Raw genomic sequence first — 144,179 nt, 5'->3', positions numbered from 1 at the left:
GGATAAATCCTACTTTGTAAAGGATCACTCTGATTCAAACAAAAAATTATCTGGAACTGACATTACCAAGATGCTTGATTTCTTAATTGACAACATATTTGTTACGTTCGGAGGACGTATTTTTCAACAGATTGTCGGCATTCGAATAAGAACAAACTGCGCCCTTCTTCTTGCCGACTTGTTTCTTTATTGTTGTCAGGCTGACTTCATACAGGAACTTCTTAGGAAGAAAGATAAGAAGTAAGCGATATCCTTTAATTCTACATTCCGCTATATAGATGGTGTTCTTTCACAAAATAATTCAAAATTTGGTGACTATGTGAAACGCATCTATCCCATCAAACTAGAGATAAAGGATAATACAGATACAGTTAAGTCGTACTCATGTCTTGACTTACATCTAGAAATTGACAATGAGGGTCGGTTGCAAACAAAACTTTACGGCAAAAGAGATGATTTTAGCTTTCCAATTGTAAACTTTCCATTTGTAAGTAGCAACATTCCAGCAGCACCTGCATACGGAGTAAATATCTCCCAATTGATACAATATTCCCGGCTTGCATTTCCTATCATGATTTTTCTTGATAGAGGGTTGCTGCTAACAAGGAAGCTAATAAACCAAGAATTCGAAATGGTGAAGTTGAAATCATCCCTTCGTAAATTTTTCGGACGCCATCACGAGTTTGTTGACCGTAGTGGAATAACAGTTTCACAAATGATATCGGATATGTTCCTTACGTCGTAACTACAATCCCCTTCCCTTTCATGAATGTGACCTGCCGAATAAGACTATTTACCAGATTTGTTATAAAATAAGCAAGAGACGGGTGCCACATGTGGAGCAGGATCTGCTTACCCTTCCGGAGCACCTGAGATCACCCATGGTTTTTGGTGGGTTTCGTGTTGCTCAATCTTTAGTTTTCAATGTTGTGTAATGTGTACTATTGTTTGTCTGTTTGTCTTTTTCATTTTTAGGCATGGTATTGGTCTTTATTTTCGATTTATGAGTTTGACTGTCCCCCTGGTATCTTTCGTCCCTCTTTTAGCATAGTTTTTCGGTGTAACCAAGACTCCGTGATGACAACCAAACTTTGATCTATAATGATTTACTTTTACAAATGTACGAATTGTTACTCAGATTGAAAGTTGTCTAATTGGCACTCATGCCACATCTTTTCATATCTATTGAACGTTAAATAAAGCTGGAGTGTATCTCTTCGATGCATGCTGCTAGGTTCCATATATGGGAACGTAAAAACAATTTAGGATGTTAGTGTTGATCCTCTAATTTGACAATATTATCGAATATTGAACAATTCTCATACAAGTGGACATATAAACAAGCCAAAAAAAAACAGATTTAACCCACAATTGTTAAGAAAATTGCATGTGCCAAATCAAGAATATGACAGTTGTTTATCTGCTCTTTCGTTTAAAACATTTTTTTATCAAATTTTACAAACATCAGCAAGGATTTTCGTTTTATAGACATGCAAATGCATAAAAAATAATGGGAATCAGATGAGACAATCGTAACTTTTCAAACAAAATAAAACGTTTGCAGGACAGACAGACACCATAAAACTTATGCAGGGCGGACAGACACCATTATATTGTTATAGTGAAACTAGTCGGTGTGGTATCATCAAATAATCAAATCCAATGATACCAATTGAACCATTATAGTCCTTTTCACAAACAAAAGTTAAGCAGAATAAGTCATGTTAATCTAATCTGTTGATATACCTGTTTAAACAATATGTTTTTCGAATAAATTGAATTGGATTGGGCAACGGGCATAGCCTATATAAGCCCTCTCCACAAATAGACTGATTGCAGGCATAAATAATCGATAATAATAAAGAAAGATTCGTTATCATGGATTTTTTTTTTGCAGTAAAGTATAAGCAGGAACAGACTTTTCCAGAGCCTATTCACGATCATTCAAAAATAGTACCCGATATTTCACGATCCGAAATATTTTTATTTTTTAGAAATATTACTGTTTTTGTAAAGTGTATAAATAAACTGAATCAGAATAACTTTCAGAACTATTACAGTAATATTAAACAATATTTTTAAAAGTAAAATAGTCCATATATTTGAATTTAAAAAAAAAATCATATTTATTTACATTCTGAGTTCTCTGAAATTTCGAATAGAAATCTGCCTTTTGTAGTTTTATCAAGCCTGCAACTTTTGTCGGAGTTAGTTGACTTTTTTAAAGCTTTAAAATATGTTTCCCGTCTTAGAACACATACGTACCACCAGAGACAAGATATAAATTGAAAAATCATTTTCTAAAAGATGCAACGTATAACAAACATATTGATTTATTTGTTGAAGGCCGTACGGTGACCTATAGTTGTTAATGTCTGTGTCATTTTGGTCTTTTGTGGATAGTTGTCTCATTGGCTATCATACCACATCTTCTTTTTTGTATTATAGCGAATAAGTAAAGAATCAGTAACAGGGTAACAGTTGAGCGCTGAAACGGGTACATACGCGCTAATATGGTTATTACACCCCTAACAACATATAGTTACAACCAGAGACATAATTACAATTGAAAATCGAGTTATTTCAAGGTGCACCGTATATCAAACGTTTTAAAAGCGAATGAGTAACGAATAAGTAACAGGGTAGTAACCAAGCGATGGAACGGGTACATACGCGCAGATGAGGTTATTTCATCTCTAATAACACATAGTTACCACCAGAGACATGAACACAATTGAAAATTTATTAACTCTAAATGGTAACGTATACCACGCATGTTGAAAGCGAATAAAGAACGAATAAGTAACAGAGTATTAACCGAGCGCTGTAACGGGTACATACGCGCTAATAGGTTTTGTTCATCTCTAAGAACACATTGTTTCCACAAGAGACATGAACACAATTGAAAATCGATTTATTTCAGGATGCAACGTATACCACACGTATTAAAAGCGAATAATTAACGAATAAGTAACAGGGTGGTAACAGAGCACTGGAACGGGTACATACGCCCTAATGGGGTTATTTTATCTCTAAGAACACAAAGTTACAACCAGAGACATGAATACAATTCAAAATCGATTTATTTCAAGGTGCAACGTATACCATACGTATTGAAAGCAAATAAGGAACGAATTAGTAACAGGGTATTAGCCGAGCGCTGGAACAAGTACATGCGCGCAAATAAGATTTTCCCCCTCTGAGAACACATAGGTACCATCAGTGACAAGAAAATCATTCAAAACCTTTTTTTAAAAGGTGCAACGTATAACACACGTATTATAAGCGAATAAGTAACGAATAAGTAACAGGATAACAGTCGAGCGCTGAAACTGGTACATTCGCGCTTATAGGGTTATATCATCTCTTAGAACCCAAATCTACCACAAGAGACAAGAAAACAATAGAAAATATTTTTTTTAAATATACAACGTATAACACGTATTATACGCGAATAAGGAACGAATAAGTAACAGTGTATCAGTCGAACGCTGAAACGTGTACATAAGTTCTAATAGGGTTATTTCATCTCTAAGAACTCAAAGTTAACACCAGAGACACGAACATTTTTCTTTTTTAAAGTACAACGTATAACAAACGTATTATAAGCGAATACGTAACGAATAATAACTGCGTAACAGTCGAGCTCTGAAACGGGTACATACCCGCTTTTTGGGTTATTACACCCCTGGGAACACATAGTTACCACCAGAGACATAAATACAATTGAAAATTGATTTATTTCAAGGGTAACGTATACCACGCGTGTTAAAGGCAAATAAGGAATGAATAGGTAACAGGGTATTAACCGACCGCTGGAACGGGTACATACGCGCTAATAGGATTTTTACCCTCGTAGAACACATAGGTACCACCAGAGACAAGACAACAATTGAAGATTCATTTTCTAAAAGGTACAACGTATAACATACGTATAATAAGCGAATTAGGAACGAACAACTAACAGGGTATCAGTCGAGCGTTGAAACGGCTACATACGCGCGTATAGCTTTATATCATATCTTAGAATCTATATCTACCACCAGAGACAAGAAAACACTTCTTATTAGTGAAGAAGGAACGTTTTAAACAAGGTATTGGTCTAGCTTTGAAACGATGTGCACCTCTCTAACATGTTTAACCCCGCCACAGTATGTACGTATGTGCCTGTCCCAAGTCAAGAGCCTAAATTGAGTGGTTGTCGTTTGTTTTTGTGTTATATATTTGTTTTTCGTTTATTTTTTGTATATAAATAAGGCCGTTAGAATACTCATTTGAATTGTTTTACATTGTCATGGCTGGGTCTTTTATAGCTGACTATGCGGTATGGACTTTGCTTATTGTTGAAGGCCGTACCGTGACCTATACAATGTAGTTGTTAATTTCTGTATAATTTTGGTTTTATTGTGGAGAGTTGTCTCATTGGCAGTCATCCCACATCTTCTTTTTTATGCAACCGCTAAAAGGGTTATTTCACCTCTTCGAACCAAGAACCATCTTCAAACATGCGAATATAAAGCAGTTAAAAGGTATAACGTGTAAAAATCAAATAAGGAACAAATAGGTATCGAACATAACGTGACAGGATAGTTTGAGCACAAACACGTATTAATAGGTGATAAAAGGGTCATTTTACCTCATCAAGTTTAGAACTATTACCAGATCTAGAGGTAAGAATATAAACAAATAAACAGGGGGAAGGATATAAAAAATCGATAAGTAACCAATAAGGAATAAGTAACGAATAAGGAATAAGTAACGAATAGGAAATAAGAAACGAATAAGGAATAAGTAATAAGTAACGAATAGGTAACAAATAGGTAACGAATTTGTAACGAATAAGGAATAAAGAATAAGTAATGAATAGGTAAAAAATAAGGAATAAGGAATAAGTAACGAATAAGGAATAAGTAAAGAATTAGGAATACGGAATAAGGAAAAGTAACGAATTAGGAATAAGGAATAAGTAACCAACTTGACGTCCATGAAAAAAAGTCTAAATGACAGTATTTGTATATATTTCTTGCCTTTTCAATGTACGTGTGCTCTAATGGTTTCATTCTGTGATATCTATTGTTTTTAATTAAAATTATGATACAAATAAATCAAGAAAATGAAACGGAGACAAATCTTCCCTGACATGGTAATAGTAAGATTATTCACTATGAGTTCCTGGGATGTTTGTATAGTTATGCAAATTCACTGTGTTCGTTAATTAAAGTACTTCGTAGTTTTCAGTGTAATATAAATATTTTCTTTTCCAGATGAAGAAAAATGAATATCAAGAAAAATTTCTTGATTCATTTGGATGTCCAAAAAAGGGCAGCCACATACGAGGCATGATCAACTTTATTTCTAATATAAAATCACCTGAAGAGGACTTTATAAATTTGAGAGATCAAATTTCAGAAATTGCAAAGGAAATGAGCTATTTTGCCGAGGAACTTCCTACAAGGTGGATCCAATTAGAAAATACACTTGCAATATTGATAGAGTTGAAGAGAAGGGAAAAGTTAGTTTATTGTGAAAAATTGGAAAATATAGAGAAATTAGCTAAAGCGATATTGATAGAAAAAGAAGAACTGCTTACTTTCCTCAAATTCCAGCATAAAATTGGGAACGTTATATTTTTTGAGGATAAAAGTAAATACGTCATTCTTCAACCAAAATGGTTAGTTGACTGTTTCAAATGCCTAATATGTGACGATGCAAAGAAATCCTGTACCGCGCCTGAATTGTCCAACCTAAATAAATGGGGAGAATTATCAGATCTTGTGCTTGATAAGCTATTTAGAAAAGTGCCTGAATTAATGTTTGGACAACTCAAACCACATATACTTGAAGTCATGGAAAAATATGACATAGTAGTAAAACCGAAATTGATGAATGCATACTATATACCATGTATGATTACGAAAGTATCGTCGTTAGAAAAAATTAAGGATGCATTTCAAGTCGAAAATCAACATTGTACACCTTGGTTGGTAGTTGAATTCCAATTTCTGCCAATTTCTTATTATTATCACATTTTGTTCATGTACATTAAAGAAAAAACAGTCTGTAAAGAAAAGACACCAATCGGGGATGGACCTCCAGCTATATATGCAGGAAAAGTAGTAGTTTATCTAGATGAAACCAAACAACGAAAGTTAGTCATTTGTTTTTCAAGGAATGCTATATCCTTACAGATATGGAACAATATTGATATGGACAACAAGGAATATCGAAAAATTATAGCAGAGATTTGCAATAAGATAACAGATTTAGAAACAAAATTAAACATTGAACTACAGTACGAAATTAAATCGAAATGCAATAATGGGGATTATTTTAGTAGTTCTGGCAGAATTAGCTATGAAGATCTTAATACACTATGTGTAAAAGGAGAATACCATTGTGAAGAACATAACTGTATGCACAAAAAGAAAGACATAGAGAACACCTGGTTAAAAACTGCGGCTGTAAGTATTGACATTTGTTTTATATAAATCTAATCCAGAAATGATTGAATGATCAAAACAATTAATAATCTAAAAAAGATTAAAATGCTGATAATTTTAAGCTTTTGCATGTGGTCCATAAATTTTATTAGGAATCAACGAGAAATAATACAAAACTGCATTGGATGTTGGATATGTACGGATTGATAATTTAGTCGTAGATGCATGATTTTTTTATTAGTTGTTAGTGGCTTTGAACTAGCTGTCAGATAACTGCGAGTTCTCTCAGATCTGTGTCTTTTTGTTTTTGGGATGTACAAGTAACCGGCCACCTCCACTTGTATTTATGTCCATCTGATGAGTTAAGCCTTTTCAACTGATTTTTATAGTTTGTTCTTATGTTATACTATTAAACCATTGACCCAGGTTATGGGGAATCCCGCTAACATGTTTAATCCCGCCACATTTTTGTATGTATGTGCCTGTCCCAAGTCAAGAGCCTGTAATTCAGTGGTTGTCGTATGTTTATGTGTTACAAATTTGTTTTTCGTTAATTTTTTTTATATAAATAAAGCCGTTAGTTTTCTCGTTTGAATTGTTTAACATTGTCATTTAAGGGCCTTTTCTAGCTGTCTATGTGGTATGTGCTTTATCATTGTTGAAGGCCGTACGTTGACCTATAGTTATTAATGTCTGTGTCATTTTGGTCTCTTGTTGAAATCGTCTCATTGGCAATCATACCACATCTTCTTATATCTGTATTATATTGAACTGGCAACCCAATCCTGTTAACAACTCATACATTGGAATAATAATTTGTAATTCATTAGTTGAACAATTATTAATCCTTTATATACCTAGTTATTTTTATTCTAGATCTAAAAGAATATCGTATTCTGATCATGGTAAAAAAAAGTGAAATTGAAACTTATACTAATATGGATTTAATATAATTCCTTTGGTCTTGAATGCATTTATCAGTAACCATTCCATGTATTTTCAAATACAAATATATACATTGACTATTATAATACTCCTTATTCCCGTGATGATCGGCGAGTAGATACTCAGTACCTAAGTGCATGGAATATAATCAAGACATCGTTCATAGTGTATTAATTTACGTTTTTTGATTGAGTTAAGCCTGCCAATTGATATTTTATCGTGTGTTTTTCTATGTTGTGATGTTATGCTATTGTTTCAGAAAAAAGGAGAAGGTTTGGTACCATTTAAACATTTAATCCCGCTGCAAATGTTTGCCCCTGTCCTAAGTCAGGAATCTGATGTACAGTAGTTGTCGTTTGTTTATGTAATTTATACGTGTTTCTCGTTTCTCTTTTTTTTAAATATAGATTAGACCGTTGGTTTTCCCGTTTGAATGGTTTTACACTAGTATTTTTTGGGGCCCTTTATAGCTTGTTGTTCGGTATGATCCAAGGCTCCGTGTTGAAGGCCGTACATTTACCTTTTATAGCTTACTTTTTTAAATTGTTATTTGGATGGAGAGTTGTCTCATTTGCACTCACACCACATCTTCCTATATCTAGTAAGTACAGATTTAGAAACATAAATCAAATGTACCAAAGACCTTACGTTTGAATATATCCATAATGTGAAGGAGTATCTCCGTTTTATATCCGTTATTTAAGAAATGTTATCGTAATGTTTCGTTGTACATATGCAGATGATCATTTATCTTAAAAGCTGCAAACTTTAAAACAAAATATTATATTGCAAAATGCGGTAAATTTATTTATTTCAGTTCTTCTGAAATTGTTTGAAACATGGGATCCGGACCTATACAAGTACAGCTTTTTTCACTCAGGTGGACCTAACCGGAGATTTAATAATACTTAGAATCATTCATGTTATCGCCAAATTAATTGCGATAAGGGCAAACTTTGAAGAGTTTTATTCGAAGTGCAATTTTTAAAATATTTTATATTGAACTTGTATATGTTTAACCGGTTATATAGAACGCATTTTTATTACATTTTACTTGCATTCCGATGTTGTTATTTCTGATCTTCAGCTAATACATACTAATAAAAGATTGGAATCATTCAACAGTTGGACAAGTGCTAAACATGCTAAAGCAACACCTAAAAATTTGGCTGCAGCTGGATTTTTCTATTCAGGTACTAGTGATATAGTTTTAAAACATTGTTCTAAAATTTCATAAGAAACTACTTATGTTTGAATTAATGTCAAGCAAACAATTACGATCGAAATAAAATTTCAATGATTATGAGAATGTTATGCAAAGATTTAGTGTTTGCAATTTGGTTTGGTAATGAATATAATAAACATGATAGGTTCTGATCTGACAGAAAATATTCTAAAATCTCATTACGACATCACATAATGTCGCAGTAGTCAAAGAGTGTCATTATACCTTAGCTAAAAAAAATATAATGTACTGTATACCATAAACAAAAGTCTAGATAAAGTTATGTAACATTTTAGTAGATGTGCAGAACCTCATTAGAATCAAATTTGTTTTTTCTTTAGTCCGTAGATTTTTTTATGTACTACACTAATATTGATATTTACTTGTGCTTTGACTACAACTTTATTATTTATTTTTTCACTTAGGACAGGGAGATAGAGTGCAATGTTTCTTTTGTGCTGGAATAATATGTCAGTGGAACAAAAACGATGTACCAATAGAAGAACATAAACGTTTGTTTCCATCTTGTCATTTTATTAAGAAAATATATAACCAAAGTCATCAAACTACAGAAAACAGCAAAACATCGGACTGAAACAAAGAAAAATAGTATACTGTAGACATAGCGAATATTCATGAACCTTATATACAATACTCATTTTACAAAATGAAGGCTTTTAAACTAATTGAAACAATTTTGCAATATAAAACATGGTTATTGAAGACAAGTGTTACGGATACACAGGACTAATAAGTAATTGACAAAGCCAAATAAAGTAACGTTGAAAAGCATTGAGGACCCAAAACGACTTTTTTGAGTTTCGACTTTAAATCTGAAATCAGATACATGTAGTAATAATTCCCATAGTCAGCCCAAATTTTTAAAAGAATGTGATCGCTATCTATTATTATGAATTTAATTGTTAATTTGAGTTTGGTTTCACTTGTTTAGTGATAATAATTTCGGCATAAAAATTATTTAAATCTTTGGAATTATAAAAGAGAATTAGCAGATTTTTTTTTCAATTACATTGCATCACTATCTATAGCTAATGATAGAATCCCTATATATAGCATTGCTTTGTAGCAAACTCAAATTTATTTTTTCAAGAAATTACCTTAACTTTACTGCTAAAAATAATAAAATTAGACAATATTGCTCGCTTATTGCTTATTAATCAATGGTGACGAGGATTCTGTTTCTTTACATCCCAGCTCCTTTGTTCTACCAGGGATGATCTGAGCCGGATCATCCCTACAAGAACACCCCTGCTTGAGTTTCTTTGTTTTGCATGTTTTCCTTTGTTCTGTAACATTTTTGCGGGATGTCAAGTCCACTATTAAACTTATAATCAATTATACGGCAAATTATAACTTTAATTTAGAAAAGGCATAATCGTTTAAGTTATAGATACAATGGATAAGCTTTGATACATGAAAAACAAACCATTCGACCTCCGGCTTATGGTTTCTTTTTCAAGAATTAACGCTTATCCATTTTATCAATATCACTGAAAATAGCTTTTATAATTTGTTCCCTTTATCAAATATTCAATCTAATATACGCTGTGGTCGGAAAGGATTCTTGTTTTTTTTAAATATAAGCTAGTGTCACATGCTTGCTAAATTGAACTGATAATATACGACAATAGAACTATGACAAAAGACAGGCAGATTAATTAAGTGTATAGTTCACCGTAAAATAGTTTGTATAGGCTAGATAATACTGGATCGGGTTTTTAATGACCAAGCATTTTCTGACTAATTTAGAACATATCACACTTCAAGTGGCATTACAAAAGTATCCTTTTGCATTGCACTATTCAAACCTTAATGTGAATTAATAGCTTATTAGTTAGGATTCTACTTAGTCAAAATTATCTCCCCATTAAACACCTAATGTTTACAATCGTAATCAAAGTATTAATTGATCTGAGCGTCACTGATGAGTCAAAACGCGCGTCTGATGTATTAAATTGTAATCCTGGTACCTGATAATTAATGACGTACTGAACATCTCCGTACCTGAAAGTGAGGTTAATGTACAGAGATATATATTTTTTTGAGACATGATGAATAAATGACATTTGAATAAGTCCTCACCGTAATACGAAGTCAGGAATATGACAGTTGTTATCCATTCGTTTGAAGTGTTTGAACTTTTGATTTTGCCATTTTATAAGGGACTTTTCGTTTTGATCTTTCCGCGGAGTTTAGTATTTTTGTGATTTCACATTTTTTTTATATTTATAGCACACTATAACCTAGTGGTGATGTATATAACAATGTTATTCTGTAATAATTCGATGTTTCTAAAAGACCGGATTTCAGTAGGCATTCACGTTTTCCCGCAAAAAGTCCTTGTGATATTCTGCCGCATGAGTTATCACAATTTTTCTGTACGTATGCAAAGATATTGATGATTTTTTACATATATATATTTTTTCTAACGACAAAACATATTTCTATTATTAATTTATGTTCTAAAAAAAATACTTTAATGAGTATTCATTGACAAATTGAATTATTAGCTAGCGATAAGGAATGTTGTTTTGCACTCGTTCATTTCCGCGTATTTATTGATCGATAACCCATCAAAACTAAAAGTTACGTACTGAGTAGAAGTCAATGTGGCAACAATACCTCGAAATGCCCTCACAGTCAAATGGCGGTCATTGTAGGGATGCCGCGCCGTCAATTAAGCTCATGAAAACCGATAAATTAGCCTATTACGGTCCTTTTATGACAGTTGTTTGTTAAAAAACAAATTTATCTACTAGCTATAGCTATTGAGTATCGATGTAAACAGTTTAAATGTACTAATTTGTCCTTTTTCCTTCTCTAACAAAGAGTTCCATTTCTTTTGTTTGATTTCAACTAGGTATATTTAACAGTTATCTTAATACATGAGATGAAATAAAACAGGAATAGTTTAATAAAGACAAAAAGGATAAATTGTTAAAAAAAATTAGGTTTTTCCCTGCTTTAATTTAAAGAGAGACGAAAGATACCAGAGGGACAGTCAAACTCATAAATCGAAAATAAACTGACAACGCCATGGCTAAAAAAGGAAAAAAAGACAAACAGACAAACAATAGTACACATGACACAACATAGAAAACTAATATATTGTATCTTACAATTCCTCATTTAGAAAATCACACATTGATATATACATCACTACTAGGTTATATGTATATTTGTTTTTGATAATTTTGCATGTGAAACTCGTCCAATAAATGTCAAAATTACGACCATTCAACTAAAAAAGCTTATTTTTTATTGATAAAATACATGTTATTTCTTTCGAAAAAGTTCCTTTGCGTATATTCCAACAGTCATTGTTTTCTTTGAGAAAAAAAGCATAGTCTGGTATAAAAATCTGATTATTATTTAACTTACAGCTGTTGGTCCCTTTTCGTTTTTTTTTTTTTGGTTTTATTGTATATATGTACCATAATAAACATTTGTAATATTAAAATTATTTTGTATTTTTCGTCTTTAATCCTTAGCTCCTCTATTCCAATAGAAATTGCCCATTGGGATTGTGCACTTTATTCGTATACTTATTAAAAGTTATTTGAAATGCATATGTCCCACCTAGGGGCATAATGATTTTCGTTATGTGTGTCCGTTCGTTCGTCCATCCGTCCGTCCTTCTGTCTGTCCCGCTTCTGATTAAAGTTTTTTGTGAAGGTTCAGGTTAAAGTTTGTTTTCTTTAAAAAATGTCCTGCACCAAGTCAGGAATATGGTCATTGTTATATTATAGTTCGTTTCTGTGTGTGTTACATTTTAACGTTGTGTTTCTTGTGTGTCGTTTGTTTCCTCTTATATTTGAGTGTGAATTTAAATTATCATAAGACGTGTCATGGTACTATCTATCCCAAATTCATGTATTTAGAAACCATTTATATCATGTATATTATGTTGTTAAATTTTTAATGATAATTTTAATAATTTAGATGATAACCAAAAGTTAGTGTTTTTATTCTCAGATGTTAATATGATACGTGTGTGTGCCAAAACCTGTCATTTGATTTTAAAAAGGTGTAGAAATTTTATATATTGTAAATAGTATTTTATTTCATATTGTGTATTATATCTATGAATTTTAATAGTCTCTTATAATTCTGTATATAATGTTAGTGTTATTTTACAATGTATAAAGATCGATTGTACTTGTTGAGAGATGAAACTTTAAAAAAAACATTGAATTGAATTGAATTGTATTTAGTTTGATGTTATATTTGTTAAGCTGGGGTCACACATTCACGATTTTAACTGCCGTTCTTGACAGGACCATTCCCGATTAAAATTTATTAAAAGTCTGATCAAGATCCTATGAATCGTGGATGGAAACTTTAATTAAAATTTGTAAAAAAAAATATTTAATCACGACAACAATCAGATATTGTTCAGGAAGCGTCGATATTCAACCGTTTCCAAGCGAATTTATCCCTATAATCCCGTTCTAAATCCGCTTCTAAACCGATTTGTATCTTTCGCCAGGTAAAATTCGACCGAGTCTGTCACGACTGCGTCCCGATTCTACCGAATGTAATCCGACAAAGATCAGATAGTGACAAGACAGTGAACCGACGCTGACGGAAGTTATCCGTTCGAAAACTGTCGGCATACTCGCATTGCAAACGGCTTTGTCTGGTCTCAGTCGTATTGCATTCTGTAATTGTCGGGACTCTGACGTAGGTATCAATGACGAATTTAGAATTAATAACGGGACTGTTTCGGAACGGTTTCGGCAAAAACGGTTCGCAATCGACAAGATCGGGATGCAATCTGGACTCAATCGGCAGAAAAACAGCAATGAAAAATTTCTCCAGATCATTCCCGTTCCACAGGACACCGTCCCGAATACACAGTACATTGTTAGGAATTCGATCCGATACAGCAGAATTTGTCACGACATAGGCACGATTGTAATCCGATTAGACAAAATCGGCTGAGTTTCCCCGAATGTTACGGACGCACCTAACTGTCGGGGTGCTTTGTCGAACTATTCGGACCCTTCCCGACCAGTAGGAATCTGTTACGAACTAAAACGACTGCGTTCAGACAATAATAGGACATTCCAGATAATTGAGGATACTAATCCGACTTTTTCATTTTTCGTGTCGTATCGCTGTCTGATCTCAAACGGGAGCAATAATCGGCAATGTGTGAACCCCGCATTATTCTCATCGGATTTTGTCTAATGCTTAGTTCGTTATTTTGTGTGTTACATTTTAATGCTGTGTCGTCTTTCCCTCGTAGATTTAATGCGTTTCCCTCGGTTTTGGTTTGTGACCCGGATTTGTTTTTTTCCATCGATTTATGAGTTTTGAACATCGGTATACTTGTGTTGCCTTTATTTAGTCGAGGTAGTTTTTGATGAGGTAAAAGTCCAATCAACTTGGAACTGAGTGCACATGTTACCTACGATATGATCTGTCTAATTTTAATGCCAAATTAGAGTTGACCCCAATTTCATAGTTCACTGATCATAGAAAATGAAAGTTCGAGTGGGGCATCCATGTACTATGTACACATATTTGTTCTATATCCTTTTGCTAAACCTTAGTATTATATAACATATATTGATGATGGTATGCCACACTTTCTTCTCACTCAGGTAAACCTATTGCAACTAAAATTTTCAATTACAAACGCGTTTTGCAGAATCTCGATATTGACGAGTTCAAGTCTAAACCTCCTGATTGCACTTGTGCTAGTTCCCAATTCACATATAATCCTGCTGGCCACGTTATTACCGGTGACCTTAACATTGTTAATAACACTTCTCTACGAAATGTGTTATCGAAAGGTCCGAAATATCGTGAGCCTTAATCCATCAATTGGAAATACAACTTTAAAATTTTGATGGACTCTGTCACGGATTATGCCAGGCAATGGGTTAAACGTGAAAAGGAAGACGTAGACACTCTATCCGAATGGATTAAGGCAGTGAGGTCGTTAATACAAATCAGAATTAAGAAACTGAATGGGTCCATCAATGCCCATGCTACGTCAATCTTTAAAGACCCAAATGTTGCTAAACACTTATCCGACCTCCATGATAAATATGTTGTTGTTCCCGCAGACAAAGCCCCAAATAACATCGTTTTTGTCTGTAAAAGTCACTACATTAATTGCTTGATAAACGAATTAGGTATGGACAATTCATTTGGAAACTCAACATATACCCTTACGACACTTACCAAAGAGGAAATCCTGGATAATCATAGGTCTGTTCTTTGTTCCTTTTGTATTTCAACCAAAGATGAAGAACTGTATCTTCCATCACTGTATTGGATACCTAAACTACATAAGTGTCCTTACAAACAACGGTATATTGCTGGGTCTTCCAAGTGTTCCACGAAACCTCTTTTTAAATTATTAACATCTATTTTATCAGCAATCAAAGACGGGCTTCAAAGTTATTGTGAAACTGCCTATTCTAGAGGTGGGGTGAATCAGATGTGGATACTTAAAAATTCCAAAGATCTTTTAGAGTACATACAATCTAACTCTCTTTCATCTTGTAACAGTATTAAAACATTTGATTTTTCTACTCTGTACACAAGTATTCCACATTCCAAACTAAAAGACAAATTGAAAGAGTTGGTATTACTTTGCTTCATAAAAAAGAATGGCCAACGTAGATACAAGTATCTTGTCTTAGGAAGGGATAAATCATACTTTGTAAAGAATCACTCTGATTCAAACAAAAAATTCTCAGAAACCGATATTATCAAGATGCTTGATTTCTTGATTGACAACATATTTGTAACGTTCGGAGGACGTGTTTTTCAACAGACTGTCGGCATCCCAATGGGAACAAACTGTGCCCCTCTACTTACCGACTTGTTTCTTTATTATTATGAGGCTGACTTCATGCAGGAACTTCTTAGGAAGAAAGATAAGAAGTTAGCAATATCCTTTAACTCTACTTTCCGCTATATAGATGACGTTCTTTCACTAAACAATTCAAAATTTGGTGACTATGTGGAACGCATCTATCCCATCGAATTGGAGATAAAGGATACTACAGATACAGTTCAGTCGGTTTCATATCTTGACTTACATCTAGAAATTGACAATGAGGGTCGGTTGAAAACAAAACTTTACGACAAAAGAGATGATTTCAACTTTCCAATTGTGAACTTTCCATTTCTAAGTAGCAACATTCCAGCAGCACCTGCATACGGGGTACATATCTCCCAATTGATACGATATTCCCGTGCTTGCATTTCCTATCATGATTTTTTTGATAGAGGGTTACTGCTCACAAGGAAGCTATTAAACCAAGAGTTCCAAATGGTGAAGTTGAAATCATCCCTTCGTAAATTTTACGGACGCCATCACGAGTTGGTTGACCGTTATGGAATAACCGTTTCACAAATGATATCGGATATGTTCCTTACGTCGTAACTACAATCCCCTTCCCTTTCATGAATGTGACCTACCGAATTAGACTATTTACCGGATTTGTAATCACATAAGCAACACGACGGGTGCCACATGTAGAGCAGGATCTGCTTACCCTTCCGGAGCACCTGAGATCACCCCTAGTTTTTGGTGGGGTTCGTGTTGTTTATTCTTTAGTTTTCTATGTTGTGTCGTGTGTGCTATTGTTTTTCTGTTTGTCTTTTTCATTTTTAGCCATGGCGTTGTCAGTTTGTTTTAGATTTATGAGTTTGACTGTCCCTTTGGTATAGTTCGTCCCTCTTTTAAAGATTTTCGTCTTAAACATATCTTTAAAGTATCATTAAAGTATGTTACATCTCGAAATCTTTAGATTTTGTTTTTTAAATATTCCCCTGTGATACGTCTCCAGAATATGGAAATAGAATTTTAACTTCAAGCAGGTGATTTTTTCTCCCGCTATAAACATAAAGGAATTACTTTTGATACAAATGGAATGGAGTAGGTCCGGTAAGGGATAATTTTGGCCTCAAGGTTATGGGTCATCTGATCAAAGATTTTTGACACTTTTTTTTTTAAAACTTTAAAATGTCTACTGCAGTCGATTCAATTAGTTTACGGGAAAGATTTGAACTGATTTAGTCATTTACGATGCTAAAATTTAAATTAAGATATGAAAAATCTATAAAATATGCCATAATAAATCACTTTTCAGATAGTTTTTGTCAAAAATAAAATTGGCCGCATCCGTATTCATTCTCAATCTTTATATATGTTATGTACTATAACTATCATCAAATACAACTTACATAAAGAATTAACACAAATGAGGACACTTTCGTTTACGCCGGAAACCGTATATAATTTAATTCAAATGCTAAAATTATGAAGATTTCAGTAAATGATTGTACTGTCAAAAACGACCCATATTTATGTAACGGAAGTATTCTACTTTCCATTAAATAGCTTAACGTTTACATTCTAACATTTTTTTTAAGCTACTATATTTTGAGGCCAAGAAGGAGTCTAACTGGACCTACTCCTTTACATACATTGATATAAAACATAATAAATTGAATTGTGCAAACATATGGTTAAATGTTCTTAACAAATTGAAATATGTATGAAATATATCTTTCTCGCATATATTTACCACTCATCATACCAATAATTGAATATTCATACTAGTTATAGGAAGGTGGTTCTCAACAAGAATCCGAACATTATCAGTTTGAAGCAAGAATAGTAGTTACTGGGTTGCCCGTGCTTCCGTGTCGGGAAGCTATATATTTCGAAACAGACTTGAAACCGCTAGTAGACAGAAGAAAGTGCAGAAAGCTCAAGATGGTCCATTCTTTACATAATGGGCCTGTCCCTGTCTATCTCTGCGATGTAATGCCCCAAGTTGTATGTCAAGTATCTAGTTATGATTTGCAAAACAGCAATAATTATGAAGAGTCCCTCTATAAACAAAATATAAATATAAAATCCTTTTTTTCATCTACTACTATTGAATGGAATTGGCGCAACCCCGACAAACTTACTTACCAAGATACAAATCTATTTTTTAAACGAAAGACGAAATCTAAATTGATACAGTCAACCTCATATTTTAGTAGTGATATAGAAAATATGTTCATACACGTTTGAGACACTTGTGCAGTTCTTTGACTAAAATGCAGATCTGCACCGTGTTGATACTTATCCCAATTCCGCATACAGCTGTTGTCTTTCTGTTGAGGATGGTATTCACAATTTAGGTGAGTGCTTTTTTCACAACGAGCAAGAGGAATATTGTTTTTTAACTTAGAAAAATATGCTGGATCAATTCAGCTCCTATTGACTTGTGACGCTGACATTTCATTTCAGCAAAATACACAAATTGTTGATTATGTACTATCTTATATCAAAATTATAGATATTCAATATGTATTTTGATTCCTACCTTCCAAAACATCGCTCCAATCCAGTCTCATATATTTCTCTTCAGCGCTATAAAATCAGGAACAATGCACCATTTTCTACATTTGCAAATGCCTGTGCCAAGTCAGGAATATGACAGTTGTTGTCCATTCGTTTGGTGTGTTTTGTCATTTGATTTCGCGATTTAATTAGGGACTTTACGATTGAATTTTCCTCAGAGTTCAATATTATGGTGATTTTACTTGCATGATACATTTTGTGTTCCATATTATTGTGTTGTTTTAGATTTAGTTTTTATTTGTTGTTTATATGTATCCCTACTTTGTTTTTTGTCATTATCTAACGTATTTTGTGTTTATTTTATATGGATAGAGGACAAGACTTATGTTGTTACTAATGTGCAATCCATTTTGCTAATTTTACAAATAAAATATGTTTTAGAACACAAATTGTTGTCAGTATACTTTAATTATATGCGAATTAAAAGTCTGAGGTTTAGTGTTAGACAACTAACTTAAAGTTTAATTCACCATTTTCTATATATTCAGGAAATGCCTGTTCCAAGCTAAGAATATGAAAGTTGTTTTCCATTCTTGTGATGTGTTTGAACTTTAGTTTTTTGCAATTTGATCAGGGGGATTTCATTTTGAATTTCTTGGGATTTCGGTGTTTTTGTTATTTTGCGTTTCACAGCCGATCTGAACTTTTACAACCAGGATAGTTTTCTTATCAGTTTGTTACCTCCCTTGTTTATATGATATAGTAATGTAATGTGTATATATTTTTACCATCTATAAAGTGGATTTCACTGTATTCGAATTTTATTTCTTATCATAGATGAAAAAAAACGTAAGGAGTTTGTTTCATTATTCGTCTTATTTCAATTTATCGGTCTATCTTAAATACAATAACTTTCACGATTAATTGTTGATATGGCATAATAGAAAAGATCTGCTTTGAAAAATTACAATTTCGATTTATTTAAAACACAAATGAAAATATCGTCTGTTTCGAAGTTGCCTATATTTAAGACAATTTACAGAAAATGTTTCTTAATATCTTTTTTTTTTTTCGTTTTTTTGGGTTTTTTGTTACTTCAAATTTGAGAAAAAACGAAACACTTTTATTTTCAAAGAACGTAAAAAGTGTGAAAAAGGGATATCTTATCTCTTGAAAAGGCATCACAGAGGGTTTTTCGGGGTGTGCGAAATTACATGAAAATGAATCTCACTGCATATCCGGAATATTTAGCCACATAGTACGTGAAAATGTCTTTTTTTAAAAACAAGTAATCGTACATAACTTAAACTACAATATGGACAGAAACATTGAGGAAAAGGCTACTATTACCGCCTACCTAAATTACCGGATTTGTTATCACATAAGCAACACGACGGGTGCCGCATGTGGAGCAGGATCTGCTTACCCTTCCGGAGCACCTGAGATCACACCTAGTTTTTGGTGGGGTTCGTGTTGTTTATTCTTTAGTTTTCTATGTTGTGTCGTGTGTGCTGTTGTTTGTTTGTCTTTTTCATTTTTAGCCATGGCGTTGTCAGTTTGTTTTAGATTTATGAGTTTGACTGTCCCTTTGGTATCTTTCGTCCCTCTTTTAAATGGCATGCACATCTTGAACAAGGTGTGTCATCTTTACAATATGAAAATATGTTTTGCTGTGTATGGTTCTTAACCATAATGAACAAATGATTAAAAAAGAATATTAACTGTGCATTTTAAGAATTCAAAATGTATCAAGAAAGCATTTAAAAAAAATGTTTAACGAATAGAGATGAAAATAAAGAGAATCGTCTTTAATTTGATCTTTCACTGGTTTTGAAAAGAGTGCTACTGACGGGATTTTTGAAGTCATCTTCAAGGCAAAAGAATATACGTCAGAAGTCAAAACGAATCGCCTTTCAAAAACATATACGTCGAAACTTTGAAACACAAAGGGATCGTTCACTCTCAGTTTTGTTAAGTGTTCTTTGTTTAAAGTTGTTTAAAAATGGAGGTTGAACACAATGCAAATGTTTTACAATCATGTTATCATCGGTGAAGGAGAGCCGCTTATAGCTTTCTTGTCATTACAAACAAGAACATCAAACAAGAGAGTATCGAATTTGGTCTTTCCCCTCACTTCTGTCAGTTTATCTGCAAAAACAAACTGATATTGATTTATTGTTTTGGAGTTGGAAACTAAATGTCCACAATCGCACATTAGAAGGACGGTGAAATATCATGATTGAGGAGACAAGAAACTCATCACTGGAGAATTATCATCTAAGGATTTTGTCAATAACATTAATTTTATAACTAAACATTTAAAGGCAGTTTAGTTTAAAAAAATACTCTTTTTTACATATAAAAAGGGACTAAAGAAGGATAGTTTCAAACTGTAGTTCAGTTTGATGTACATGGTAAAATGGATAATATTCGATTTTAAAATAACGAATTTGAAGGGATAACATGTACACTTTTTCAAATTTAAAACAGCTGTTTTATGAGATTCGATGTAGTTTATTTAACAGCAAAACTGTTCAAATTTATAGAAACTGCTTTTTTACATTCATTAGTTATATGTAAAATATTTATGCGTTTTACTATAATGATAGCTTTATATCTATTCAATACATAAATGTGCATATACATAATTTGATAAAGCTGTACTAAATATTATGAGAAAATAAAATCCACAATGCTTTTTTTATTGAAAAACTAAACATATTGTGATTCACTTGTGTAGAAATATCTTGCTGGATATTATGATATATGCATAAATTTTAAGATCTCAGGATTAATTTATCTAACTGTAATTACTGTTCTTACATTAAACACAGTCTTCACTTTCAAAAATATAGAAAACAATTTTACTTTAGCCATATTGGTGTCTTACACAGTAAGAAGGGCAGGTTGACCTAGTGCACAAAATATCTGCCAACCAGTTAGCAAAATGGTGACAGTTGTTGTATAACCCAAAGTAATATGCTGCTTGGTAATATCTAGCACATCCTTTGACACATTCTGTACTAAGTACACCATATCCGGCAGCGGGATAATCAGTTTCAGAATTACAATGGGATCGTCTTGGTGTTGTACCGATTAGTGCTCTTCCTTCCGTTTTACCGGCACTTTTTCCAAGCAAACCAGTCCATTCATAGTAATATCCACGATAGTATAGATATCGATGAGTAAGTCTTATAGTTGATACGCTAGGGGACCTCTTTCCTCTGTTAAAACAAGCAAGGTTAGTTGTTCCGAAATAGAATCCGTATCCTCTGGAACTACCTGCAAAAGTATTTCTCATGATTTCAATAATACAATTCTATAATATTTTAGAGCAATTATCTTGTTTGTCTTATTATAGAGTTCTTTACCTGGAATAAATTTTACAAATTTGATATAAAATTGCCTTTTTATCAGTTTCACATTCTGTCAAATTAATGTATTAAACAAAATGGACCGAACACAATGTCATTTGATTATTACCTAACTACTGAATAATGCATAATGTTTAATCATCTGATACTTAATGCATCAGATTTGACTTCTAATAGTTATCAAAGGAACCAGGATTATAATTTAGTACGCCAGACGCGCGTTTCGTCTACATAAGACTCATCAGTGGCGCTCAAATCAAAATATTTATAAAACCAAACAAGTACAAAGTTGAAGAGCATTGAGGATCCAAAATTCCAAAAAGTTGTGCTCAATCTGACAAATGTTACTGTTGACTTTAAGTCCTATAACTTTAATTTTGAACATCTATGTCATAAATTATCTTTAAGAATATCCAATATATTAAATTATGTATAAAAGATATCTCAAATATGTGCAAGTATAATAACAATTGTCTTGAAAAGGAGATATTCTGTTTTTAAACATTCAAAAAGGGATTTGACTCAGCATTTGAAAGGCTAGCCTCTACCACAGATTTATTAAGAGTGTTATTTTCAATCAGGTTCAGCTATCTCTCTTTTGTATAATTTGTAGACTAAATTCTTACCGAAACATCTCTCATTAGATCGGTTGCAACCATTTGATTTGTCCACAAAGAGAACAGCTAGTATCCAAAACAGCTGTAACAATAGAGATATAAGGGGTTTATAAACAATGATACATTGTTTTTTGTTAAACTATTTTGAAAATAAGGATTTACAAACATGGCCAAAAACATTAAATTAAAAGATCTCTTAGTTAATGATTTAACATATCAATACAGGTATCTAAAATCCAAATGAACACTTTTATTTGATATTCATTGAAATTTCAGACGTACACAATCCAACCTCAGCTTTCATTTGGGATTGTGTTGCTTAAGTCATTAGTTTTTATATAGTTGTATGGTTTGAAGTTTTATGTATTTTTTTGTTGTTTGGTTTGTAGTGTCATTGTCAGCTATCCGTTGATTAATGACTTTTGAATGTTTGTTTTTGGTATCTTTTCTCCCTTTCTTTTGTAAAAGTGAACACTTGTATATCAAACTAATAGTGAAATGTACATTGCATGTACTAATAACGGTTCGTTGAATTATTATGTGATATAGATTATATTTTGTAATTTTACTTTTTTTAGTGTGAATTTTTAAAATGTTTTGTATATTGACAATGTAGGTGCAATAAAAACGGAGAAAATACAAGTTTTAAGAAAACAAATCAACCATTCGATACATGTAGCCAGCAATTAAATACAGCATTTCTACATTTCCGTAATATAGGGTATAACACGATCAAACAATACAGAGTTTGGTATACGATTTTCATAAATACACAACTGTCTATAGAATATGTCGAGCTTACTAAAATAAAATGCAAAGAAATAAACATAGCAATTTTTAAAAACCGAATTAAAGTTTTAAGACAAATAATAAAAATTCAAAATATCTTACCGCAAATCTATAAAGTTTCATGTTTAAATATTTTCTTGTAATACTTTGGCAGTCAAAATAATCTCACATTTGAAATAACTGTCTAAAAGGTTTAAATATGATTAAGAATAAGTGGCTGACATGCGCAAATAAAAATTTGACACATGTTCGGTACACTCGTACATTTATAGAAATATGAAAACATATCAATCTAAAAATATAGAAGTTGTTCTCATATAATGATTAAAACGTAGTACTTATAATTTAAAAAGCGTCGAAATGAAACTATAAAACTATATGCTAGTGCTAAAGGTATGATTGCAAAGATGAAATAAAAAACAATGTCTGAATCTGAGACTTCATACCGTCCATTCATTTCCAATGTAACTTAACCCTTTATATCAAATCTCGTAAAAGTCTTAAGCTTTCATCGTGTTCTGTTTCGGTATGACCGTTTAATTTTGTTTAGGTTGTTTTCTTGTTCCGTCGTTTCTCGGATAATTTTCTGACGTTATTTATGTTTTTGGCAAAAAAACTATAATATTTATCTATAATACTAAAATAACGAGGTCCCATTTATCAGCCGTCATGGGGTAAATCACAAGACAAATCAAAGAATTTAACTCTACACATAGCTAATATAGGACAATGGTGCTGATTAAAAATTACACCACTCAAGACCCTATTGTTTTCCACATAATTAATATTGTCAATAATTAACAAGTTCCGGGTCGAATCCGATATCGATACCATTAGTATTACCTATTACCTTATCTGTACGTTCCGCATCTGACAGGCGCACCATCAAACGGTGTATTTAGGATTTTGCTATATACACGCGTCATAATCACAGGGTTGACACTACTAAATTCAATCATTGTCACATTTTTTAATTAAAGTATGACTTTCTAAGATGACAATACGAATACTTAAACAGGGGCGGATCCAGCCATATTAAAAAGGGAGGTCCTAACACAGGATTAAGGTGGGGGTCCAACTATATGTCCCCATTCAAATGCTTTGATCGGGTTCCAACCCCCGGATCCCCCCCCCCTTTTGGATCCTCCAATATAAAAACCTGGACTTAAAATAATATGTACAGATACAGTTTTCAATTGTTTGCCGGCATAATGTAAAACATCGAATCATGAATTCAACTTTATTTATAACTAATACAGGACAATGCTGCTGATTAAAATATACTCCATTCCAGGCCCTTTTCTTTCACAAATAATTAATATTACCAATGACCGATAAGTTCCAGGTCGACGGGTTCAATCAGAAAGATTTTGAAGGAAAAGAAAACTGTACATCTTATAATCGGCATGACTTTATCAGATGACAATACCAATACTAAAATAGGGCTTACGCATATTTATATACTTTAATTCAGTCACAGACCCGCGATATTACGGGTGTATTTAGTCTTATTAATTTATAGAATTAGCCTTTGATTCTTCACATGATTGATGTTAATCATGACACCATATGCATCACAACGATTTGATGTAAGCGTATACACCTAATTGTAATAATAGTATTTAACTTCAGATAACGATTGGTATGCCCTGTTCCGTTTGCCTGGTTTCTTTAAATTTTTCTTGTTTGCTCTGTTTTGTGGTATAGATATTGTGTTGGGATTTCTTTTCATCTGACTGTGTGTTCTTGTTGTTTGCTAGCCTTTTTTCGCGTAATATTAGCATTTGTACAAGAAAAGCATATAAACCAGTGACAACTGGAGCAGGATCTTCTTATCCTCCCTGAGCGCATGAGATCATCCCTCTTTTTTGTTAGGTTCGTTTAGTTCAGTCTTTATTTTAATATGTTATGTTAAGTAGACTGTTGTTTGTCTTTTTTTCGTTTTTCTGCTATGACATAATGTGTTCGTTTACGACTTATAGCTATGAATTTCCATTGGATATTTTTTCGCCTCACTAAAACACTAAAATAAGTTACGGAAGTGCGACCAATCTGAACGGAATTTGCATATGAACTTTGGTAAACAACTAAACGATATAAACATTTCAGTAAAAAATTCCAAAGACTGTTTTGTTTTAATAAATCACTTTAAATTTATAAATGGTATTATTCACTTGGAATACATATAAAAATATAGAACCACACTAAAGAGTACCGACAATATAGTTCAACATTGTAGTGAAAAAGTTATAAAATTGAATAAAAGATTTGAACGACCATTTTTTACACATACCTTTTCGATAACATTATGTTAAAATGAATTAGCTGTAGCCTTTTCAAATATATCTGTCTATTCTTTTCTATATTGACACATAGACGTATTTTGACAGAGGACGCAGTCAGACCTACATGTTCATTTACATTGTATAAGCATGTATAAATAGCCCAACTCAATGCTTTAATTTATTATTGCACAATGTATAGTTTTTCCTGAACTTGTTCGGTAATCATTTGGTTATTCTGCCAGTAATTTCAACCATTGTTTTGTAATTTAAAATCTAGTATTTAATGCCTTATTTCACTAATATAGTATTTACAAATATTTCTGATGTGCAAAAAGTAAAATCACAAAAATACTGAACTTACAGGAAAATCAATTCGGAAAGTCCATAATCGTTAACTAAACAGACACAATAAATAAAATAGTCAAAATAGGGGTACATCAGTCATCATTGTATACCAATTTTAAAAGGAACAATTTAACAGAACCCAAAAACATCTACCAACATACACATTCAGTGACTTGTCTGACGTCAGAATATTTAAAAAAAAATCAAAAGTATGTAAGAGCATGACACGGGTTATGTTCTTCTCATATATGTTATGATGGTATGATATTAAACCCCTAACGGGAAGGATTGTGCCTGATGTTCATATAATGAAATCATAATCTTTCAGTCAGTTTAATTGAAGTCTGGAGCTGGCATGTCAGTTAACTGCTAGCAGTCTGTTGTTACTTATGTGTTATTGTCATTTTGTTTATTTTCCTTGGTTACATCTTCTGATATCAGACTCGGACATCTCTTGGACTGAATTTTAATGTGCGTATTGTTATGCGTTTACTTTTCTACATTGGCTAGAGGTAATTGGGGGAGGGTTGAGATCTCACAAACATGTTTAACCCCGCCGCATTTTTGCGCCTGTCCCAAGTCAGGAGCCTCTGGCCTTTGTTAGTCTTGTATTATTTTAATTTTAGTTTCGTGTGTACAATTTGGAAATTAGTATGGCGTTCATTATCACTGAACTAGTATATATATGTTTAGGGGCCAGCTGAAGGACGCCTCCGGGTGCGGGAATTTCTCGCTACATTGAAGACCTGTTGGTGACCTTCTGCTGTTGTTTTTTTTTTTCTATGGTCGGGTTGTTGTCTCTTTGGCACATTCCCGATTTCCATTCTCAATTTTATTATTATTAAGAATAAAATCCAGAAATAGACCGAGATTTAAACTAGTCCAAACGTGATATATATAAGTTATAAGAATCCACAAACAGCTAATTCCACTACGCGATTGAATGATTTTGACGTTTGTAGTTCAACGTAAATTGTAATTCATAATAGAAATATATCATAATGACATAAAATAGAATATCATACTGACGGGATCTTTTAAAGTACAGAGTCACGTTATAAGAACTAAAAAAATACATAAAATCGCATATACAAAACACACCACCAAAAAATGAAGGACAATACATTTTTTTTAAGAATCCACATATGGTTAATACCACTTACGCGAGTAAACAGTTTTCACAGTACTTCTGAAGACCCTTTTTTACTGCAGACTAAATTTTAGTCAATCTAATGGATAATTCGTTAGTGGAACATGAAGATGAGCCAGCAATATACCGTTGTGTGTACGGAATTTTATGAAGCTTTGGTATCCAATACAAACAAGGTAAGTCCTCCGATTTGGTGTTAAATGTAACGTGTATTGAACCCATGAAGGACTTATGATTTGCTAAAATCTCATCCTTGTCAAAGGATATGTCTTTGTATGTGTGATTAGAAAAGCAAAAGAGAATGCAATATGTAGTGCTTTTGAGTTGTACATGTAAACGAGCTTTTGAAGTTAAGTTTGAGAGATCGAACATGTTTTGAAGTTGAGTTTGAGAGATCGAACATATTTCATCGGGATTCCAGTCTATAATTATACTGTTTTACGTTCCTTATAGAATATCGCCATCACAACTACATATCGAAAATTATTGAAAACTTATGAATGAAGTAACTAATCCGAATGCATGTCAATTGAAATTTATATTGGTTTGACTGTTTCTTTAACATAATTATGTCATTCACCCACGTGCACAATCTTTGATAAAACGCAGTTCTTGTTTGACCAGGATGAACGATGGAAGAACATGTAAAACAGGAAGATAAATATTTCATATGCGTAGTAAGCAAACACTTATGTAAATTATAAGTATTAACAAAGTTCACTAGATATAACGGTGTCAAACACATAAGTTAAGTGGATTGAGACATTTTCTTCTTAATCTAAATAAGAAACTTTTATAGATGTTTTGATATGTCAATCGGATTTTTAATTGATGTAAGACTTTTATATCAATATAACTTAACTTTAAAGGATTTGGATGTTAAGTGGTCTTCTACGAGATATATTTTTAAATGTTGGTCAATATATAGTTATGTTTTTTTCATAAAGAAGTAGGCATATCTTTCCTGTAAACTGATAAATTGAGTTTTATTCATATTTCTTTAAATATCTTAAGGGTACCTGGTATATAGAAAATGGTCTCTATTTGTCTTTTCCTGATCGACAGGTAATTCCTCGCTATAGTGTGGTACGCGTTTGCTTTTACAGGATATATATAAAGACGCAGCCTTGTCCGGTTACAAAGTGAGCATGAAACATGCTTCATGCATGTAAAACATAATTGCAAAAACGTTTACTTTAAAATGTATTATACTAACACATTATGAGGTTGACTTTAGAATTAAGGGTAAAAATTTTTTAAGACGGTTTAAACATTGACATGACCATGGCAATGATAAGTAAAGGCAACAGTGGTATATCGGTGTTCTTAAGTAAGAAATTCCTTAAGAGATAAATTAGCCGGGTTACAAACCGAAACCGAGGGAAAAACATCAACTTCTAGAGGAAAACATATGAACAACCAGAACATCGAAGTGCAACAAAAACAAATGCCACCACGCATAGATACGAACTTTTTGAAAGCATCTGCCATATAATTGACTTCGTACATGATATTTTGATAAATATTGGTGGGTTAAACCTGATTTCAGGGCACACCAAACCTCCCATTTTATGGGAAAATAAGGAACTAACTAATCTGAATGAATGTCAATTGAAAATTATATTGGTTTGACTGTTTCCTTACCATAATTATGTCATACACCCACGTGCACAATCTTTGATAAAAAGTAGATCTCGTTTGACCGAAATGAATGAAGGAAGAACATGTAAAACAGGAAGACAGAATTTCATATGCGTAGTAAGCAAACACTTATGTAAATTATCACGGTGTCAGACACCTAATTCAAGTGAATTGAGTCATGTTCTTCCTAATTTCAATTAGAAACTTTTATAGATGTTTTGATATGCCAATCGGATAATTTATTGATGTAAGACTGTTGATATTGATATAACTTAAATCTAAAGGAACTGAATGTTGAGTGGTTTATTACGAGATATTTTTTGGTATGTTTTTCAATATAGCTATATTTGTCGAGAAGAAGAAGACATGTCTTTCCTGTAAGCTGATAAATTGAGTCTTTTTCGTATTTCTCTACAAATCTTAAGGGTGCCTGGTGAATAAGAAAATTGTCTCTCTTTTTTTTCAAGATTTTCAGTAAAAAGTGGCTATGTTTTTGCCTCTGTGTACTAACGAAGACGTGCGCTTGTGCGGTCACAATGTGGGCGTTAAATCTGGTGCGTAGTGTAGAGTGCCATAGACGCACTTTTTCAAACTTTTGTGGACTGTTTGTCTGAACATATTTTTGTTCATTTTTAATAATCCTACCAGTACCGATTAACAGTCGTTTTGCATTTCAATACTGTAAATTATCAGTCAAGCCAGTATCTATATCACTCTGTTCGGCACTTAAAATAATTGCAGATCACGGCTTTGTGACGTCATATACGTTGACTCGGTCTAAATTACTTCGACCCGGACGTATCAGTGACGTCAAAATGTTTGAACCAACTTTCATAAGTTTGACTCGAACTTATCAAGTAATCTTCCGGTTGCTGGTGAAACTAAGAAAACACTTCCCAGTGGCGGATTGAGAATTTTTGTATGGGGGACCCACTGACTGACCCAAGTGGGGCCTCTGACTGACCTAAAGGGGGACCGCCTCTGTCATGCTTCAGTGACTCCCTATAAAATCAACCAAAATTTTTCAAACAAAAGGGGGAGGCGTGCTTTCTGGATCTGCCTATGCTTCTAAAAGGCGCAAAACAGCCCTCTAAATCGATTATCAGGTTATCTGCCTATTGATATATCATAAAATATAAGCTGCTCGACACAATATAAAGGCTTTTTGATCTCGTTCGCTGTGCTCAATCGACAAAAAGCTTCATATTGTAACTCGCAGCTGAAATTTTAGTACTATCAACATGCAGACAAGCTGATAATCAAATGCGAGTTACAAAAATACCGTTTTGTCGATATTTGGTATTTAGCAATATCATGCTAAGAAATATTTGATAATTATTTCATTTGTTTATATATCTATGTACATTTTACCAATTAAATCGAAAGTGCTGATGTGTTTCACAAGCAAATCAGAGGTTGACTTAAGAATTAAGGATAAAATATATCAAAGACGGTTCAAACATTATGAGGTTCATTAAAAGTAAGGGTCAAACATTATGAGGTTCATTAAAAGTAAGGGTCAAACATTATGAGGTTCATTAAAAGTAAGGGTCAAACATTATGAGGTTCATGAAAAGTAAGGGTCAAACTAATCAAAGCCTAGTCAACGTATTTGACTTATAAAAAAATAAGGATCCAATTACCATACAGAGCTAAGTAGAATAATGCAGACAGATGGCAGACCTAGATCAAAAAGTGTATTTACCCGATACCATAATCAATTCCTCTGTCAGTTCTTTATAACGTTTTGTTTAATTTTTTTTGTGTGTAATGTACAGAACAAGCAAAAAAGTATCCAACTTTCAGCAAAATTGCATGTTTTCATCATACAAATTTGCATATTTTTGAGGACGAGTGTAACTTATTCAGTTGGAAGTGTACTGATTGATATTTTTTTCTGGAAAAAAATATTTATTAAAAGTTTGTAATTAGCATATGAGCTTGCGAGTATAATTGGAACTTTAAGTGTTATTGGTTTGGTTTGTATCTTGGGTTTGTTTTGGTGTGTTAATCGTCCTGAACTAATTTATTCACAGTTGCTATGTTGTGCTGTTATGCTGTCACACCAATGTTATGTGTTAGGATAGGATTGAGTTCCGCAAATATGTTGTCTGTATTCCCCTATTCCAACTAAGATGCTTGTAACAAGTTGTTGTCTATGATATTTTTGTATCATAAGACATGCCATTAGTTTTTTTCTTTGAGTTGTGTAACATTTTGTCGGTATCAATGTTGTTCATCGAAAAAGGCTGTTTCAGACTGGTCTAAAGTAGCATATCTATCCCCATGTCATTAAATTGGTAAATCAAACTGCATCTTGATTTTTTTACTACTGGTAAATTTCATCATGTTTTATTTTCTGAAAAATTGTAGATTGAGATTGGAATATGGAGAATTACCAAATACAAAATAAACTTCTATGACGACGCTGAATTACAAAAGTAAAGACAATTAATTAACCGGCGAGTTTGGTTTTTATAGCTTGCTTGTTTTAATTTATTTATTATTGGGCTAATAATTATTTTTCGTTAATTCTGAAACATTTCTATTTATACTTATTTCTTTATTTTCTAGATGATATAAATCTGTTTTGCTAATTATCTCCTCGACCTTTCGACGTCATTGAAGATCCTTTTACCTGATATCTCCATCTGATCAAGAATATTAAACTGTTTTCATTCAAATATTATAAATATCTTGAACATTATCGTGTGCATTTTTAATATACAAATATTTTATAGTTATTATAATATTTTAGTTAAACTATTTAATGCGAGATGCTACAGTATTTCAAAATATATATATATGCAACTGGACGTTCAGCCCCGATTAATAAAAATAATACAATTACAGAAACCTCAAAATATAGAACACATACATCCCAATACGTCACAATATCTAATTTTAAAACTAATTAATAATAATGATCTATATTCACATATAAACAAATTAAAAACATGTTTGTCACCAACTGGAAAAAACCAATATACACTCATACATATAATATACATATCAATTGTTGCAAAGTATATAATATAGAGACAAATAATAGTAATTTTATTACGAAAGATCCTTTGGTTGCCTCTAAATATAGATCATTCAGTGATATATTAATATATATATTGTTTGACTCCGTGTATTGACAAGTTTTACTGTTTTACTGGCGGCTTAACTGAGTAAAAGGTATGCATTTTGTTTTATCTAAAATAATCTGTGTTTAGTCTTTATTGAATTTCCTTTTCTCGATTATTAATACAAAAACATAAATTACTATTGTCTTCGCGGGGTTTTAATATATTAGATATATAAATATGTTCCTGTTTGTGTATTATTGATAAAAGAAATATTCTATTTCTAAAAAGGTGTGTACAAATGGTTAAAATGAAGTATAAATATCCGTATTAATTTTCAAAATAGAGTGATTAGATATGCAAACACAGCACGTCACGTAAAACGAAAAGGTTACTGTCCTACAATTTTTAATGGCTAAGTTAGACACGCGGGAAATATTTGAGAGGAAAAAACTTAATGAAAACACAGCATAAAAATTGTTTTATTTCTAAATATTATCTAATGGTTGTTTTAAAATCTAGTGTATTGACCGTTATTCAAACCGGTAAAATTGTAAGGTTTTTTGTTTAATCTGTTTTTATACGATCGCAAAAATTTTAATTTTTCGTCGTATATTGCTATCACGTCTTGCGTCGTCGTCGTCGTCGTCCGAATACTTTTAGTTTTCGCCCTCTAACTTTAGTAAAAGTGAATAGAAATCAATGAAATTTTAACACAAGGTTTATGACCACAAAAGGAAGGTTGGGATTGATTTTGGGAGTTTTGGTCCCAACAGTTTAGGAATTAAGGGCCAAAAAAGGGCCCAAATAAGCATTATTCTTGGTTTTCGCACAATAACTTTAGTATAAGTAAATAGAAATCTCTGAAATTTAAACACAAGGTTTATGACCATTAAGGGAAGGTTGGGTTTGATTTTGGGACTTTTTTGGTCCCAACAGTTTAGGAATAAGGGACCCAAAGGGTCCAAAATTAAAATTTGTTTGATTTCATCAAAAATTGAATAATTGGGGTACTTTGATATGCCAAATCTAACCGTGTATGTATATTCTTAATTTTTGGTCCCGTTATCGAATTGGTCTACATTAAAGTCCAAAGGGTCCAAAATTAAACTAAGTTTGATTTTAACAAAAATTGAATTCTTGGGCTTTTTTGATATGCTGAATCTAAACATGTACTTAGATTTTTGATTATGGGCCCTGTTTTCAAGTTGGTTCAAATCTGGATCCAAAATTATTATATTAAGTTTTGTGCAATAGCAAGAAATTTTCAATTGCACAGTATTCACCAATAGCAAGAAATCTTCAATTGCACAGTATTGTGCAATAGCAAGAAATTTTCAATTGCACAGTATTGCGCAATAGCAAGAAATCTTCAATTGCACAGTATTGTGCAATAGCAAATATTTTCAATAATTCAGTATTGCGCAATAGCAAGAAATATCTTAATTGCAATTTCAATTGGAGTTATCTTTCTTTGTTCAGAATAGTAGTTGAATCAACTTAAATCTTTGTTTTATACAATACAGATATATAATTAATATTTCAATTGGAGTTATCTTTCTTTGTCCAGAATACTAGTTGAATCAACTTAAATCATTGTTTTATACAATATACAATGTATATTCACTTTTTCTACCAACTGATAAATTAAAACAATCTTTACCATTCAGTGATAACAAGCACTTTATTTTACATTTTAATATGTTATGAAGTATTTAAATGAGTAGGTATTGTTGCAAACTCCATTAGAAATTTGAATTGAGATCAGTTTTGGAAAAAGGGAAAGGGGGATGTGAAAACAAATGGGGGTGGGGGTTAAATTTTCTCATTTCAGATTTCATAAATAAAAAGAAAATTTCTTCAAACATTTTTTTGAGAGGATTAATATTCAACAGCATAGTGAATTGCTCAAAGGCAAAAAAAATATTTTAAGTTCATTAGACCACATTCATTCTGTGTCAGAAACCTATGCTGTGTCAACTATGTAATCACAATCCAAATTTAGAGCTGAATCCAGCTTGAATGTTGTGTCCATACTTGCCCCAACCGTTCAGGGTTCAACCTCTGTGGTCGAATAAAGCTGCGCCCTGCGGAGCATCTGGTTGTTTTTTGTAGTGTTGCTCTTTCTATAAATTTTTTTCTATAGAATTTTATGGAAGTCAGACATTGCTTCTCGTTTCGTCTTTCCATAGCTTTGTCAAGTTCACTTCGACTTACTTGTTTTGAATGTTCACCTTCCATTTTTTTTAACTGATAACTCATCCTTCATTCTATATATAGGTAACCGATGAAGGCTTTCCTATTAAACGTTTCGTATGCACAGAAATCAGTCATGCGGAAAACATCACAGGTTTCGGGATCCTACCCCTAATCGGAACAGATGTGCCGAATGTTAAATAATGATCGTACGTTTTTTTTTTTATCAGTGGTGCTAAATTTAATCCAAAAAGAAGTTTTATACATTACGCACGTCTGGTGACCATTTTAGAATTACCTTCATCATAAACGCTCAAACTAAAACATCAAAAAGTCAAGGATGTACTCTCATGATTTATCAAACTTGAAATTAAGGATCCAATATATAAAAATAAGTCTGCCTTATAACATCTGGACTTACAACTAGAAACTAACAATAAAGGTCGATTGAGAAATGTATCACATACGATAAAATGGATGATTTCAGCTTTAAATTGTCAACTTATTCTTCCTGGTTTGTGGTACGATTTTCAAGATTTGTCATGCTTTATCATGATTTGCTTGAGAAAGGATGCACCTTACGAGGAAGCTCTTAAACTTAAGTGATTAAGTTGAGGTCATTCGATCAAAATTTGTACGGATGGCATCACTATATGGTTGACCGATTATGAAATATCTATGCCACAAAGGACGTGGCCATATTCCAATTATCGAACCAACAATTTTGTCCTCTTTCTTCTATTGTGACATCATCGCATGATACCTATTACCGGATTTTGGTTGCCACTCGTAGACTAGGAGCTGCATAACCTTCCTGAACATATGCGTTCAAATCCCGGATTGTAGTCGAGATTATGGTGCTAAGTCTTAAGTTTCTGTGTAATAATGCGGGGGTCTGTTCGTCTTTTACATTCTTTGCCATTGCACAGTCCTCGATTTCTGAGTTATAGGTGTAGATGTAGGTGTAGGTGTTCTTATACATTGTAGTATCATCAACCTCTATTTTATATTTAATTTGTCTGTTGATGAATGTGTGATATGATTCAGAAGCAAGATATTATTTAAATGTCCCCTATTGGTCATATAGCATCTTTACATGTTTAGGTGCGTGAATTTACTTATTTCTTTTTTATTTGAATTTTCTTAATGACGAGTAAGCATGCGAAAAAACGTTCAAGACGAACACGTTCCTTTTCACATTGTGGACAAAAACAACCCTGTGACATCTGTATGTTCTTATCATTGCTAAGAAGATATTATGATTAATATACATGTATTCAGTTTTGTAATCACAATGTTATTTTTGAAGGTCAAAATGGAAGAGAACATGACAGTGGACATGTGGGCAAAGGCTTGGGAAGAGGGCAAAACGAGTCACATTCCAGAACTATGCAATGCATTTACTAAACACGTTGACAAAATGTTAAAAAGTCGTAAACAAGTTAAATGTTTTGTCCCCCTCTGTGGAAAAGCTGTAGATATGAAATGGCTTTGGGATAAAGGACATGAAATTGTTGGCGTAGAATGTGGTGAGGAAGCACTTAAAGAATTTTTCGAAGAAAACAAAATCGGTTGTAGTATAATACAAATTCCTGAGCTTAAAGGCAAATTATATAAAAGTGATGATGGAAGAATGCGGCTATATTGCTGTGATTTTTATCTGTTTAACTCAACCATTGAAAGTGAATTTGGGGCAGTTTGGGATAGTGGTGCTCTAAATGCCATCAACGCCACTGACCAGGAAAAGTATGTAGATATCATCAAATCACTTATGGGAGATAAATGTGTGCACCTCACTGTTATAGACGACTTTACAGATTGGGAAATCCCTGTAAATTATGACAAAATGAAGACTTGGTTCAAAGATGGATTCAGTGTAGAAGCAAATGATTATGTGAAAGCTAACAAAGAACTTGAATCGTTTGGCATCAAAGGGCAACAACTGTACATAATATCTAAAATATAAAAATGTAATTACAACATACCTCAATTTTTATCATATTTTGTTCTTATATCTGTTAAACATAATACAAAGTAAGTGACTAGATTTCACTTTTTGTTATATCAGTAATAAACCATTATTCAGTTTCAAACTTTTTATCTATAAGCCTACAAACAATAAAATGAGAATGGAAATAGGGAATGTGACACAGAGACTTACTACTATCGTCAAAATTTTCATTTTTTTCACAAATCGTAGTGCGATCGTGGACTAGTGGGACCTCGGTTTTAGGAAAGGCACATATATACCGAATGTAAATTAACTAACTAAATTTGCTCGAAATATTTGATGTAAACGTTAATGTTGAAAAAAAATGTGGGAGAAGATATCGAGAAAAACAAAATCACAAAGTCCAAGAAGTCAGAAAAATCATTTAAGATCCAAATGAAATCAAGGAAAAGAAAAAACGGTAAGGCTAACAACAACAATAAAACATAACACGCGAATAAAAAAAATTGAGTGACAGGAAGCCTAACGAAATTGGGGGATGAGATTGGATGTTCTGGCAGGTTTATTGATGTCTGCCAAATCAGTAACACCAATCGTGTTAACTCATTACAGTTAGATATTAGGTGATAAACCACATGCGGAAAATAAACTAATAATCAAGGAAAATATATTGGACGATGAGGGTGATTTTTAACGGCATTGACTTTCCATGAGACTCTTGCACGGTCGGGGTAATGGAGTTGATGTTTTGGTTACTACAATCAGAACATATCGATAGTCATCTGTGATACAGATATGCCATAAAGGCCAAACCTATCATGATGGCGTCAGGAAAACTTTCGAAGAGATAGCTATAACATTCATTTAAAAACTTAAATTCATTTACCTTCTTGTACAGTCGTTAAAAAAATGAGAAAAAGATACAATTTTGCGATGTTTATTAAGATAGGTGTAAGATTACCTAATTGAGTTTCCATCCTGAAAATGTTGTTCGTGTTTTTCCTTCATTGCTAAGAAGGCGACCTTGATGTGTATAAATGTTTCTTAAACGAGCAGTGCCACCTTCTCTGATATATTTAATTATGAATCCAGTAGAACAGGCATCATCACCGCGTTTTTCTGAGTCTGCATGTACTTTTCCACAAATCTGTCCATCAACAACCAACTCTACTCCGAATTCTCCATAACCATCATCATTTATACCCCCATCTACACAGATTGTCCAGGTGAATGCATACATTCCGCTAGATGGTGCTTGGAAGATACCGGTATTAGTGTTGTAGACACCAGCGGTGTTGGTTTCTGTCATGTCAAAGATTAGTGTTTTTCCGTACGACAAAGATTTACTATGGCCATTCACAAAACCCTGAGACATATATGCAGAAAACCCTATAAACGCTCTCTTATTTCTACACTCGAAATCTGAAACAAATATTATACTTTTATTCTATTGTATGAGCATTATTTTAGATAGTGTAAAACAAAAAAACTGCAATTTACATGTTGTTTTTTTTTGTGTCTTGGCCAGAGTGGTCTTATCGAAAGTATCATTAGATTCGTCCTAAGACAAATGAGAAGACCAATTTTAGGTTTAACTTAGTATTATCTTAAGACACTCTTAAGTTGTGTCTCGGAGCTATAATAAACGCATCTGAATTATGTAAGAAAGTCCTAAACATACCTTGAAGTGCGAAATTTTATAAATTTTTAACGCAATTTATTTTATATAAAACATTTATTAACAGCGAAACTAATAAATAAAATTGTTAACGAATTTTATAATTACAGATACATAATTGAATGCATGATTTCAAATGTAATTATAAAATAATATCAAAAAGTATTATAATTTTAACATCCTGGATTTGTACCAAACTTGGACAGAAGCTAGTTTATGATCAAATGCTAGTATCAAGAAATAAAATTGGTAAACATGTATTTCCTGTTTTTCCATATATTTCTTATGAATGGACTTAGGTTTTTTTTTTACCAGTTAATACTATGTACAGTCAGTATGCAGTAAAAGTTTTAAAAAACCAGAAAAAAAAGATTTATCAACCATCCTGGATTTTAACAAACATGGGCAGAAGCTTCTTACAATCAAAAGATACTATCTAGAGGAACTTTTGTTTACAAAATGAAGGCAACAGTAGTATACCGCTGTAATTTTCCCCCCATTTTTTTAGCCTGCGACTTTTGTGGCAAAAGGGAGACAAAGGGCTCCTACACTTCGTTGTTGTTGATCAACCACACGGTATCACATTTCAAACATAGACAACAGCAAAATAGGCGAGACGTTGGGTTCAGCGGAACACTAACGAATATTTACTACTATTATCTAGTACATATTATTAAACAAAAAAAATATATTCTAAGGTTTAAGGTTAACAAATCTAGCGTACATTGAAGTGCAATATTATATTGTAACAATAACATAATGTAACCGTAGACAAATATAATTGTTGCATTCGTAATTTATCGGTGCCTTTAAAACTCTACATTCCTATAATTAGTCTTCAATGCAACAATATTTTCTTTTTATTATTGTTTCATATCAATGTAAGCGTAGCCATTTCCTAAATGTATAATCGATATTCACGTGTTCTTTTGTTATTTATCCTCAGTTCATTTTACATAATTTGTTTATAATGAAGCATTTCGGTTTTGTTTAGCTTTCTATGTTTCTAAATATTCTATTTTACCTGTACTTACTTTCCTTATCAGTTCTGGTAAGCCTTTCTAGAAACACATTTTGTAGATGGACCATTTCGTTTCTCAATTTTCTCTCACTTGATTGTAACTGTGTAATTTTCCCTGTACATTCCTCACTATCAACATACATCACCATAAATAGAGATACGACAGCAAGGTACAACATGGTTACAAGGATCAAACTTGACTCAGTCAGAAGTAGCTGGGATATTTTTCATATTCACATCTGTGCATTATATAGACCTGTCATTTGATCTGTTTTTAATGATTTGTTATCACGCAATGTATATAACACAAAAATACGGACATTTCCAGGAATAACTATCAAAATGGAGATTAGTGCATGAAAACAATTGTATCTTATTGATTTTGTTCGAAATTCTAAGAATTCTCTTCTCCGGTAATAGATAACATAATTTAGCTTTTTTCAACTTCGTAGTTTTGTTTCGAATGTTACTGGTGAGTCTTTGTAAACAAAGCAGGCGTCTAGCTCACAAAGTTTTCTTTTTCGTTTTAGACGTGGCGTTGTCAATTTATTTTCGATCTATGAGTTCGACTGTCTCTCTGGAATCTTTCGTACCCCTTTTTTTTACAACATTTAAATGAATGTCAGAATTCGTTGATTCTAAATAGTACTTATATTTTTGACTTCTTTTATTCGTTTTTCTGATATCTATATTATCGATTGCTTGTTACTTTTTTTACAGTTAAGCGCAGGTCTTACTCTGAGAACCTGTTCTACATCCACTGATCAACGTAATAAGGTTGAGGGTTAAGTGATATTCAAAATATCTGATGTAACCCAACTTACGGTTATGTGTCTGTCAGGAATCTGTGGTTTTTTTTTTATATCTAAATGCGTTTTTGTCAATTGGAAACATATAGTCGATTGCAGATTTCTGTTAAATTGTATTACAACTTTCCTTCACAATGCGGGATTTAAGATATGGCATATGAAATATACACCTGTCTATCTTTAAAGACGGTAAATATGTTTTTTTTTGTTTTATATTTTATGTATCTTGGTTGCGTTTTCATGTCGTTGGACCAAAATCTCCTCTTATTCATATTTACAGATCCAGTAATCCAAACAATCCGATTGAAGCTCAAATTATATGAAGCTAACACCATGAAAGATGGTTGATACTTTTATTACAACATCTGTTATGTTATGTAAGAGTTGAACCTTAACTATATATGATATATCTAATGAAAATGTCTAACAATCATCATACATATAACAAAGATTGAAAAAGCGACTTGTTCCAGTGACTCAAGCATTTTAATCTTACCAATCTTATTCGTTGTATTTTCAATAATATTCGTGAGTATTTCTATGAAACAAAAAAAAACTTTTTAATGAAAAGTGTTAAATTAATATTAAACAGATTCAATCTATCATTTTCTTTTCATTAATAAAAAGTGTATAAAAATAAAAGGTAAATTAAAAAATATATAAACTTTACACTAGACACTATGAGTAAATGAGAAAGATTTTTTTTTACTGTACAGTATAATTTTTGTTTTTGTTTTTATTTCTATGCTTCTGTTGGTTTTGTTTTTTCGCTAAGTGCTCGATTTTGTTTCTTTATTTTTCAGATTGTCATTTCGATTCCCTTTGGTGTTTTTTCCCTGTTATCTCCGTTTGATCATGCGTTGTATAATAAACTTTTATTTTGTTGAACGTATACATAGATTAAACAGTAACTTGAATATTATTTTAATGACAATATCTATCAAAAGATAGGCTTTATTGTGTTCGTCAATAACAATCAATAAAATAAGCAAACAAGATAAACCTTTGGTTGCCTCAAGAAATAGAACGTTTAATATACCAATGCATCATAATATTCTATTTTTAGAAAATGTTTATAGTAATAATATTACAAAACACCCTTTGGTTGCCTCTTTATATAGATCGACAAGCGGTGTAGAATCCAGGTATATAAACGCGCAAAATTCTCAGGCAAAATTGGTGGGTTATTAAACAAATTATTAAAAGGTAGGATTTATTTTTATTTAAGCAAATTTATGTTGAGTCTAAAAATAAGTAGATAAGGAGATATTGTAGGATTGCTATTCCTAATGAGACAACTTTCGTAAACAACTTCAGTTTACTGAACAGTCTACAAAATGTACTACTGTATACCTGGGGATGACAAATTGATTGTGAAAAATGCAGAGCTGATATATGCCAAAAGCAATAAACAAAGACGCAAACGGTGATGCCTTAAATCAAAATATCTTGATGATAATTGATTATCTTAAACCAAATTTATTTGTATGTTGTAATGCATTTAAAAAAAACATTGTTTAAACGTTTGCTGGTCATGATCTCATGGATCTGTAATTGTATTCTAAAATTTACATGTCAGCTATGTTCATAAAATTATAAATGTCAGCTATGTTCATAAAATTATAAATGTCAGCTATGTTCATAAAATTATAAATGTCAGCTATGTTCATAAAATTATAAATGTCAGCTATGTTCATAAAATTATAAATGTCAGCTATGTTCATAAAATTATATTCTATGTATACAGAAGAAATAGTATGGTCTATTGAACATCGAGTTGAAGTATCATTTGACATATGTAAAGGGTAATGACCTAAAATATAGCACTTCTAAGTTTGAAATGCGGGAAATGTTTGAAAGCAATAAATAAAAACAAAATATGGTTATATCTAAATATTACTCAAAAGTCGTTTTCACATCTTAAGCATTTTTCTAAACCGTTACGAAATGTACAATGTATTTGGATGTTGATTAACGAAATAGTTATACCTATATACGTGTGCGTCTATATTTATTAGTCATAATATTAGACACAAACGGATTGCAAATGAAGAAAACACATATGGATAGTTGGGGAGTGCCCATTTGTTCTTCATTTAGTTTGTTATAAAATCTGTTCATTTATTTTGACAATTCGGTGATCTGAATAGTTGATCTTGAAGCGTTTACTTTTTACATATAACATAGAAGTGCATATGACCAATAATGGAAAAATTCCCTTCTTAATTCTAAAGATTTATTATTATATGCTGTATATTTTAGATGGAAATGAGGAGATAACACGAAAAAAAATGTCAACTAAGGCTTATTTTTTAATGCAGTACTGTTTTATCATTTTTTTCTCCAACTTGTTTTCTTTTTAATATAATTTATTTTTTTAATTCTTTTTTATAGTTAATAATGGAAGAGGGAGATTGCACTGTGACAGTAGACGAGTGGGCGAAATTATGGAAAGATGGCAAAACAGATTTTCACATTTCCGTACTTTGCAACATGTTTACTAAACACGTTGACAAACTGTTAAACAATCGTGAAAAAGTTAAAACGTTCGTTCCTCTCTGTGGAAAAGCTGTGGAAATGAAATGGCTTTGGGATAAAGGACACGAAGTTGTCGGAATTGAATGTGGTGAGGAGGCATTGAAAGAATTTTTTGAAGAGAACAAAATAGGATACAGTATAGTAGAAGTTCCGGCGGTTAAAGGGAAATTATATAAAAGTGATGATGGAAGAATACGGCTATATTGCTGCGATTTTTATCTGTTTAACTCAGCTATTGAAAGTGAATTTGGAGCAATTTGGGATAGCGGTGCTCTAAATGCCATCAACGCCACTGACCAGGAAAAGTATGTTGCAATCATCAAATCGCTTATGGGAAATAAATGCGTGAATCTCACTGTTATTGACGATGCTACGGAATGGGAAATTCCCGTTAATTTTGACAAAATGAAGACTTGGTTCAAAGACGGGTTTAGTGTGGAAGCAAATGATTATGTGGAAGCAGACGAAAAACTAAAATCTTTTGGCATTAAGGGGCAACAACTGTACACTATATCTAAACTATAAATATGTATTTTGTCAATACACATCAAATCAAATACAAATCAAATAAATATTAAATCAAAGCATATCATGTTTTATTCTATTTCATGAAAAACACAATAAAGAATAAATACTTTTAATTTCGCATGTTGTTTTGTTATAACAGTACAATGAAAGTGAAACGTTGTTTTTTTTTTTTGGGGGGGGGGGGGGAGAACATGAAATGGTTAATTCAAAAATACGTTGACAAAGAAAAGACAAAACGAACAACACGAAAGAGAAGAAAAACAAACAGTGTACTAAAAACTTAGGATTGAGCAAAAGCAACCCGATCAAACATTAGAGTTCAACGAAAAATGCCACATGAGGAGCAGGATCTACTACCCCCTCCGGAGCACATGAGATCACTCCAGTTTTTGGTGGTTTTCATATTGCTCAGCAGTTTTTTATGTTTTGATTTGTACAACGTTGTTTGTCTCTTAAATGTTTTCTTTTTAAGCCTTGTCGTTGTCATTTTAGTTTCCACTTACGAGTTTAAATGTCTCTTTGATATCTTTCGCATTTATTTTGCACTTCGAAAAAGGGGAATACTGATAATGCGCATTAAAATAAGTATTGTATTGCATTAAGAATTTTGAATGCTGTATCCAAATTTTTGACAATTGCATCTATTATATCTAAAAAAAGAAGATGCGGTTTGATTGCCAATGAGACAACTATCCACAAAAGACTAAAATGACACAGACATTAACAACTATAGGTCACCGTACGGCCTTCAACAATGAGCAAAGCCCATACCGCATAGTCAGCTATAAAAGGCTATATCTGTTTGTTTTGGTCATGTATTGTTGTCAATATAAGGAATTTCTATTTGATTGTCATACAAGTGAGAGGTTAAGCTAACTATAAAACCAGGTTTAATCCACCATCTTTTTACATAAAGAAATGCCTGTGCTATGTCAGCAATATGGCAGTTGTTAGCCATTAATACTTGGTATCTTTTAGCTTTGACTGTGCTATTCGAAATATGACTTTCCCTTTGGCATTTTCTTATAATTGGGTATTTTTGCCTTTTTACTATTTGCAGATTACACGCTGTCTATCATTTTTAGTGAGAACTCTACAGGCACAGTATTGCAGATCTGTTAATATATATGCTAACAGTATATACCATGTATGTATTTTTATACGACCGCAAAATTTGAAAATGTTTTCGTCGTATATTGCTATCACGTTGGCGTCGTCGTCTGCGTCGTCGTCGTCGTCGTCGTCGTCCGAATACTTTTAGTTTTCGCACTCTAACTTTAGTAAAAGTGAATAGAAATCTATGAAATTTTAACACAAGGTTTATGACCACAAAAGGAAGGTTGGGATTGATTTTGGGAGTTTTGGTCCCAACATTTAAGGAATTAGGGGCCAAAAAGGGCCCAAATAAGCATTTTCTTGGTTTTCGCACTATAACTTTAGTTTAAGTTAATAGAAATCTATGAAATGTTGACACAAGGTTTATGACCACAAAAGAAAGGTTGGGATTGATTTTGGGAGTTTTGGTTCTAACAGTTTAGGAATTAGGGGCCAAAAAAGGGCCCAAATAAGCATTATTCTTGGTTTTTGCACAATAACTTTAGTATAAGTAAATAGAAATCTATGAAATTTAGACACAAGGTTTATGACCATAAAAGGAAGGTTGGTATTGATTTTAGGAGTTTTGGTCCCAACAGTTTAGGAATAAAGGGCCCAAAGGGTCCAAAATTAAACTTTGTTTGATTTCATTAAAAATTGAATAATTGGGGTTCTTTGATATGCCGAATCTAACTGTGTATGTAGATTCTTAATTTTTGGTCCCGTTTTCAAATTGGTCTACATTAAGGTCCAAAGGGTCCAAAATTAAACTAAGTTTGATTTTAACAAAAATTGAATTCTTGGGCCTCTTTGATATGCTGAATCTAAACATGTACTTAGATTTTTGATTATGGGCCCAGTTTTCAAGTTGGTCCAAATCAGGATCCAAACTTATTATATTAAGTATTGTGCAATAGCAAGAAATTTTCAATTGCACAGTATTCAGCAATAGCAAGAAATCTTCAATTGCACAGTATTGTGCAATAGCAAGAAATCTTCAATTGCACAGTATTGTGCAATAGCAAATATTTTCAATTGCACAGTATTGCACAATAGCAAGAAATATCTAATTGCACAATATTGTGCAATAGCAAGAAATTCCAATTGGATTTCAATTGGAGTTATCTTTCTTTGTCCAGAATAGTAGTTGAATCAACTTAAATCATTGTTTTATACAATATACAATGTATATTCACTTTTACTACCAACTGATAGATTAAAACAATCTTTACCATTCAGTAATAACAAGCACTTTTTTTACATTTTAATATTTTATGATGTATTGAAATGAGTAGTTATTGTTGCAAACTTCGTTAGAAATTTGAATTGAGATCAGTTTTGAAATGAGGGAAAGGGGGATGTGAAAAAAAAATTGGGGGGTCAATTTTTTTCATTTCAGATTTCATAAATAAAAAGAAAATTTCTTCAAACATTTTTTTGAGAGGATTAATATTCAACAGCATAGTGAATTGCTCAAAGGCAAAATTTTTTTTTTAAGTTCATTAGACCACATTCATTCTGTGTCAGAAACCTATGCTGTGTCAACTATTTAATCACAATCCAAATTTAGAGCTGAATCCAGCTTGAATGTTGTGTCCCTACTTGCCCCAACCGTTCAGGGTTCAACCTCTGCGGTCGTATAAAGCTACGCCCTGCGGAGCATCTGGTTTATGTTGTTTTGATTTTCATTACTATTGTTATTGTTTACGTTTTGTGGTGGTGTTTATTGACATTTTGATTTCCTATTCTTTTACGTGTTTCGTCCATAATGCTTTACTGTTGTATTCATTAGAAAAAGTCAAAAAATGTATACCAAAGTAGATTTTGCCTAAGGAATTTCATATACATATTAGATAATGTAAGCGAGAATGTAAGTCAAAATCATTTTAGATATTATCCCACTAGTAGTGATTATTTTGAAGCCATATGTGTTGGTGGACGTTAAGCACTTATAAATCAGGTAATTTCATTTGGTAGCCTTCAAATTGAAACGCCTATTATACCAGAATGTTTCAATATGTATTATTAGAAAATTTATTGATTATAACAATATCATTTCCGTAATCCCTTTGGTTGCCTCAAATTATAGAACGATGACTAACTGAGATATAAACTCATAAATAAACTGGTGGTTTAACAGAACAAACGGTATTGTTAAACTCATTTGTTTCAACTTTTCTTCAATTTGTGATAAGTTTCTCAATTTTCAATTTAAGAACTTAATTCCTAAAACGAAATATATTTTTTGTTGCTGGTTTGTTATTATTATTCAGAATTTAACAGTTTCTTTTTGTGTACTATTTACGAATACACGGAAAGTGGAGGGTTGAAGACTGATACATATATTTATCTTCGTCACATTCTGAATGTGTTTTTTTTTCTAAACATGCTAATTCAGGAACTTAGTCATGTATGCCGAAACTATTGTTTGTATTACTTAATTGTTTTCAAAATAAATATGGACGTTCGTCTTCTCGTTCAGTTGTTCCACATTTTTCATTCCAGAGCCTTTATAGATTACTATGCGGTACGACTTTTTCTTATTGTGTTGGGTCTTACGTTCACGGTGACTTATAGTTGTTCACATCTTCGATTTCTCGTCTTTGGTCAAAAGTGGTCTAATTTACAATTTTGGAAGATCTCCATTTGAAATAACATTTATTCTAATATGTAAGGCATGAACTTGGTGGTTGATATTTTGATAGTTTAATGGTATCTTTCCTAAAAAGAAAACCATAGATACAAATAAAATGTCACAGACAAATGAATATGGATATTTGGTAATAAAAATGCAATGTAATTAACATGTTATAATTGTGTTTCAGATCATAAAATGTATAGAAGATCAGAAAGAAAGAGAACACAAACGGACAGGCCTAATAGTGGAATTGCCTCAGCAGCGGCTAAGAAGGCTATGCACCAACATTCAGACGTTGCAGTAAGTGATACAACTAATAACACTGATATTATAGATTCGTTAAACTCATGGATAAGTGTAATAAGTGACATCAGATGCAAGTGTTACAACGGTTACAACAATGTGTTCTGTTCCTACATTGAATTCATCTAGTTCCATTCTTCCTTTTACTCCATTACTTTCAAATACCACTGACAGTACTTTCAACAAAAATAATTTACCAACTTTGTGCACCTGGTAATACCCAAAATGTACGCTTTATTTATACAGGATATATGGTACCCTTTGCAATATTCAAAATATCAGATAAAAAATGTAGGACAAATTGTTAAGCAAAAATATGTTGACATGGATAGTATATTTTAAAATTGCTTTCAAAACATAACAGTGGTACAACAAGAAGTACAGTTTATTATAACGCTGTACGAGAACAACCTTGTAATATCCTTAAAATCTCATTGCAGTATTGTTTTATTTCTTTTTAGATTAAAACGGACAAATCGACGAAATTATGGAAGGAAGACAAAACAATCCACACTCCAAAACTCTGCACCATGTTTACCAAACACGTTGATAAAATGTTAAACAACCGTGAAAAATAAAAATATTTGTCCCTCACTGTGGAAAAGCTGTTGAAATAAAATGGCTTTGGGATAAAGGGCATGAAGTTGTAGGAGTCAACTGTGGTGAAAAGGCACTTAAAGAATTTTTCGAAGATAACAAGATCGGATACAGTATAGTAAAAATTCCAGCGGTTAAAGGGAAATTGTATAAAAGTTATGATGGAAGAATACGGTTGTATTGTTGCGATTTTTATCAGTTCAGCTCAGCCATTGAAAGTGGATTTGGAGCAGTTTGGGATCATAGTGGTTCTCTTATTGCTTCCGATTTGGCCAAACAGGAAAAGTATGTAGCTATCATCAAATCTCTTATGGGGGAAAAGTGTGTGAATCTCACTGTTCTCGACGAGTTATCTGTGAATTATGACAAAATCAAGACTTGGTTCACAGACGGGTTCAGAGTCGAATCAAGTGATTATGCGAAAGCTGACAAACACCTAAAATCGTTTGGCATCAAAGGGCATCAACTATACACAATATTCAAGATATGACAATTTGTATATCATAAACAATGTAGTGTGTATATCAATACACATCTTAATGTCTGTCTTTCTTCTGAAAACCATAATAAATGATACTATATCTGATTTCGAATACTGTTATGTTGTCATTATTTTCAATTGTTTAAATTCTGGAAGAAAAAAAATCGAAAATATTTTTTCAGCATTGCCTTTGCATGTTCATGGCACAAAATAATGATACATGGAGAAATGGGATAGGTGTTAATAAGACTGAATCACCAACAACACAAATTTTCATAAAAAAAAATCATGATTATCATAACTTGAAATTATCAGAATACGTCATCAATATGCAGACCTGTTGTATATATTATTTGGCTTTTTTGTTATTTCTATGAAGGTAAAAAAAAATCCCAAATGAGACATGTGTACTTAACTTGGCTGTTTAATAAGAAAACATGTTCCGTTTATTTTCTGAATTTAACACGTACTCCAGATTAGCAAACCTGGTCCAAAGTCGTATACTAGCTTTTTCCACCCATAGTCGTCCGTCGTGCGTCGTTGTCGTCCGTTATTTTCACAAAAATAGTTTTTTCAAAATATATTGGGCCTAGTTTAATTAAATAACCGAACTTTGCCACAACCAACATTAGAGTATCTAGTTTACAAATATGTCCGATGACCCCGCGTTATAACCATTACGGCCGAAGTGGCTAAGATCAATACAGAGTTAAATGTAAATTGTGTCTATCATTTTGAAAACCGCTATAAATAGAGAAAACCAGACACGGCCAGAATTGTTCAGAATGTTGATATCTACCTCCTTGCTACATCCTGTCCTAAGTCAGAAGCATGTAGTTCAGTACGTAGTTGCCGTTTGTTCATATTTGTTTTTCGTAAATTATTTTGTTATAAATAAGGTTCAAAGTTTTCTCATTTGAATTGTTTCACATTTTTCATGTCGGGGGCTTTGATAGCCAACCATACCGTATTGGATTTTCTCATTGTTGAAGGCCGTACGGTTGCCATTAATTGCGTACATTTATTTCATCTGATATTTGGAAAACAGTTGTCTCAATGGAAATCATACCACATCTCAATATACTTATACACTGGTGAACATGTCAAATGTCTTGTGGACACGTAGATACATTGGTGGACATATTAACAGACTGCTGGACAGAAGACAGACTAAAAGACATTTAGGCAGAAGAGTGTCTATGTAGACATGAATTCAGATTGGTGGATAAGTGATGAAGCTATCAAAGTATCTGATATGCCGCGCTAATTGGCACAGACAGTTGCACAAGCATATATCTAATCAGAGTACTAGGTAAAACAAATGCAAAATGCACCATCTAGTAGCCAATAAAATATTATTATTTTCTATATGTGGACAATGAACAAACTATTGAAGTCATCAATATAAATAGATTGGGTAAACATTGCACGGAATGACAACATAATCATACTTAGGGGATGACCATTTGATAACCGGGGGCGGGCTTGATTCCTCTGATGGATTTGGTGCATGTTGTTTCGAAACGAGTAATATTTTCTAACATGGAAAGACTATGTCTGATGAAATATAACAGGTACAATGCATCCCTTGTGAATAGAAACAAGCATGTAAGAGATTAGCTGCACATCCGTTATAATTATAAAACAAGAAATTAGACGCGAATGCATTTGAAATATCATATTGTTTTGGGGTTTTTCATTTTTTTATTGATTTGTTATTGTCTTTAAGGATTTCAGTTTGTTTTGGTCTTTCTTGACCTTTGTTTTATGCTTTTGAAATTTCGTTTAAATGTTCTTATTGTATTGGCGTTTTAATTGTTTGTGTAGTTAATCCTATAATATTTTGTTATTTATTTGACATTTCGATTCATCCATTGGTGTCTTTTACCTGTTATATCCAGCAATATAATGGAATTCTATGTGATTGTCATAAAAGTGAGAGTTAAGTTATCTATAAAACCAGGTTTGATCCACCATTTTCTACATAAGGAAATGCTTGTACCAAGTAAGGAATATTACAGTTGTTTTCTATTCGTTAGAAGTGTATGAGATTTTAGTTTTGCAATTTAATAATGGACTTTCTGTTGAATTTTCCTCTGAGTTCAGTTTTTTTGTTATTTGACCTGTTTACTCATCATGACTATAGATTGTTTTATTGAAGTGAATCTCAATTGTTTTATGATGCAAGGTTTTGAGCCGATTTCGTATGCGTGCAAATTACAGTGAAAACATCTTACTTGAGTTTGAATTGAATATGCAAGAAACATTTGCTCTTGGACATCGAGTGTCATTCACAAAAAATATCCACAAAAACCCTTTGGTTGCCTCACACTATAGAATGCAAATAATACCAAGATTTCCCAATATGTATTTTTAGATAAAGTCGAGTGATTAATGTCAGATAGCCCTTAGGTTGCATTGAGATGTAGATGGATGATTGACTCCAGGTAAGTGTAATGATGTATATCAAAACATTAACTGGCGAGTAAGCGGAGATAAAGGTACGTTTTTCATGAATGTAGTTTATTTGTGACAGATCTTTATTATTTCAGTGTCTTGACAAAAAATTAAGATTTCAATCAAAATATTTTTCTTTGTAGAATATTTGGCAATTCTTTTTTTTAACAATCTACTATGATTATTTTAACATCATGTGATCAAATATAAAGTAGTAAAGTTATACGAATATGTATGTTTTCTCAAATGCAGTGTTTTGCAATGAAAGAGTTAACTATGATTTTTTTTTTATTTTTAAGCAAAAATGCGCGGGGTTATTTTGAAGAAAACTTAAAACACTAAATGTGTATTCAGTGACACATTACATCTGTCTGTAGAAATGCAAGTAATTAAGTTTATATATTTATTGACCAAAAGTCAAGTCATAGACACAATTTAATGGACTGTCATTTGTGTTCTCTCAAAACTTATGTCAATACATTTTCTCAAATATATTTGTCCTACAAAATCTTCCTGTAAATCAAGTAGCAGATCAGAAGGTTGTTGACTATTTTCAATTTTTATTTTATTTGGTACATGGTTTATTGGAAAACCTATGACGACCATTTGATTTTATCGACAATTGAGAAGGTCCTCCTTTTGATTTTTTTATAACAGAAATGCCAGCAGCGTTTTCTCCATTTAAGGCTAGAACCTTATAGTCTAGAAAATTATTTGAGCGTTTGCAATTTCAAGATATTTCGAGGATCTGAATGTTCGAAATGACTACAATACTGTCCAAGGTTAGGGGTATTAGCGTTATTCCAAGTCATGATCTTGTTTTTCAGTGGTTGGAGTTGATTGCTGTCCGTATTAATAGTTTTTCGTTTGTTGTTTTAGCAAGATATAGATCGAGTTGTTGGTTTTTTTCTTTTGAATTGTTATAACGTAAGAATTTTGCTCATTTTTGGAAGCTGTATAACCTGTAAATGATTGCATCCTCATCCTCAGGTCGCTGGTGGATAGTGGTATCATTGTCAATCATACAACATCTCTAGTTTTTATGAAACAATCAGTCTGAAATTAGTGTTTCTAGAACGCGCTAAATTTTCATTGTGCTACTAGTAGTTGCGGACCTAGTGAACTATTGCTTCACGAGAAAAATTATGCAAATATCGTTATTTATGGCCATGAACGCAGATTTGTTTTATGTTTTATCTTCTAATTCTTATTCTTTTACTAATGATACCTGTCATCGTAGATTGTAATGGAAGAAGATTATACTGGTGATGTTACTGTAGACGAGTGGAGGCAATTGTGGAAAGATGGCAAAACAGATTTTGTTAATCCAGAACTTAGCCCGATGTTTACCAAACATGTTGACAAAATGTTAAATAGTCGTGAAAAAGTGAAAACGTTTGTCCCATTTTGTGGAAAAGTTGTAGAAATGAAATGGCTTTGGGATAAAGGACATGACGTTGTCGGCGTCGAATGTGGTGAGGAAGCAATTAAAGATTTTTTTACAGAGAACAAAATCGATTATAGTATTGTAGAAGTTCCGGAGGTCAAAGGGAAATTATATAAAAGTGATGATGGTCGAATACGGCTATATTGCTGTGATTTTCATCTGTTTAACTCGGCTATTCAAAGTGATTTTGAGGCTGTTTGGGATAGTGGTGCTCTTAATGCCGTCAACTTGGATGACCAGGAAAAATATGTTAATATTATCAAATCGTTAATGGGAAATAAATGCATAAATCTCACAGTTGCAGACGAATTATCGGTTACTTGTGAAAAACTCAGGAATTGGTTCAATGCTGGATTCAGAGTGGTGGAAAGTGATTTCATAAAACCTGATGAAAAACTAGAATCTTTTGGCTTCACAGGGTTACATCTTTATACTATTTCTAAAATATGAAAATACTTTATTTAGTCATAGATGCATGATTTTTTTTTATTAGTTGTTAGTGGCTATGAACTAGCTGTCAGATAAATGGGAGTACTCTCAGATCTGTTCCTAGTGTCTTTTTGTTGTTGGGATGTACAAATACCCGGCCACGTCCACTTGTATTTTTGTATATCTGATGGGTTAAGCCTTTTTCAACTGATTTTTATAGTTCGTTCAAGATTATGTTGTACTTTTATACCACTGTCCCAGGTTAGGGAGGGTTGGGATCCCGCTAACATGTTTAACCCCCCCCCCCCCCACATTATGTTATATGTAACTGACGTGTCCCAAGTCAGGAGCCTGTAATTCAGTGGTTGACGTTGGTTTTTGTGTTACATATTTTCGTTCATTTTTTTTTTTATATAAATAAGGCCGTAAGTTTTCTCGTTTGAATTGTTTTACATTGACATTTCGGGGCCTTTCATAGCTGATTATGCGGTATGGGCTTTGCTCATTGTTGAAGGCCTTACGGTGGCCTATAGTTGTAAATTTCTGTGTCATTTTGGTCTCTTGTGGACAGTTGTCTCATTGGCAGTCATGCCACATCTTCTTTTATATGTATATATATATATGTACAGTTTTACCAAAACATGGAATCAACAAGCTACAATGAACAAAGTGTCAACATTACGCACCTGAACCAGATCTGGGTAATAACAAACTATAAAAAAAGAGCTTTCGCTGGACGTGTGTTACCTTTCCTCGTCAGTTTTAATCTAGCGGCGTACTACAGTACATGATTGAGAGCCCAGGTGGTCGTGTGGTCTAGCGGGACGGCTGCAGTGCAGGCGATTTGGTGTCACGATATCACAGTAGCATGGGTTCGAATCCCGGCGAGGGAAGAACCAAAAATTTGCGAAAGCAAATTTACAGATCTAACATTGTTGGGTTGATGTTTAGACGAGTTGTATATATATATATATATATATATATATTCCGTATGCAGGCTCTGCTGGACTGTTGCAACATAGAAATGGAAAGTTCACAATTTGGAAGCTGAAATCATCTTTTTAGTCGGAACGTTTTGTTTTCAACCGACCACATTGTCATTTTCTAGATGTATTTCAAGGTATGAGGCAGACTTAAATGTATCTGTTGTTTCGTTGTATGTGTTTGAGCTTTTGGTTTTGTCATTTGATAAAGGACTTTCCGTTTTGAATTTCGTTATTTTTGTGATTTTACTTTTTTTTGTATCCTTTATCTCTAGTTCAATGGGATAGATGCGTTCAACATAGTCACCAAATTAAGAAGTATTTAGTGAGATCTAACATCATCTACTTATAGCGGAAAGTACAGATAACTTCTTTAAAATTTCTTTTTTCTTTTAAAAGAAGTTCCTGTGTAAAGTCAGTCTCATAAGAATAAAGGAACAAGTCAGCAAGAAGATGATTTGATGAACTTTCTCCCCCACCCTTGATTTTCATTTTGTGGGGAACCCTAATAGGACCAAGATTAATTATGACACTTTTATTATACCGATTATGTGTTATAGAAGTATCACAATAAATCTGGTCCCGTATTGAAGTATCACAATTGAACAGGCTTGGTCCTAACAGGAAAATCGATTTCAAAAAGAAGAAAAATGTATGATAACGCTTAAAGGATTGCACATTTCCCAAAGTCCTCGATTGTTTTGTAAATTTCCCCATTTCCCACTGTTTCTCCTGTCTTTCTCCCAGATCCCACTTTTTTACCCTTACATCACAAAGCCAGTTCCCCCGGTTACCCCTCATTCGTAGTTTTAGAGACATATGCATTTATATTCTCTGGTAGTTTTAAGTCGTCATGGTCTGGTTTATATACTATACAGTAATTAAAAATGACTTTAAGGGGTTTTAACTGAAACCAGACGGTGCACTGAGGCCTACTACTGAGGGCAACTGCTTCCTTGCATGTTTTCTTGAAGGCATTTCTTATACTTAGAACGTTTTTTAATATTATTTTTCAATGTTTAATAACATAGAAACTTTAGAAGGCCCTGAAGGCTTTATAGTAATACTATTGAATTAATCATTTAGTAGCTGCAGTCATGTCAGTGAGTCGTGATAGAATAATCAGTTTATAACGGACATTTGTCAAACACTTTGCTGTTCGTTCCTTTCCCCTACTTTAAAGTCTCCGTGGTATCTTCGACAAAATTGCCGGGATTTAGGTTTTTCTTCTTAATGTGAGTCACCAGTTAAAAACACAGTGACACAAAGTATCTTTTAGAAAAAATATTGAGGAGGAATATTTGTGTTTGTATAAAAAAAAGAATTTCGCATTGGCATGATTGGGGACAGAACTTTAACTCGTATCTATAAAACATTGCTAAAAAGTATTCGTGATGAATTTTGATTAAAATTATCAGTATTTACAGTTCAATTTCGTTGATATCTGCATTCTAAATATGTAAGCTAATATTCAACTTGATACAATTCAGCACTGTGGATGGTTGGATTTCACCTAGTCCAAATAACTATGACGTCTTGCAAGGCTATTTTATTTTTTTTTCTGGGACGCCTTCCTACATATAATTATGATGTCTTGCAAGGCTATTTTAATTTTTTTCTGGGACACCTTCCTACGACGTCATAACCCTGAAGCCATTTTTTACGTCTGGAGTTTGAGAGCAAATTTTGGGGGGAACTTTGACACCTAATTTTGAAATGAAATTTTCATTAGAAATTTTTAAGAAGTTACAAAGTCCTACCTTTTTTGTGCCTATTGATGTAAAATATATCCAGAAATATCCAAAATAAAAAATAAAATAAGCTACGATTCCATTGGACATAATGTTTGAGGTGTGCACAGTCAGGGGACTTACTTAAACAAGTGATTTTCTAAATCACTGATTCAAGAAACATTATTTCCATTAAGGTTGGAAGTTAGAGTTGTCTTTCTTTAATAATCACCTATTTAAGTAGTACAAATTAATCACTAGAATAAGTGATTTAATTTTATTGTAGCTTTAAATATAGAATACTAATGATCCAGGGACTAATTATGTTTCTAAACTTATCACAATCAACATCTGTGTTGTCTAGGATGACCAGGTCATTTCAGGTGATGACCTTGTACTGAATCTAGGATAATGACATAAAAATCACTTGTTTAAGTATCAGACCTCAATTTCCTTCCCAAAAATCACTTCTTTAAGTATCATTCTGTTAATAACCCCCCACTAATTTCAACACCCCCGAACAGTGAAATTTTTATCGCGAACAGTAGAATTTTATTACATAATCTGAAAGATGAAACCTTGAACTTCACAGGAAAAATACTCCCACTACTGTGAAAAATCTTTTAAGAAAGTATCAGTTCATTATGTAAAGCCATTATTATAGCATTTTTTCACTTAAAATAGAATTTTCAGCTAAATGATAGCATCAAAGACATAAACCTTGCTACTTAAAAGAAGCAAAAAGTTCATATTTTTTTAATTTTACTTATTAAAAGATATTATTTAAACCTATTTGTTTAAAATTTGAAAAAACTACAAAATCCCAATTTGTGACAAAACATCGAATTTGCTACTCAAATAAGTGATTTAAAAATCACTTATTTCAGTAAGTCCCCTGACTGGTGCAAATATTTATTTTGTTTCAAGATGTTTTCCCACAATTACCAAAGACACGTGACTTCCGGTGAATATAAAATTTAAAAAATGGTAAAATTTAATGGACCCAAACTTCCGGAACGTTCGACATTTTCCGGAAATTCAGGTTTGTCAAATTTTTACCGATTTTGATACTTTGAATTTGGGTAGAGTCACTTAAGCCCTGCATGAGTTATGTCCCTTTATAAATTGAAAATAAGAAAATTTGCAGTTTCCACACCAAAATTCATACAGAATGTTCATTTCCACCAAACATAGACCAAGATCAATCTGAGTTTGTGTCACCAGGTCACTTTCTCCAATCTTGAGTTATGTCCCTTTTATAAAAAAATGATAAATTTGCAGTTAAACACCCTTACTTTAATTGCCACATCCATTTGTTCAGAAACTAATAAAGATTGCTTATTAGCAAAGAGCAAGTTCAAATTTGGGTAGCATGACTTGCACTGTTTGGGAGTTCCCACATTACTGTAAAAGTGTTTGTCATTGAAAGGTGCATATGAAAGCACTCAAACACCCAAACAATCTCTAACATTGTCTAACATGTCTAATGACAACATAGTCAGTAATAAATGTCATCTATACTATTAAACGAGAAGACCTCATTTTGTGTGTCGCTTCTCTTCCTTCCCCAATAAATTAATAAGGTCACATGCATACCGTAGTTGCATTTGTCATCCATTCTTATGATTATTTAGTTTGGGTTATTTTGGGAGAAAAATAAAGATAAAGGCGTTCGGATATTGTTTCTGTCATCAGACCAACTTTTAAGTCATACCTTAAGACAACACTTTTAAACTTAAGAAAAGGGGGTAAAGGTTATTTTCGTGCAACACTTTTTGCCACTTTTTATTTCATGTGCAGCCGTGAAAAAGGTTTGTTATTCACTGTGTTTCTTAAAATCGATAAAAAGATCAATGTGCAAGAATTTTTTTAAGTGTTTGTTCATCAATGGCAATTTTATTTCGCGTTCTTTCGTGCAGATAGCCCCTTTAATTATTTTTGCATTATTATGCATGTATACATACATGTACAGTACTTGATTGTTATTCTAAAATATAAAGAGACTCTCTATATAATATATATAGCAGTGATCGCCGTGGAGAAGTGGAAACATGGAATTGATCAATGTTGATAGTTAATAGCAAATACACTTTATTTATATTATATACATGTACCGGGTATGTTCATAGTATACAGAAACGTCAAAATCGTGGAATTGAACAGAAAGCAACAAAATAAAGGGCTTTGGAAAAAAGGGAGAGGGCTTTAAGACATGTAAGATAATTGCCTTGTCTTCCAGTGCACATGCCTATGACTCAGTTTGATACCTTTTCTGAAATTCTCCAGACATAAATTCTTTTATAAAAATTCATCCTACAACAGTTTACATACTTTCAACAAAGCTTGATTTTGCGGGTGTGTTCTAGTTAAGTTTTAAAGAAAACAAACATCAGTAGGTATGAATTAGTTCACTGTCATTTTTGCAAGCAGAGACATCTATGTCCAATGGACACATTTTTTTTACAATGTATTATTCTAATAAGATTATTATATTTTTAGATTTTGATGAGTTCCTGTATATCCGACTTTGATCTATTAGTTGATGATGTTTCAGTCGGATGCTAAGAAACCCAAATATCGTAAGTACATAAAATGAAGTATTGTAATAAATATCGCATGTATCGTAATAGAAAATGTACATTAAAACTCCCTATTTTGTACTTTTTGACCGAAACAAAACTTTTTATGCCCCACCTACGATAGTAGAGGGGCATTATGTTTTCTGGTCTGTGGCTCCGTTCGTCCGTCTGTGCGTCCGTTCAGGTTAAAGTTTTTGGTCAAGGTAGTTTTTGATGAAGCTGAAGTCCAATCAACTTGAAACTTAGTAGACCTGTTGCTTATGATATGATCTTTCTAATTTTGAAGCCAAATTAGACTTTTGACCCCAATTTCACGGTCCACTAAACATAGAAAATGAAAGTGGGAGTTTCAGGTTAAAGTTTTTGATAGTTTTTGATAAAATTGAAGTCCAATCAACTTGAAACTTAGTACATATGATCCCCATAGTATAATCTTTCTAATTTTAATACCAACTTAGATTATTATCCAATTTCACGGTCCATGGAACATGGAAAAGGATAGTGCGAGTGGGGCATCCGTGTACTTTGGACACATTCTTGTTTATATTTATAAGTCAAGATATCAGCTGGAAAACACATATCACATGTAAAATGTCTGTGAGCTGAATTGAAAGCTCATCCATGTTACATGTACCAGGACTTAAACTTTATAAAGTTGCACATCAAAACATTGTTTAAAGATAACACAAATCAATTTTCCCATACAAACTTCCTTTAACAAATTAAAAGTCATTTCAAGAATCATTTTGTCTTTTATAAAGTCATAAGTGTATACATTTTTCTCATTGTTCTTTAAGTTATTAACTGAAGCATGTGTGTTGTACCCTATAGGATAGGGTTAAACAAATTAAAAAAATTGATAATGTGATAATTGTTGATGTGCGATATGCTATTACAATGTATTAATTCACAAACTAAATAAACAGTTATCCTTTTGTAGTCAGACTTGTACCTCTTAATTCTATTGACAGGATTTGTTAATTTGTTTCTGTTATTTCCTTTAGATCTGACTAACTTTTTTTCAGAACTAGATTTATTGGAGACTCCAGTGAACAACCAAAATGACAGTACCAGTACTAATACATCATCAGTCAGACCTAATTACTCTGTATCAAGGTACTAACAATTAGAAAGCTGATAACAAAATGAACTCTTTTTGTAATGTAAATAAAAAGATTTTATCATTTAATTTGCATGAGGTCAAACAAAAAACAGACATATTCCTGAATATTTGTGCCTATCAAAAAATATTTAGATTAGCACTTTTGAAGTTAAGATCCCTACATAGTACATACCTACAATACTCCGCCATAAGTATTCGTAAAACAACAATGGCGGTCACGTCACAGAAGGGTAAACAAGATTTGACCGTCGTCTCCATGTCACAATCGGGATGGCAATGAATCTATATATAGATGATCATGTGGAAAAACATGTGGTTGTCATGTGACACATGCGTAATGACGTCAGAGGCGTCTGCACTTACGTTGTATCTAATGTAAACACAATGGGTCGCAAGGGAAAAGAACTGACATCTGATCAGAAAAGTCGTCTCGCTGCAATAAATGATGCAGGTTACAGAAAAAGTGAAATCGTCAAATTGACAGGCATTAAACAGAGTACTGTTTACAGTTTTTTGAAGAGGTATGAGCACCGGGGTGATATAGAAAACATTCGGAGAACAGGCAGACCAAAATCTGTTCATGACCGGGACATGAGAAAACTTTCCCGTTGTGTAAAAAAACATCGCCGTAAATCTTTATCTGAAATTACTAATATTTTTGGAAAATGAAGAAGTCATTGTTCCATTACTGGCGACCTGAACTTCATTACATTTCTCTGCCTACAGCGCTTGGTTTCGTATTTACTATTTTCTATACAAACTGGAATCTGCTTGTGTTATCATTAATTATGCATGAGAGGTCATTGTGTAGTAATCAGCCAGGAACCAGTTTACAAACTAACTGGTTTCTGCTTGTATTCCACTACACTCGGACAAAGTGTTGTAGTTTGACGGAAACCAGTTTAGAATTTGTAAACTACAAAACGTAATCTGTTATTGTTCATTCCGTTTTGGTGTTTCATACCGACTTTTATGGTTTGAATAAGCTTAAGACCCTTCAAACATTAATGTGATAGGTATATTAAAGACTGTTTTACAAAAGGATGGAACTGTTTTGCTTTCAAAGTCGTACTATAGTGATATCTGTTATGTACGGATTTCCACTCTCACCGGTTAATTTCTTTTTTAGCTCACCTGGCCCGAAGGGCCAAGTGAGCTTTTCCCATCACTTTGCGTCCGGCGTCCGTCGTCCGTCGTCCGTCGTCCGTCGTCCGTCGTCGTCGTCCGTCGTCGTTAACTTTTACAAAAATCTTCTCCTCTGAAACTACTAGGCCAAATTAAACCAAACTTGGCCACAATCATCATTGGGGTATCTAGTTTAAAAAATGTGTGGCGTGACCCGGCCAACCAACCAAGATGGCCGCCATGGCTAAAAATAGAACATAGGGGTAAAATGCAGTTTTTGGCTTATAACTCAAAAACCAAAGCATTTAGAGCAAATCTGACATGGGGTAAAATTGTTTATCAGGTCAAGATCAATCTGCCCTGCAATTTTCAGATAAATCGGACAACCCGTTGTTGGGTTGCTGCCCCTGAATTGGTAATTTTAAGGAAATTTTGCTGTTTTTGGTTATTATCTTGAATATTATTATAGATAGAGATAAACTGTAAACAGCAATAATGTTCAGCAAAGTAAGATTTACAAATAAGTCAACATGACCGAAATGGTCAGTTGACCCCTTTAGGAGTTATTGCCCTTTATAGTCAATTTTTAACCATTTTTCGTAAATCTTAGTAATCTTTTACAAAAATCTTCTTCTCTGAAACTACTGGCCCAAATTAAACTAAACTTGGCCACAATCACAATTGGGGTATCTAGTTTAAAAAATGTGTGGCGTGACCCGGCCAACCAACCAAGATGGCCGCCATGGCTAAAAATAAAACATAGGGGTAAAATGCAGTTTTTGGCTTATAACTCAAAAACCAAAGCATTTAGAGCAAATCTGACATGGGGTAAAATTGTTTATCAGGTCAAGATCAATCTGCCCTGCAATTTTCAGATAAATCGGACAACCCGTTGTTGGGTTGCTGCCCCTGAATTGGTAATTTTAAGGAAATTTTGCTGTTTTTGGTTATTATCTTGAATATTATTATAGATAGAGATAAACTGTAAACAGCAATAATGTTCAGCAAAGTAAGATTTACAAATAAGTCAACATGACCGAAATGGTCAGTTGACCCCTTTAGGAGTTATTGCCCTTTATAGTCAATTTTTAACCATTTTTCGTAAATCTTAGTAATCTTTTACAAAAATCTTCTTCTCTGAAACTACTGGCCCAAATTAAACCAAACTTGGCCACAATCACAATTGGGGTATCTAGTTTAAAAAATGTGTGGCGTGACCCGGCCAACCAACCAAGATGGCCGCCACAGCTAAAAATAGAACATAGGGGTAAAATTCAGTTTTTGGCTTATAACTCAAAAACCAAAGCATTTAGAGCAAGTCTGACATGGGTTAAATTGTTCATCAGGTCAAGATCTATCTGCCCTAAAATTTTCAGATGAATCGGACAACCCGTTGTTGGGTTGCTGCCCCTGAATTGGTAATTTTAAGGAAATTTTACTGTTTTGGTTTATTATCTTGAATATTATTATAGATAGAGATAAACTGTAAACAGCAATAATGTTCAGCAAAGTAAGATTTACAAGTAAGTCAACATGACCAAAATGGTCAGTTGACCCCTTTAGGAATTATTGCCCTTTATAGTCAATTTTTAACCATTTTTCGTAAATCTTAGTAATCTTTTACAAAAATCTTCTCGTCTGAAACTACTGGGCCAAATGAAACCAAACTTGGCCACAATCATCATTGGGGTATCTAGTTTTAAAAAACGTGTGGCATGACCCGGCCAACCAACCAAGATGGCCACCATGGCTAAAAATAGAACATAGGGGCATAGGGGTAAAATTCAGTTTTTGGCTTATAACTCGAAAACCAAAGCATTTAAAGTAAATCTGACAAGTAGTAAAATTGTTTATCAGGTCAAGATCTATCTGCCCTGAAATTTTCAGATGAATCGGACAACCCATTGTTGGGTTGCTGCCCCTGAATTGGTAATTTTAAGGAAATTTTGCTGTTTTTGGTTATTATCTTGAATATTATTATAGATAGAGATAAACTGTAAAAAGCAATAAATGTCAGCAAAGTAAGATCTACAAATAAGTCAACATGACCGAAATGGTCAGTTGACCCCTTTAGGGGTTATTGCCCTTTATCATGTTTATAGTCAATTTTTAACCATTTTTCGTAAACCTTAGTAATCTTTTACAATAATCTTCTCCTCTGAAACTACTGGGCCAAGTTCATTATAGATAGAGATAATTGTAAGCAGCAAGAATGTTCAGTAAAGTAAGATGTACAAACACATCACCATCACCAAAACAAAATTTTGTCATGAATCCATCTGCGTCCTTTGTTTAATATTCACATATACCAAGGTGAGCGACACAGGCTCTTTAGAGCCTCTAGTTTACACGTGCTTTTGAAACTTCCTGTTTAATATCTGTATATATAACCTTAAAAGACACAACAAAACCAAAAAGTACATATAATAACAAACATACACATAATGTGCTGTACATAGTTGTAAAGAAACAAAAACAAAAAAATTATCCACAAAATTACCCTCATATATACTCTAATATCATTAGAGGTGTTCCTGTCTATAGGAAGCTTATACAAAGAAGAAGAAGTTTAAACATCGCAAGTTTTAAAATTGTTTTTTGAGTGAATTTAACTTATTTTAACAATCATGAAGCGTTCCAGAATCATTTTCAAGCAGTTTCTTCTTCTCTTTGATGATGGAAAATAGGTTTTTCTCAAGAAAATACCGCAAACGATCGCAGAGGAATTGAAACGTACAAGTCAAGTCGGCACCTGGTTAAATTGGCATCTAGTCAAATCGGCACCTATTTGACGTCAATTCGGCATCCAATAATATTTGTTATAATATTTTCTATTCAATTAATTAATAACTGTTACCAAGTACATAGTGAATATGTTGTTGTGTATTTAGGTAAACAACGAAACCAAAGTGAAATTATGTTGTTGTGTATAAAGGTAAACAACGAAGCCCTTACCCAAGCTGTTGTTTTAACAATTTAGACAATTATTAAAAAAAAAAGGAAAACTATGAGTCCCTTTCAATAAATCAAACTTTCATGCCAAATAATAAGCAAATTTAAGGTGGTTTTTTTTTCAGTAAAGTTTAATAAGCAAATTTAAGGTTTTTTTTTCAGTAAAGTTTAAAAAGCATTAAACAAACAATCCTGTAAAATGCTCAACTGGTTTAAATAATGCATAAAAATATCCAATATCTCATGTATTAGTCCAAATAATTATGACGTCTGGCAAGGCTATTTTATTTTTTTTCTGTGACGTCTTCCTACGAAGTTCGTAGGAAAGCTTTCTTAGGAAGGCGTCCCAGAAAAAAATTAACATAGCCTTGCGGTCATAGAAAGGTGTCCCAGAATAAAATTAAAAAAGCCTTGCCAGACGTAATAATTATTTTGACTACTCATATATATATCATTAAAAATACACCAAAAATGTCATTTAGTTGAGAAAAATAAATATATACAAAATGTACAATGAACACCCAAAAATGTGAAAGTTAGTATTTAACTCTTTTTGCTTAAATACTGAAAAAAAAATTCTGGCAACCCCTTACTTATTTTTACTCTTTTTGCTTAAAATACTGTTAAAATATATATTTAACATGGGTGACGAATTGACTATATCAGGTGTCGATTTAACCAGGTGCTAATTTGTCCAGGTGCCAATTTAACCAGGTGCCGGTTTGACTAGAATTCTTTGACAAATGTTTGAAATTACCTGAGTTTCATTAGACCTTTGATAACAGTAACAAAAAGATTATTTACTTAATATTTTGTGGTATCAGGTCTGTTCGCGCCCAATACACTTTCGCACCTTGCAGGTTCGCACCTCGCACGTTCGCACCCAAGGTCCGTTCGCACTCTACTCATTCGCGCTCAATTTTAATTCAAATTCAAGTTGAATAATTGGAAATCATGATTGTTGTTTTAAATTGCTTTGGTGTAAATACTGAATGTATTTATAGCTTGGTATGAGTAAAACATTGAAGATTTTAAAGGAAAAACACAAAAGATAATTGTTTTTAACAGCTTGGTCCCTTTGATCTGAAACAACGAAACAATAAAATATAGGAACCAAAATATAGCAATCCACTATTATAACCAAAACATGATAAAATCTATTCAACACACAGAAAAAAACATAGTCAGAATCTCACTTCATTTTGAAAGAAGTCAATGAAACAAAGTTATAGCAATACACTAAACAAAACATGATTAAGAGTTATTCAACACAAAATAAAACGTTGACAAAATACCACTTTAATTAGAAAGGATTATTATTATTTTTAACAATACGCTATCCAAAACATGATTTAGATTTATTCAACACAAATAAAAATGCTGTCTCACTTTATTTTGAGACAATGACAACAATTATACTTATAAGAAAAAACTTGCTTACAGAGTTATTAAACACAAAACCAATTAAGATTGGGTGCGAACATTTAGGGTGTGAAAGTGAAAGGGGGCGAACACGAGTGGGCGCGAACGGACCCGGATTCAGACTATGTACCAGTGAGAAATATACAAGCCTTTCTACGGTATTTATTTGTACAATTCAGGTAGTCTTGACCTATTCATTTGTCTTAAAAAAACAGCCAGTTGTCACCTTCACTTCACACACACACATATATACGAATATCAATTATATGCTTACGAGACATGTTGCATTGTTAAACTAATTACGGTATGTGAAAATCAAGACTTGCATAAAAACTATCCCAATATTAGAGACAGTGGCGTCATTTTTCTTCAGAGCTTTCAGCTCTTTGATTAATGAGAGCATTGATCAACCTTTCTCTAAACGAACTGTTGAACGTAAATTACATTCTGATGGGTTTCACAAGTGGTCAGTAAAGAAAAAAATTTGTATCCTTGAGGTCAACAAGAAGAAACAAGTGGCATATTGCAGGGGGAATTTACATAAAACTGTTAATGCACACTGGAGTAAAGTAATCTTCAGTGATGAGTGCAAGGTAATCATTGGGCAGGATTCTCGTGTCAGTGTCTGGAGAAAGGTCGGAGAAGAGTGGCTGACAGATTGTATTTGCCCTCCATCTCAGCGCAAGTATAGTTTAATGATCTGGGGATGCATCACTTACTATGGTGTCGGAACTATTACTGTTGTTGAAGGTAACATAAATGCCTTAAAATACATAGAAATTATTGACAATAACTTGTGGCCAGTGGTTGTTGGTCATTTTCCAGATGATAACTACGTTTTTCAAGATGATAATGCCCCCGTCCATCGAGCCCGATCTGTTCAAGATTTTCGTAGGGAAACTGGTCTAAAAAGCATGAACTGGCCAGCTCAGAGTCCCGACCTCAATATTATAGAGAATTGTTGGTGGGTATTAAAAAGAACGAACTCAGAACATAAGTAATACCAAAGACCTGGAACGTGAAATTCGTGATACATGTATATGGGACAAATTTATTAACTGTTACTTACCTGAAATCGTTGTATAACAGCATTCCAAGGAGGATTTTACGAGTAATGAGGAACAAAGGAAACATAACAAAGTATTGAGGTAGGATTTTTTTATTTTGTTACTTGTTAAATAGTTCCAAGTTTTTTCAGGTGCAGATTTACATTGGCTGGCGGCCATTTTGTTTTTACGAATACTTATGGCGGACGACTGTAGATACATGTACAATTATATATTATGATATTTAAAACATCATTCTGAAAAATGCTGGCCCACCCCTTGCTCATATAGATATATATATACTAACAGATCTTATTTTATTCTGCTGGAGTATAACTAAATCATTTGCTTTTTGTTTGGTGATGTAATGAATTATTTTTATGTTACCGGTATATATACTGTCTGTTTTAATCTTATATCAATAACTTATGTGCCAGCATGCTATCAGTTTTTGTGTCCTTGAAATCACAAAATAAGATCTTGGGATTTTCTTGATAGTTCTAAAAAAAAATTGCCATTTTTAGTATTCAACAGGCTCAGAGTTTTATGCTTTGATTTCAGTTCTTCATACACCACTGGTCGAGGGAACTCAAACTTGTATACTCCTGGACAAAGAAGCTCTTCATCCTTCACTCCCAGTCATGGGAGTTCCATGTCATACACACCTGGTAGAGGGAGCTCCACATCATACACCCCAGGGAGGAGAAGTACTTCATCGTACACACCAGGTCGGAGAGGCAGTACCTCTATTACAACCCCTGGCAGTAAGAGGAAGACGCCATACTCCAGTACAACACCAATGGATGTCAACTCATCAGTTATTGTTGGTAGGCACATGGTCTTGTATATGTTTACATTGCCTCTTCCAATGAAAAGATAATACTGATTCAAAAAATACTTCAAATGTTTATTGTTTGGATGATCACTACAGTACATTTTTACATTGAATAAAACATTAAAATGATAAAACTTATCACAGAAGTACTTACAAAAAATCACCTGAAGAACATGTGATACAGTTGTCATTGATCAGTAAGGATTTTCCTCCTCTGTTTCAAAACAATGAGTTTTTAGCTCACCTGGCCAACAGGGCCAAGTGAGCTTTTCCCATCACTTGGCGTCGTCTGTCGTCGTTAACTTTTAAAAAAATCTTCTTCTCTGAAACTATTGGGCCAAATTTAACCAAACTTGGCCACAATCATCACAAGGGTATCTAGTTTAAAAAATGTGACCGGTGACACGGCCAACCATCCAAGATGGCCGCCATGGCTAAAAATAGAACATAGAGGTAAAATGTAGATGTTGGCTTATAACTCTGAAACCAAAGCATTTAGAGCAAATCTGACATGGGGTAAAATTGTTTATCAAGTCTAGATTTATCTGCCCTGAAATTTTCAGATGAATTGGACAACTGGTCGTTAGGTTGCTGCCCCCCAATTGGTAATTTTTAAAGACATTTTGCCGTTTTTGGTTATTATCTTGAACACTATTATAGATAGAGATAAACTGTAAACAGCAATAATGTTCAGAAAAGTAAGATCTAAAAATAAGTCACCATGACCAAAAAGGTCAGTTGACACCTTAAGGAGTTATTGCCCATTAAATATTATAGTAAATTTTTAACAATTTTCACTAATTTGGTAAATTTTTGTAAATTTTTACAAAATATTTTCCTCTGTATCTAAAGGGCCAAGTTTATTATAGATAGAGAAAATTGTAAGTACAAAAAATGTTCAGTAAAGTAAGATTTACAAACACATCACCATCAGCAAACCACAATTTTGTCATGAATCCATCTGTGTCCTTTGTGTAATATGCACATAGACCAAGGTGAGAGACACAGGCTCTTTAGAATCTCTAGTTTTAAATATAAAAAGGAAGATGTGGTATGATAGCCAATGAGACACAAGAGAACAAATGACACAGAAATTAACAACAGTACAAAGGAAATACTCTTTATGGCTTTCAACAATGACTGTTATGAATTAATAGTAGATAAATTACTGAAACAAGAGATGCAAATATCTTAAATTGTCTTAAAAAGTTCATGCATTTCAGCTTTATATTCAACACATTCAAATCCAAAAAGCAAAAAAACATAATTATATAAATATTTTTCATAGTCCATGCATATTTAAGTTGAAAATACATTGCAAATTACTATTTTTCTCACACAGCTGTAGTAGAAGGAAGAGGGCTTGCCAGAGGAGAGATAGGCATGGCTAGTATCAATTTGAAAAGTCCTCTCCTAACATTGTCCCAGTTTTCAGACACACCAACGTATGTCAAAACTATCACCAAACTACAGATACTTCTTCCTGTTGAGGTTAGTATTAGAATATTAGGGACTCTAACATGCTTACAATTATTTTGTTTTGTTTTTTGATAATGTTGAATTAAAGCAATATGATAAACTGTTGTTTTGATGATAATTTTGAAATGAAATGAAATAGTGTGGTGAAAACTGCCTTTATTGAAAACCTGTGTAAATGTAAAAAAGACATCTTGAAGTTGTAACCACAAGTGAAAGACAACTAGATAACACCACTGTTAAAAGAAAAAAACAACAAAAGTACAAATAACAGTCTTCAAATCACTACCTTGAAGACATGATTAATCAATAAACAAACCCACCACGAACAAGGGATTAACTCATGTGCTCTTGAATTTACAGGTTCAACATCTCTCCCTGGTAAATAATAATTTTTAAAATATCTGCACAATTTTGAATTTTATCTTTAAATGATTGTCAGTCAGAGCTCTGACATAAACAAGTCAGAATAAAATGACTTCTTCAAGTCAGAAAATGTTTTGAAATTCTGACCTGTACTGGTCAATTTTTGTTTTGCGTAGTTTTCCATCGAGTCCGTCAAACCAGAAGATATTTTGAATTTGCCGCCGATCTAAGACACATACGATCACGTGGTTTTTTGCGAGAGATCACGTGTTTGAAAGTCATTGTTTTGGGAGTTTCTTGAATGAGAAGTTATTGAAAATATAGTGATTATTTACGTTTTTTTAGTGAAAATCTAGGTCAATGTAGTCATTTTCAGAAGGTAATACATATTACCTCCGTATTTTCATGGCCATTTTAATATTTTTTGCGTGTGAAGAAGGTCTTTGCAAGTGATTTTGTTGCTGTTTCATGAAGGCGCGTGACCTGTAAATACGGACGCATGGCCTTTGAGATGACCTGGTGTCTGACAATTCTGACTTGTTCAGGTCAGAAAATGTAGTTATGATAATGAACTGTTATTTTCGGGAGACAACTCGTGTTGTCTTAAACAGTATTAACATTAATAACCAGTCAGTGCAATTTTAAAAGTAAATTATTGCTTCGAGCTGAACATCATCACGTGATTTTTCTATTTTTAAACTCAATCATGAATTGACTTTTTAACCTTTCCGAGTTTGCGGCTTATAAATATATTTGTTTTTTCGTTTCTCCCAATCAGAAAAAATGATCTTTTGAATATTGATATTAATGAAAATGAAATGAAATCGGAATAATTTTAATAAAGGAAAAGGGAAGGAGTTTAACTAAAGAACCGAAATATTTTTTTTATTTTTATTTTAAAAATGATTTTAACTTGAGAACATTATAAAGAGATTCACAAAACGGGTTTTTCAATTATGAACATGGAATATGATAATAAAAACAAATCAAATGAAATGTAGGGTAAGTCTCCAGGGATCACCCTACCCCTGTCATTTGACAATGTTGAACAGTCTAGATCCCTGCCCCCTAAACTCAATTTGTTCTCTGTAAAGTATAATGAAATATACCAGGCTAGTCTCTATGGGTCGCCCCACCCCTTGTCATTTGAGAATGATCTTATATCTTGAAAATGGTCGAGATCCCCATCTGTAAACCATATTATATTCCTTTTTATAATGTCAAATTGATTTGAATGATATATACTGGGCTAGTCTCTGGGTTTACCCCCTCCCCTGCCATTTGCGAATGTTCTTATATTTTGTAAACGGTCGAGATTCCCACCCCTAAACAATATATATTCTTGTATGGGAAAATAAAACAAACCCAATGTAATATAGGGGAAGTCCCTTGGGGGGGGGGGGGTCATCCCTACTGTGTGAAAACATGTAAATGGTCAAGATCCCAACCCCTGAACCATATATATTAGTGTAAGGGACAACAAGACAAATCAAATGAAATAAAGATAAAGTCCCTTGGGGTCACCCCACCCCCTCATGTTTGAAAACTTGTAAACGGTTGAGATCCCCACCCCTTAAGCCTATATATTATTATATGGGACAATACAACTAATCATATGAAATAAAGGGAAAGTCCATGGGGGTCATCCCCATCCCCTTTTTGAAATGGTCTGGATCACCATCCCTAAACCATATAATATTCCTGTTCGTCATTTCAAGAAGATTTGAATGACATACAGGGTCAATCCCTAATTATATGGCATATATGTTTTCCTATGAAGTTACACATCTATAATTCTTACCCCAGATGCTTAGCCACATAAAGCATTAACCTTTTTTTTGAAATATAGATAGTCTTTGTTTCTACAGAAATGAGAAGAACATTGGAAGTCAGTATGTTCTGACTTATAAAAGTCTGAATGTTCTGACTTATGAAAGTCTGAATGTTCTGACTTTAATTTAATAAGGCCAGAAAGACTCAGAATGATCTTAAGATAATCATGATAATGACTTGTTTTTAATGTTTAGAGTATTTAAGAATATGAATGCTCTTGTCATGCTAGTACCATAAGAAACCCTGACAAGATTTTGTTCCCAAAAAAAATATATATTAAGAATAACAAGTGTACAATTGAACATAAATTACAAAGTTATAAATGTTGCTAAAAAATCTATTTAAAAAACACCCAATAGATAGTTGTAGTGAAAATATTATGTATTTATATGTACAACTTCTTGAAGGACAACAAAGTCACCAAACTTAGTCTGATTTTCTAAGTATTTTCTCCTCAACATTTTTTTAACAGAACATGATTTGACCTGTTTAAGTCAGTTTACAGAAAAAAATCCGATCAAACTAGGTTTCTTTATCTTAGCCCCCCCCCCCCCCCTTTTTCTCCTTATCTGAATCTGCTACTGTTGGGATAATTAATTTTTTTTTAAGAAACAATTCAGTCAAATGGTTTTTAGAATAATGTTTTTTACAACCAAAAGTTCTATATGTTAACTTTACAGAAAAAAAAGTCATGAAAATACAGAAATAAAATAAATTTTTAAGATATTAATTATAATTTGATGAAATTTGTTAACAAAATACATTTGAATATAAAATATACCAAATACATTTTTGTATAGTCCTCATTATTGTGACTTAAGGGGACCTTATTTCATCAGTCTTTTATCTGGTTTCCCATACATTTTAAAATCAATATGAAAATCCTAGACTTAAAAATTGAAATAAGTTTAGTTTTGACTTACTCTTTGAAGTCAGAACATGATTTGACCTGTTAAAGTCAGTTTACAGAGAAAATTAAATCCAATCAAAACTAGATCTTCTTCTTCTAATCCCCCCCATAGGCGGATCCAGGGGGGGGGCCCAGGCCCCCCCTTTCGTGGGAAAAATTTGGTTGATTATATAGGGAATCATTGAAGCATGACTGGAGTGCGCCCCCTCTTAGATCAGTCAGCGGCCCCCCCCCCTTAGGAAAAGTTCTGGATCCGCCACTGCCCCCCACCCCCTCCTCCCCCTTTTTCCCTTATCTGAATCTGCTACTGTTGAGTTAATTAACTGATAGGTTTATTAGAAACAATTCAGCCAAATGGTTTAAGATAAGATATTTTACAACCAAAAGTTCCATGTGTTAACTTAACAGAAAAGAAAGGTCATGAAAATACAAAAATATAATAAAATTTAAAGATGATTTGATGAAATTTGTAAACAAAATTTATTTGAATATAAAATATACCAAACACATTTTTTTTATAGTCCTCATTATTGTGACTTTATTATTGGGTGTCTTTTATCTGATTTTCCCATACATTCTTAAATGCATATGACAATGCCAGACTAAAAAGTTGTAATAATTAGCTAAAGTGAAGTTTTTGACTGACTCTTTGAAGTCAGAACATAATTTGACCAGTTTAAAACAAAATACATTAAAATATTGAATATGCAAAATAAACTTTTTTATAGTCCTCATTATTGCGCCGTATGGGGACCTTATTTCCTCTGTCTTTTATCTGGATTTTCCGTACATTTTTAAATCAATATGAAAAAACTAGACTTAAAAGTTGAATTAAGTTTAGTTGGGACTGACTCTTAGAAGTCAGAACACAATTTGACCTGTTAAAGTCAGTTGACAGAAAAAAAAAAAGTCCAATCAAAACTAAGTCTTCTTCCTTTCAGCCCCTCCATATCTGAATCTGCTACTGTTGAGTTAATTAATTCATATTTTTTTTTTAAGAAACAATTCAGTCAAATGGTTTTTGGAAAATGACGCAGTCATTGTTCCATAACTGCCGACCTGATTTCTCTGCCTACCGCGCTTGGTTTCGTATTTACTAATTTCAATACAAACTGGAGGAATGTGCTTGTGTTATCATTATGCATGAGCATTGTGTAGTAATCAGCCAGGAACCAGTTTACAAACTAACTGGTTTCTGTTTGTATTCCACTACAGTCGAAGAAAGTGTTGCAGTTTGACAGGAACCAGTCCAGAATTTTGTAAACTACAAAACGTAATCGGTTATTATCATTCCGTTTTGGTGTTTTATACCGACTTATATGGTTTGAATAAGCTTAAGACCCTTCAAACATTAATGTGATAGGTATATTAAAGACTGTTTTACAAAAGGATGAAACTGTTTTGCTTTAAAAGTCGTACTATAGTGATATATGTTATGTACGGATTTCCACTCTCACCGGTTAATTTCTTCTTTTACACGTGCTTTTGAAACTTCCTGTTTAAAAAACGCAAGTTTTAAAATTGTTTTTTGAGTGAATTAAACTTATTTTAACAATCACGAAGCGTTCGGGAATCATTTCAAGCAGTTTCTTCTAATCTTTGATGATGGAAAATAGGTTTTCTCAAGAAAATACCGCAAACGATCGCAGAGGAATTGAAACGTACAAGTCAAGTCGGCACCTGGTTAAATTGGCATCTAGTCAAATCGGCACCTATTTGACGTCAATTCGGCTTCCAATAATATTTATTATAATATTTTCTATTCAATTAATTAATAACTGTTACCAAGTACATAGTGAATATTAGGTAAACAACGAGACCAAAGTGAATATGTTGTTGTGTATAAAAGTAAACAACGAAGCTATTGTTTTAACCATTAGACAATTATTAAAATTAAATGGAAAACTATGAGTCCCTTTCAATAAATCAAACTTTCATGCCAAATAATTAGCAAATTTAAGGTGTTTTTTTTCCAGTAATGTTTAAATAGCATTAAACAAACAATCCTGTAAAAGACTCAACTGGTTAAATAATGCATAAAAATATCCAATAAGGCTATTTTATTTTTTTCTGGGACGCCTTCCTAAGACGTTCGTAGGAAGGCTTCCTAAGAAGGCGTCCCAGAAAAAAATTAACATAGCCTTGTGGTCATAGGAAGGTGTCCCAGAATAAAATTTAAAAAGCCTTGCCAGACTTAATAATTATTTGGACTACTCATATATATCATTAAAAATACACCAAAAAATTCATGTAGTTGAGAAAAATAAATACATTCAAAATGTACATGAACATCCAAAAAAGTGAAAGTTAGTATTAACTCTTTTTGCTTTAAAAATTTACAACTGCATATAAGTATTGAATGCTTTTTTTTGTAAATTCATTGAGGTGTAAAAGCGTTGACCGAAGTACTTTTTGTATGAAGCGCATAAGCGCTTCATTCTAAAAATGTGCACACGGTCAACGCTTTTGCAACCCTATGAGGTTACAAAAAGAAACATTCAATACTTATAATTACTTTTTTTAGCTAGGATCATGAAAACACGAATTTTATAACTTTTTTATTCAATTCATCTGTGCACTTTATTGTGGGACCACGTGTTATCATGAATGAAAAGTTTTATTGAGTGATGCAATTGCTTGAGGAATAACATGTGATGTGCAGTTAGCCAATCAGAATAAAGTATTATAATGAAACATATATCAAATGTAATTATAACAAAATACATTACGTTGTAAGAGTTATCTCCCCAAACACTGTTTTTCTTGTGGCCACCTCTCCTTCGTAACCGTAAAAGATTTTATTTTACCAAATTGCTCGTTACATATTTAGGATAAGAATATTCGTTTGAACCATAGCTCTATGGGGACTCCATATGAGAGTTATTCCCCCTTTTTCATTTGATTCAAGCGATATGCATTTTCAACTGGTAAACCATAACTGATAGAGACCTAGGGTCTTCATGAGGTCATTGGTACTAAAAATGAAAATGAGGTCAATGTCAAAGGTCAAGGTCATATTATAAATTTTGATTTTGGCTTATTTTCACTTCTTTTCAAATACTGTATGACATTTTGACAAATAATTTTTCATAAATTATTAGTTCCGACATGTCCTTACTTGTATATTTTGGTTGAAAGGCTGCGCATACAATAAAAGGGAGTTTTTGTCCATCTTACATTTAAAATTACGCGTCAAGTGGTAGTTCTCATTAACCAAACATATTAAAGACCTAGGATATTTTGATTCCAGGTCCATGGTTTGTGACCTTGAAATTGAGGTCAAGGTCATAGGTTAATAGGACGTCATAAAGCCATAGGAACTAACATTTTAAACTGATTTTTCATATTTCAATATAAAAATAGATCTTTTCTAGTGGAAAGACTTCAATTATTCTCTGAACAATTTGTTTTTAATTTACATCATATTTTGTGGGAGAAGGGGGTTCAGACTATGTGGTATCAGGTCTGTTTGCGCCCAATACACTTTCGCACCTCGCACGTTCACACCCAAGGTCCATTCGCACTCTACTCATTCGCGCCCAATTTTAATTCAAATTCAAGTTGAATAATTGGAAAATCATGATTGTTGTTTTAAATTGCTTTGGTGTAAATACTGAATGTATTTTTAGCTTGGTATGAGTAAAACATTGAAGATTTTAAAGGAAAAACACAAAAGATAATTGTTTTTAAGCCCTTTGATCTGAAACAACGAAACAATAAAATATAGGAACCAAAATATAGCAATCCACTATTATAACCAAAACATGATAAAATTTATTCAACACACAGAAAAAAAATAGTCAGAATCTCACTTCATTATGAAAGAGGTCAATGAAACAAAGTATAGCAATACACTAACCAAAACATGATTAAGAGTTATTCAACGCTAAATAAAACGTTGACAAAATACCACTTTATTTAGAAAGGATTATTATTATCTTTAACAATACGCTATCCAAAACATGATTAAGATTTATTCAACACAAAAAAAAAATGCTGTCTCACTTTATTTTGAGACAATGACAACAATTATACTTATAAGAAAACACTTGCTTACAGAGTTATTAAACACAAAACCAATTAAGATTAGTTGCGAACATGTAGGGTGTGAAAGTGAAAGGGGGCGAGCATGAGTTGGTGCAAACGTGAATGGGCGCGAACGGACCCGGATTCAGCCTATGTACCAGTGAGAAATATAGAAGCCTTTCTACGGTATTTATTTGTACAATTCAGGTAGTCTTGACCTATTCATTTGTCTTAAAAAAAAAACCAGCCAGTTGGCACCTTCACTTCACACACACACATATACGAATATCAATTATATGCTTACGAGACATGTTGCATTGTTAAACTAATTACGGTATGTGAAAATCAAGACTTGCATAAAAACTATCCCAATATTAGAGACAGTGGCATCATTTTTCTTCAGAGCTTTCAGCTCTTTGATTAAAATAATGTTTTTTAAAACCGAAAGTTCCAAATGTTAATTTAACAGAAAAAAAGTCATGAAAATACAGAAATATAATAAAATTTTAAAATAATTTGGAGAAATTTGTTAACAAAATACATTTGAATATTAAATAATAGTATACCAAATACACTTTTATATAGTCCACATTTTGTGACTTTATTATTGGGTGTCTTTTATCTGAGTTTCTTATACATTCTTAAATGCATATGACAATCCCAGACTTAAAGTTGCAATACTTAATTAAAGTATAGTTTTTTACTGACTCCTTGAAGTCAGAACATAATGTGACTTGTTCAAGTCAGTTTGCACAACAGGATTTACCTCAATGAAATATTAAGATATCAAAAATATACCAAATTATCTTTTATATATATAGTTCTTATAATTGTGACTTAATTTTTTGTGATTTTTATTCCTACTTGTATCCATACATTCTAACAATCACATCACAATCATGATAATGCACGACTTTTACAGAACTTTGCAAGCATTTAGTTTTTGACAGACTCTTTTAAGTCAGAACATAATTTGACCTGTTTAAGTCAATTTGTCCGAACATGCTCATTTGACCTGTTTAAGTAAATTTGTCTGAACATGATTTGACCTGTTCAAGTCAGATTGCAGAACAAATTTTTCAATCAAAGCTAGGTGTACTTCCTTTAAGCCCTGCTTCTGAATCTGCCATTTGTGAATTTATTTGATAAATGTTTAGAAACAATTAAGTCAAATGGTTATTTATTTTAGGGGATCTTACATATATTTCTTATGTCTGACGTTCCCAACTCTAAAAATTTCAATAAATTTAGTTTTGGGCTGACTGTTTTAAGTCAAAACATGATTTGACCTGTTTAAAAGAAAATGCATATAAATATTGAATATACCAAATATTTTTTTTATAGTCCTCATTGTGACTTTAGGGGACCTTTAATATTTTCTCTGTCCTATATCTGGCTTTCTCATACATTTTTAAATCAATATGACAGTACTAGACTTAAAGGTTGAAAGAAGTTTAGTTTTGACTGACTCTTTGAAGTCAGAACATAGTGTGACTTGTTTGAGTCAGTTTGCACAACAGTATTTACCTCAATGAAATATTAAAATAATAAATGTTTTGCTCTTGATAAATTTAGCTAAAAGTGGATGAGAATAGATCCCTTATTTTTTCCTTGGAAGATTTAAAGTATTGTCATGGTACTAGTAAATGTATCCAATATTGTATTTTGTAAATCTTTTGATATTGACAGAAAATTGTATGATCCATTTTTGGGAAAAGACGGCTTCAAGCCGTCTTAATCCCAATGGGATTGGCCATTGTATCACTCCCTCACGTCATGCATTCTGTGCAACTTTTTAGGAAACCCCCTCAACATTTCACACTCATTTGCTTTTAACTAGATAAACAAATTAACAGACTGTCTTTAAACTGATTTCATTTCTGATGCTTGCAAAATTGTAGTATTTCGAGCTCTCACTATTTTTATTTATGTTTATTTTACAATCCGGAAAATCAGTATAATTAAAAATATCTCATGTGACGTCAAGTTGGGAATTCCACACTTCGCAGTACGTTATGACAATCGTAACTCGCGATGCAATACATTAACTTATTTCCTTTTGCAATATGAAAGGCCGAGTAGTTCCGATTGTATGTTATGACATAGAGGACGTTGTATTCTTATTCGTTACAACTCGGTCGATCTCTCCGTAGAGGCGGAGTCACCCGAAGTTTGCCGATTGATAATCGTGTTGACGAATCACATATTTGAACATGTCGCTTCTCAAAATAGTCCATGAACAATGTAATTTTCTCTCGTCAGATCAACTCAAAGTTCATTTAAATTTTAATCATTTTAGTAATCTTGGTATTTTAATGGAAAACGAATGCTTTTTTTCTTGATTATCGAGTTATTTAAATTCGAAAAAAAGTAATACGGCTATACCCACGCGGTGCGTATGTATACAGATAACCCAGCTGCTGAAACCTGCAAGACAAAGACTGCTGAGAAAGAAAGAAAAACAAGATATATCGTAAGTATATTATTTAATAAATATCTAATGGTTAGACTTTTGTCAATTTAGTAGGTTAAACTTCATATTTGTTCATTTCAGGGAGAAATATATACGAGGTGGCCTTTGCAAAGTCTTTATTAGTAAATTGACCCCGTCCGCCATTTTGTAAATATTGAACAGCTGTTACTTCATCGTTGTTTTGGCTACTTAATCTTTACTTGCAATGTTTCTAAAATATTAATATTCGATATCTATTACAAAGCTGTGTCATCACTCGTTTTATTGTGAAGTTCAAATAACTATCGGCCTTTAAAAGCGACCCAACACTCGTTTACGTAAATATTCGATCTACGCATGCGCAAACAGGTATTTTTTAGTATGATTATTTAGGTCAAAATTATTAATGATTATTGCCTCTCATCCAATTGATTATATATAAAAAAAAATCTCTGAATTTCTTTACCTATCATGTCAATGAATATTTTAGTATTGTGATAGCTGAATTGCTATATATATAAGTTCCAGCTTAGTTTGTCGCCAGCTGATATTTTATATCTACGCATGCGCACAAGCTTTGTTGGGGTCCCAGTCTCGTAAAAGCAGACTCATAATTTGTCTCTCAATATTTAAGAATATATTGTTTTTTTTGTGTGTTGAAACAGTCTCGTAAAAGAAGACATTTAAAAGATACATTATTGCCTGTCAGTTTCATTGAAGAATATTTTGGGTTTTGTTTTTATTTTCTCTTGATTGGAAATAAACATGTTTATTAACTGTTGGATTCAGTGAGTTTTCCTTTTTGCAATTGTGAACTTTTTTGATAGGTTTGAATATGTACTGCTCTGTTCAGATTAAGATTATTACATCCATTTATGCTATGAGTGTATTCATGTCCTGCAATTCAGTCGGTGTTAGGAAAATACACTATAAACTCGCATTGAATGGTTCGACATTTTTATAATAAAAAAATAAATCAAGTTCAGTTTCCTTTTTGTATGAATTTTGACATGGTTGATTAACATGTAGGTCCTATCTGGAATGAAACTATGTTGTTATAAAATTTTTGAAATGTCTTCACAAGTGTCTCTATTTGTTTCTTAGATATTATATATGTTGGCCAGGCATGAATGACACTTGTTGTACATGTATCTAGAATAATATATAATCAAGGTGAATACTTATAACATTGAACTTGGAATGAATACTAGTAATAATACAAGAACTCAACACTTCTAGAAATGAATCTCAGGAATCAATTTTAATATTTTGATAATTCTTACAATAATCAGACATGAATGACATGTGTTGTACATGTATCTAGAATAATATATAATCTAGGTGAATACTTTTAACATTGAACTTGGATTGAATACTAGTGATAATACAAGAACTCAACACTTCTAGAAATGAATCTCAGGAATCAATTTTAATATTTTGATGATTCTTACAATAATCAGACATGAATGACATGTGTTGTACATGTATCTAGAATAATATATAATCAAGGTGAATACTTTTAACATTGAACTTGGATTGAATACTAGTGGTAATACAAGAACTCAACACTTCTAGAAATGAATCTTAGAAATCAATTTCAATATTTTGATAATTCTTACAAAAATCATTCAAAGTTGGCAAAATATTAATCCTAGAATTATTTAATCAAGTAGAATGCTTAGACAAGAACTTTGATTGATTGTTTGATAAAAATTGAATAAATCTTGGAAAACAATTTCAATTTTACAATTCTTAGTAATACAATGTGCATTCGTTTTGCTTCAAGAGAAGGTTACAGGCATTAAAAGGCATATTAACTTAAGCAGTTGAACTCCATTTAAATGAAGATGTTGTTCTTATATGGCAATTACCATCAAGGTGATCAGGTTTTTGGGAATGAATCACGGGGAAGACAATGTATGGCTAATTGTGTAGTGTTCTCGGCATTGTCTGAAACAAAACCTCTACACTTGTGGACACAAGAAAAATTGAAAATAATAATGCACATAGGGGATGAAATGTACAAATATGTTCGTCAACATTGTGGTGTAACACATGACTTTTTGTTGTATAACGACATTCCTAAACACTTCAGTTTCTTGGGACAAAAATATGTATTGATGAAAGAAGTATCGTATGGAGGTACATTGACAAAAACAATTTTTTATGAAAATAATTTTTCTATGGCTCTGGAATTTGCTTTCAACCTTATCCTAAGTTCTAGTAATTCCAAATATAGTGCAATACTTATTTTCTGTGACTCAGCAATATCAGTTAGAAAAAGAAATAATGAATATTACTTGTTTGACCCCCACAGTCGTTGCAGAAATGGTCTTCCAATACCAGACGGAGCTTGCCATATTTCAAAATATGAAAACTTATCTGCACTGTGCAGCTTCATACGTGATCTTGCCTGCTCTTTGAGCAGCCAAAATTTAGAACAGATTGTATACGAAATGATTAGAGTTGAGGTTAAAACCCCTCTTAATGCACGTGGTAAAAACTTTTGTGTTTTCAGCTTCAATGTTCTTGCCCGAAACCAAGTCAGATTATCTGAAAAAGAATGTTCAAATGAACAACAAACAGTTCAAGTTACCTGTCATTCAGATGTACTAGATAAAAAAAGAAAACGCATACCAAGCTCTCATTCTATTCCACAAAAGCGAAGCAAGCTTGATGAGGAAGCTTTAACAAACGATATTGTTAAAAAATTCAGTTTGTCAGTACTAGAGGGTCCTTTGTATGTTTGTAGCTCCTGTAGTCAAACATGGTTTAAAGAAGGTGTAGTACGCATGAGTACTGTCAAAAGTAGCTTTAAATTGCTTGAAAAGTGCAAATCTGGTATAAAATCAGTAAACAATATTGAATGGGTATGTCTCACATGTAAACGACACTTGGTGTCTGGAAAAATACCTGAATGTTCTGTTGGTAACAATATGAAATTTCCTCCTATACCAAATGAACTGCTTGGCTTGACAAACTTAGAGCAAAGACTTATATCCCCAAGAATCCCATTCATGTCAATACGTCAACAACCAAGGGGAGGTCAGCTATGCATGAAAGGTAATGTTGTTAATGTACCTGCAGATATTAACAAAACTGTTAGAGTATTACCACGCACTTTAGATAATGATGAAACAGTGTTTGTAAAATTGAAACGCAAGATATCATTCAAACATAGTGTTGCTCAAGAAATGATCAGACCTAATAGGGTGATCGATGCAGTTAAGTTGCTAACTAGTAAGAATTTGTTTAAATCTGAAGGTATACATATTGATTCAAACTGGTCCTTAGAAAGTCGTTCTAATGAAACATGTGAAATGCCTCCAGAGGCAGATACTGGTATACATAATTTGTCAAATGATGATTGCGATAGTTGGGATGAAGAGCAGAATCATGAAAATCAACCAAGTGGCAATTTAGACACTATGCTCAATCCGATAGGATTTAGGCAATATAAACAAGTTTTGAATATTGCACCTGGTGAAGGAAATACTCCCCTTGGCATATTCCAAGATTATAACAGTGAATTCTTAGCCTTTCCATCAATATACTGTGGTGAAACTCGAATGCCAAACAATTTGAGGCTTGTGCCTTTACATTACAGTACAATAAGTAAGTGGGAGCTGCGTAATGTAGATAGAAGAGTTGCTATGTCCATCCCAAATATTTTCTTCAAAATGAAAAAGCTACAGATTAAATATATACAAGACCGAATTCAATTAGCCATCAGAAAATGCAAATTGCAGGGAAAGAAAATAACTGTTCATGACGTACTAGCTCCTGGAGCTGTTGATAATTTAATTAAACATAATGAAGGCTATCAAATCCTAAGACAAATAAGAGGTTCAACTGCTTACTGGGAAGTTGCTAAGAAGGATTTGTTTGGTATGATAAGACAACTAGGGATTCCACATTTCTTTGTTTCACTCTCAGCAGCAGAAACTAAATGGAAAAATTTGTTGATAACCCTGGGAAAGTTAGTAAACAAAAAAGAATATTCAACATCAGATATTGATGAAATGTCCTGGCAAGATAAGTGCCATCTAATTAATTCAGATCCGGTAACTTGTGTTAGGTATTTTGATTATAGAGTACAAAAATTCCTACACAGTGTAATGATGAGTCCTTTAGAACCAATTGGGAAGATACAGGATTATTTTTACCGGGTTGAATTTCAGCAAAGGGGCTCACCTCATATTCATATGGTAGTTTGGGTTGTTGATGGACCTGAGTTAGGAAAAGCAACATCTGAAGAAATAACATCATTTGTAGACAAGCATGTTACTTGTGCAAAAGATGAGACAATGACTGAATTAATCAATTATCAAACCCATCGACATGCACGTACATGTAGAAAGAAAGGTAATTCTGTTTGTCGATTCAATTTTCCAATTCCTCCTATGAGCAAGACCACTCTTTTGCAACCTATAGATTCAGAAACTGACGTTAAATTCATATCCACATGTAAAAAGAATTGTAATAAAATATTAGATAAACTTGATGAGATGAAATATGGCAGTGAAATATCTTTCGAAGAGTTCTTGGATGAGTTGAAATTGACTAATGAGGAATATTGTAATGCAGTAAGGTCTTCTTTGAAAAGAGCTAAATTATTTCTGAAAAGGAACCCTTCAGAAATAAGAATAAATTCCTACAATTCAATTATGTTGAAATGCTGGCAAGCCAATATAGATGTACAGTTTGTACTTGATCCATATTCTTGTGCTTCATACATAGTCTCATACATCAGTAAAGGTCAAAGAGGGATGTCCAATTTAATGTACAGGGCTTCCCAAGAAGCTAAAGAAAACAATATGGACTTGAAACACCAAATGCGTCATATTTCAAATCAGTTCTTAACACATGTTGAAGTTAGTGCCCAGGAAGCAGCTTACTTTGTTTTACAATTGCCCATGCGAAGATCATCCCGTAGTTTTTTATTTCTTAACACTGGTCCTCCTAGCGAGCGTATAACTCTGTTGAAATCTCTTGCTAAACTTGAAGAAATGTCTAGTACCTCAACAAATGTTGAAGCAGACAATGTTGTTAAAAGATACCAGCGACGACCAAAGGAACTGCTAAAGTTATGCCTGGCAGATTTTGCCTCCTGGTATGATGTATCTTATCCTAAAAAGAACAAGCCATGCAAATCTGATAAACTGAATGCATTGTCAGAATTACCAGAGGTAGATGACAATGACTGTTTGGAAGATGACCCCCAACATGAAAATGTAGAAGATCCACAGGAGGAAGAACCTTTAGTCTTGATAGATTCGTTTGATCACATGCAAAGTTGCCCTGAGAAGGAGATCTGTATGTCAGATGGTGGAATACTGAAAAAACGCAAGACTCAAAAAATACTGAAGTATGTTAGATTCAATAAAGATCATAACACTGAGAACTATTACCGTGAATTGATAATGTTATTCCATCCATGGGTAAATGAAGAGAGAGACATCCCTGATTCGTACAGTTTACTCAAACAATTGTATGCTCAGAATTCAGTATGTATTGAAAAACAGAAAAAACTATATGAGAGAAACCGAGGCTTGATTGAGCAGGTTGAAAGTTATAATGGAGATCAGAATAATTTTGATGACAATATGAATACAGAGTTTATGCCTGAAAATTTGCATGCAGAAGAAAATGATAGATCTGAAGGTTTAACTTTATCAGAAAAGTATGGCTGTTTTGATCCTGGGAGACCTGAACAATATGATGTCGGCCTTGATATAGGTATAACAAGAAAACAAATAGGTGATGATGACTGTTTGATGAAAATGCCCGAAAATGACTATAGGGAATTAGTAAGAAATTTAAACGATGAACAAAAAAGGTACTTCTACCATGTTTTGCATTGGTTTAAAACCAAAGATGAACCGGTGTACAACTTTTTGTCAGGTGGTGCAGGTGTTGGAAAATCAGTTTTGATAAGAGCAATTTATCAGGGCCTTCTAAGAATTTTGAACATGGCTCCAGGTTCTAATCCAGATGATGTTAAAGTTCTTCTATGTGCTCCAACAGGCAAAGCTGCTCATAACATTGGTGGTAATACTATACATTCAACCTTTTGTATACCTGTCAGCAGAGGGTTTTCATACAAACCTTTAGCTATGGAACAGCTCAATACCTACAGATTGAAATATAAAAATCTTAAAGTGGTTATAATTGATGAAATATCTATGGTAGGTTGTAAGATGTTTAATTTCATTAATGGTAGGCTTCAGGAAATAATGGGATACAATCGACAGTTCGGTGGAGTTAGTATAATTGCTGTTGGTGACTTGTATCAGTTGAAACCAGTGATGGACAGTTGGATATTTCACAACACTGCAACAGAATATGGAGATTTGGCAGCAAATTTATGGCAAGATAACTTTAGTTTGTATGAATTGAAAACAATAATGCGCCAAAAAGGAGATCTTGAGTTTGCTGAATTACTTAACAGGTTAAGAGAAGGTCACCATACACATTCAGATATAGATACTCTAAAATCTAGATTAGTTGAAACAGAAACTGGTAGTATATCTTCTATGCCACATCTATTTACTACTTGCGCAGAAGTTGACACATTCAATGAGTATGTTTTCTCACAAACTAGTTCAAAAAGTGACACAATTGAATGTATAGATTCAGTGACAGGTGACTTATCAGAAACATTACATGATGATGCTCTGAAGAGAGTACCAAATGATCCTAGTAAAACAATGGGTTTGTACAAAAACTTGAAAATTGCTGAAGGCCTGCAGATTGAAATTAATTTGAATATAAATATTGAAGATGGTTTAACCAATGGAGCTGCAGGAAAGGTTATGTTATTGGACTATAGAATTGTAAATTCAAATAGATGTAGTATTATATGGGTGTTGTTTGATGACATAGGCATAGGAAAAGACCAGAGACGTCAGTTTCAATACTTGAGAAATGACCAAATTGACAAAACATGGACACCTATATTTGAAGTTACAAGGAAATTCCTTATAAACAACAATCAGTCATATCAAATACTTCGTCGTCAGTTTCCTATACGCTTGGCTGCTGCCAAAACCATTCATAAATCACAAGGATCAACTGTAAACAATTTAGTCGCCCATTTGGGAAGGAGGAAAAATGATCACATGCACTATGTAGCATTTAGCCGAGTTCGAAGTCTTGAAGGATTGCATATACTGCATCTCTCAGAAGATAAGATTTCTGTTAGCATTGATGTAACAGTTGAAATGGACAGAATGCGTTCAACAACCAAGGTGTTAAACTCTGTAATTGAACTTCCAGATCCACAGACTTGGTTAAACATACTTTGCCATAATGTACGATCTTTGCACTTACATATCAAAGATGTAAAAGAGGAGAGTTACTTGAGTTCCTGTGACTTAATTGGCATAACTGAATCTCGGTTAAAACAAGAAGAGGCTGATTCTTGTGTTGCTATAACAGGTTTTGCCACACTATACAGACATGATTCTGTTAGTAACTCCTTGATTAGACCCCATCATGGCAGTGTTATTTATTCAAAGCATCAATTATCAAGTACTTATAAAGGAAGACCTGGAGGCATTGAAATCACATCTGCTGTAATTGTTAAACAAAATACAAGAGTGCGAGTAATATTCTTGTACTGTCCTCCAAAAGTTTCAACTCTGAACAACTTCAGTATTATGATGCAGTCTGTTTCTTCCTTAATTGAAGAGAAAACAATTCTAATGGGAGACTTCAATGTTCACATTCAAAATAACTGCTCCCTGATAAATTTAATGAAAACCTATGGATTCAATCAGCTCATTGAAGAAGTCACTACAGATTACAATACTGCATTGGATTTAATCTTTGTGAACTTCATTGATAACAATGCTAAGTCAGGTGTTTTGGAATGTTATTATTCAGATCATAAACCAATTTTCATATGTTTACCAATGTAATAATGTGTTCCCAAGTGTAATGTTTGATTTACTTCATTGAATTCAAAGTTGACAAAAACACATGCTCGCTGATGATATACATGTAATCATAATGTACTCAAATTTTTGAAGTCATCAAGCAATTAAAACACTGTTATTTCTAAGTTGTTAAATGTAATTGTTTACATTATTTTCTATTCTTGAATTATTAGGAACATTTCTCATCTAAGGATCACTCAAAAAGTTTATGAATAGTTGTTATATCCTATACAATCTCATCTCCAGTTCCCAATCAAATCAGAACTTTTTACATGTACTTCAAAATTATCTTAAATAATACAAATTCAATTATTTAATTGACACAAAACGATAATACATTGCAAATAGTTCATTGGTAATTAATAAAGTTCCAATAATATAACAAAATTCCTTGCATTTAATCAATTATTAGAAAACAAAAACCTATCTGATTTGTTCCTTGAAACATCAACAAATAAACATTGCTGACAAGAATTTGTAATTATTGATCCAGTGTGCATTACTTGTTGTGAAATTGCTCGATAGATACTGATGAAAAGATTGTTTATGAAAAAGATTAAAGATAATGAAACACAAGGATGCAACGATAAATAAAAAAAAACTTCTTTTGTATATAATTCCTAAGTGGTATTATAAGTAACATAATACTAGATCCAATATACAAAATTGTCTTGGTATAACTGGCCAAAATATGGCCAGTTCTGAAACTGTTCCTGTCTGATTTAAATCAGGCTGTATATTTTGGTAAGTTACCATAATTTATCCAAATTATATATCCCTATATATAGTCAAGGGTGTATGAAAAGTAGATGATAAATATAAGACATCATTCATGCATTTCCTTATTGCTATATTCAAAATTGACTTGTCTTCTTATGTTTTACTGTCATGTTACTTGATAATTATCTTATTGCATATAATAGTTCATTGTTTTTGCTAACAAATCAATTTTTCTTTTCCAGAAAATGTTCACAATTGCCAAACTAAAGGAACAATCATCAAATTCCCCATATAGGGTTCCTATAAAAGTCCAGACTGTACATGTAGGAGCCACCAACACCTACATAAGAGATGGCCAAACAAAATCTAACACCACAATAGGCTTTGCTGACCAGACTGGTGCTATCAAGGGCCAGTGTTTTGATATGGCCAAGTTGAACACCATCAAACCAAACTCAACACTAATGATTAGGAACTATATCTATAGAGATCAAATGATAATCATTACTTCAGCAACCAAGGTATCCGTCACTGGTGGAGTTGGAGATGTAGCAGAGGAATACAAAACTCTGGCTATTGAATTGGCTAAACCACCAGCACCTCCAGCAGTAGTGCCTATTGAATTAGCAAAAAAGACCACTCCAGATCAATTTGTCTCTATAAAAGGCAAAGTAATGAGAGTAAGTATGTCATGTAACATATGATAATATTATTTGTTAATACATGTAACATAGAAAATAAAAAAGCATATATCTATATAAAAATGAACCTAAGAATACCTCAGTGTACAGCTACTCTCACACAATGAAAGAGACAAATGTCAGACTTGCAGTAGTTGGATAAAAAATAAGCATACAACATCAGCACTCCCATATACATGTATATATATATAAGAAATCTAATTTATATAAACTATTAGTTATACTATAAAGTGATAATCGATAAACTTCCAAGTCAAAACACAGGATTCAATGAACTGCCATATTTGTTAAATCACATAAAAAGAGAGAAAAATAGAAGATAATACAACATATCTGCATAAAAAATGGTAAAATAATGCAAAGAAAAAATACATTTTAATACGACTGCAAAATTTGAAAAAAATTTCGTCGTACATTGCTATCACGTTGGCATTGTCGTCTGCATATTAATAAATCTGATTGTCATTTTCCAAACATAATGTAATCAATGATCAATTTATATAGGTTGATGCCATAGTAGAGAGAGTAACACAGAGGACGCAGGAGACAATCAAACTTCGGCAGATATATGTGAAAGACTCCACAGCTGAAGTAAAGATCAGTTTGTGGAGGCAATTGGCTGAAAACACAATAGAAGTGGGAAAAACAGTCAAAGTGACATTTCTTAAACTAAATTTGCACAAAGGAGAAATAAGCCTTCAGACAATACCACAAAGCACTCTTGAGGTAAATGTTCAATAATTTAAAATGCAATCAAAACTTAAACAAAAATGTCTGTACAGTACCTGTATGCCCCACTTGCATGTATCTTTGGACCATACGTAGATCACAAAAAAAACTTAGTCCAATATTATTGCAAGATAAAATATGCATTGTTTATATATTTTAAAAGGACTGATATTGCATAATCAAAACAACATTCTTAACATTACAAATAGATGATAAATCAATAATTCAACCAAACTCAAATACCATTATAGACATGCGTTGAAATATCGGTTAAGAAGTAACTGGACTTCATACCATATTATTTGCTAATAACTAAAGTTCCAAAAAGTTAAAATAAAATACTGGGATGTATGATGAAAAATACTATAATTCATATATATTTCCTTTCTTTGAACAATTGATTAACATGCACAGTACAGGTCGCCAGAGATACAAAGATTCTAGTGATAAAGATTTTGAAATTAATATTGATGTGCTGTATTACCTGAAACACATGTTTACATGCGTCCCTCTTCCAAGTCATAATATATACATACACACCAATACGTTTGAAATTACAACATATCTTATGTTGACTACATCTGTAGAAACATGTGAAATTAAAAGTCTAATAAAATAACTTGCCAAGCAAAAGATGCATAAGATATAAAATGAATATCTAATTTAAATAATTTATTTTGTAGTTTGTATCAGAACAGCACAGTGTAACCGTAGATGGTTTCTACAAAGAGGATGACACTTTCTTTCTGGTCTGCAAACATGAAGGAGATATTTTCTCAGATTACAAATGCCCTATTGCAGCTCTACAAGATATAGTTGCAGAAGATGAAGAAATAGAAGCTGTTATTGAAGGAATGATTCCTTTCACTGCACACATAGTTGTATCAACAAACAATACAGTTTCATCTGTATCCATTGACATATAACTTGAATGAAAATAACATCAGATTATAAATGACTATAAATTTTTAGACAGACTTGAAATTCCAAACAAAATGAATTTTATTGCCAAATTACTGTATTAAAATGTTGCTAAACTTTAAATCAACATTAACCTAGATTTATTTTCAATTATCATATGTATCACAAATTACTATAAAGACAAATTTATCATTATAAATAAAGACAATACCTTTTTGAAAATTTGCTTTTTTACATTATAGAAATTTTTATCACATCACAATTTGTTGCTTAATTATTTCTTCTCAATCAAATTAATTTTTTATGTCAATTTGAGTGCTTACAAAGTTTATAAATATTAAGTGCACATAATCTTCAGATTGTTGGTTAAATATTCTCTGATGTAAATTATATGAATTGTTGTCTAGTTTGTTGAAAGCAGATGTTAATAATTACGTGCCAATTGTTAAGTTTTGATATACAATCTATATCCATGTGTTGCCAAATATATATATGTTATAAAGATATGATGTGCATTCATAATGTTCAAAAAGACATTGTTATGTATGAAGATATGAAAATGCTACCTCAAATCAAAAGCCTGAATTATCACATGAATTGTTTACATTCATACTCAGGAACTTAAGTTTTATATATATATATATATATGTCAATTCTACTCATGTATTCACAATTTTTTGATATGATATTTCAAAATGCAAATCATCATTTTCACCATGATATAGTTTCATATCAATTTGAATGAGAACACTCCATGACATTTGTCTCGTTCACAAAAGTAAACAAAAAGTTATACAACAAATTTTTGATGTACATAATGTGATAGCTTATGCAATGTATATATTTAAGTATCATTCAGTGAATTGAAATGGATGCATCTTCTTAAAATTAATGGTTCATATCTATGAAGGGCATATTCATTACAAAATTTGATAAATTTCATCTACGTATGATAATATTTATAATAAATACAATAAAGCATGCAAAGCTCCCGTCCATGTTATATGATCTCATTATATAAATTATTTTTTACCATGTTTAGTAGTGAATCTTCCATTTTTTCATGTGATCTCTTTTTATTATATTATTTATTATGACTTTTATTATACAGTATGAAGTTTTGTAAATGGTGCATGATTACTTGTTGAGTTGTTTAATCAGTCATAACTTGTTAAAAAGATAAGTGATTTATACCCTTATCCTAACTTATAAACCAGTTACTTTACATATAATAGCATAGTTGTATTATGGTGCTACACTTTTAACAACATTCCATCCAATTAATGTGATCTTTTGATACATTATTTTAAATGTATTTTATGTTTTGAAATTTTATTAATGATATAATATAACTTGTTGATGTTGAAATGTATATAATGATGGTGCAATAGTATAAAATAATAGTATTAAGGTGCTTTTGTACATAATGTATATTTATTGGTGCAATTCTCTAAACTCATGTCTCAACTGAACTTAAATAATGCAATGGAGCAAAAGAACTATAACTATTCATCTTCAGTTTATCTCTTAGTCTACAATAAATGATTCAAAGTTAACTTCTGATTATATACTCAGTGCTAAATTGAAAAGACCAGAAATGTTTTAAATCGATTATTATAACGTTCTTATGTTGATAGCTTAAACCCAGGAATATTTGTGCTCTGTCTACCAAGTATAACCACAGCCAACACAACTTTCTAGTGATATTACAATCAAAAATAGAAAAACATACAACCATTAATATCAGAAGGCTAAATAAAAAAAGAAAACTTCAACTTCTCTCTCCAGCATTCATATTTACAGCAAATCTCTTGACAAAACATGATAGACATGTTGTGAAGTATTCATTATTATATTGCAAAGTCTTTAATCAAAACATAAAGAGACCAGCTGCAATAGCTGATGGAAAATATGAAATATTATCATTTAAAAATGTTCCGTCTCTGATGACTCTGTAAATGAATAATATGGTTTCTATACCAAATCATATACACTTACTTGATGTTTAAACAAACTGTTAGAAGCAAATATAACATATCAATGCATGTATTGTAAATGAAACTACAATAATAACTTTGATTCATGAAATCCTTAAAAATATTCACTTTTGAGTTCTTACAAATCTTGTAATTGATACTGATTGGTTTATTTAAATACAATAAATGTTTCAATATCTTTAGTTTTTATATTTGTTTCATATAAGAATATCAGGCATTCTTGAAATCTATATCAAACCTAAAATTGACAGTAAAAGTGCTACTTGAAATTTCCACCAACACTACACACATCAAATGATATCAACTCTATATATGAACTGATATGCTGAATAAACCAAATAAACATACTTCAAAACAAAATAAAAAATGAAATCATATGAACCCCTATATTTTAAAACCATATTGTAATAAAGTTAATTATCTCATACAAGTGTTGTAATGTATAATGTCTCCAATTCTTGTTCTTGCAAATCCTCTGAAACAACACAGCATAATTTTTGACTCGTATATAATAAAGACACTCTATATAGATATGCATATCAACAGAAAAATATGATTCATTCATATCTTTTTTCAAACTTGACACAAACAAAAGCAAGACACCAGTATGCTGTTTATTTCAGACAAGTCAAAAATCAAGACATGCTTTTGCTATTGCTAGTAACAGCAGCATCAGCAAAGTTATTAGTTTGTATTCAGACCTAGTAAATGTTGAATAACAAGTTACAGGCCAATGACACTTGGTATGCAATTAAATTCTTGTTGCATTAAACCTCCATGAAGATTACTTGGATATGGCCTGGCCCCCTCAGTCATGGTATATTTACTGTGCAACTTTTGCTTAGTACAGAACTATTATTTAGTGTTCAGGTCGCTTAATGGAAAACTGATATTAGAAAGTAACTTAGTACAGAGGTATAAGTTTGCGATGAGGTCAGTAATAGAAGAACTGATATTAGAAGGTCACTTAGTACAGAGGTATTAGTTTGTGATTAGGTCAGTTAATGGATAACTGATAGTAGAAAGTCACTTAGTACAGCAATATTAGTTGGTGATTATGTCAGTTAATTGAGAACTGATAGTAAAAGCTAACTTAGTACAGAGCTATTAGTTTGTGATTAGGTCAGTTAATGGACAACTGATAGTAGAAGATCACTAAGTACAGCGGTATTAGTTTGTAATTAGATCAGTTAATGGAGAACTGATAGTAAAAGGTCACTTAGTACACGGGTATCAATTAGTGATTAGGTCAATTTATGGAGAACTGATAGTAAAAGGTCAATTAGTACAGAGCTATTAGTTTGTGATTAGCTCAGTTAATGGACAACTGATAGTAGAAGATCACTAAGTATAGCAGTATTAGTTTGTGATTAGGTCAGTTAATGGAGGACTGATAGTGAAAGGTCACATAGTACACAGGTATTAGTTTGTGATTAGGTCAATTTATGGAGAACTGATAGTAAAAGGTCACTTAGTACAGCGGTATTAGTTTTTAATTAGGTCAGTTATTGGAGAACTGACATTTGGTATGCTAATGTAATAGCATGAACACATCTCCTTCCCATAGAGAATATTAGGCCCTAAATGATCAATTCTCTTTGATACTATAGCTTAATTTCCTCAGACAAGTTAGTAATCAAGTCAGTTCAAAAAGGGAACTGTTTGTGATATGTCAATGTTAATGGTCATGGAGAAAAATAGGCCTTGCCCTCTAAATCATGGTATATTGACTAAAACATTTGCATAGTTAATATAATCTTGTTATTGTGTGATTAGATCACTTTAAATGGAACTGCTCATGTTAACTCAATGATCTTTGGTATGCAAATTTAATGAGGCATCTACAAGTCTCATTTTCATGGATGTTTATTAGCCCCATGCCATTTTCATGATTATGGTTCATTGACTGACACTTTGCATAGGCGGATCCAGTGCCCCCCCCTTTCATGGGAAAAATTTGGTTGATTATATAGGGAATCACTGAAGCCACCCCCCTTAGGAAAAGGTCTGGATCCGCCACTGCTTTGCAAAGTTTACAAATTTGTTAATACCATGATTCATATAAGAATAAAAGATGAAATGTCTTTACAACCATCATTTGATACAAAAATAATAAAAAATCATCGGCCGTCTTTTCCCTCAGAGCTTTCAGCTCTTTGATTTCTGCATTGGTTTTTGTTTGTATTTTGAAATGATTGAATTTGATGAGATAAATATATATTATGTTAAGATTCTGGAACGAAGAAGGTATGATGAGCCCCACTTTTTAAACTCTTTGATTCGAAACTAGTAATCACTATATTTTATGGAGATTGATAACAAAGTGGTAGTAATGACTGTTCAAGTCAGAACAAAAATGACCTCTCTAAGTCAAAATGCATTAAAAAGGGACATAAATCTTATTAGAATATGAAGATATTAAGTCACAATATTTTATGCAAAAGCTGACCTGTGGAAGTCATTTTATGATAAATTAAAGTCTGACATAAACTGACCTGTACAAGTCATATTCTGTTGAGTGCAAGAAGGGAGACAACACTTACATCAAATTATATCTGACCTATGGAAGTCATTTTATTCTGACTTGTTTATGTCAGAGCTCTGACTGATTGTGTCAGATAAACATTTTACTTCTAAATGAGTACTGTCATTTCTGTTTGGAGGTTTGGCTGTAAGTTATTTTACTTCATGAATAATATCCATGTCATGTGGTAAATACTTAAGCCTTTAGGTTTCTGATTTAATGCATAATGTCTCTGTCAGGATATCTATGTGAGATTTGCTCTATTGGTTTTTAATTTGTTAACACTGCAAAAACATTTAAGGTCAAGTAACAGTAAATTGGCTTTGTCACAGATTTTGTTAAATTTTGCATACATCTTTGTCTCATTGAACTATAGCCGAAAAAATAATGCATTTATCTTTTTTAATTTCTGAAATATTTTTATTCTACTGAAAGAATTTTTTTCTCTGTTTTAGATAATTATGCCTAACACTGCATGTGAAAGTGGTAATATGACCAAACTGTTTACTCTTGTCAACGACCAGTTTGTCAACACAAGTCTGTCAGCTGTTCAAAGGAAATACTTTAATGAAGCAAGAGGTAATATTTGCAGTAAAATATTTAAAATTGAGAATGGAAAAAGAAAATTTGTCAAAGGGAGACAACATGACCAAAGAGCAGAAAACAACCAAAGACCACCAATTGGTTTTAGTTAAAAAAAATATGGTGCCAAAATAGAGACTTGAGTTTTGTTTGTATAATAAAGTTCACTGTAGACAGGTTTGTTTGTATTATAGAGTTCACTATAGACAGGTGTGTTTATATAATAAAGTTCACTGTAGCCAGGTTTGTTTGTACTTGTAGGAATACAGTATGTGAAACAGCTGTGTGTACCAGAGTTTAGTACAGTGGAAATGGAAGTCACTTCCAAGTATGTATATAGATTGATGAAATAAAATGTTTTTATGGTTCACTCAGTTTTAAGTTATTTAATTTTTTCTGCATCTCAGATACCATAAATATAAGATCAACAGTGTTTTGTGTATATAATGATTTTAAGGTATGCATGTCTGTCTGGCAGGATTCATCTAACCTTGACCCATTTTCAAGGTTAATTTTCAGTTTTTAAATTATGCCATAAACAGTTAACCAAGCGAGGCATTTTAGTATGTAAACTCTTCTAAATCATATTCATGTTATATGTATTATTACTTGAATTATTACCTCATCAGGTTTATTCTGTTTCATTGGTGATTTGTTTTACCATACAAAACTGCAAATTTAGAAATGTCTATGTTTGTAGATACTATTGTCTGGCAGCAGCAGCAGCCCTGGTGAAGTATGTAGAATTCATACAGAATATTGTTTTTGCACCAAGGTCTATGAAGATTGTGTTTAAAGGCAGTGAAAACACCACAATGATAGGTAATTTAAAATATTTATTGTTATTAAATGAAAATGGGATGTCGGGAACACATTTCAATTTTTGGAAAGTTTAAAGCAGTCATATTATGGTGTGGGTTTGTTGATATCTGGTTTAAGACATTATGATTTTCCTAATTACTATATATTTATAGTTTACTAATGATGGTATTTTTCTGAACAAAGCAAAAACTTATTTGATTTTTGGGATTGTGGGCATACCCATTTTTCCACAAGAATTACCAATGTGACCCAAAGCAGTGTTTTCATAGGTTTTAATGTACAGCTTTTGTTTTCGGGGTAAAAATTGCATGAAATGCAATCAAACCCTAATGGGACTCAGTTGTAATTGAAAGCTACGTACCCATATGTTCCAGACTTCATCACAACTTTTGAGAGAACAAATGACATAGTTCATTGAGATGAACATTCATATTCTAACCCTGCAAATGTCTAGCAATTTACTTTAAGATAGTATATGCTCAGAATTTAAAGTTACAAACTGATGTAAAACTTGACTTGTGAAGAAATCTATTTCAGTAAAAATTTCAGAAGTTGTCAATGGTGCATATATCTGAGCTAAAATTTGTTACAAAGGAAATGTGAGCTTTTGCCATCACTTGGCGTCCGTAGTCGTCCGTCGTCGTCGTTGTCTGTCCAGTGTAAACTATTTCAAACATCTTCTCCTCTGAAACTACTGAACCAATTCCAACTAAACTTAAGCTGAATGATCCTTAGGGTATCTAGAATAAAGTTTGTGTTTTATTTTCTGTTTCGTCAAAGAACATGGCCGCCATGGCTAAAAATAGAACATAGGGGTAAAATACAGTTTTTGGCTTATATCTCAAAAACTAAAGCATTTAGAGGAAATCTGACATGGGGTTAAAATGTTCATTTAATTTAGGTCAAGTTTTATCAGGTCTGAAATTTTCAGATGAATCTAACTCATTGTTGAGTTGGCAGTGTTCCAGCTAGGCCATTTTCACAGGGCAGTTCCCCCGCCCTTTTCCGAATGCCGCCCTGTGCCCTTTTTGCAGTTTTCAGGGCGCCCTGCCTTTTTGAAGATGGATTGTATTTTATTTTGTTCGTTTTGTTATGATCCGCCATTGATATGAAATTTTACCTTTCGACAAGTTTATGACTTTGTTTACGACCCCAAGCGTATCAACGGTTACAACTGCCGGTGTCATAATCTGTTGTTACAGGTAATCCATGTATCGGATTGGTCATTCATGATCATCAACATTTATTCATTCAAATAGAATCGGTCAGTCGGCATGAAGAAATGTTTATACGACAACACAATTTGCAATGTTTACCGTAGTTTCATGGAGAATACGTAATTGACAGAATGTCGAAAACCATAATCAACTTGTTAAAAACATCGTTTTACTTGTTTTCCGTAATTATTTTTAGCAAATTCAGACTTATTTGTCTTTGCCTGCCCTCACTTTTAATACGAAAATAACAAAACCGGCCGCCATTGTTGATCCTATTTACTTCTTCTATGTACTGTGTATAATCCTCCAAAGAAGGATCACACCCGAATAAAGAAAGATAACTCATGTTTCTTTCCTAGCATTGAGTTACCTACTTAAGATATGTCTACATACTTCTGGTTTTAGAATTTACATGTTTAGGTCTTTTGAATTATGGGAAAATTTAAAGGGTGTTAGTAACAGTGTGGGTAGGGTGCCTTGGTCATCTTTTTCTGTATTCTTTATTTCTAATACAAATTTTCACTGTTCCAGCTATATCCTAACATTGTGCATTTACTGAGCATGTATTACCATTAAGCACAGCAGAGACAGAAAGGGTCTTTCCCAGGTATAACTTGTATGACTATAGTGACAGAATGAAGCAGGATACCCTGCAAAACATGCTGCATATAAAGCTAAATTGTGACAAGCAATGCCTTGAAAACTTGTGTGACAAGGTGGTTGACAAGTTTTTTCAGCATAAAAAGTAGACAAATCGAGTTTTATCTGGGTTAATCATTTGAATGGTTTTACACTAGTAATTTTGGGGCCCTTTATAGCTTGTTGTTCGGTGTGAGCCAAGGCTCCGTGTTGAAGGCCGTACATTGACCTATAATGGTTTACTTTTATAAATTGTTATTTGTATGCAGAGTTGTCTCATTGGCACTCACAATACATCTTCCTATATCTAATCATGTTGTACTTGTATATATATAACCAGTGATTCAATGAATAAAGACAATGTTTGACTAATATCTTTATTAAAACATGCCCTTTTCATATAATCATATCACAAGTTAAATGCCCTTTTTCAGGATTGGCACCCTGCCCTTTTGAAATCCTAGCTGGAACACTGGGTTGGTGCCACTAAATTGGTAATTTTAAGGAAATTTTGAAGTTTTTGGTTATTATCTTGAATATTATTATAGATAAAGATAAACTGAAAACACCAAAAGTTCAGCAAAGTTAGATCTACAAATAAGTTATATAAGACCAAAATTGTCAATTGACCCTTTAAGGAGTTATTGCCCTTTAAGGACAATTTTACACAATTTGTTTATCATGTTTTCTAATTTTAATTCTTCTCTTCTGAAATTACTGAATCAAATTAAACTAAACTTAAGCTGAATGATTCTTAGGTTATCTAGAATAAACTTTGTGTTTTATTTTCTGTTTCCTCAGAAAACATGGCCACCATGGCTAAAAATAGAACATAGGGTAAAATGCAGTTTTTGGCTTATATCTCAAAAACTAAAGCATTTAGAGGAAATCAGACAAGAAGATAATGTATTCATTAGGTCAAGGTCTACCTGCCCTGAAATTATCAGCCAAATCGGGTATCTGATTTTTAGGTTATTGCCCCTGAATTGATGATTTTAAGGAAATTTTGCAGTTTTCGGTTATTATCTTGAATATTATTATAGATAAAGATAAACTGTATACAGCAAAAATGTTTACAAATAAGTTTATATGACCAAAACTGTCAATTGACCCCTTAAAGAGTTATTGCCCTTTAAAGACAACTTTTCACAATTTGTTCATCTAGTTTGCTTACTTTAAAAAATCTTCTCCTTTGAAACTGCTGAATCAATTTCAGCCAAACTTGGGCTGAATGAGTTTCAGAGTATCTAGTATAAATTTTGTATTTTATTTCCTTGTACGTCAAGAAACATATATATATATATATATATATATATATATAGCCACTATGGCCAAAATGAAACATAGGGGTAAAATGCATTGTTTTGCTTTTGAAGAAAATATGACAGATACAAAGAACATTTAAATGGCATTTTTAAGCCACTCATTGATATATATTGAAAGCAAAAATAATCATTTATTAAAGATTTAAGCAAAAAATTACAGGTGAGTGATTCAGGCTCGTGAGAGTCTCTTGTTTATCATGTTTATATATCAAGGGTCTGGAAATAGTCATATTTGCCTTTATAACTGTTGGCAATTTTTATAACTTGTCTACACTCGAGGTTTAAATCTTGGTGTTGGTGGTCATGCTTGATTATTGTTTGAAAATTGTACAGGGACTCATCTGTGTTGATGAACAACTGTTCTTGGGTTGCTGTCTCATTGAAGTTTACCCCTCACCTCCTTTTTATTTAATTCAAACTCACATATTTTCATATTATCTATGCTGGGGACTAAAGAGAATGAATCCAAAATTTAGTCTCTACATTCATGAACAATAAATTAACATGCATTATCATGATTTTATACATTGATTTTTTTTATTGAAATCAGTACATTTGGAAAGTCATATATATGTTTATTAATTAATAATACATCAAATACTGATACCTCACCTGGTCTCGTTAAAAAATAAATAAAATATCGTTATTAAACTTGAACCTGAATTAACTGAACTTACACTTGTCTTAAAAACAGCAATTATATAGATATATTTTAGAATATTTCTTAATATATATTTTCTTAAATATGTTCTTCTCACCAAGCACTTGATGACTTATAATAACAATAGTATGATAGGGTTATCCAAGTTTTTTCTCAGTAACATGACAAATGTCACATGTGGAGAAGGATCTTGTAGCTCTTCCAGAACATCTGATATCAACCCAGTTTTTGGTGGGGTTGTTTTGCTAGGTTTTGGGTTTCTGTGTTTGTTTTGTAGACTTGTTTGTCTTTTGGGTGTTTTTTGTTTTTTTTTGCTGTGGTGTTGTCAGGCATCTTCAGTCTCTCTTTTGTAGTTTAAAAGACAAGAATTATCATAAGATTTTTCAATGTATAATTTATCCATAAGTAATATCAAATTCTGCCAAGTATGTTCCCCAGGTATGACAAGTAAAACATGAAGACGCATTACGATTAAAACAGATACGATGAGGATTCTCCAGTCCATCTTCTTTGTTAATCAGTACTTTACTATTCTGTCCATCTTTAGATATTACTATTATTCTATCAGATTCATAGTCTGCGACAATAATATTACCATAAGTATCTGTACAAAGTCCTTTTGGCCCTTCTAAATCCTGTGTATCATGTGTATATTGCCAGATCTGTTGACCTGATGCATTGATACAGTATACTGCTTTGCCATAACGGTCACTGTATATTACTCTGTCATTACAGTAAACAAGGAAATCACGAGTTGAGTCACACCCTTTTACTATTGACCTTAGTATATTTCCTTCCAAGTCTATTATACGGATTTCACCAGTCAACAAACTTACAGCAAGAGAATTATTAGAGAAAGATAAACCCCAGCATGGACTGTCTAATTTGATAACTTTGGTTACTCTTTTATTTTTCATATTGAAGATCTTAATAACTTTCTCACTAGGATAATTTATGGCGATAGTGTCCTGATTGATCTGTGTGACATTTGAGGCTTCACCAGGTATTTTTAACTGTTTGTCAAGTTTGCCATCAGAAGTAAGTTGGTAAACTTTACCAAACCATTCCACTACTAGAATTCTTCCATCCATCAGACATATCATGTCACTGATAGGTTTCTTCCTCATGTTGATCTTTATCTTTGTCTCAATATTGATTGTCATGTTGTTTACTTTTCCTTCTCGGCAAGGTTCACACGGTGTAGGTTTACTGGATGCCATGACCTGAACATATACAGAATACAAGTTTTTTTTAGCAAGCTTGCACTAAAGTTTCTAAGAATAAGAGACGGCATGTAGAAAAATACTCCCTCCCCCACCCCCTCATATTTTACTGATAGAATTAATTCCGCCCTTTTGCACTTACATTAAGATACTGTACCTCCTGGATTTAAATGTTTTTAGACCATCGATGAATTTGTCACCATTTTTTGTATTTCACAAAGCTTGGACAATAGGTTTTTCATAATCAAGAGATAGCTCTCTGGACAAGTTTTTTTCTTATTATTTTTAGACCATTATAAAAAAGAAGATGTGGTATGATTGCCAATGAGACAACTCTCCACAAGAGACCAAATGACACAGAAATTAACAGCTATAGGTCACCGTATGGCCTTCAACAATGAGCAAAGCCCATACTTTATAGTCAGCTATAAAAGGCCCTGAAATCACAAATGTAAAACAATTCAAACGAGAAAACTAACGGTCTGATTAATGTACAAAAAAATGAACTAAAAACAAATATGTAACACAGCAACAAACGACAACCACTGAATTACAGGCTCCTGATTTGGGACAGGCACATACATACAGAATGTGGCGAGGTTAAACATGTTAGCAGGATCCCAACCCTCCCCCTAACTTGGGACAGTGGTGTAACAGTACAACATAAGAACGAACTATAAAAATCAGTTGAAAAACTCATCAGATGGATACAAATAGAAATACATATAACAAAAACACGTGGATGTGACCGGGTACTTGTACATCACAATGACACTAAGTTCAGATCTAAGAGTACTCACAGTTACTGACAGCTAGTTCAAAGCCAATAACAACTAATATAAAAAATCATGCATCTAAGACTAAATTATCAAAATCAGTACACATCCACCATCCAATGGATTTAGTGTAAAGACGTCATTAACAGTCAGAGAAAAACATGACCTTGTGCAATGCCAAGATACAGGAGTAGACAGATTGTAGATCCATAATTGAAAGTGCATATGTATATAACAATAATATATAGTTTGCTTTTAATTTACTGATAACAAAATTAATATTAATACCAACAAAAACAACTTTCAAAGATCTATTGACAGTGTTGAATCGGTAATTTTACCATTAAACCATTTGTTTTTTTGGTAGCCAACACAACACTTTTTCACCTAAATTAAATTAGCTAGCAATAAATGATTAGAATAAAGTAAAAACAAAAATGTGTCCCAAGTACACGGATGCCCCATCTGCACTATCATTTTCTATGTTCAGTGGACCATGAAAATGGAATAAAATCTCTAATTTGGCATTAAAATTAGAAAGATCATATCATAGGGAACATGTTTACTAAGTTTCAAATTGATTGGACTTTAACTTCATCAAAAACTACCTCGAACAAAAACTTTAACCTGAAGTGGGACGAACGGACGGACGGAAGGACGCACAGACTAGAAAACATAATGCCCATAAATGGGGCATAAAAATAATATAGTACAATACAGTATTTGTTATATTTTTTTAAACCAATTTTAATCATTTATTGCTAGAAATTCATGTGACTGGGGTAAAGCACAGGGTCAGTAGAACTCTTGGGTGAAACATATTTTTTTTTATAAAAGAAAAGTTCCTTAATCTAGGTGCAATCACACTTTGATCCTAAAACTCATTCATGGTGTGGTAATGAATTTTTTTCGAAAATTAAACAAAAGAAACAACTCAAAATCCTACAGTTCTGTAAAAAATCTAAGTCTTCTAAATCATTCAGTGAATCTAATTACATAGTCAAAATAAAATGGGAAAGTTGTGTTATTTCAAATATGCATACCTTTTGTTTTGATAAATTTACTACAGCATTATAATTACTTTTTTCAACATATGTTGACATTCCTGGTCCTATTTATACCTGATCCAGGTAAACAGTACACATTTAAATGTCTTCCAATATTCAATGAACTATTTAATATATCGATCTATCTATATTTACCCTTTATCGATGTTTATAGACAGGTTTAAATTTGTATAGATTCTTTATTTGCCTTAATGAATTGGTCTGCATTTGATTCTTTCTTTGCAAATAAATTAATATTTTCTCATTTAAAAAAAAAAGTTTATATTTAATTTAAATAAATGAATACCCATTGATTCAGTGATTTAACATGGGAACAATATATTTGTTCCTGATTTAACCAAAAGTAATCAAATTGTTCACTTATGCATTTTCATTGTATTTTATGCCCCCTGCTATTAGGGGCATAAAGTGTCACCCTTGTCCGTATGTATGTCCTTCTGTACGTCCAAAATTTGTTTCTGTTCTCTAATTTTAGTTTGCCTCGTGTAGATTATAATGAAGTTGTTTCATCATCAACTTGAATCTTAGTACACATGTTCAAAAAAAATATAAACTTAAAAATAACGTGAAATTTAAATTGTCACGAATTTATAAAACTTGGATCATTCCTTATTTTAAAAACTTCATCAAGTAAATAGCAAAATTAAATAGCCGTGAAGTGGTCTAGAAAGGGTAAAACGCAAAATAAAGTATCCATGAAAATAAGTTGGTTTACATTACTTAGTTGTTGTATCTTTACAAAATGGCAGAATGGTAAGGTGCTTTTTGTCTCGCCTTGACGGAGTCAAAAAGCAAGACAGGTATGCTGTTTCTGGCGTCGGCGACAGCGTCAACAATGTATTTGTTTGTGATTTAAGGTCTAGTTTATGGTGAACCACAAGTGGTAGGTCAATCATATTTGGTATGCAGTTGTATAAGCATTGGCACATCTCATTTTCATGGAGATTATTTGGCCCTGCCCCCTCAGTCATGATCTATTGACTTCGAAACTTTTGCTTATTATACCCCCGCTTTAAAAAAGGGGGGGTATACTGTTTTACCTCTGTCTGTCCGTCCGTCCGTCAGTCCGTCCGTCCGTCAGTCAGTCCGTCCGTCCCATGAAACTTTCGTCACATTTTTCTCAGGAACTACAATACATGGATTTCTGAAATTTGGTTTCAGGGTTTAACTAAGTCAGCTATACCGTGTGATGCGTTTTCAGATTGATCACTTGACAACTTCCTGTTTACCGAACACTTGTATGATTTTACACATGATAGCCAAGTTGAAAATTTTCGTCACATTTTTCTCAGGAACTACAATACAAGGATTTCTGAAATTTGGTTTCAGGGTTTATCTAAGTCAGCTTTACGGTGTGATGCGTTTTCAGATTGATCACTTGACAACTTCCTGTTTACCGAACACTTGTACGATTTTACACATGATAGCCAAGTTGAAAATTTTCGTCACATTTTTCTCAGAAACTACAATACAAGGATTTGTGAAATTTGGTTTCAGGATTTATATAAGTCAGCTATACCGTGTGATGCGTTTTCAGATTCATCACTCGACAACTTCCTGTTTACCGAACACTTGTATGATTTTACACATGATTGCCAAGTTGAAAATTTTCGTCACATTTTTCTCAGGAACTACAATACAAGGATTTCTGAAATTTGGTTTCAGGATTTATATAAGTCAGCTATACCGTGTGATGCGTTTTCAGATCCATCACTCGACAACTTCCTGTTTACCGAACACTTGTATGATTTTACACATGATAGCCAAGTTGAAAATTTTCGTCACATTTTTCTCAGGAATTACAATACAAGGATTTCTGAAATTTGGTTTCAGGATTTATATAAGTCAGCTATAGCATGTGATGCGTTTTCAGATTCATCACTCGACAACTTCCTGTTTACCGAACACTTGCATTTTTTTACACTATTAATATTATCCACTTGCGGCAGGGGTATCATCAGTGAGCAGTAGCTCACAGTTTCACTTGTTTTTTTAAAGAAACAGAAGCTTTTTATACTTTATATTTTAATTTAAAGCAATACATATTTGTTTCAGATGCTACAACTGTAAAAAATCTGGAGCTGTTACAGAATGCCCGAGATCCTAAATCTGACCACACACTGTATGGAGTACTGAATCATACAAAGACTGCTGGAGGGAATAGACTACTGAGAGCCAATATACTACAACCACCTTCAGGTTAGATAACATAATATAACTTATAGGTTTTTTTCTTATAATATAAAATCAAGAAGATGTGGTATGACTAATTCCCAGTATGAGACAACCCTCAAGCAAAGGCAAAATGACTTTTTTGTTAGCTAATATATATAGCTCTTTTTACAGCCTTCATTAATGAGCAAAACCCATACTGATAGAAAGTTATAAAATCATAAATGCTATAATGTGGATGGTGGATAAAAAAAAAACACTACTCAGGTTTATTTTGTCTATCCATCTATTTGCAAATCCTAATATATACATTTTGATAAAATTGTAAGCCTTTATTGTGTTTAATTGTTTTGTTACAAGATTAGATAAAATTACCAAACATAAGACAAATTTGTCATAGATTTTTGCAATTCTGAGATATACTAACTTAAAACTGTCTTGTTCTGCAAACCCATGTTTGGCAACTGCAATTTACTGAACACAAAAGTTATAAATCCAGATCAAGATATAGCACATGGTATTTGACAACATACTACAAGAAACAATTTGGCTACAAATAATAAAAAGATAGAAAAGTTCTGAATCCCATAGTACTAGACATCATATATATATCACCAATATTTGCTATTATAGATATAAACAGGTATTACATAAAGTATAGTGTCCTTTAGTTTTGGTTATGATACAAGCACATAATTATGTGGCAAATAATTTATTTTAAAAAATTGCATACCTTGATTTTTTGGGGTATGTAATGTGATGTAAGCTATATATATGATATTATTATATAGAATCTTGTAATATTAATGAGTTTCACATGGTTAATTTTTACAAATGAGCAGATCTTTAAGATATTAAAAGAATCTCTTCAAGCTTAAGATTCAAAGATACTTATAGATTATTGTTGGTAAACTCAAAAGAGATTGATTTTCACACTTGAGCCAGTACACCGAAAGTCAGAAAAGCAATCAAGTTGAGATGACCAATGATAATCTGTTTATGTTGTTTAACCTATGACTACTGAAGTTGTTAATTTCATTAAATTCATTAACAATGGGCATGTGAGCCCTCAGTTTTAGCAATAATTTTTCATATCACTCAACTCCACTGAGAAAGAAAATTATCAGTCAGCAAGATCAACTTTTTTGTGTGTAAAATAGCGATAATAATTATTTGGCTATAAGATTGAATTTTCAGATTTAGAAACAATATGTATGAGACAGGAAGTAGTGGCAGAACTGACATCAAAAGAAGAATTCTTCTATAATCTACAGACAATTGTCGGACGTTTTCTGGACATTGATCATCTCTTGTCACTATTTGTACAAATACCAAAGCAGGACTCAATGAAGACAGCAGAGAATAATATAGCTAACGTCATATACCTCAAACATACCTTAGAACTGATTGAACCACTCAGAGAAGCTTTGAAAGATTTTGAAAACCCACTGCTGAAAACTTACTATAAGGTAAAACTGTACTTTAAAAACTTTTTGTTTTGATTATGCATAAAGTTGTTACAGTCCATGGAAATGTCCTTGTAAGAAAGTGATTGACAAGGCAAACTTGGAATGATTTAAAATCTTAGAAAGCAGATAAATTTGTTTCCATTTAAAAACCAAAACTCTCTGACTCATTATTTTCACTGAATCAAGAACAACAATTGTATAGAGTGTTTTTATTTTTTAGTTACTAGAAGACCCGCGGTATGATATTATTATGACAAAGATTATCAGTGTTATACATGAGGATACAAGATACCAGAAAGGGACACTCCACATGAGGACTCAAAAATGTTTTGCTGTTAAGGTATTTATTATAAATTGAATGAGATATGATATGATTGACAGTGAGACATCTATCCTACATCAAGTTTAAGCAACATCTTGCATAGTTGATAAATGTTGAACCCTTGTGTGCATCAGGATGTGCATTTTAATTGTACACATATTTCTGTTCGCATAGTTGAAAAACTACTGAAGAGAAAAAAGATCAAGCATGTTAAGTACCTTGCCTGAAAGATCAAAATTTTAGTTTCAAGATTTATCAAAAAAATTTAAAAAAAAACACAATGAAAGCCTTTTTTCACATCAACCTTAATATGTTTCTTATTAATTTTAATTTGATTGTTTATTTTTTTTAATTTTTTTAAATCTTTGGCAAATTGCCAGGAGTATATGTGCAATATAAAAAGGAACTCTCAAAACTTTGATTCAATTATCTTTAATTTTTCAGCCAGAAATCAATGGTAAGTATATATGTTGTCAATTATATATCCAAAAATATGTAGCCTTAGCTTGCAATTCAAATTAAGGTACATAAAGGGGCCCAAAAAATTACTATTGTAAAACAATTCAAATGGTATAACCAATGGTCTAATCTATATAAAAAAAACAAGAAACGAGAAACATTAATGAACCATATCAACAAAGGACAACTACTGAACATCAGGTGTCTGACTTAGGACAGGTGCAAACAAATGCAGCGGGTTTAAACTTGTTAAGGGCATACGAAACAGTTACATGGGAGGTAATGACGTTGCTAACGTAAAATGTTATTTTCGCGACGTCAAATTATGACATATCGGGAAAAGATGCATTTTTCGACTGATTTTTATCATTCAAACTGATTTAATTTGAAAATGAGTGCATGGACCCCTATTTTTTAAAACGGCAATTTGTTTCATTTTGCAAGGAGATTATGTGACCCAAATTTTATAAAACTGTAAATAGCGCAATTTTTTTAATTTTGATAAACATGCAGCAAAAAATGATGTTTTTTCCTCTATTCATGAACATTTGATAAATATGAGTTATTTCTTAATAAATAATAATTATTAATGATACTTATAAAATACAGAAATTACCAATTATTTAACAAAAAACAATTTGTGTTTATCTTTTAAAATAAAAAAGTTATGTCTTTCTTTAGAAAAAGAAAATACGGACACAAATCTGAATTTTGAGCAAATATACAAAATTTCGACCTCATTTTACTCAAAAAGTAGCACATGAAGGTATATTTTTTATTACATATTTGATTTAATCAGGTAAAAATAGCCTATATGCAAATTTTCATCAACTTGTAAATACAGGTTCAAAACTGTATCGTATGCCCTTAATAGGTACCAACCTTCACCCTTACCTGAAACAATAATGTAACATCACAACATAGAAAGACACATATAAAATATCAATTGAAATGGCTTATAACTCAATCTAAAGACATATAAAAATAAACAAGTGAATATACACTGAACAAATAAATTTGATCCATGACACAATGTAGATACAAAATCAAAAAAGTGGGTGAGATAATAAAAAAATTCAGAAAGTCAACCATAACCTTGAAAAAAATGCCACCATATAACAATGTAAACCTTGAGCAAAATACTGTCAAATATAATAATGTACACAGGTAAATGGAAAATAATTGTGTACAGTAATGGAGAACTGGAATATTTTTTACAAATAAATGATTTTGTTGTTTATAGTACGAGAACAGGAGTGAAAACTCAGTGATACCAATAAATCATAAAAGCTGGTATAGATTAAAAAAGAGAGATAAGATATAACTTTGAATAAGCAAATCTGTAGAATTGTCATATGAGATATATCTAAACTCACGGTATTTATTAGCCTAAAATGGAAAAAAAATGCTTAACACTAAGTGTCATTTTTTTGTATTGTTTCATTGAAATATGGTATTACTGTTTTTTGTTTATTCTTTACAATTGAATAACCTTTGAAATTCTGTTGGTAGAACTAATTGTTAATTTTCTTTCCATTTCAGGTTTATTAGATGTAGCAAGGACAACTTACACAGAAGTTGTGGATGATGTCTCTAGTTAGTATATAATTATAGATTTCCTGTAGCACTGATACTTAAAGGCTTTTACATTAGGATGATGTATATTAGAAACTAGATCATGTTTACATCAAAAGAAATTAAGAATCCAATAAAAAATTAATGAATATTTGTTTTTTCACTATCTATAAGTGTCAGTACGCTTTTAATATGAATTCAGTTTTATCTACCTCAATGTCTTGTTTTCACTGAGAAAAAAAAATAAGCATGGTATATTTTTTTGCATGTTATAAAGATTTAAGTCATTATATGTACAAGTACTTGTTAATGGTTTATTAACAGATTTGGTAAAGCAGTTAGCAGAAGAATACAGTCTGCCATTAAAGACAAGTTATAACACGACTAGAGGATTCTACATACAGTTATATAGTAAAGATAAAGACGATAATCTACCAGGGATATTTATGAAGGTCACCAAACAGAGAACCACTCTCAGTTTTACATGTGCAGATCTGGTAGGTGCTACATTTTTCTCAAATTAGAGAAAAACACACAATATTTATAAACATTTTAACTTATACAAATAAGTCAATTTGATATCGCTATACTAATGAATAAAGGTAACAGTAGTATAGTTCTGTTCAATAAATTAGGTGAAAACAAATCCAAGTCACAAACAAAAACCAATTGGAACACATCAACTATAAGAGAAAACAACAGAACAACAGTAGCACTGAAGTGTGACAAAAGCAAAAGCCGACAAACATAGAAACAGACTATTTGATAACAACTGCCATATTCCTGATTTGGTACAGGACATTTTTAGAAAAAAAATGGTTGCTTGAACCTGGTTGTATGCCTAGCCAAACCTTCAACTTAGATGGCAATGTTAAAGATACCTCTTTTAAAAAATGACAACATTATGTTGATACAGTCAAAATGAAGTGGAATTAAGCAACTATTGGTCAGCATACAGCTTTCAACAATGAGTTTAATCCACCATTTAAATGCATATGTTTACTTAACTTTAGTATAAGGCATATAATGAATTTTTGTAATTGTTGATGGAACATGGTTCAGATGGGGTTATCTCCCATTTATCAGAATGAATCTCAATTAGAAAGTACCTTTAAAATACAAATACATTGAAAGTATGTGTGATATATGTGTAATAATTTAAAATAACATAAATTCTGTCACATTTATATTTTTCATAGATGCTGTAATGTGCATTTATTATGAAATGCAAGATTCTAAATACTACGTAAAATGAACTGAAAAATAGAGTATGATAGAAAAATATTTTGTTAATTGCTGTAATATGGCATACACTATTTTTGAAACAACCAAAATAGATTGATTATAGATTATTACATGGCATTTTCCATAGCTTGAGGGCTGATGTTGACCAAGGTCTGATAAGACATGTGATATGAAAAATAACAGGTTATGATCTGTTTATCATATGCTTCAACAATGGAGAAAAATAACAGATTAATATATTGATCAGTTTACGTGGTTCTCAAATAGAAGTTCAAAGAGTGAAAAGTTCATGAACGTCGGACCTCAAATGTGGTACATTCGATATGAAATCTTTCTATCATATGCCTCAACAAAGAAGAAAAACAGCAGTATGATATATTTGAATAATGGACAATAAAAAAAAATAATTCAACAATATACATAATGGACACTGTTTGGAAAAGCCAACATTTTTAAGTAACTTTCTAAATTATGTTTGAAACTTTTTAAAATGCATTTATGTTATTATTTGTTTGTTGTTGGGTTTTTTTCATTTTACACAATATACTTTCCAGTATCCAATTGTTTTGTACCCTATTTTGTAATGTTTTTCACTGAAAACGTACCATTGAGGTGTATTTTCTGGAATTTGCAGAGTATTACTGGAATGCCATGAGATAACATTACTGAAAGGCATGTGATAAAAGTCGAAGCATGTGATAAACTTTTCATATCAGCCCGCTAAGCACCAATCAGAAAAAATATGGAATTTACATAAATTTAATGTTATTTTCATATAATTTAAGTTTGGATGTAATGCGTCTTCTGATTGGCTGACGTTATTTTGTTATGAGCTCATAGACATAATTTAGTCATGTGACCATGACGTCATCAACGTTTTTTCATGGTTTTCTACGGTTTAAAATGGAATTTAGAATTAAATTATAAGAAATAAATGTAATATATTTTCTGTCTATACGAAATAACATAAAAAATGTGGTGCACACTGTTAAATAACCCGCTACGCGCGTTATTCAGTGTGCACCAATTGTTTTATGTTATTTCTTCATAGACAGAAAAAATATTACAGTCATTCCTTAAATGGTAATAATCCTATGTTATTTAGTCTAAGTATATTATAAAGCAAATTAAATTATTAAACAGTAGTTTATTTACAATTATAATGGAAATGAGATTGGTGCTTATAATTGATATTTTACAACCTTGTTTAAGACTGACAGTACATTTTATTTGCATAAGTTTCCAACATTTATATTACAGATAAAATTAAATGGTGAGAAAACCTGAATCTGTTAAAATTCTCGTTTTGTTATTTAGTTTTCTTTATTAGTTTTTTTTCAGCTGTTTTATAATTGATATTTACTAAGTTTTTAAATTTATATCAAACATTGATTTTAAAAATTTATTTTTGCTGCCATAGAAGTTGTGTTTAAGTTACTAAAAAAAAATTCAGTTAATAAAAAGGAAGAGCATTCAAATTTGTTGACCAAAAGCTTGCATGTGTATGTTGATAACATCTACTTTTGCAATGATAACATTTTTTTTCCACAAAAAAAGAAATCTCATATAAGTTTGACTCTCCTTAAGGATGTACTTAGGTGAGGTTTTGGAATTTGTGTCAAATGTCAGAAGATCACATGCTGAGAAAAAAAATCAGGTTCATATTATTGGAGGTAGTTATATGCTTTTAAAATAGATATATATTTAAAAATAGTAAACATGTTACTCTTGTTTGATTTCAGTACAGAATTTTTGTTATAAAATATGACTTCCAAGTAATCATAATTGATTTAACCCACTATTTTTCAGTTTGAATAAAGTTTCTTTCTGTTTTTTTGCTTTTAAACTCACCTGGCCCACAGGGCCAAGCAAGCTTTTCTCATCACTTGTCGTCCTTTGTTGTTAACTTTTACAAAAATCTTCTCTCAAACTACTGAGACAAATTTAACAAAACTTGGCCTCAATCATCATTAAGGTATCTAGTTTAAAAAATGTGTCCGATGACCCTGCCCGTGAACCAAGATGGCCAACGTGGCTACAAATAGAACATTGGGGTAAAATGCAGTTTTGGCTCATATCTCTGAAACCAAAGCATTTAGAGCAAATCTGACGAAGCTAAAAATGTTCATTAGGTGAAGATCTATCTGCCCTGAAATTTCAGACCAATCAGGCAACCCCTGAATTGGTAACTTTAAGAAATTTTGCCATTTTGGTTATTATCGTCAATAATATTATAAATAGAGTTGAACTGTAATTGTAAACAGCAATAATGTACAGCAAAGTTAGATCTGCTAATAAGTCAACATGACCAAAATGGTTAATTGATTCCTTAAGGAGTTATTGCCCTTTATAGTAAATTTTTATACGACCGCAAATTTTGAAAAAATTTTCGTCGTATATTGCTATCACGTTGGCGTCGGCGTCGTCGGCGTCGTCGTCGTCGTCCGGCGTCCGAATACTTTTAGTTTTCGCACTCTAACTTTAGTAAAAGTGAATGGAAATCTATGAAATTTTAACACAAGGTTTATGACCACAAAAGGAAGGTTGGTATTGATTTTGGGAGTTTTGGTCCCAACATTTTAGGAATTAGGGGCCAAAAAGGGCCCAAATAAGCATTTTCTTGGTTTTCGCACTATAACTTTAGTTTAAGTTAATAGAAATCTATGAAATTTTGACACAAGGTTTATGACCACAAAAGAACGGTTGGGATTGATTTTGGGAGTTTTGGTCTCAACAGTTTAGGAATTAGGGGCCAAAAAAGGGCCCAAATAAGCATTATTCTTGGTTTTCGCACAATAACATTAGTTTAAGTAAATAGAAATCAATGAAATTTAAACACAATGTTAATGACTACAAAAGGAAGGTTGGTATTGATTTTGGGAGTTTAGGTCCCAACAGTTTAGGAATTAGGGGCCAAAAAGGGACCCAAATAAGCATTTTTCTTGGTTTTCGCACCATAACGTTAGTATAAGTAAATAGAAATCTATGAAATTTAAACACAAGGTTTATGACCATAAAAGAAAGGTTGGGTTTGATTTTGGGAGTTTTGGTCCCAACATAATAAGGGGCCCAAAGGGTCCAAAATTAAACTTTTGTTTGATTTCATCAAAATTGAATAATTGGGGTTCTTTGATATGCTGAATCTAACTGTCATGACTGTGTATGTAGATTCTTAACTTTTGGTCCCGTTTTCAAATTGGTCTACATTAAGGTCCAAAGGGTCCAAAATTAAACTTAGTTTGATTTTGACAAAAAATGAATCAGTTAGGTTCTTTGATATGCTGAATCTAAAAATGTACTTAGATTCTTGATTATTGGCCCAGTTTTCAAGTTGGTCCAAATCGGGGTCCAAAATTAAACTTTGTTTGATTTCATCAAAAATTGAATAAATGGGGTTCTTTGATATACCAAATCTAACTGTGTATGTAGATTCTTCATTTTTGGTCCTGTTTTCAAATTGGTCTACACTAAAGTCCAAAGGGTCCAAAATTAAACTTAGTCTGATTTTAACAAAAATTGAAATCTTGAAGTTCTTTGATATGCTGAATCCAAAAATGTACTTAGATTTTTTATTATGGGCCCAGTTTTCAAGTTGGTCCAAATCAGGATCTAAAATTATTATATTAAGTATTGTGCAATAGCAAGTCTTTTCAATTGCACAGTATTGCGCAATGGCAAGAAATATCTAATTGCACAATATTGTGAAATATCAAATTTTTTTTTAATTAGAGTTATCTTTCTTTGTCCAGAATAGTAAGCAAGAAATATCTAATTGCAAAATATTGTGCAATAGCAAGATTTTTATTTAATTGGAGTTATCTTTCTTTGTCCAGAATCAACTTAAATCTTTGTTATATACAATATACAATGTATATTCACTTTTTACTACCAACTGATAAATTAAAATAATCTTTACCATTCAGTGATAACAAGCAGTTTTTTTACATCTTAATATTTTATGATGTATTTAAATGAGTAGTTATTGTTGCAAACTCCATTAGAAATTTTAATTGAGATTAGTTTTGGAATAAGGGAAAGGGGGATGTGATTAAAAAAATTGGGTTCAATTTTTCTCATTTGAAATTTCATAAATAAAAAAGAAAATTTCTTCAAACATTTTTTTGAGAGGATTAATATTCAACAGCATAGTGAATTGCTCTAAGAGAATCAAAAATTTTAAGTTCATTAGAACACATTCATTCTGTGTCAGAAACCTATGCTGTGTCAACTATTTAATCACAATCCAAATTTAGAGCTGAATCCAGCTTGAATGTTGTGTCCATACTTGCCCTAACCGTTCAGGGTTCAACCTCTGCGGTCGTATAAAGCTACGCCCTGCGGAGCATCTGGTTAACAATTTTCATAAATATTGTAAATTTTTACAAAATATTTTCTCTGAAACTACTGGGCCAAGTTCATTATAGATAGAGATAATTGTAAACAGCAAGAATGTTCAGTAAAGTATGATCTACAAACACATTACCATCACCAAAACACAATTTTGTCATGAATCCATCTGTGTCCTTTGTTTGATATGCACATAGACCAAGGTGAGCGAAACAGGCTCTTTAAAGCCTCTAGTTTGTTTAGGCCTTGGTTTCCAATGAAATGATTGTCCTTTTTTATGACAAATGTAAAATAGCATTCTACATTTGTAATCATGCATGTTCAATCATATGTTGAGATTTATTAACTTGAAGATATGTTATATTTTTTTATTGCTTCTGTTTGCAGACAGGATTAGACAGTCACTCCATGAGATATATCTAATGACCAACATGTAAGTTTATACTCCTCGTTATAAGTTAATAATGAAAGTCCATGAATTCCAAGATCTATTAAGATTTTTTTTATCTTTATTTAAGGAATGACTTTAATATTTTTTTCGGTCTATGAAGAAATAACATAAATAATGTGGTGCACACTGAATTACCAGTGTAGCGAGTTATTTTGAAGTATGCACCACATCTTTTTTATGTCATTTTGAAATTATTAGCATGTGGATTAAAAAAAATAAAAAAACGGTTGTAGAAAAGTAGAATTCAACTAAGAATTAGAGAAATACATTACTTTGCTATTTTTAAAAACTCACATTTGCAAGGACATATCACATGAACAAGTCATCTGGTTCACCTGAAAATAATTTCTGCCTGAAACTTTCATAGTCAATATCTTGACTTTTCACAATCTTACCTTAGAAAATCTTGTTCAACTGTATTTTGTTCACTGCGACCTACATTTACTTCTTGAGGTACATCAAGACGTTTTATTTGTTAAAGCTAATATTACTAATACCTAATATGCATGTTATTTTATGCTACTGATATAACATCATTTGAAATCTCTTGTTGCAATATATCTTACAGAGTGGTAAAAGAGGTTCTAGGTAGTATCAGGGACCAGATTGGGTGTCTATACAAACTTACAGAAGCTGTATCCCTGCTGGACATGTTACTATCCTTTGCCAACAGTTGTACACTGTCTAATTACGGTAAGTATAATAATTTTTACAGTTCTAATTGGTTGCCATTAAGATGACCAGAATCTATATTTCTGCTACATTTGTTTCTAAGCTATTGCACACTGGGAAATTATAAGGACATATGTTATAAATTGTGTGGTTCTCCGATGATGCGTTGTCAGCAAATATAAGCCGATCTTTTGTCTTTATCACCCACCTGGCCCTCCCCAAATTGATAAATACTAAAGAACTTTAAAATTATTGTTTTTATTTTACCACCTTCAAACTGGTCAAAGGATAATAACTCAACACTAGTGAGAATCTTTTTGTTATAGTATTTCACTATATGCACATTTTAAAACAACTTGATTTTTAAGTAAAGATTGAATGAAATGCAATCAAAACCCTATGTTACTGACTTGATTTCTAAATCTTCCAAGGCTTATCACTACCTTTTTGATACACAAAATATAGTGCATTGATCATAACATTCTAAACATCTTATTCATGAACGTTTCCAGAAATTTATCAATGTAATACATGCTCAGATTTTCAAGTCACAAAATGATGATACACTTGTCAAAAATATTACATAACGTTTGCAAGGTGCAGGAATCTATTATATTTTCTAAAAATTTAATTGATGTCATTGTTAAAGTCATCTTTTGAAATTGGAGTTATCGTCCTTTGTCTAGAATTTTTGTTGAATAAACTACAACCCATGCTTTATACAATGCAATATTAAATTTACTTCCCACTGATAAATTAAAGCAATCTTTACATGTCAGTGCTTACAGTCACTTTGATTAGGTTATTAATATAGAAAGTTAAACCAAGGTTACTTGTGATACACAGAAATCTGAATAATTTTTTTTCTCCATAATGTATAGTTGTTCTCATCTGTATGTGAAAATCCAATAAATTTACCATCAGTGTGTCAACACAATGTAAAAAAATAAAATAAATACAGCTTTAAAGAGACTGATTTAATCTTTGTTTACACAGTGCGACCAGAATTCACTGACACTTTGGCTATCAAACAGGGACGACATCCAATCCTAGAAAAGATCTGCTGTGACACTCCTGTACCTAATAATACAGTAAGTACAGTTTTTTTGCACATCTTGCTTAATGAAGCAGGCTGTATGTAGTGATGGGAACTCGGTCCACTCGTTTGTCTGTTTATCCCTCCATCCCACATTTGTAGCAGAAACTCAAACACATAATAGAAAAACAACTTTTGTAAAACTTACACAGAATCTTCCTCACATGATGTTCATTTCTTAATCCCAGTAAGTTTGGTGTTTACTTTGGTATGATATGAACTTTTAACACATCTTTACACTACAGTACACATTTGGATCCACTTCTAAATTCCTGCAGACATTATTGGCATTGCTCAGAATATTTAAAATAGTTTAATGCCATTATGCACTTCTTATTATGTTTTTTTGGCACAAAGTATTTGGGGCATTTTTGATTTAGTCATTTTGCAAGCCTTCATATTAAAACTTGTAAAATCTATATAAGCAATAAACATAAACACATTGATATCTGTAACGTATGGCATTAACCAACTTACAGAAGGAAGAAAGCCAACAAAGACTAGCAACAAGGAGCAATACTTTGCCTTGATGGCCAGACAGGCACATAATGATAAGAAGTTTTAACTAGTACTCTATACACTCTCTCACCCCTGTGAATGTTGATATTTTATGAATATAAACTTCTAATATTTTTATATTTCTAGTATGCATCTGATGACAGTAACTTTATCGTCATAACAGGACCAAATATGGTAAGCATCATTATTATAGTGTCTTTGTATGTTGGATTTTAACAATTATAGGTCATAAACAACCTGACAGTTACTATACTTGAATGGCATATGAAACAGGAAAATGACTGAATAATTTATTATTAACCATGTAACTTGTGTGAATAAAGAATAAAATCTCTCTAAAAAATTGTATTTTAAATTATAAATGTTAATTAAAAATTTTGAAGAGATAGGGACTATGGATTGATCAAATTATTGGAACATAAAAAGTTTCTCCCCATTAAAGGAGTATGTTCGATAAGGTCCTAAAATGGCCCCCTTTTTTAGCATAAATTTCAAATTCGGATTTATTTACCAATATCACGATAAATTATAGCTAATACATTGACTAGATAGGATATAAGTCATTTTGTTGAAAATTTTACATTCCTGCGTTTTATTATGACGTCACAAGTTGTACTCATATTGATTTTTCAAGAAAAAATCAATGAAAATGAGTAAATTTCCAAAGATTATTTGAAAGGAAACATAGAGCGCATACGTCGACAACAAAGATCTTTTAAAATAATGTTTGTGAAGACATTTAACATGTCTTATTTGAATATTAAGCTTGTCGACGCCTGCGCTCTATGTTTCCTGGTCCTTTATTTGGTTGAAATCCGGCTGATTTTGTCAAATTTCACCAAAATCCCTTATTTTGACCTTTTTGGGATGTAAAATTCAACGTGTTAGAATTAAACTTTGACAAAAACAGCTCTGTATAACCTTCTCTCATGCCTTTCATGCAACTTAAAACAATTATTGTCTTGTAACCATGAACTTTATAATTTGGGCCAAATATGGCACTTACCGAACTTACTCCTTTAATGTAAGTAGAACCTATTTTTACTCAGTACTTTGTTATGTAGAGCCTCTCACTCATTTTAACCAGCTGCTATATTGGTTTTATTTTCAGAGTGGCAAGAGTACCTACCTACGACAGATCGCCATGCTACAGATCATGGCACAGATCGGATCCTACGTGCCTGCAGAGTATGCCTCATTTAGAATAACCAATCAGATCTTCTCTAGGATCGGCAGTGACGATGACATGGAAACTAACTCCTCCACGTTTATGGTTGAGGTTAGTATAGGAGAAAGGTCAAGGTCAATTTAAGAATTAAGTAACTAGCTAATTATAAAATATCAATGGAACATAATAACAGCAAGAACAGCAAATAAATCAGTTAAGATATTTAAAAATATTTCCAGATATTATCTACTTTATGAGGGGGGATAGGACCTTAATCAGGACTCTCGGATCAGGTGTTTTTTAAGCTCGGGATTTCGGATTTGACCTTTTCAGGATCCAGGAATTCTTTTTTTCGAATTTCGGGATGTCAGGATTTAAATTTATTTAAATTTGGGACCTCAGGATTTCATGTTTTTAAGCCCGGGATTTCGAGATCAGAACTCCTCCTACCCCCTCTTTGTATGCTCTATTGGCTATTGTAAAGAGTGGGGATACCATTTAAAAAGATGGAATAAAGACAGTATATAGTTGATTCTAAGATTCTTGTGGAAAATATTTCAAGCAAATTTAAAAGATATATTGCTAAATAACATATGTATATATATATATATATATGAAAAGTAACAACAAATATCTTATAAAAAAAATTCTTTTAGTAAGTGTCTACTATTACCCTGCTCATTATTAATGTGATGAAGAAAGATGCTTATTTTTCAGATGAGAGAAATTAACTACATTGTACAGAATTCAACAGACAAATCTCTGATTATAATTGATGAACTTGGAAGAGGTATTGCTTTTTGTATTCGATAAAGTTATTGGCCTTTGTATATATCTTTCAATATAAGATAGAATTTATATATTAAAGTTTTTTTTAACAATCAAACACAAATTTTTTTCATCAGAAAAACTTCAATTTGAAGACAGTCGGGGATATAACTCTATAGGGTTATTACAGGAAAATAACATACATTTGTTATTGTGGACTAAAAAATCAAAGAACTGTGATAACATATGTATGTTACATGTTTCAAAGGGACAATATACATCATTAGTTTAGTTAAAATGTATACAAGTTCTATTGATATTACTTTTTTCTATATGTATACTTAACTATTTAAAGATATAACAGTTCATAGTTTGCCAATTTTTCATAGTTCACCTAGTATATGTTATTACAGAAAAAATATGCCTGTAATAACTAAAGGGTGTTATCACAGCTTCTCTATATCACTTCAAAGCATTTGCTCAGACATACATCATGCTTAATTACAATATAGTTTAATTTATTGTAAGAAATATTAATAATGACCAGAGCATGTAATGAGGTTCTGCACAAGTTTCTCAGTAATTCCCAAGTGTCTTATATAATAAGTTACATTCCTTTAATAACCGAGCCTTGTTATCACAGCTAAGTTTATCCCTTAATAGCCTCGACTCATTGATTTACCATGGTCCATCAAAAATTTATTAATTTAATTAAAAAATTAGTTATCAAGGCTATGCATTTAGTTTCTGCCAAAGTCTCAAAAGTTCCCTAGAGCCCACTATAAATGAAATAATTTTACAAATGACAAGCATATGTTATTACAGATTTAGAAAATTTAAGGTGAAAGTATCTGTAATGACACACGCAAGTTATTTCCTGGAATGACCCTATAGAGTTATATCTCTGACTGGAAGATGAATATCCATTTCTTGAAATTCAAATAACTTGATAAAAAATTATCAAATTATGTTTTGAAACTAAAGGTTATTCATTTAATTTCACATTCTAAATTCAGACAAAAAGAGTACACATATTTTCTGTATTTAATATAAAATTATAATATTTGTTAACTTATTGCCTCTTATAATGGTAATATTGTTTTAGAAATCCCTTTATAGCTAGTAAGAAGTAAAGATTACCCTTGTCATCCCTAATTTGTTTTCAGGTACAAGTGCTGAAGAAGGAGTTGGAATATGTCATTCAGTTTGTGAATTTCTACTAGGAATAAAGGTATATTCAATTATGCAACAATTATTTCATTTTAAGTCTATTCTGTTTTTCAAAAATGATAAAAGATCTGTCATCATCACCAAACTCCTTAATTGGCAAAATGTAAATGAAATATGCACATTATAGCACAATGTTTATGTTTTCTTATTCAAAGGAGAATGCTAGTTGTAATTTCAAAGAACAGAAGAAATTGTTTCCTGTAATATTTTAACTGCATGGACAGTCCATCATGAGTTTAAACAATATTAATGAAATACAACTCAGTGGAATATTTAAAGTACATAATATGATACAAGAAACATTTTCTTTGTAATATATAATGATGATGGACACTGTTTTTGGAAAAGTGGAAGGAGACAACTAAACCATATTTAGTTGTTAATGTACTAAATGCCTTATGAATAATATGCATAAGATTTGTTTTTGTTCAGTTCTTCTAATTCATATTAATTTATTTCTTTTAACAGGCTTTTACATTTTTTGTCACCCATTTTATAGAGCTGACCAATTTAGATAGTCTGTATCCAAATGTTGAGAAGTAAGTACATGTTCTATATTTTGACATTAGAAAACTCTTTTAGAAAAAAGAGAATGCAACCATACATTATCCAAAAAACTTAAGTTATTATTATTGTTTGCATTTTCTGTCAGAGGATATTTTACTGGTTGCAAACTCAGCCTCAATTGTCTTGTGCCTAGATTGTTTTCAAACCCTGAATGGGTCAAACAACCCAAAGACTGGGTTGTTAGATTCATAATAATGTGTCTATTTAGTATAAAATTGCAGAGTGCTACCTTGTTTGTCGGTCTACAGTAATAAGTTCAGGGTTCATTTATCACATGAAAAAAATTTGATGCATTGAATATGTTAAGTAAATGAAAAAACATAACTAATTCCACTTTGTACAGCAAGAGATGCTTGTTCTTTTAGAACAATCCTTGTTTTTTTCTCTCTCTATTTTTTTTTGTGTAGGATTATTGTTTTTATTAACCAGATTTTTGTGACAAAAATGTCGGTTATTGATTTGGGGATGTACGTCGGGCGGCCGGTCGGGCGGGCGGCAATCAAATGTTGTCAGTGCATTAACTCATGAACCGTTCAACCGAAGCTTTTAAAATTTTAATATGTTGTTACTGACAACTAAATGAAGGTCAAGTTCAATAATGGCAATCTTCAGGAGTTATGGTTCTTGAAAGATTAAAAAATGGAGTTTCAAGTCGTGTCCGTGCATTTACGCATGAACTGTTCTACCAAAGCTTCCCAAATTTTAATATGTTGTTACTGATGACAAAATAGAGGTCAAGTTAAATAATGACGATTTTGACTTTTACTGTTCAGGAGTTATGGTTCTTGAAAGATTGATAAATGGCGTTTCCAGTTGTGTCCGTGCATTTTCTCATGAACCATTCAACCAAAGCTTTTGAAATTTTTATGTGTTGTTACTGATGGCAAAATAGAGGTCAAGTTCAATAATGACGATTTTGACTTTTACCGTTCAGGAGTTATGGTTCTTCAAAGATTGTAAAATGGTCTTTCCATTCACGTTGTTGCATTTACTCATGAACCATTCAATCTAAGCTTTTCAAATTTTAATATGTTGATACTGATGACAAAATGGAGGTCAAATTTGATATTGACGATTTTCACTTTCACCATTCATCATATTAATAAATCCGGTTTGCTGTCGTTGTGACAGCCTCTTGTCTTTTTATCATTTGTCTCAGGCAGTCTTAAAAGTTTTTGTGACTGCTTGCTTGGTTTCTTTTTTTTCATAACCCTTCTCAAAGAGGGGGGCATTTAGTTTTATCCTTTTCCATTTAATTTATACATCCTTTTCCATACTTCCTAAGAGGGTTTAAAAATCGACATATTTTGACTAATGCCAGAAGTACATGAGTATCTTAACATATTTTGTAGCTACTGCTTCCAGATCCAGAGAACATTCAATACAGATTGGAATTGTGAAAAGATAATATATACACACATACTGGCAAAGGGCAAAACAATGGAGAAACATTATGGTATGTATATAATATATACACACATACTGGCAAAGGGGAAAACAATGGAGAAACATTATGGTATGTATATAATATATACACACATACTGGCAAAGGGGAAAACAATGGAGAAACATTATAGTATGTATATAATATATATACACATACTGGCAAAGGGGAAAACAATGGAGAAACATTATGGTAAGTATATAATATATATACACATACTGGCAAAGGAGAAAACAATGGAGAAACATTATGGTAAGTATATAATATATACACACATACTGGCAAAGGGGAAAACAATGGAGAAACATTATGGTACGTATATAATATATACACATACTGGCAAAGGGGAAAACAATGGAGAAACATTATGGTAGGTATATAATATATACACACATACTGGCAAAGGGGAAAACAATGGAGAAACATTATGGTATGTATATAATATATACACACATACTGGCAAAGGGGAAAACAATGGAGAAACATTATGGTATGTATATAATATATACACACATACTGGCAAAGGGCAAAACAATGGAGAAACATTATGGTAAGTATATAATATATACACACATACTGACAAAGGGCAAAACAATGGAGAAACATTATGGTATGTATATAATATATACACACATACTGGCAAAGGGGAAAACAATGGAGAAACATTATGGTATGTATATAATATATACACACATACTGGCAAAGGGGAAAACAATGGAGAAACATTATGGTATGTATATAATATATACACACATACTGGCAAAGGGGAAAACAATGGAGAAACATTATAGTATGTATATAATATATATACACATACTGGCAAAGGGGAAAACAATGGAGAAACATTATGGTAAGTATATAATATATATACACATACTGGCAAAGGAGAAAACAATGGAGAAACATTATGGTAAGTATATAATATATACACACATACTGGCAAAGGGGAAAACAATGGAGAAACATTATGGTATGTATATAATATATATACACATACTGGCAAAGGGGAAAACAATGGAGAAACATTATGGTACGTATATAATATATACACATACTGGCAAAGGGGAAAACAATGGAGAAACATTATGGTAGGTATATAATATATACACACATACTGGCAAAGGGGAAAACAATGGAGAAACATTATGGTAAGTATATAATATATATACACATACTGGCAAAGGGGAAAACAATGGAGAAACATTATGGTAAGTATATAATATATACACACATACTGGCAAAGGGGAAAACAATGGAGAAACATTATGGTAAGTATATAATATATACACACATACTGACAAAGGGGAAAACAATGGAGAAACGGTAGGTATATAATATATACACACATACTGGCAAAGGGGAAAACAATGGAGAAACATTATGGTAAGTATATAATATATACACACATACTGGCAAAGGGGAAAACAATGGAGAAACATTATGGTACTTATATAGTATATACTCACATACTGGCAAAGGGCAAAACAATGGAGAAACATTATGGTACGTATATAATATATACACACATACTGGCAAAGGGGAAAACAATGGAGAAACATTATGGTACATATATAATATATACACACATACTGGCAAAGGGGAAAACAATGGAGAAACATTATGGTACATATATAATATATACACACATACAGCTGGCAAAGGTGAAAACAATGGAGAAACATTATGGTACGTATATAACATATACACACATACTGGCAAAAGGGCAAAACAATGGAGAAACATTATGGTAGGTATATAATATATACACACATACTGGCAAAGGGGAAAACAATGGAGAAACATTATGGTACATATATAATATATACACACATACTGGCAAAGGGCAAAACAATGGAGAAACATTATGGTATGTATATAATATATACACACATACTGGGAAAGGGCAAAAAGGGGAAAACAATGGAGAAACATTATGGTACATATATAATATATACACACATACAGCTGGCAAAGGTGAAAACAATGGAGAAACATTATGGTACGTATATAATATATACACACATACTGGCAAAGGGCAAAACAATGGAGAAACATTATGGTAGGTATATAATATATACACACATACTGGCAAAGGGCAAAACAATGGAGAAACATTATGGTACATATATAATATATACACACATACTGGCAAAGGGCAAAACAATGGAGAAACATTATGGTACGTATATAATATATACACACATACTGGGAAAGGGCAAAACAATGGAGAAACATTATGGTACGTATGTAATATATACACACATACTTGCAAAGGGGAAAACAATGGAGAAACATTATGGTACCTATATAATATATACACACATACTGGCAAAGGGGAAAACAATGGAGAAACATTATGGTAGGTATATAATATATACACACATACTGGCAAAGGGCAAAACAATGGAGAAACATTATGGTACGTATATAATATATGCACACATACTGGCAAAGGGCAAAACAATGGAGAAACATTATGGTACGTATATAATATATGCACACATACTGGCAAAGGGCAAAACAATGGAGAAACATTATGGTACGTATATAATATATACACACATACTGGCAAAGGGAAAAACAATGGAGAAACATTATGGTACGTATATAATATATACACACATACTGGCAAAGGGCAAAACAATGGAGAAACATTATGGTACGTATATAATATATACACACATACTGGCAAAATGGAAAACAATGGAAAAACAGTATGGTACGTATGTTATATATACACACATACTGGTAAATGGGAAAACAATGGAGAAACATTATGGTAAGTATATAATATATACACACATACTGGCAAAGGGCAAAACAATGGAGAAACATTATGGTACGTATATAATATATACACACATACTGGCAAAGGGGAAAACAATGGAGAAACATTATGGAAAGTATATAATATATACACACATACTGGCAAAGGGCAAAACAATGGAGAAACATTATGGTACGTATATAATATATACACACATACTGGCAAAGGGGAAAACAATGGAGAAACATTATGGTACGTGTATAATATATACACCCATACTGGCAAAGGGGAAACAATGGAGAAACATTATGGTACGTACCGGGTATATAATATTTACACACATACTTGCAAAGGGCAAAACAATGGAGAAACATTATGGTACGTATATAATATATACACACATACTGGCAAAGGGCAAAACAATGGAGAAACATTATGGTACGTATATAATATATACACACATACTGGCAAAGGGCAAAACAATGGAGAAACATTATGGTACGTATATAATATATACACACATACTGGCAAAGGGGAAAACAATGGAGAAACATTATGGTACGTATATAATATATACACCCATACTGGCAAAGGGGAAACAATGGAGAAACATTATGGTACGTACCCGGTATATAATATTTACACACATACTGGCAAAGGGCAAAACAATGGAGAAACATTATGGTACGTATATAATATATGCACACATACTGGCAAAGGGCAAAACAATGGAGAAACATTATGGTACGTATATAATATATGCACACATACTGGCAAAGGGCAAAACAATGGAGAAACATTATGGTACGTATATAATATATACACACATACTGGCAAAGGGAAAAACAATGGAGAAACATTATGGTACGTATATAATATATACACACATACTGGCAAAGGGCAAAACAATGGAGAAACATTATGGTACGTATATAATATATACACACATACTGGCAAAATGGAAAACAATGGAAAAACAGTATGGTACGTATGTTATATATACACACATACTGGTAAATGGGAAAACAATGGAGAAACATTATGGTAAGTATATAATATATACACACATACTGGCAAAGGGCAAAACAATGGAGAAACATTATGGTACGTATATAATATATACACACATACTGGCAAAGGGGAAAACAATGGAGAAACATTATGGAAAGTATATAATATATACACACATACTGGCAAAGGGCAAAACAATGGAGAAACATTATGGTACGTATATAATATATACACACATACTGGCAAAGGGGAAAACAATGGAGAAACATTATGGTACGTGTATAATATATACACCCATACTGGCAAAGGGGAAACAATGGAGAAACATTATGGTACGTACCGGGTATATAATATTTACACACATACTTGCAAAGGGCAAAACAATGGAGAAACATTATGGTACGTATATAATATATACACACATACTGGCAAAGGGCAAAACAATGGAGAAACATTATGGTACGTATATAATATATACACACATACTGGCAAAGGGCAAAACAATGGAGAAACATTATGGTACGTATATAATATATACACACATACTGGCAAAGGGGAAAACAATGGAGAAACATTATGGTACGTATATAATATATACACCCATACTGGCAAAGGGGAAACAATGGAGAAACATTATGGTACGTACCCGGTATATAATATTTACACACATACTGGCAAAGGGCAAAACAATGGAGAAACATTATGGTACGTATATAATATATACACACATACTGGCAAAGGGCAAAACAATGGAGAAACATTATGGTACGTATATAATATATACACACATACTGGCAAAGGGCAAAACAGTGGAGAAACATTATGGTAAGTATATAATATAAACAAACATACTGGCAAAGGGCAAAACAATGGAGAAACATTATGGTACGTATATAATATATACACCCATACTGGCAAAGGGGAAACAATGGAGAAACATTATGGTAGGTACCCAGTATATAATATTTACACACATACTGGCAAAGGGCAAAACAATGGAGAAACATTATGGTACGTATATAATATATACACACATACTGGCAAAGGGCAAAACAATGGAGAAACATTATGGTACGTATATAATATATACACACATACTGGCTAAGGGCAAAACAATGGAGAAACATTATGGTACGTATATAATATATACACCCATACTGGCAAAGGGCAAAACAATGGAGAAACATTATGGTACATATATAATATATACACACATACTGGCAAAGGGCAAAACAATGGAGAAACATTATGGTACGTATATAATATATACACACATACTGGCAAAGGGCAAAACAATGGAGAAACATTATGGTACGTATATAATATATACACCCATACTGGCAAAGGGGAAACAATGGAGAAACATTATGATACGTACCCGGTATATAATATTTACACACATACTAGCAAAGGGCAAAACAATGGAGAAACATTATGGTACGTATATAATATATACACACATACTGGCAAAGGGCAAAACAATGGAGAAACATTATGGTACATATATAATATATACACACATACTGGCAAAGGGGAAAACAATGGAGAAACATTATGGTACGTATATAATATATACACACATACTGGCAAAGGGGAAACAATGGAGAAACATTATGGTACGTACCCGGTATATAATATTTGCACACATACTAGCAAAGGGCAAAACAATGGAGAAACATTATGGTACGTATATAATATATACACACATACTGGCAAAGGGCAAAGCAATGGAGAAACATTATGGTACGTATATAATATATGCACACATACTGGCAAAGGGCAAAACAATGGAGAAACATTATGGTACGTATATAATATATGCACACATACTGGCAAAGGGCAAAACAATGGAGAAACATTATGGTACGTATATAATATATACACACATACTGGCAAAGGGAAAAACAATGGAGAAACATTATGGTACGTATATAATATATACACACATACTGGCAAAGGGCAAAACAATGGAGAAACATTATGGTACGTATATAATATATACACACATACTGGCAAAGGGGAAAACAATGGAAAAACAGTATGGTACGTATGTAATATATACACACATACTGGTAAATGGGAAAACAATGGAGAAAAATTATGGTAAGTATATAATATATACACACATACTGGCAAAGGGCAAAACAATGGAGAAACATTATGGTACGTATATAATAAATACACACATACTGGCAAAGGGGAAAACAATGGAGAAACATTATGGAAAGTATATAATATATACACACATACTGGCAAAGCGGAAAACAATGGAGAAACATTATGGTACATATATAATATATACACACATACTGGCAAAGGGCAAAACAATGGAGAAACATTATGGTACGTATATAATATATACACACATACTGGCAAAGGGCAAAACAATGGAGAAACATTATGGTACGTATATAATATATACACACATACTGGCAAAGGGCAAAACAATGGAGAAACATTATGGTACGTATATAATATATACACACATACTGGCAAAGGGCAAAACAATGGAGAAACATTATGGTACGTATATAATATATACACACATACTGGCAAAGGGCAAAACAGTGGAGAAACATTATGGTAAGTATATAATATAAACAAACATACTGGCAAAGGGCAAAACAATGGAGAAACATTATGGTACGTATATAATATATACACCCATACTGGCAAAGGGGAAACAATGGAGAAACATTATGGTAGGTACCCAGTATATAATATTTACACACATACTGGCAAAGGGCAAAACAATGGAGAAACATTATGGTACGTATATAATATATACACACATACTGGCAAAGGGCAAAACAATGGAGAAACATTATGGTACGTATATAATATATACACACATACTGGCTAAGGGCAAAACAATGGAGAAACATTATGGTACGTATATAATATATACACCCATACTGGCAAAGGGCAAAACAATGGAGAAACATTATGGTACATATATAATATATACACACATACTGGCAAAGGGCAAAACAATGGAGAAACATTATGGTACGTATATAATATATACACACATACTGGCAAAGGGCAAAACAATGGAGAAACATTATGGTACGTATATAATATATACACCCATACTGGCAAAGGGGAAACAATGGAGAAACATTATGATACGTACCCGGTATATAATATTTACACACATACTAGCAAAGGGCAAAACAATGGAGAAACATTATGGTACGTATATAATATATACACACATACTGGCAAAGGGCAAAACAATGGAGAAACATTATGGTACATATATAATATATACACACATACTGGCAAAGGGGAAAACAATGGAGAAACATTATGGTACGTATATAATATATACACACATACTGGCAAAGGGGAAACAATGGAGAAACATTATGGTACGTACCCGGTATATAATATTTGCACACATACTAGCAAAGGGCAAAACAATGGAGAAACATTATGGTACGTATATAATATATACACACATACTGGCAAAGGGCAAAGCAATGGAGAAACATTATGGTACGTATATAATATATGCACACATACTGGCAAAGGGCAAAACAATGAAACATTATGGTACATATATAATATATACACACATACTGGCAAAGGGGAAAACAATGGAGAAACATTATGGTAGGTACCCAGTATATAATATTTACACACATACTGGCAAAGGGCAAAACAATGGAGAAACATTATGGTACGTATATAATATATACACACATACTGGCAAAGGGCAAAACAATGGAGAAACATTATGGTACGTATATAATATATACACACATACTGGCTAAGGGCAAAACAATGGAGAAACATTATGGTACGTATATAATATATACACCCATACTGGCAAAGGGCAAAACAATGGAGAAACATTATGGTACATATATAATATATACACACATACTGGCAAAGGGCAAAACAATGGAGAAACATTATGGTACGTATATAATATATACACACATACTGGCAAAGGGCAAAACAATGGAGAAACATTATGGTACGTATATAATATATACACCCATACTGGCAAAGGGGAAACAATGGAGAAACATTATGATACGTACCCGGTATATAATATTTACACACATACTAGCAAAGGGCAAAACAATGGAGAAACATTATGGTACGTATATAATATATACACACATACTGGCAAAGGGCAAAACAATGGAGAAACATTATGGTACATATATAATATATACACACATACTGGCAAAGGGGAAAACAATGGAGAAACATTATGGTACGTATATAATATATACACACATACTGGCAAAGGGGAAACAATGGAGAAACATTATGGTACGTACCCGGTATATAATATTTGCACACATACTAGCAAAGGGCAAAACAATGGAGAAACATTATGGTACGTATATAATATATACACACATACTGGCAAAGGGCAAAGCAATGGAGAAACATTATGGTACGTATATAATATATGCACACATACTGGCAAAGGGCAAAACAATGGAGAAACATTATGGTACGTATATAATATATGCACACATACTGGCAAAGGGCAAAACAATGGAGAAACATTATGGTACGTATATAATATATGCACACATACTGGCAAAGGGCAAAACAATGGAGAAACATTATGGTACGTATATAATATATACACACATACTGGCAAAGGGAAAAACAATGGAGAAACATTATGGTACGTATATAATATATACACACATACTGGCAAAGGGCAAAACAATGGAGAAACATTATGGTACGTATATAATATATACACACATACTGGCAAAGGGGAAAACAATGGAAAAACAGTATGGTACGTATGTAATATATACACACATACTGGTAAATGGGAAAACAATGGAGAAAAATTATGGTAAGTATATAATATATACACACATACTGGCAAAGGGCAAAACAATGGAGAAACATTATGGTACGTATATAATAAATACACACATACTGGCAAAGGGGAAAACAATGGAGAAACATTATGGAAAGTATATAATATATACACACATACTGGCAAAGCGGAAAACAATGGAGAAACATTATGGTACATATATAATATATACACACATACTGGCAAAGGGCAAAACAATGGAGAAACATTATGGTACGTATATAATATATACACACATACTGGCAAAGGGCAAAACAATGGAGAAACATTATGGTACGTATATAATATATACACACATACTGGCAAAGGGCAAAACAATGGAGAAACATTATGGTACGTATATAATATATACACACATACTGGCAAAGGGGAAAACAATGGAGAAACATTATGGTACGTATATAATATATACACACATACTGGCAAAGGGCAAAACAATGGAGAAACATTATGGTACGTATATAATATATACACACATACTGGCAAAGGGCAAAACAGTGGAGAAACATTATGGTACATATATAATATATACACACATACTGGCAAAGGGCAAAACAATGGAGAAACATTATGGTACGTATATAATATATACACCCATACTGGCAAAGGGGAAACAATGGAGAAACATTATGATACGTACCCGTTATATAATATTTACACACATACTAGCAAAGGGCAAAACAATGGAGAAACATTATGGTACGTATATAATATATACACACATACTGGCAAAGGGCAAAACAATGGAGAAACATTATGGTACATATATAATATATACACACATACTGGCAAAGGGGAAAACAATGGAGAAACATTATGGTACGTATATAATATATACACACATACTGGCAAAGGGCAAAACAATGGAGAAACATGATGGTAAGTATATAATATATACACACATACTGGCAAAGGGCAAAACAATGGAGAAACATTATGGTATGTATATAATATATACACACATACTGGCAAAGGGCAAAACAATGGAGAAACATTATGGTACGTATATAATATATACACACATACTGGCAAAGGGGAAAACAATGGAGAAACATTATGGTACGTATATAATATATACACATACTGGCAAAGGGCAAAACAATGGAGAAACATTATGGTACGTATATAATATATACACACATACTGGCAAAGGGCAAAACAATGAAACATTATGGTACATATATAATATATACACACATACTGGCAAAGGGGAAAACAATGGAGAAACATTATGGTACGTATATAATATATACACATACTGGCAAAGAGCAAAACAATGGAGAAACATTATGGTACGTATATAATATATACACCCATACTGGCAAAGGGGAAACAATGGAGAAACATTATGGTAGGTACCCGGTATATAATATTTACACACATACTGGCAAAGGGCAAAACAATGGAGAAACATTATGGTACGTATATAATATATACACACATACTGGCAAAGGGCAAAACAATGGAGAAACATTATGGTACATATATAATATATACACACATACTGGCAAAGGGCAAAACAATGGAGAAACATTATGGTACGTATATAATATATACACCCATACTGGCAAAGGGGAAACAATGGAGAAACATTATGATACGTACCCGTTATATAATATTTACACACATACTAGCAAAGGGCAAAACAATGGAGAAACATTATGGTACGTATATAATATATACACACATACTGGCAAAGGGCAAAACAATGGAGAAACATTATGGTACATATATAATATATACACACATACTGGCAAAGGGGAAAACAATGGAGAAACATTATGGTACGTATATAATATATACACACATACTGGCAAAGGGCAAAACAATGGAGAAACATGATGGTAAGTATATAATATATACACACATACTGGCAAAGGGCAAAACAATGGAGAAACATTATGGTATGTATATAATATATACACACATACTGGCAAAGGGCAAAACAATGGAGAAACATTATGGTACGTATATAATATATACACACATACTGGCAAAGGGGAAAACAATGGAGAAACATTATGGTACGTATATAATATATACACACATACTGGCAAAGGGCAAAACAATGGAGAAACATTATGGTACGTATATAATATATACACACATACTGGCAAAGGGCAAAACAATGGAGAAACATTATGGTACGTATATATAATATATACAAACATACTGGCAAAGGGCAAAACAATGGAGAAACATTATGGTAAGTAAATAGTATATACACACATACTGGCAAAGGGGAAAACAATGGAGAAACATTGTGGTAAGTATTTTAGAAATTACACATCTTGTATGTATTTGTGAAAATTACATTGATTCTCTATAGAACATTAAGGTGGTACCTAACACTTTCACTAAAATGAATTTGGCTCGTTTAATTTTCATTAAATTTTGACAAAGTATTTACTTTGACCCTTTAACAAAAATATAAAAATTTCAAAAATTTTGAACCAACCGTTTTATCAGAAAAATTACACTGGTTATATAGCAGTTTGACAAACACCAATTTTGATCATTGAGAAGCTTAACATTCCATTAACACCACAACGTAATTAAAACGTTTAGCTGACTTTACAGAGTTATCTCCCTGTAGTGTTAGGTACCACCTTAATTTGAAGTTCTTTTAAAAATATTTATTTATAACATTTTACATATCTAACTTGCATCTTTAGTTTATTGATCCTGCACTCTATGTTTCCTAACCCTAGATTTTGGTTGAAATATTGATGATTTTGTCAAATTATGTGAAAATCTTTTGGCTCTACTTCAGCTGTTAAAAACCAATGCTTTAAGATAAAATTTTGACAAAATAGTTCCATTTAACTTTGTTGCATGTCTTTTGTCAACTTAAAACATTTTCTTATCTTGAAACATTAAATTTTAATATCAGGGCCAAAAATGGCCCGTACAGAAATTACTCCGTTTCTTGTACTAGTACAATGACATTGAGATATGAACAGAGATATGGAAACTTATGAGGGTCCTAATTCTGGATAGTCACATTTATTTGGATTATTATGGCATTAAAACTAGCTAGTTTTTCGTCTATTTTATCTTCACCCATGAATATTGAAATATACACACTATGAGAAAAGGACAACAATTATTATAAAATCGGTAGTTCAAAGACCAAAAAAACAAACTTCTACTTAAACACTACTTAATGAAATTGATTTTTATAAACTTGAGGATTGATTTTAATTGCCTCTTTGTTACTGTTGACATTATCAGATTCAGTGTACAATGTACTAAGAAATTAATTTCTAATAGGAAAAGTGTGGGAAATTTTGTATCCTGTACAATTAAATGAAAACTACTATACTGTGTAAAAATTACTTTCACTTTTGACAAAACATACTTCTAACTTTCTTTTGGTTATGTTTGATTAGATAGGCTGTGGATTTGTAAAAAGGGAAACAGAGTTTTATTTAATAATTGTGCACCATTAGCTATAGAAAAGGGGATATACTTGTTAACATCTGTTTTCTGCCCATCAAGTAACACAATTCCGTCACATTTTTCTCAGAAACTATATATCAGACCTATTCAATATTAGGACCAACCCCTATTTTGTTTAGCTATCAAATAGTGAGTGACTGATATTCGCTGCATAATTTGTTTGTTTCCACTAACATCCGACCTACATTTAAATTTTTGAAAAATTTAATGTAGGTTTCAAAATTAAAATTGTTTAAAAATACCTGCATATTTCTTAATATATGCAAATAATCTTGGAAATGGGGTAAAGAGGAATATCAACTGTTCGACATTACAAACAGCCTTTACCATCTATTTAGGCAAGTACTGGGTAAAGGGTCACATATTTTACAAAAATAGCAAAACGCCCAAAAAGTGTCCATGGCTAATATGTGGCACCCACTCTACCTTGTAAAAAATTTTCAGATCTAGTTTTCCCTCTGTTAAATATCTCAAACTTTTCAACCTTAATATCTAAATATTGTGTCTCTTTTATGAAGTCAGTGGAACATTTAACGATAGTTAACGTTGGTCATAAAATATACATAAAATATAATAAACTGTTTTTAAAGATTTTGGAAGTCTGTGTAAAACATGAAAAGGGCTTTCAGATCCTTGAAGGGCCTCCGGGGCAGAGTGATTTAAGTAGTTACTACTGTAATCACTAGCCAGTCAGCACGGGTGCACTCAACTCCAATCTTAATTGACTAGGATTGTCGGTTTTCCAGATACTCCAGCTTCCTTCCCCCATAAAAACTGGCCGCCACCAAAAAGCCTTAAAGCAGGGCTTAAAAGTGGGGTTAAAAAAAATCAATAAATCAATCACAACCTTGAATGTCCCACCATGCTCATTTGAACTATACAAAACTTTTTTTCTTCTAAGGTCTTCAGTTGGCTGAGATCTCTACAATGCCAAAAGCAGTCCTTGACAAGGCAAAAGAAATTGCAACCAAAATATCCACAGAAAAACAAGTAAATATTTATTTCTGTTTCATTATTTACAAATTTTCCAAGTAACTCAGAGTGAAGTCACAATCTTCTAACTTTACTGTTCATGTTTTCATATTGTATCAGTTTGCAAAATATACTCAATGTAGGAAAATGATGTATCATCTATCTGCTGCCTACAAAACTATACAACAGTGTCATACATTGAAGACTACTTCTTGGCATTTGATGTCATCATGGATAAAACTGTCAACCAATAGTGGTGGTTCTTCATTGACATTTTTCTTCTTATACATGCAGATATCAGAGAACTATTGCAATTTTGTTTAAAATAAAAATTCTCATAAGACAAATCTTAAAATTATAAGGCCATTAATAACAGTACTTTTACAATTATAAACAATCAAAACAGAAGCCCTTAAATGATTTATTGATATTAAAGCACAAATTATCATATAGCTATGTTATCAGCCTAACAGTCACTAAAATGTTCACTGAACTGAACTGGAAAGCTTAGGGTACTCTTTAGTTGAATTTCAAAAGTTGTTTATTGAAGCAGTGGCTGCGAGTGTATATGGAAAATGTTAAATAGTTTTTCAAGCAAAAGAGTAAAGTTTAATTACAAATAAGTGCATCACAAAATTGATCCAGCACAATTTATTATCACAGGCAAATCAAGAATTAGAAGGAGAGTTACGAGAACAGAGAGCCATCTTTAAGTTAGCCACAAGGCTCGTTCAGGCTGCCAGGAACTCTAGACTGGATGAAAATGGACTAAGACTTTATTTCAAATCGCTCAAGAAACAATATGAGGAGACTATAGTCCATTGATGATAGACATTTTATTTATTTTAGCAGTGGACAATACATGTTGTTTATTAATGTTGTTTCTGTTATTTGTTTTCTCTTCATTATTCATATGATATTGTTGATTATTTACAATGGATGCTATGTTTTGTATGAATTAGCGAGTTCATTAAACTTTTTAAAATAGAAATCTCCTCTTCTTATGCAGGAATAGACATATATAGTTTGGTACCACTAAAACATTATAACTCGCTTCATTTGTTTGCATCTGTCCTAAATCAGGAATCTGATGTTCAGTAGTTGTCGTTTGTTGATGACAGATGTGGTTTATATGTGTTTCTCATTTCTTGTTTTTTATACCACATCTTCTTATATCTATTAGTATTGTTGACTGTGTTTATAACAATACACAAAGAAAAGAAAGGATAGATGGTACCACATGCACCCATTAAACAAATTCAGTACATGCACATCAAAAAAAAAAAAGAAAAGAAAAGTACCAACCATGATATTGCTGTTCTTCATATATAAGCCCTTCACACTGAGGCCTTCAACACACAAAAACTCACACTTCAATGTAAAATTAACATTGCCGGTAGAACTGGTTTGAGTTTCTTTCTTTTTTTGCAAACTGATGATCACGCTGCAATTGTAAATTGATTTGAGTGGTTTTTTAATTGGTGTTAAACAACACTTTCAGCACTGTTTGTTATTTCATGGCATCTGGTCTTTATTGGTGTTGAAAGCTTGAGTGCCCAGAGAGATATACATCCTTTTGCAGGAAAAATGACAATCCTAGTCAAAGACTGAAGTCGAATTCTCCTGCTACTTGCAGGACTCATACTCACAACCTCAGTGTTGACAGGCTAGTGATACAGTTATTAGACTACCTTAAACACCCAACCAGGCCCCTTATAACTGTGAATGACTGAATCTTTTGGATATTTGCTATTGACTTTAGACACCTGACGCATTTCTCGAGAATGTAAATGATGTAAACGCTCATTGAAAAGTGGGTTATTGAATGACAGAACATGCAGCTGTGCTTTTTCATTTTGTCTTTGAGAGGATTCTATATGAATTCTGCTTCAAATGAATACAAAACAATAAGTAAATGAAATACAAAATATCTACTGAAATATCAATTAACCAATCTTAACAAGTTTTAGATCAAAATGTTTACTATTATGTTTATATTATCTTTGGTGTATGTCTATTTGGAATCGGTGTATTTCTTCACACAGTAATAATTTTCATTTTAATCTTAGAAAAGATTGTATGAATTCTGCACAAATAGTACTCATTAAAATACAAACTGCCTGCTTTAATCCAAGATTTTCAATGAGATATCCCAAATAACAATATTTGTATTGTTTAATGCTGGAACAATAATATATTTCTCATCAGAGAGGATAAAGCATCCACAAACTATGGTTTCTTAAAAGTGTCAAAAGCTTGTGACCTTATTTGTCATCGTACATTTAGAATGTGCTTCTAAATACATGACTAGAGTGTTGATCCATTCAAATAAAGTGTCGAGTTTTGGTTTATCTGGGGTGAGGGGGATGGGGTTGGTGCTTTACTCATTTTCTGGCATAGTTCTCAAATGCATGCACTTGTCAAAACTTTCATCATCCACCTCAGCAATAACGACCACTTATAATTTAAATTCACATCTGAATTATATATATAGACGAGTGTGTTCAACTCAACATCATAATAAGTAAGATCAAAGTATTATAATTAAACAGCGATATACTACCGTTGCCGTTACTATATACTAAAGCATTTAACACACATTCTACTTACTTTTAGCTCATCCATGATATAAAATAAGTTATGTTCCATCTAGACAATATACTAAATTCGAATGGAGTTTCAACGGTTTTGAAAAAAAACCCAGTCATATTGAGAGCTTTATACAATTTTTGCTGTACTGTTCAGACCAACATTTATATATTTTTAAACGTTTTATGCATTTAACTAGGGTTACTAATGACTGGACCGAATGACAGGACCGAATGACAGGACCAAATGAAAAATGCTAATAACTTTTTCATTTCGCAAAGGATTGATTTAAAATTTGAAATATAATAAGATTTCATCATTTGATAAATAGATTTAAGAAAAAAATTAAAAAGTTTTGTAAGAAACTTTAGAAAACGTGACATGACCAACTCTGATAATGACAGGACCAACATCGAGAATGACAGGACCAAATCAAATTGCTAATAACTTTTTTGTTTTTCAAAGGAATTATTTCAGATTTGGAATATAAAATGGTATGTCATATTTTGAAACCAAAATGTTATAAAAATTATAGATTTATTTTCAAAAACTTTCGAAAACGTGAAATGACCATCGCTGATTGACAGGACCAACATCGACAATGACCGGACCAGATGAAATTGCTAATTTCTCTTTTATTTTTCAAAATATTTTTCTGAAATTTGAAATATAATAAGATTTCATCATTTGATAAATAGATTAAAAAAAATACACAAAAAATATGTAAGAAACTTTAGAAAACGTGACATGACCAACTCTGATAATGACAGGACCAACTTCGACAATAACAGGACCAAATAAAAATGCTAATAACTTTTTTATTTTTCAAAAAAATTATCTCAGATTTGAAACATAAAATGATATGTCACATTTTGAAATATTTATGTTATAAAAAATAAAGATTTATTTTCAAAAACTTTCAAAATCGTGACATGATCCCATCGCTGACTGACATGACCAACCTCGACAATGACCTGAACAAATAAAATTGCTAATTATTCTTTTATTTCGCAGAATATTTCTCTGAAAATTAAAATATGTGAAGATTATACCATTTTATACATAAATATAAGAAAAAGGTATAAAAAGGTTGCTGAAATGTGACCTGGTTAACGTTGTCAATAACAGGACAATCCTCGACAATTAATGACAGGACCAAATAAAAATGCTAATTATGCATAACATTTGTCAGAATATTCCTCTCAAATTTGAAATAATGACAATTAAGACCATTTTGCACATCATATAAGAAAACAATAGAAAACAAAAACGTATTGAAAGCTTGCGGTTGTGTGACCTGACCAACATCGGCTATGATCTGGCCAATGATTTTACTGAAATTGTTCAATTCTGATCCATAATTAGGGGTCATCCATAATTGTCAACCATTTTCCAAAGTGTACAAAACGTACACTTTTTCAGACCCCCCACCCTCCCTCAAAAAGTGTACATCAACCATTTTCAGATTTCAAGAGAGGAATCAATCATTCTTCATAAAAAGAAGATCCTGTTTATTATATTTTAGTTTAATATAGAAATTTGCTTTGAAAATAAACTAAAACATATCTGACTGTTTTATTTGATGACATCTATCTGTGATGCTTGTGTTTTGTTAAAATAAAGAGTTCAAAGATTAGTGTTTCCCCTACCACACAGTGGGAACTCCAATGAAAAAGGGCACCTAGAGCATGCAAAAGATTAACAAAAGGGCACATAAACTATGCTAAGAATCAAAGAAAGGGAAATGCATGGTTATATTGCATTGGTGAAGTATGAACTGACAGTTGTTGATGGAATCAGAGCTCAAGACAGCAATCAATAAAAGTGTAATGTTTCAAAACATTTTATGTTTTTAAATTTCCCGCCTGTATTTCTATTTAAAAGGTCCCTGTAAATATGCCATTCATGGCACTATTATAGTTTATGTATATATACTGTAACGTGTACATATATTGGATAATTTTTAAGGTTAAGGTTAAACCTTATATTGAGGTGCTCCTAATTAAAGGAGGCTTATACTGAGAAAAATAAGTTTACTTCCGGTTTACTGGTTTACTGTTTTGGAATACATTATAAGGAAATTAATCGAAGGACCAGTTTAAAATCTTTTCACAAAATGCCGTCTTGTCAAAATCAAAACATTCAAAGAATTTAGTGTTTCCATCAGTTTTGTTTATTAAACAGAGTGAAACTATAACGATATATAATAAAGCAGGTGAAATTGACAATCGGGGGTACTGAGAAATGCTTGCAAACTTTTTGTTTAAATTGCTTTACAAGTTTACATTTTTGAAAGATTTAGTTTTCATATGATTTGATCAGAGACATATAATACAATTGTATTATATGTCTCTGATTTGATCTATTAATCGTTCAATCCGGATTGAGGAGTTATAATATCGAAATAAATATCATCAAGTGAAAATAATAAAGAAGAAATAAGAGAAACATACCCAAGCCAATTCTCGATTTTATACATCGACCTTCCCTACGGAAACGAAATAAATTCTGGAAATAAAAAATAAAAAAAGCGTACGGTAAAAATGTTGATTTTGCAACCCCCTCCCCCCAAGTGTACGTTTTGTACACTTTGGAAAATGGTTGACAATTATGGATGACCCCTTAGTAAGATATATCTTATAAATTCAGGAAAATATATTCTATGGTGGTTAAAATTCTTGACCTAGCTACTAAACATGCTAAACGTATGTTGGCAGAGAGTCACAGGACATGCAGAGTCACAGGACAAAAAGACACGAATGATCACTATATTTAAGAAAGAGATCTTGAAATATTTATATGTAATTACATATAATCATTTTATAGTTTAAGAGATTTTTCATTAAACTATAGATAAATTCAGATTTATTGAATTGTCATCATAATATTTCTTGACATCATGAAGCCCAATTTAAGCCACTTTGAAAAGGTATCAAACCTTTTAAAGTAGTCCGTGAAAATGTTTGATTCAGTATATATATATATTTTATGAAAATATTTGAAACTACCAAAAAATCATGCATGCAAGGTTCGGGCATACTTCAAGAAATGTTTATTTGTTTATTTATTATGAGGGGGAAAAACTATCAAGATATACCCTGCATATACTCAAGCATACATGGAAATAATTATTTAATGTTCTGAAAATATTTAATAAAACAACGACATGAACTATTATGTGATTTTAATTACTGTCATCACAATCTTTATTGGATTTATCAACTTATTTATGGCTTATGTCACACCTTTTGTTTGTTACCTTATAATTGTTTTCAGACGTGTCAGATTATGTCCGGTAATTAATATACAAAATAATCTGAATGAATGAATGATCTTTATTCTCAACCCAAATACATAGTTAAAGAGTTAAGATATAGCATGTGTGAAATATCAATTAATATGATAAATATTTACACCAAAGATAAATAAAGTTAGCTTTTTCCCTTATTTTCTAAAAACTTATAAATCATTCAATCTTAATGTGTGTTTTTTTATTATTATTATTAATTTCAACCTGGATTTCTATAGTAGGAACTATGGTCATTTCACGTTTTTTTCCCTTTAATTGATGTTTTAAAAGATGAGATCACATTTTATTTTAAATCTGACATAATTCCTTTTCAAAATTAAAAAGTGAATAGCATTTTTATTTGGTCCTGTCCTTGTCAAGGTTTGTCCTGTCATTGTCAGTGTTGGTCAGGTCACATTACAGCAAGCTTTTAATATTTTTTTCCCTATATTGTTCCTATTTTTATGTATAAAATGGTTAAATCTGACTATATCTCAAGTTTCAGAAAAATATTTTTTAGAAATAAAAAGTAATTAGCAATTTCATTGTCGAGGTTGGTCCTGTCAGTCAGCGATGGTCATGTCACGTTTAAACTTTCTATATTTTTTATAACATTTATTTTTCAAAATATGACATATTATTTTATATTTCAAATCTGAGAGAATTCCTTTGAAAAATAAAAAAAGTTATTAGCATTTTACTTTGGTCCTGTCATTGTCGATGTTGGTCATGTCATTATCAGAGTTGGTCATGTCACGTTTTCTAAAGTTTCTTACAATTTTTTTAAAGTTTTTTCTTAAATCTATTTATCAAATGATGAAATCTTATTATATTTCAAATTTCAGAAAAATATTTTGAGAAATAGAAGAAAAATTAGCAATTTCATCTGGTCCAGTCATTGTCGAGGTTGGTCCTGTCAATCAGCGATGGTCATGTCACGTTTTCGAAAGTTTTTGAAAATAAATCTATATGTTTTATAACATTTTGGTTTCAAAATATGACATACCATTTTATATTTCAAATCTGAAATAATTCCTTTGAAAAACAAAAAAGTTATTAGCATTTTTATTTGGTCCTGTCATTCTCGATGTTGGTCCTGTCATTATCAAAGTTGGTCATGTCACATTTTCTAAAGTTTCTTACAAAACTTTTTAATTTTTTTCTTAAATCTTTTTATCAAATGATGAAATCTTATTATATTTCAAATTTTTTTATCAATCCTTTGCGAAATGAAAAAGTTATTAGCATTTTTCATTTGGTCCTGTCATTCGGTCCTGTCATTCGGTCCAGTCATTAGTGTAACCCATTTAACTACCCTGGCTAAAGGTCTTCTGATCATCATGATATTGACCTAGGAACATGTGTTGTGAACACCTTGGAACAATTGATTACATTTCATATTTAATACCACGTTTGTTACTTGAGAAATAATTTCATGGAAGCCATAGTTTAGTTGGAAATTTACACACGGCCCAGGCCCTGTGTGAATTTACAACAAATCTATGGCTTCCATGAAGTATTTCGATCCTAAGAGGACAAATAAGTTCATTCAAATACTGAAGCGAGAGTGGGTATGCCGTGTGTGAAGCTGTTCTTTTTTACTCCTTGTTAGATAAAGCTCAAATATTCTCATTAATCTTTAGCTTGCATTGATTATTTCGTTAATAACCGCTGGAAAAAATATGTTTCATTCTCAAACCCAATATTTTCGATTTTTAATTTACATATTTTCTCGTAAGCTACCGTCAAATCCAAAATAGAAATTTCGTAACGAAGGAGCTGCCATGTTGACTCGCTGAAATCAAATACAATAGAATAGAAAACAAAACAAAACCTACCTCAGAATTCCATTTTAATACAATATTATACGAACTTCGATGGTTACAAAAAAGTTTATATTTTTGTGACATTGACTAAATATTGATTTTATACTGCAACTTAAATTAGTATATTGATAGCTTTTAAAATCGTAACATAAATATCAAGCTTATTTTCATCCCTTAATGAACCCCTGATTGTTGAGAAAGTATTCCATGATGAAATTGACATTACACAAAATATAGCTGTGTTACTATATTTAAGACATAAACAAAACTAGTTGCAATATATTAATTCTTTTTATTGTGCATCCGAATAAGAATAAAAGTTCTTTTCTTTTGTTTTATTACAATTTCTAATACAATACAATTGGCAAAGCGTTTGCAAATATAGGTTCTAATACATGTGGATTTACGTGGGAGGTATATTGTAACATCCATTATTATGTACATGTACATGTATATCTCTGAGTCTGCGCTGAGTATAGATATATCGAGAATTTTCACAGAGTGTTGTTTACAAAGCGAAAGAAGCACGTCATATTATAATTCTGATTAGCTTTTACTGGAAACTAAACACTATTTACTTGAATAATCAGGTATAATTGACAGTTTAAAAGGCAGCTTACTAAATACCACCACTAATTTACTAGACAATATTACAAAATAGGTACTTGTTACCTCAATGACTTTATAAGACACCAATCAGCTTTCTAACAAGCGATATTTCAACATATTTGCACATACAAACAAAATACGTTTTGCCAATAAACCAGGGTAAACTAAAGCTGATTGGGTCTACGGTTAATATTGTACACAGCATTCTCTCGTGTGATATTTCACGCATAGTCTATTTTCTATCATAGATACAAAAAACAGTTTAAGGAAGTGATGATCACACATTTAACAAATGAAGTCCCATGTTGATACTAAGAAAAGGTTATCTGCAAAGTATACATTTGAAACAAAACATTTATCAGCATTAGTATTAAAAAATGATTTCATATCTATCAAACATGAACTTCCTGTATTTTTATCATACTCACTGTGATCGTCTGAACAAAGATCTATCGTATTTGATGTCTTTAATTCAAAAACGTTTTCTCACTTGGAAAACTCACATAAACGTTTTCTTCAAATGTTTCCTCCAGGTCCTGTTCTTTTCATTCTGCAATAGCAGAGATACTGTTTCGCCTTTTATAAACATACATCAACAATGTAAACTGTGTGGATCGTTTGATTGTCTGTTGATGTTTAATACCTATTCTAGCACTATTAGCTATATATTGAAAGAGGAATCTAGAGAACCCTTATCCTTATACAGGACAGATAATTAATGATACTAGTCAGTGAAATTGGAGTAAAACGCACCTTGCACGTACGGGGCTCAATCTTACAACCAACGAGTAGATAGGACAGTGCTCCAGTTCTTGGACTACCAGCCCACTCAGCCACCAATGTCATAAAACAATAAGTAAGAGATAGCTCAAATGTGTTAAAGTAATGACAAACATCTAAAATTATCCTGGTTAAGCGGATAAAAAAAACCATCCGTTTAAAAACAAACAACACAGTGTTACTGAACTCATCATACTCTTTGATTATTTTTTGACAACCTTTTTATCACGTCATGGGTACGTGTTTTGAACAGATCTAGAATGATTAAATTTCAATGGGAATCAATCGTTTTTCTGTCGCTGGTTGTTTTCTGAAAACGTATGACAAATGATTCGCTTAAAGAAAAGACAATAAAGTGACAAATAGAACAAAAGCCGCTTGTTCTACAGTATTCATAAAGTCAACTCCTTGCGAAATTTTGGTCAATTCGTTCATAGTATCTAACCCAGTTACCGTGAAATAAGGCCAAATATTACCAAACATACACAATCTTTAAAGACACCTACAATTTCCAGAGGGGATAACTAGAATGATAAACAAAACAAAAAAAACTTTATTTTTACATTGTGAACTTTCCAGTTGTATGTATTAAGATTCAAGCACAACCTACATATGGAGAATGTATTTATGTCATTAGCTACGATAATCCAGGGCTTACTAACGTCAACGCTTACCATTTCTTAGAATATGATTGATGCTTACAAGTAACCTTTTCAGAATGGTAAAATTAAAGTCATCTTTTTAAAGGCGCCATCAAGACTTAGTTAATCGTTATGGATATGACCATATATATATAAAATTTGTCGTAGACACATTTTGTCGCTAATCATAATGTGTCTTATGACCGATGTGTTCCTTGTCATGAACAAAACGAAATTTACCAATAGTAGCAAAGGAACTGCACCAGATTAAACTATCGTTCACGAGGTTTATTATTACTAGTATTTGTATTCTAAGTTGTATAATACTTATGCTAGCTTTTTTTCCAAGCATGATATATATATTTAACTGGACCCTATTACATAGATATCAAACGTAGGCAAAACTTAAACGTTTGGAGAATTTTCTTTGCAACTTATGCAAGATCATCCCTTCGTAAATTTTACGTACGCCTTTACGAGTCGGTTGACTTTTATGGAATAACCGTTTCACAAATGATATCGGATATGTTCCTTACGTCGGAACTACAATCCCCGTCCCTTTCATGAATGTGACCTACCGAATTAGACTATTTACTGGATTTGTTATAACATGAGCAACACGATGGATGCGAAATGTTGAGCAGGATCTGCTTACCCTTCCGGAGCACCTGAGATCACCCCTAGTTTTTGGTGGGGTTCGTTGCTTATTCTTTAGTTTTCTATATTGTGTCATGTGTACTATTGTGTGTCTGATGGTCTTTTTCATTTTCAGCCATGGCGTTGTCAGTTTATTTACGATTTATGAGTTTGACTGTTCCTCTGGTATCTTTCGTCCCTCTTTTAGATACTTTTAATTTATAGTTTAAAGGCAAAGTTTTATAATAACCTGTCATTTACTAGTTTTGGATAAGACTCCAGATGTTTTGGTAAGAACATAGACATAAGACGACCAGAACATAACGCATAAAAGCAGAACCCATTGTGTGTCTAATTTACACGAGGAAGCTTCTGGAATAGAGGTGAATGTTAGTGATAACTTTGGAAGTATATGTACATCACTTAGTTACCTCAAATAAAGATTGGATTTATCAGATTTGAACATATGTACCCTACTGTTGCCACTAATGTATTGGTCTAGACGCGGTCCGATAAATATAGGAGGATACAAAAATTAAATTCCACGTAACTGCAGACAGACACTTGTATATTAAGATAATAGTCTGGCTAAACTTCGTCTGTGACTGTATTCTATGAATAAAATAACAGAACAGTATGAATGCAGTATTTATTGTACACATGGAATAAGACGATCTTTAAAAATCTACCTAAAAGTTAAAAATGTAGCAAATTAAACATACGTTTGACTTTTTAATACCATTGGCAAATATTTCAAATAGAAATAGTTGATAAAAGTCAGAAGAAAAAAATCCCAAAATAATATTTATGACCTACCATTTGACCTTAAAAAATGAATAACCCCTCACTAATGTCAAAATAATAGTAACTACCATGTATATCATTCAGATATACTATAATACAAAATACAATATCACTCAAATATAATCAATATTGCACATGTCATGTTTATTCTAGATTACTAAATGCAATATATACTTCCCTATTCTATTTAATCTCATTTTGATTGTTGAAATAATTGCACAATGAAATTATTTCCCCTTTCCCCGTTCAGCTCGAATTTCGTTTTTCGCTTTTTGTCTGCTCACATCACCAGAGATACCTGAATTGTTGAAGTTAGGCAGTAAATAT

General features: G+C 32.2%; 6 protein-coding genes and 2 long non-coding RNA genes across 9 annotated transcripts in view; 5 read left to right on the top strand and 3 right to left on the bottom strand.

The window, feature by feature from the left end:
* The window catches only part of LOC143075307 (uncharacterized), a 32,403-nt gene extending 22,071 nt beyond the window's left edge, over positions 1-10,332 (top strand). Inside the window, exons 9-11 of the mRNA XM_076250679.1 lie at positions 5,265-6,461; positions 8,473-8,578; positions 9,036-10,332. Of these exons, the coding sequence (XP_076106794.1) occupies positions 5,265-6,461; positions 8,473-8,578; positions 9,036-9,205 (1,473 nt within the window). The 3' untranslated portion in view covers positions 9,206-10,332. The remainder of the gene's footprint in view (positions 1-5,264; positions 6,462-8,472; positions 8,579-9,035) is intronic.
* Positions 10,333-20,642: 10,310 nt separating this feature from the next.
* On the bottom strand, positions 20,643-22,968 carry LOC143075306 (uncharacterized). Its single transcript, XM_076250678.1, has 3 exons — positions 22,839-22,968; positions 21,957-22,029; positions 20,643-21,238 (listed from the first exon to the last, which is right to left on the bottom strand). The coding sequence occupies exons 1-3, from the start codon at positions 22,857-22,859 to the stop codon at positions 20,826-20,828; spliced, it is 507 nt and encodes a 168-aa protein (XP_076106793.1). The 5' UTR covers positions 22,860-22,968; the 3' UTR covers positions 20,643-20,825.
* An 8,253-nt stretch (positions 22,969-31,221) lies between these two features.
* Positions 31,222-35,517, top strand: LOC143075305 (uncharacterized). The gene is made up of 2 exons (XR_012978285.1): positions 31,222-31,340; positions 34,734-35,517. It is a non-coding gene; the product is annotated as an uncharacterized LOC143075305 (long non-coding RNA).
* A 779-nt stretch (positions 35,518-36,296) lies between these two features.
* Positions 36,297-38,295, bottom strand: LOC143077016 (uncharacterized; the record flags this gene model as incomplete). Its single annotated transcript, XM_076252905.1, has 2 exons — positions 36,297-36,797; positions 38,088-38,295. Coding segments are annotated over 2 exons (669 nt in total), but the record flags the coding sequence as incomplete, so codon positions are not given.
* Positions 38,296-56,558: 18,263 nt separating this feature from the next.
* On the top strand, positions 56,559-133,669 carry LOC143075304 (mutS protein homolog 4-like). Its single transcript, XM_076250677.1, has 25 exons — positions 56,559-56,688; positions 57,714-57,804; positions 64,918-65,183; positions 66,534-66,682; positions 92,242-92,365; positions 92,630-92,696; positions 93,069-93,190; positions 102,154-102,297; positions 103,468-103,739; positions 103,960-104,079; positions 104,506-104,518; positions 106,063-106,116; positions 106,420-106,592; positions 108,601-108,613; positions 112,075-112,120; positions 112,707-112,831; positions 113,807-113,901; positions 114,552-114,599; positions 115,537-115,704; positions 116,311-116,383; positions 117,528-117,592; positions 118,060-118,130; positions 119,511-119,614; positions 132,608-132,696; positions 133,342-133,669. The coding sequence occupies exons 1-25, from the start codon at positions 56,652-56,654 to the stop codon at positions 133,501-133,503; spliced, it is 2,691 nt and encodes an 896-aa protein (XP_076106792.1). The 5' UTR covers positions 56,559-56,651; the 3' UTR covers positions 133,504-133,669.
* On the top strand, positions 61,510-63,657 carry LOC143075303 (uncharacterized). Of its 2 annotated transcripts, none has more exons than XR_012978283.1 (2): positions 61,510-61,997; positions 62,038-63,657. It is a non-coding gene; the product is annotated as an uncharacterized LOC143075303 (long non-coding RNA). The 2 variants fall into 2 exon arrangements; XR_012978284.1 differs by having other exon boundaries at positions 61,510-62,000.
* Positions 75,514-89,440, top strand: LOC143075302 (uncharacterized). The gene is made up of 4 exons (XM_076250676.1): positions 75,514-76,275; positions 85,157-85,594; positions 86,120-86,341; positions 87,028-89,440. The coding sequence occupies exons 1-4, from the start codon at positions 76,201-76,203 to the stop codon at positions 87,268-87,270; spliced, it is 978 nt and encodes a 325-aa protein (XP_076106791.1). The 5' UTR covers positions 75,514-76,200; the 3' UTR covers positions 87,271-89,440.
* LOC143076862 (uncharacterized) lies at positions 97,428-100,167 on the bottom strand. The gene is made up of 2 exons (XM_076252754.1): positions 100,075-100,167; positions 97,428-98,255 (listed from the first exon to the last, which is right to left on the bottom strand). Exons 1-2 carry the CDS (start codon positions 100,132-100,134, stop codon positions 97,428-97,430), a joined length of 888 nt encoding a protein of 295 aa, XP_076108869.1. The 5' UTR covers positions 100,135-100,167.
* Positions 133,670-144,179: the final 10,510 nt, after the last annotated feature.

This window comes from Mytilus galloprovincialis, chromosome 5 (genome assembly GCF_965363235.1).
Source record: "Mytilus galloprovincialis chromosome 5, xbMytGall1.hap1.1, whole genome shotgun sequence".
Classification (NCBI taxonomy): domain Eukaryota; kingdom Metazoa; phylum Mollusca; class Bivalvia; order Mytilida; family Mytilidae; genus Mytilus; species Mytilus galloprovincialis.
This window is presented reverse-complemented; position numbering and strand designations above follow the sequence as displayed.

Excerpts from the sequence above, each read along its gene's own strand:
- LOC143075306 (XM_076250678.1), bottom strand. The coding sequence starts at position 22,859 with ATGAAACTTTATAGATTTGCG. Across the intron at positions 22,030-22,838 it reads TGAAACTTTATAGATTTGCG|CTGTTTTGGATACTAGCTGT; the intron begins GTAAGATATTTT and ends CTATTGTTACAG. Across the intron at positions 21,239-21,956 it reads ATCTAATGAGAGATGTTTCG|GTAGTTCCAGAGGATACGGA; the intron begins GTAAGAATTTAG and ends ATACTTTTGCAG.
- LOC143075304 (XM_076250677.1), top strand. The coding sequence starts at position 56,652 with ATGATGTTTCAGTCGGATGCTAAGAAACCCAAATATC. Across the intron at positions 92,697-93,068 it reads GAAATGGAAGTCACTTCCAA|ATACTATTGTCTGGCAGCAG; the intron begins GTATGTATATAG and ends CTATGTTTGTAG. Across the intron at positions 115,705-116,310 it reads CCTCCACGTTTATGGTTGAG|ATGAGAGAAATTAACTACAT; the intron begins GTTAGTATAGGA and ends CTTATTTTTCAG.
- LOC143075302 (XM_076250676.1), top strand. The coding sequence starts at position 76,201 with ATGTATACAGATAACCCAGCTGCTGAAACCTGCAAGACAAAGACTGCT. Across the intron at positions 76,276-85,156 it reads AAAGAAAAACAAGATATATC|AAAATGTTCACAATTGCCAA; the intron begins GTAAGTATATTA and ends TTTCTTTTCCAG. Across the intron at positions 86,342-87,027 it reads TACCACAAAGCACTCTTGAG|TTTGTATCAGAACAGCACAG; the intron begins GTAAATGTTCAA and ends TTTATTTTGTAG.
- LOC143076862 (XM_076252754.1), bottom strand. The coding sequence starts at position 100,134 with ATGTCAACATATGTTGAAAAAAGTAATTATAATGCTGTAGTAAATTTA. Across the intron at positions 98,256-100,074 it reads TAAATTTATCAAAACAAAAG|GTCATGGCATCCAGTAAACC; the intron begins GTATGCATATTT and ends GTATATGTTCAG.